The sequence below is a fragment of the Tachysurus fulvidraco genome, chromosome 2 (genome assembly GCF_022655615.1).
Source record: "Tachysurus fulvidraco isolate hzauxx_2018 chromosome 2, HZAU_PFXX_2.0, whole genome shotgun sequence".
NCBI lineage: Eukaryota > Metazoa > Chordata > Actinopteri > Siluriformes > Bagridae > Tachysurus > Tachysurus fulvidraco.
In genome coordinates this window covers 22,082,874-22,227,052 of record NC_062519.1, presented here as the reverse complement: position 1 = coordinate 22,227,052, position 144,179 = coordinate 22,082,874, and the positions used below count along the sequence as shown (strand labels likewise).

The window sequence follows — 144,179 nt, the reverse complement described above, 5'->3', positions numbered from 1 at the left end:
TCAACATTGAGAGACTTAAAGAGCAGGCCAGTTTTTCTCAGCAACACCAAAGTGTCAAATGTATTTATAGGTTAAATATCAGATAACTTTACTCACTGTCACTCATTTTCTACCGCTTATCCGACAGACTTTAATTCTAAAAAATTATAAAGGAATTATATGCTGGATTAACTTCCATAAATCCTTCAAAAGGTAAAAATGGTGGATGAGTGAGACATATCAACCTGTTTTTCACAATTCTTTACATTATCTCAGGGACCTGCTGCTATGTGTTTATTCTAGTATTACTGCATGCAATATTGTTGAACATACAGTATTTACACTGGTCGGTGCTGTTTCTGTTTATTGTCTTTTGTGTATTGTCTTTTTTGTATTTTTTGTATTGTCTTGTAACTTTTTGTCTTTTGTCCTGCACTGTCTTGTCTGTCTTGTTTGTCTTCTCCTGCACTGTTTGCACCAGGTTACACAGATGCACCTTATGTGGCTAAGACTTACTTACTAAGTCCTTTACTCTGTCTTTGTTTTACAGTATGTAGCACCATGGTCCTGGAGAAACGTTGTCTCATTTCACTGTGTACTGCAACAGCTATATATGGTTGAAATGACAACAAAAGCTTCTTGACTTGACTTGAAGGGCTGTTTATAGGCTACACACCTCATGATCGCGATGTGACGACTATTAGATATGAGAAAGGGAGCAAGGGAGCAGGAAAGATTCTGACAGAATGCACACTGCCGGTATGGGATGAAAGAAAATAGAGCTTAAAACAATGAATTTGCAATAGAAAATATAATTAAGTACATGAAATAATCCCTGTTGTAGTGATAAGTGAAAGGATGTATTTTCTTGCCCATTACTGTTCAAATACTGCTAGATCTAATGAATACCCAAAAGTAAATAAATTAAAGGTTTCTCAATATAGAATAATCAACAATCCTCACTTCAGTTTAACTTTCTTTCCCTTGCTAGTTGTGCTGATACAAAAGTAAAATAATCATGTGAAATTCATTCATTCATTCATTTTCTACCACTTATTTGAACTTCTCGGGTCACGGCGAGCCTGTGCCTATCTCAGGCGTCATCGAGCATCAAGGCAGGATACATCGCAGGGCACACACACTCTCTCATTCACTCACACAGTCACACACTACAATATTCCAGAGATGCCAATCAACCTACCATGCATGTCTTTGGTCTGGGGAGGAAACCGGAGTATCCCGGAGGAAACCCCCAAGGCACGGGGAGAACATGCAAACTCCACACACACAAGGTGGAGGCGGGAATCGAACCCCCAACCCTGAAGGTGTGAGGCAAACGTGCTAACCACTAAGGCACCGTGCCCCCATGAAATTAAATTATTAGTAGAAATAATAAATGCACAGTGACTTTTAAACTCAACATTTCAACCTGTAGCCCATCTGTAACCATGTCAAATCTCTGATGTCGATTAAAACCCGAAAGTACTGTCACATGGTGAACATCACACTTGATTAACAAACCTTCAGTTTATAATAATCTGACAGGCCACATGCAATCTGGAAAGACAGGAAGAAATCCTTCACCTGACAGCATGGCCTGAGTGGAGCAGCTGAGGTGTGATGCAGGTCGCTTGTTTGAAAAGATGTGGATTGTGGGGTTAAAAAAAACCTCTTCATATTCTGTGGAATTGTTTTAAGCAGCTGATCAGGAGATCAGAGGAGGAGCAGGGACAGTCAGAGATAGAGATTGTTGCTGGGTTATGTAAACCTTCAAACAGCTTTAATTTGTTAGAGATTTTTTTCTCCAGCCTATTTCTCCAGGTACATATTTTAACTCCAACTTCCCTGTTTGGTCTCTCTGCCCTCTCATATGTTACTGTAGGTGGACATAATCTTGAACAAAACTATTATTTCACAGTGACTAAGTAAACACAAGAAGCCTAACATCCTAGGGCAATGAGATCTATTCAGGATCTAGGGAACGACGGCTAAGGCTTTGACAATGCAATTCAAATACACACATGGATGATTGATGTGTGGAGCTGACATGTGCTAATACATTACTCTGACGAAGAGAGAGCTGGAGCAGAAAAAAAAGACTTTCATGGAAAGGTTACTTTTGTCCTATTGTAAGATGAATAAATATGTACAGAGGGATAAGACAGAGGGAGGACACCAGCACGCTGGCAATTTGTCTCCTGCCTGAATTGTGTCATGACTGGGCTTTTTTTGTTATATGTCATTAATTAAAAGACCGATCTGACCATTAGTTTAAAAACCACAAGTGGACTGCCATCTACTGTATGTAATTCTAAAATAATCATGGATTATTTATTGGACAAAGGTTTTTTAAAAGCCAAACAAATAATTATCCATGTGAAAGGGAATTTGTGTATGAGGGAAGCAAATTCCCTTTCACATGGATAGTTATTTGTTTGGTTTTTAAAAAAACAATATATTTTTTATATATATATATAATTTTTTTATTAATTTTTTTTTTTACATTTGTCACGCTACCTGGTTCCAGATCCTCAGACAAAATGTAATGAAAGGCTAGGAGAAGATGAGGAAACACAAAACACAGTTTTAAATTGTCAAAGGGTCAAACAGCATCTTAGTAATTTAAGTGAAAAGGTGACTTCCATCTAACTTGTTTTACTTAAGCCACAACAAAGGTCTTTTCTAACTGCTGCTGCATCTAGTTAAAGTCAGGACTTTATCTAGGACACTCCAGATCCTTAATTTAGTTTCTTTTGAGCTGTGGACTCTTCCACTCCTGATTATTGTCATGCTGCATGTTTGGGCTTCAGATAACCTATACATAATAAACTCTCTATTTATTCATGTTTATGATTTTCTGGTAGAAAGCAGATCAGTTTAATCAAATATGAGACAAATAAAAGAATTTCAGCCCCTGACGCAGCAAAGCATCCCCACACCACCATGTTTCCCTGCTGTTTTTATTGTAGTATGAAGTGTTATCTTTACACATTAGGAAACATATCTTTCAAAAATTTGTCAGTTTGTCTGTTAGGTTCATTAGCTTGTGGTATGGATGGATGTGGTGATGTGGTACCTTGGTGGTTAAGGGGTTGAACTGCTGGTTGGAATGTTGAGAGTTTGAATCCCAGGTCCACCAAGCTGCTACTTTTGGGACCCTGAGCAAGACCCTTGACCATCAATTGTATAAAATGAGATTAACTGTAAGTACCTCTGGATAAGGGTGTCTGCTAAATGCTGTACATGTATGGACTGCTGTGATAAACATGATAAGTCCTGATGTAGCCTACATCAAGCTCCAATAAATTATCCATGGTACAAGTACCTTACATTACCATTACGTTCAAAATGTATAAAGTGTGTTTTGGGGAAAATCAGTTTAAAATATTATGAGATGAAGCCAGGTTGATCATGGAAGTGCAGCATCTCAGCATAAGGTCTATCTGAATGGGATTTGTTTTACAGGTTGAGGTTTATCATAACTCCTTTTACAGGACAGCACTATAATAAAACTGTTGTGTCCAAACAGCAATGAAATGACCATAAGAGGGAAGCATTTGTGCTAGTCCTGCCAAGCTTTTTTTCCTGTGAACACAGATGATTTCACGCTGGTCATAGTGTATGATAATTTTTATATAGTTTGTTCCTCCCTGTACTCCGGTTTCCTCCCCCGGTCCAAAGACATGCATGGTAGGTTGATTGGCATCTCTGGAAAATTGTCCGTAGTGTGTGAGTGTGTGAGTGAATGTGAGTGTGTGTGTGCCCTGTGATGGGTTGGCACTCCGTCCAGGGTGTATCCTGCCTCGATGCCCGATGACACCTGAGATAGACACAGGCTCCCCGTGACCCGAGGTAGTTCGGATAAGCGGTAGAAAATGAATGAATGAATGTTCCTCCCTGAGAGTTAATTTGTGCTTCTTTGTCTGTCTGATTTTACAGATGCTTATGGCACCTTCAGTTGTTTGGAAATTGCTCTTAAGGATGAATAAGACTTGTTGAAGTCAACCATTTTTACAGTATGTCAGGGGTTTTCCTTGTAGTGTTAATTTCGTCAGACGAGGCGAGACGAAATATGTTCGTCAACAACCTTTTTTTCATGACTAAGAGACGATGACAAGACTGCACCACTGTCCAAAAACGCTGACTAAGACTAAATTAACATGCATTATCGTTGACGAAAAAGGACAAGGCGAAAATTTTTTGTATAAAATAAAAACTAAGATAAAATCTCTCTTCATTTTCATCTACAATTGTCTCTGCTTTTTTCATCAGCTGTTACGCCTTTAAGGGTGCTTTCACACCTGCCTTGTTTAGTTCGGTTGAATCGTACCAGAGTTCGATTGCTCATTTGGTGTGGTTCGATTGGGCAGGTGAGAGTGCAGCAAATGAACTCTGGTGTGCACCAAAAGCGGACCAAACAAGCGTACCGAGACCTCCTTGAAGAGGTGGTCTCGGAAAGCTTTCAAACGAACTCTGGTACGGTTCGTTTGTAGTGAGAACACGATCCGAGATCGAATAGACCTAACTGCAAAAAGTATTGCGCATTTTGGACTAAACCAGCTGCTGTAGTGGGTCGCTGGCAATATTTTCGGAAGATGAGCATGTCACAATTTTGCAAAAGTAATGCTCGCCGCCTCCTGAAGTGTCTTGCGACGCGTCTTCGCCATTTGCAGTGCATTAAAATGATATTTTCAAGCCGCATCCGCGCTTCATTCTGAAAATTAAGACTTTGCATAGTGTCAGGACTCAGCTCGGACTTTTGGCCACGTGCCTTTTGTTTATCTTCCTCTTCACGTGTCTGCTCCGCCTCCCTGTCTCCACACCTGATCCTTATTGTGTCATCATTGTCTTTTATATTTTTATATTTTTATATTTTTTATTTTTAAGTGAGCCGTGTTGCCGAGTGCAGCGCGGAATCATTAGTTACATTTACCCCTTCGTCATGTCTAGTCATTGTTAAGTGTCGTCATTTGTATTGTTTCAGTTATCGTCTTTTAGGTCTTTGTCTTCATTATTTATTAAACCCCTTTCATTTGAAGCTATCCTGCATACGGGTCTGTCTCCTTCCTCCTCTGGTTGTGATAGAATGATTCCGCCTAAGAACTGAGACCCAGCAGGATAGCTTCCAGCTCGGACCGGCTTTTTTTTCATCTTCCCCTGGACTGTTCCGGCAGTCCTTCTGACCCTTTTTTCTTTTTTCGGGGACATCGCTCCGCATCTTTTCCGGTGAGGGACGCCGCTCCACTTTCGGTTCCGTCCAAAGCGGTCGTCGCCTCACTTCCTTCGCGGAGGATGTCACCATACCATTTTGCCCCCTTTTTTATTTTTTTTGGTGCCCTGCGGCATCGCCCTGCATTTTTTTCGGTGAAGGACGTCGCTCCACTTCCGGTTCCGTTCCGAGGAGGACTTCGCTTCACTTCTTCCGCGGGGCGTGTTGCAGGCCCAGGGCGAAGGACCTTTCCCACCCTCCCACCCTTCTATTCTGGTCATCAGGACGTGGATCTAGCAGCGATGCGTCGGGGGTTATGCGCGGCCCTTCAGCTCGGCTGTGGATGTCACTCGGCCCTTCAGCTCAGCTGTAGACGTCACTCGGCCCTTCAGCTCAGCTGTGGATGTCGCTCGGCCCTTCTGCTCGGCTGTGGACGTCGCTCGGCCCTTCTGCTCGACCCTTCTGCTCGGCTGTGGACGTCGTTTGGCCCCTCTGCTCGGCTGTGGACGTCACTCGGCCCTTGCTGGCTGTGCCGCCGTGTGCCTTACTCCCCCCACCTACCTCGCCGTGTGCCTTGCTCTCCCCACCAGCCTCGCCGTGTGCCTTGCTCCCCCCACCGCCTCACCGTGTTCCTCGATCCCCCATCTGCCTTCGCCGTGTTCCTCGCTCCCCCCATCTGCCTTCGCCGTGTTCCTCGCTCCCCCATCTGCCTTCGCCATGTTCCTTGCTCCCCCCATCTGCCTTCGCCGTGTGCCTTGCCCCCCCTTCCTGGACCTTGTTGGGGTTTGGCGCTAGCCGTGCCTCGAGGGGGGGGTACTGTCAGGACTCAGCCCGGACTTTTGGCCACGTGCCTTTTGTTTATCTTCCTCGTCACGTGTCTGCCCCGCCTTCGTCCGTCCCTCCCTGTCTTCACACCTGATCCTTATTGTGTCATCATTGTCTTTTATATTTAAGTGAGCCGCGTTGCCGAGTGCAGCGCGGAATCATTAGTTACTGTTGTGGAAGTTTTGAGGTTCGAGAGAATTAAAGCATAAAAATATCACACCAACAGGCACGGGCAAGAGTATAAAGGTTTTCACGGTTTATTGTTTTCAGCTTTGCAGAAGGACCCAACACTCTACGTGTAAAATCAGAGAGGAAGGGCCTCCATTATTGATAACACCAGCATTTTATAGACAGGAATAAAATAAACAGGACATGTAAAACCAAAACATCATCCACCATTGGCTTAGAAGCATCGCCTGTTCATCTTCTGACCAAGCTAATCCCACGGGAACAGAAAAGGTCTCATGGGAAAGGTCTGATTAAAGGCAGTTTTAGGAAGAAACAACTGAAATCTCTAGTCACAATAACTACCAGCCATGGGAAATACAGAAGCCTAGAAGGACAGATTCATGTGTTCTTCTCTAAAGTAAAAATTTCCACTACAATTCCCCCCTTTTGTCCCTGGGACAATACACAAAATTTTATTAATCATTAATCTGTAACAAAATCTAAACTCTAAATGATCGATCGATACCAGTATTGTTAATCAACTACTTAATCTACAACATTGTTAATCAGCTAGAATATAATCACTTAAATCTTAAGCTAATCATGTAAAGTCTCACATCAGCGTATCATTACCCCTGTAGGGTTCACATGAATGCTTCATAAAATATATGATCTTTAGTGGATAATATGCTGTTTTTGTGGGGACAGGACCCGTATATATAAAAAATATGCAGTTAAAGGCAAAGCATTAAGCATTAATCAAGTCGTAACCTCACTACAAGTCACAATCTCTACTGTCCGTATTCACCTTTGTCTGTTTCTGGATCAGTCTGGGCAAATTCAGTGAAATAGTCATCGCTGAACGGAGGACTCCATTCAGGGTCACCGTCAATATCGTCTAGTTTCACAAGTTGTTTGGTCGTTAGATTGGACATTATGATGTAATGAATGCATTTGTATATGCAAGGGCCAAACAAACATAATAAGAGTAATACTACAATCACTGGGATTATCATTGATAGATAGGGAGTCCACTGTCCGAACAGTGTATACCAAAGTCCCCAACTATTATCTCCGTGTTCGTCTCGTTTCATTTGGTTTGCTATTTTGTGCATATCATGCAGTGCATCTGAGATAGACCCATGGTCATCATCGTTCGAGGGAATGAAGGTGCAACATTGATCTCCAATCAGGGCACATACACCTCCCTCTTTAGCTAATAGAATATCTAAGGCCATTCTATTTTGTGTAGCAGTCAATCTAAGGGCCGCGAGTTCCTGTTTAATGCCTTCGGTTGCCCGATTAGTGGAGTTAATATAAGTGGCAAGCCGATAATGTGTGACTTCTAGTTGATTCCAAACCTGAGTCATCCCATACTGTGGGAAGAAGGAATCAAAGAATTTACTCAGTTTAGGTTTCAGTCTATGTTCTGGCGGAGGAAAGTCATTATCAGACACCTCTCTCTTGGGTCGCTTTATTGGTGAGTGTGAGTGAGCTATGACCACACCTGGATACCTAAACCTTGCTAAAGTACATACTCCTCCCCAGTTACGGGGTAGGGCTAGATACACGTTTTTACCACAGACCCAGTACCAGTCGTCAGCCCTGAGTAATGTGCCGGTGTCAGATGGATGAATGAGGGAACACTCTGCCTGTGGGCAGGTTCTGTCATCAGAATATGGGTAATATAAATGAGTGCACCTACGGCTGGCAATATTACCTAACGGTATGTTTCCTGTACCTACAAAACAGTGTGTGTAGTTCAATTTAGGAGGAGGCTGTGCAACAAATGTGTTAACTCTTGTTTGGTTTACCTTGAATGTTCGTTTTGTCACATGCATTAGAGTCCGTAGACATATGGTGGACATTCATGCACGTCTCTGCGACTTCTACCAAAGGTGGAAGTCTTTTCTGCATTCCCTCTAATTAACAGGCAGATCATAAGGATGCCAATGATCCCTAAAACTCTTGGGTGATAGTCAAACAGGCTCCTCATCTTAACAGGAGCTTTTACTCATCAATGTTGATCGATTGTAGAAGTCAGATCTTATATTTGTGTTTGTATGGGAGTCTGGCTGTCGTAAGTGTCTGTCACATTTACCTCTTTCAGTTCATTAATTTCATTTACATTTGTGTTTACATTCTTGTGTGTGTGTGTGTGTGTCGATGTTACTCCATCAGATGACGCTGCTCCTTCTCAGTGTCGGCTGCTGCGTTGTATCAGGGTTTTCTTCTGACTCAGACACTATACGCGTCGTGGAAAGTCAGTTGGAGCTCACGGGAGAGGTTACTAGCACGTCACCGTGTGCCCTGATGCCCCTTCTCATTCCTCTTTGCAGCTGTCAGGTGTTGGTTTTTCCTCTGGCTCAGGAACCCACTTACAGTGGCTAACGTGAATCCACGTTGCTCTCTCTGCAACCTTCACCGCAGTCTGCGTGGTCAGAAGTACCTGAAATGGTCCCAGCCACCGCGTGGCTCTCCAGCTTTTCCTCCTGAAATCCTTCACCACCACCCAGTCACCTGGTTTGAGACTGTGCAGATCTGTTTGCGTCACCTTAGGCAGTGCTTCCTTCACCTGCTTATGGATTTGAGACAAAACAGAGGACAAGTTTGCACAATAACACAGCATTTCATCTTCACATTGGCTTGTGGTTAATCTGGGTGTGTGTCCAGGCTCAATTCCTGTATTTGGGGGTCTGCCAAACAGTATCTCAAATGGGCTTAAATTCACTCTCCCTCTAGTTCTCGTTCTCATGTATAATAACACAATGGGAAGGGCCTTTACCCATGATAGACCTGTTTCATCACAGCACTTGGCCAATTTATTCTTTAGCGTACCATTTTCTCGCTCCACCGCCCCTCCGCTGGCAGGGTGGTACGCACAGTGTTGTCTGAGATCTATACCCAAGTACTCTCCCACCCGTCGAAGTGCTTGGTTTACAAATGGAGTCACATTGTCACTACTGATTTTGTCAGGGATTCCCCAACGAGGAATAATTTCAGACAGGAGTGCTTTAGCTACTGCACTTGCATCCTGTTTGGAAGTGGGGAAAGCTTCCACCCACTTAGAGAACATATCCACTATCACCAAACAGTATTTTTTGCCTTCACTGGGTGTCAGTTCAATAAAGTCCATCTGAAGGTGTTCAAATGGTCGCTGTGGCGGAGGATGGGCGCTCTGGGAGACTTTAACGCCTCGGCCACTGTTGTTTGTTGCACACACTATACATTTCTCACAAAACTTCTGGGAATAGTTTGCAAAGCCCTTAGTGTGCCAGTATCTGGAGACACTGCTATACATCCCCCCTTTTGACGCATGGTCTTGGCCATGCGCCAATTTAGCATAGAATTGAAACAATTTCTTTGGCAAACATGGCTTGTCATCAGGGCCGTACCAAACCCCATCTCTTACCACACCTCCTGCTTTCCTCCATGTGGCTCTTTCTTGGGCTGTAGACTGTGAATGAAGATCTTTGAGATCTGCTGTGGGAGTACATATTTGCAACATACACAAAGTTTCGTCGTTCTCTGACGAAAAAATCAGTTTCTGCGCAGCTGATTTTGCTGCTGCATCTGCTTGCGCATTGCCCTGTGAAATGGGGTCATGTTTCCCAGTGTGTGCTTCACACTTACATATGGCAATAGATTTTGGCAACAGGATTGCATCCAGGAGTTCAGAAATCAGGCCATTGTGCGTGATTGCTTTACCTGAAGAAGTCAGGAATCCTCTGTTTTTCCACAATGTACCAAAATCATGTACTACCCCAAATGCATATCTACTGTCAGTATAAATGGTGACAGCTTCGTCTCTTGCTAACCTGCATGCTGTTGTTAAAGCAACCAATTCGGCTGCCTGCGCAGAGAGATGCTCTGGTAATGATTCTGCTTTAATCGTTTCATGTTGTGTTACTACTGCATACCCCACGCAGTTGCGGCCTGTTTTCTGATCTCTGAAGGCTGATCCATCCACAAAAAACTCAAGATCTGGATTCTGCAACGGCGTTTCCTGCAAATCAGACCTAGGACTGCAAATTTCATTTACAACTGCAACACAATTGTGTGGTTCTCCATCTGCTTCTGTAGGGAGAAGAGTTGCAGGGTTTAACACAGTACAGCGTTTTACTTTCACATTTGGCATGTCAAGCAAAATAGTGTGATATCTCAGCCAACGTGCCGCAGACATATGTGCTGTTTTCTGTTCAAGAAGAAGAAGCGACACTGCATGTGGGACCAAAAGAGTTAGTTCACTGTATCCCACAATATCTCTAGAAGCATTAACTGCTTTCTCAGCTGCTGCTACTGCTCTTAAACACATTGGCAGGCCTGCTGCTACCGGATCCAATTTAGCAGAGAAGTAGGCCACTGGTCTCATTTTCCCACCATGATTTTGTAATAGCACTGATGTCATACAACCACTTTTTTCATCAACTGTTTGTACAAACAATTCGTTTGGATCTGGAATCCCTAATGTTGGGGTGGTTTGTAAAGCCATTTTCAAATCTACGAAGGCTTTTTCTGCCTCTGGTGTCCAAGTCTGGGCCTGTAGGCCTTTCCCATGAGCAATTGCGCTCAAAGGTGCTTCGAGGACTGCATAGTTTGGTATAAAAGTCCTACAATAAGAGCACATGCCTAGAAATGACATCAGTTGTTTTTTTGTGTTAGGCTTTGGAATGTTTTGTATTGCTGCAACTCTGTTCTGCTCAATAGTTTTGCCTTGTTCTGATATCAGATGCCCCAAGAATTTCACTTGCTGTTTTACAAACTGCAGCTTTGATAAGCTCGCCTTGTGACCTTCCTCCGCTAGATGACAAAGTAACGCAATAGTGTCTTTTTCACATTGCTCTTTAGATGGCGCTGCAATCATGCAGTCGTCCATATATTGAAGAATTGCTGACCCTGGGGTCAGCGTCAGAGATTCAAGACTGTTTTTAAGAGCTTCATTGTAAATAGTTGGAGATTCGCAATATCCCTGACACAATCTGGTAAAAGTGTACGGCTTTCCATTGAAAGAAAACGCAAACCAAAACTGGCTGTCTGGATGAACTGGTACACTGAAAAAAGCATTAGCTAAGTCTACCACAGAAAACCACTTGCTTTCTGGTGGAATCTGAGACAAGATTGTGTGAGGGTTTGGCACATTTGGAGCTCTTGGAATTACTGCATCATTCACTACTTGCAAATCTTGGACAAAACGCCACTCCTCTGGTTCACCCAGAGGCCTAGGTTTCCTCACTGGAAAAATAGGTGTTCTCACTGGGGAGGTTTCACATGGCACAATCACTCCAGCTTCAAGCAGTGAATTAAACACTGGTGTGATACCCCTAATAGCCTCTGGCTTTAAGGGGTACTGAGTTTTGCAAGGTCTGTAATCCGATTTAGGTGTTATCTGCACCGGTGCACAATTTTTGATCAGACCTACATCATATTTCCCTGTTGCCCAAAGTTCTCTAGGAACTGCTTGTAATCGGGGATCTTCCCCAGAAATGTGTGTCATCTGCCACATTGTTTTCAGTACATCTGTGTCTGCCTGTGGCATTATCTCAACTGTTCTGTCAACAAAAGCTATCCAATTCAAGTGCATGCAATAGGATTTAGTTTTCTCACTGTACAACACTGTGGGATCTGAACTGGGTTTCCAATCATCAGCTTTCACACATTTTAATGTCCACATCCCTAAATCTTCCCATTTCTCTGTTTCACCTTTTGATAAAGACACATGTGGGTGTGAATTCTCTATAGTGAACGGATGGGCCTTCCCCGGCTTCACATTTATACTAGAAAGATTCACTTCTGCAGTACATCTGTGATTATCCCAATACAACTTTGTCAGTAACAACACATCAGCTTTTGGCTGCATTTCAAACCACTCTTGTTCATAAACTACATCAGGCCATGTGTGTGTGTGTGCTGTGCAGTGCAGATCATGTGTGTTCATGTACTGTGTGCGTGTAGGGTTAGTAACATCATAGGCCTTATCTAAGAGTGCTTGATTCACTGAATTCACAGAAGAGGTGCTGAGTTCCCACTCATACACATACAACAGAGGTCTGGGGTCCCACTTAACGCCCTGAAATTCACCTATTTGACTTCTACACACTTTTAATCCGTTTGGGGTGCTAATTAGGTTTATTCCCAATCTGCAGATCAAATCCCTGCCCATCAAATTAATCGGGCAGCATTCAGAAAGCAGAAAAGAAAATGTGAATGACTGTTGGTTATTCTCAACACACCTTAAGGGTGCTGTAAATTTTTCTTTCACGATAATCGCAGACGCTACAACTGAATTCAGGGATCTACCACTCATTTCTGGCATCTCACTCAACTCATGTAATTTGATCACAGAGTTTCCTGCACCAGAATCTACTAAAAACAAAATGTCTTTCCCTTCTACATTCAATGTGTGCACTGGCATGTGCTTGTAGGCATCTAAACTGTATTTTGCATATGTGCCTTGTGGAGTATATTTCTTTTCAAGAAAATCAATAGCATTCAAAACCTTAAAATTTAAGTCGGAATCAGAAGTTAGCTGAAGCATTTCCTCATTGCATAGTATCAAAGATTTTGACTCACCCATCCCTTCAGGACTGACCTCCTCGACCTGAGATGTTGATGGTCATGCAGTTTCCTCATCATGTCTCTTAGGGCATTCCCTTGCCCAGTGATCTTGTCCTCCGCAAACAAAACATCCACTCTCTCCCCCTTCTTCTTTTCCGCCTCTGGCTCTTCCTCTTCCTCGATATCGCCCTCTTCCTCGATATGTGGAAGTCCCTCTCCATTGTGTATGAGATCTCGTCATGGCTTGCATCATCGTCAGCTGAACTTTGTGTGTTTGTACTTCTCTCTTTTTTCCCTGCTCTTGCTTGGCTTGCGTGAGCAGCTTTTCCGCATGCAGAGCATGTTGTTCGATAAGGCTCAGCTTTCCAGTGTCCCACGTGATGCATAGGTTTTTCACCTTGTCAGATATTTCCGGAATCAGTCCATTCATGAAACTGTTTCTCAAATGCGCCTCGTATGCGGTCACTACCCCCTCACTCATATTCTCGGGGGCAGTAAGGCCGCTGTGCGCGTTGTGTACTTCCGTGAGGCGATGAAGATATTGCGCAACTGTCTCGCCGTCCTGCTGTTTGCACAGCGCAATCTTTGTCATATCCATCTTCACTGGAAAAGCCTCACAACACGCTTCACGTAATTCCGTTACGAAGTTATAGTACGTCGCATTTGTCCCGCTCTCATGATCTGGATGTCTCATGCACAGATTTTCATCCGGCCATTCATACTTAATCCGCGTTATGTCAGATGCTAGTTTTCTTCCCAGCAGGCGCCTCAGTTCAAGAGAGGTGGGACGAAATTCTTTGCAGAAACGTTCCAACTCCACACCAAACTTCTCCCCCCCCCCACTTCTCTCGGGTCAGGGAGGTGCTCATGAGCATGCTCAATGTCCTTTAGTGTCCACGGACGGTGTACTAACATAGGGTCTCCATCCGGCCCCGCTACTTCCACCATGGGCATTGTAATCACACTCTGAAGTTTCTCGTTGACCTCTGGAATCGAAGCCTCTTCTCTGACAGGTTCAAGATCCGTAGTCTCCTTTTGCTTGTCTTTCTGGCGTGTACGATCCGCGATCGGTGGAGAGGGTGGGTCAGCCTTAACTGCCTTCGGTGGAGGCAGTGGACTCTCCTTCGGCTCCACACGAGCTGGCTCCGGATCTGCGCACACCTGTCGACATGACGCAGCCGCTGCCAGACGTGGTCGAGGAGGCGGTCCATCCAGGTCAGGATCATCTGAAAAAGACTTAAGACACTGGAGACTTTGTGAGTTACTTATTGTACTTTGTGTATTCTGTACATATTGTATAGATGCTCTCTTTGGAGTACATTGTGCTTTTTGAAACCTTTTTTCAGCCTCTAACTTCCACAAGTGAAAAGCTGTCCAGTTTATTTCTATCCTGCTCTTCTTCTTCTTCCCAACATTATCTCTTTCCATTTGGGTCAGGTTACCTTTCAGCAAATCTAACTGCTTCAAGCTAAAACTGCCGCCGTCTGGGAAGCCACACTCCGTCACCCACCGCAGCAATTGTGACACAGAATCAGGACCATAATTATTTCTCATATAATTCACGTTAGGTCCAGTGACACACACTGGGTTTTTATTGAGCATGCTCTTAGAAATACTGTTGCCCATGACTATCTTAGTTTATTGTTGACAGTCTCTGCACCAGAAAGCCTGTGCTATGTGTGTGTGTGTTATCTTTTGTTTTGGCCTTTTCTCTTTTCCCCAAACCTGCTTTGCTCTCCGGAGAGTCTACACCGAGCTCGTCAGCTCTTAGCGGCGGGTTTTCTCAAAACCTCGCAAACAAGACACCTTTAGCACCTAATCCCAGATTAGTGCCGTGCTTTACTTTTGTATTTTAGGCCTTGCACTAGGTGCCTATCCAGGTCACTGACCTGTCGACAGATCCAGGTTTAAATCCTGTCTTTACAGCACTTTCTACACAGAGACAACCAACAATATTCACTATTCAACACTAATGAATTCAACTATGGTTTTCAAAATAAAACCCTTACAACTTTAGCAGATTAATCAGTGTTCTTTAACACAAATAAAAATAGATTCTCTCACCTTCCACACATCCAATTACTTTTGATTCCAGCGTTGAGGCGGCTCACGGTGAACTCCCGAGTCCTCTCACGCTCATAGCCAATTTTGCGGTCGAGGTGAAGTTAACAGCCTTCAAGGCTCGAGCGCTGCAAGCCTCCCCGGGAATCCCCGAAGTCGACTCTCAAACGCGGAATCCTGCCGACAACGCCAGCCTGTCGTGGAAGTTTTGAGGTTCGAGAGAATTAAAGCATAAAAATATCACACCAACAGGCACGGGCAAGAGTATAAAGGTTTTCACGGTTTATTGTTTTCAGCTTTGCAGAAGGACCCAACACTCTACGTGTAAAATCAGAGAGGAAGGGCCTCCATTATTGATAACACCAGCATTTTATAGACAGGAATAAAATAAACAGGACATGTAAAACCAAAACATCATCCACCATTGGCTTAGAAGCATCGCCTGTTCATCTTCTGACCAAGCTAATCCCACGGGAACAGAAAAGGTCTCATGGGAAAGGTCTGATTAAAGGCAGTTTTAGGAAGAAACAACTGAAATCTCTAGTCACAATAACTACCAGCCATGGGAAATACAGAAGCCTAGAAGGACAGATTCATGTGTTCTTCTCTAAAGTAAAAATTTCCACTACATTACGTTTACCCCTTCGTCATGTCTAGTCGTTGTTAAGTGTCGTCATTTGTATTGCTTCAGTTATCGTCATTTAGGTCTTTGTCTTCATTATTTATTAAACCCCTTTCATTTGAAGCTATCCTGCATACGGGTCTGTCTCCTTCCTCCTCTAGTTGTGACACATAGAATGCTGTAGACAAGCGATGTAGTAGATTACAACCACAAACATAATTGCAGCGTGCAGTCATCTCTCCATGGTGTACTGTATGCTGTATTTTCCTCTTTTTGTTTACTTCCCGGAGTTTCGTTGAAATTTCCCGCACGTTTATTCTGACCAATCGAGAAGCAGTTTAGGAAATACGCTCAAAGACATGTGGCCAATGAGTGATGTGGATGTTATCACATGACTGCATTTTGGTTCATTTCAACTGGTGCGGAACAGAACGATCAGTGTGGTGTGAAAAGGAACCAAAACTGCTAAAAAGCTACAATGGGTCATTTTTTGCTTTTGGTCCAGACCAAATGAACCAAACTATAGGTGTGAAAGCACCCTAAAATATTCAGAACATGCTGTTGCTCAAGTTACAGGTCTCATACGCCTGTGGCTGCAACACGAAACTGCTGAACAATTGTATTGCTTCCGCTAAAGAAAATAGTGCGCTCCGTCTCTATGGTTAGAATCCTGTGTGTCCATGGCAACACTCTGTTTTTCATGGCAACGGTGTGTTATAGATAGCAGTGGTCTGTTATCAAGAAATAAAATAGTGTGTGCGTAGAAAGAATTCGCCCACACGCCGCTCAAAAAAAAAAAAAAATCCTGAGCGCAAGTCCACCATCTAGGCAAGGGTTTCGGCAACCTTAAACACCCAAAGAGCTATTTGGACTCGTTTCCCACAGAAAAAAAAACACAGGGAGCCACAAAACCCTTTTACCAGATAGTGCTATTTTCTGATTGGCTATTGTGTAGCCTCTTTTTTGATTGGCTGATGTGTCAGGCTCGACTAAGAACTGAGACGCGCTTATTCCTGCCCGGTTACATGTAAAGAACAGGTAGAAGAGCCAACATGGGGTCACTGTAAGAGTTATTTATTTTGAGACAAAACCCAAAAATAACAAACATCCACTTCCATTCATAATTTCTTTTATGACCCCTCATCTGAGGCATAAAAAATAAATATATATTAACAAATACATTGTGGATATTTTGAAAACGTCTTAAAAAAATAAAATGGCTAAATGTCCAATAGTAATAACAAAATAAAGAATGTTCAGGGTTCTTTTTCATCTGAGGAGGAGAGACCAGCATTTCCAAGCTCTGCTTTTAGGAGGCGGATCTGAAGTTTTGTTTTGAAGTTTTGCTTCAATAAAAGTATATACACTAAATGATACAAATGTATTATTTGACCCATTTTAAAGTTTTACTACATTTTCCTCCTGGAATCCACCTTGCAATCCTACCCCCTGCTGGGATCAGGATAATCCTGTTTTTTGTTGGATCAAAGTTATCCAAATCCTCCTGACAAGTTTTGAACAACACAAACTGAAGATTTGATCCAGATTAAAACTAGGATTGGATTTCATAATCTAATCGGATTTCTTTCCCTTTTGTCAACCCATTTTCAAGATTTGATCCAATCCGATAACCAAAATCCGATCAGCTAACCTTTGAACAACTGGAGCATCATAATCTTAGAATTTAGAATTACATTTAAAAAAAAACAAAAAAAAAAAACCTACCTAACTAAAATAAAATAAATTGAAATTAAATATTTATTTTCCAAATCTACAGGGAGCCGCAGCAGAGGGATGAAAGAGCCACTTGTGGCTCCGGAGCCGCTGGTTGTCGACCCCTGGTCTAGGCAGGCTTTTGTGTTAAATTATATTTCCTGTCGCTGCGCAGGCGCTTTTATTGTACATGACAGCTTATGTCCCGATGACAGGTCTTTGCATTACGATTAAAAGCAGTATCAATAAAGTAAAAAATGTGATGTGCAGTCAAGTTCGAGTGTATGCACTGTTTAAACGAGTGTTTAGAAGTGTTTAAACTTCTCACTGATACTTTTGTGATTCGCAGAGTTTTTTATAGCCTTCATATTGTTTCTTATTCAAAAGTCGTGACAGAAAAAACTCAGCACTCCCAACCTGAAACCTCTTCCCCTGTCACAATCACATTGTGACAGTGCACTTTCAACAGCACACAATTCAAGGTGTAATTTTGATCTAATATGGCGCAGTTCGTTAATCTAAGGATAGTGGCAAAGGTGGCCGCAACACAGATGGCGCCTATGTTCGCTCAAGCATTTCTGGATGCAAGATGACGTAGGCACTAGAGGCGCTTAAAAGAGCCATGGCGGAGAGAACAGAGAGCGAGCAAGTTCACCGGAAGTTCACCGGAAGTTCACCGGAAGTTCACCGGAAGTTCACCGGAAGTTCACCGGAAGTTCACAGGACGCTGAGTTATTGGGTGTTGCGGCGGCGGACGGCGGAAAACGGATATTAATTCACGGGGGTATGGAGTATGTCGCGGTTCTTGTAATGCAGATGAACACGGACGGAGGATTGGGAGCTGCTCTTTACTTCGGAAAGCTGGTGGAGATGTGAGTACGGGAAACCCGTACAATCTTTCCAGACTATTTGAACTATTTGAACTGTGCTGAAGGGTTGTGATATGAATAATTTTGCTGTTGATGATAATGTTGTTTATGATAATGTTGTTTATACTGATGTTATTGCTAAATAATCGTGTTTTGTGGTGTGATTGAACTGGTGCACTGTTATTATTGAATACACTGGAAATTATGGTGAAAAGTTTGTGTTCTTCAGTATTTGGTTTACTCTGAGTGTTACATAAAAAATGGCATCCAAACAGGGACCCAATGAAGAGTAAACGTATGCTTTGGAGAAATACCACTTACTTCACCTTAGAGGAACCAACAACAAATAAAATGGAAGTCCCTTCAATGGAATCTGTTATGGCTGTTAATGAAGATAAAATTCCTCCTGTTCTACATACAGGGGCAACAAGTTCCACCGCGCCCACACATTATTCTTTATTGGATATGGAGTTGACGGATGATGCAAATTTAATACCTCCACTGCCACCTTCTTCAACAATGTTATTTGACAATGTGTCTGGAGTACAGCAATATAATCTGGTGGAGTTGATGAAGAATCAAACAGAAGTATTGAAACAGGCTTTAACCCAACATGTGGATCAGGTATCCACTCAACAAGGAACAGAATTTAAACAATTCACAGAGCAACAGCGTCAGACCATTCGCCATGAATTTCATCAGCTTTTGAACTGGCGATTAAAACATCATCACACTGAGGTTCTGAAGGATTTTCATAGTGTGTTGACTCCTATAGGGGCGTCAGTGGATCTTATTCAAACAAATGTAAACAGTGCCTACAACAAGTGGAAAACGTAACCCAGGAAATGGGCTCTAAAGGCCCCTTACAGACTGAGCTTCATCAGTGCACTCAGCATGTAGACCAGCTGGCTTTAGATATGCAGAAAGTTAAGCTGTTATCGAGTACTCAGTTCAGACTATAACATCTCCTTTCAATGGAACAGACTCTCCTCCCGGCTGCAACGTATTCATCCTGTCCTACAAAATATTCCAACTCCCAATGACTCCTTGAGAACTAAAAATCTGGGTTCGAATCCAATTAAAATTCAATTTCCCTGTTTTGGACGTATAGAAGATAATCCAGATCCTGTATTCTTCCTGGAAAAATGTCAAGATTTTTTGGCGGTATATCCGCTTTCTGAAGATGAGTTGCTCGCTACTTTGTGAAATGTACTACATGGTACAGCTAGAGATTGGTGGGATGTGGCTCGTTTAGAAACTTTCACTTGGGTGGACTTTGAGCACAAATTTTTAGACGCCTTCTTATCAGAGGATTATGAGGATGAGCTGGCAGAGAGGGTGCGAACACGTGTTCAGAAAGAAGGTGAAAGTAAACGTGATTTCACTTATATGTACCGAGCCTTCTGTAAACGCTGGAAGCCGGAAATTGAAGAAAATGAGGTGATTAAAATGGTTTTAAAGAACATTAATCCTCAGTTGGCTAGCCAGCTTCGGAGCAATGGAGTGACAACTGTAGATGGCTTAGTACGTTTGGGACAACAGTTGGAAAAGGAAAGAGAAAATCAACAACTTTATGAACAAAGAAACCAACTATATCAAGGCTTCAGTGGGGGAACAACGAGTGCTTCCATTCCTGTAAAAAATCCTGTTTCTTTGCAGGTAACACCAAGTCAACCTAAAGGTCCATCTTCCTTTTGCTGGCGTTGTAAGGGTTCCCATCCACCTTGTCTGTGTCCTCAAGAAGGTAGTGGAAAACAGAAGAACAAAAGGTATACACCACCTTCCTCTTCATTACAACATTCGACCTTAAATTCTACTCCAAAAGTACCTACGATTAGTACTGTTACTCATACTGAGTCTACCTGTTTTTCCACTAAACCCTTTCTTACAACACTTCTCTAACAATTAAGTGTACCAGTTACTATTGGGGGTTGGAATGGGAAAGCACTAGTAGTTCCTGGCTCTTCTTACACCTTGATTAATGAGAATTTGTGGTTGAGTCTGTGTAATCGCAATCAAGAATTAAAACCATGGACTGCAGGGCCTATTTATTTGGCAGATGGAGGAGCTCGTAAACCACTTGGGTGGAGTGAAATAAAGATAACCTTGCATACTTCAACTATCACTTTACCCGTAACGATACTAGCACCTGAAATGCTTGCTTTCCCTGCTGTGTTAGGATTGGATTATCTGTTTTTCAGTGGTCTTCAACTGGATGTTCGGAATAAGGCTTATTGGTTCCACTCTGATGAAAAATATTATTTCCAGAAGGAAAGTGTTAATTTTTCGGAGGGGAATGCTCCATCAGCTGTGGTCTTATTTTCTGCTCTTGCCCCATGTGCTATGGGTGATGAACCGGATTTTCTGCAGGCTGCTTGTCAAAACATCTGTTTAGATGAGGAAGGTAGAAGATGTCTTCTAAGTCAACTTAAACAGAATGCTGATGTCTGTACTACTGATTTGGGACAAACCAATGTTCTAACTCATAAGATTTATCTTACACAAGAATTGCCCATCAAACAAAAACCCTACAGGGTTTCTCCTGCTAAATTGCAAGTACAAAAGGAACTCATTGAGGAAATGCTGGCTGCGGACATTATAGAGCCTTCTTCTTCTGCCTGGGCTTCGCCAGTGGTCTTAATTCCTAAGAAGACAGGTGGTTTTCGGTTTTGTGTGGACTACCGCAAGCTTAATGCTATAACTCACTCTGATGCATATCCTATCCCTACAGTTCATGAGATCCTGGAATCTTTAAATGGAGCCACAGTGTTTTCCACTTTGGATCTAAATAGTGGGTATTGGCAGGTCCAGATGGACAAAGAAAGCCAAGAGAAGACTGCTTTCATTTGTAAACAAGGGCTTTTCCATTTTAAGGTCATGGCGTTTGGCCTTAAAAATGCTCCATCCACCTTCCAAAGACTCATGGAGAGAGTCTTGGGAGAATTGAATGGGAAAAGCTGCTTTGTTTACTTAGATGATATAATCATCTATTCTTCATCATGGCAACAGCATTTTCAGGATATTCAAGCAGTTCTGAATAAAGCCAGAAGCGAGAAGCCAATCTCACTGTAAATATGAAGAAAACCCATTTCTTCAGTACTTCTTTGAAGTTTCTTGGCCATGTGGTGTCAGCCGAGGGAATTGGAGTAGATCCTGAAAAAACACGAGCTGTTCAGGACTTTCCAGTGCCAAGAAATATTAAGGAAGTTCAGAGATTTTTAGGGATGGCCGGGTGGTACCACCGATTTGTGCCCCATTTCTCCCAATTGGCTGAGCCTCTGAATGCCTTGAAAAGAAAGGGTGCCAAATTCAAATAGACTTTTCAGTTTCAGTCTTCATTTGAAGAGTTGAAACAACTTCTCACATCGCCCCCTGTACTAGGACACCAATTTCAACCTGCCTTTTGTGGTATATACAGATGCAAGTGAGGTGGGTTTGGGAGCTGTCCTGGTACAACAAACAGGATTGGGAACAGAAGAAGTTTTCGCTAGCCGCACTCTAAATCCAGCCGAGAGAAATTACTCTAACTCTGAGCAAGAATGCTTAGCAGTAGTATGGGCCTTGGAAAAATGGAGGTATTATCTGGAGGGTAGATTATTTACGGTGGTTACCGACCATTCCTCCTTGGTTTGGGTTTTTAAGACAACAAAACCCAATACCCGACTTATGCGATGGGCCTTGCGACTTCAAGAATTTACGTTTACTGTGGAGAACAAGAAAGGAAAGTACAATACTGTTCCTGATGCACTCTCTAGAGCACCAGTGGATGATTCCTATAATCCTGTCTTCATTTGTTCCACTCTGGTATCTGAAATTTGAGAACCACAAAATGAGTTGCCCTTCACTGATCATCTAATGTGGACATCTCAGCAAGAGGATTCAGAGATCAAGACTTACTATCAGAAGATAGTAGACTCGGGGGAATATATCATTAATCCGTCGACAAAATTCACTATCCTGGAGGACAAAGTCTTCAGAGTTATGCAGACTGCTCATAAAGCTCTCTATCAGGTGTATGTCCCAAAGAATCTTCGACAAGCATTCCTTCAAGCTTTCCACGAAGATCCTTTGGCTGGGCACTTTGGACTGTTTAAAACCACCAAGATGGTACAAGCTTTGGCTTATTGGCCTACTCTCAGCCATGATGTTAAAGAGTTTATACAACATTGTCAGATCTGTCAGCATTACAAACCGGAGAATCGGAAACCATCTGGAAAACTGCAACAAACCATAGTTAAACGACCATGGGAGATGTTAGGAGTGGATCTAATGGGTCCTTTTCCACGTAGCTCCTCAGGAAATGTATATCTGTTAGTCTATGTGGACTACTATTCACGGTGGGTTGAATTATTTGGATTGAGAAAAGCCACAGCTGAGACCATCTCTAAGGCAATGATCAATGAAGTGTTCACCAGGTGGGGTGTTAAGTTATCTTCTTTCCGATCGTGGTCCACAATTTGTTTCTTCAGTGTTACAAGAAGTCTGTCAGGAATGGGGTGTTATTCAGAGATTGACCATGGCATATCACCCTCAGACAAATATAACAGAGAGGATTAATAGAACACTCAAGACCATGATAGCGTCCTATGTGGAGGAGCAACACAAACAGTGGGACAAACATCTGACAGAGTTCCGATTTGCTCTAAATTCGGCTGTGCATGAGTCCACAGGGACAACTCCTGCAGAAGTAAATCTTGGGCGCCCACTCAGAGGGCCTATGGAAGTGCTGTTGTATCCTAGAGATATTTCGCCTGATGACCTGTGTTATGACAAAACATCTAAATTAAAGCAAATGAGGGCATATGTGGAACCAAAGCTTAAGACAGCACGTCAAAGACAAAAAAGAAATTATGATAAGCATCGAAGAGATGTACAATATGGGAACAAAGATAGAGTCTGATTGCGTTCCTATCCCTACTCAAAAGCAGAGAAGGCATTCTCAGCAAAATTGGCTCCTAGGTGACAAGGGCCATATCGTGTGGTACAACAAGTGGGACCTCTCAATTATAAAATCGTATTGGAGAAAACAGGAGAAGATCTAAGAGTGGCTTATGTGTCCAGACTTAAACCTTGTTATCCCTCTGCAGAGGAACTTGAACAGCAGCAGCGCCAGCAATTACGTGAACTCTTTAATGAAGATGAGTGAGACTGAGGAGTTTTTGGGATTTGAAGATACTATCGTAGAGAACGAACCAAAGGAAAAAAAGAAATGTTTGTAAACAGACGGAGGATTGGGAGCTGCTCTTTACTTCGGAAAGCTGGTGGAGGTGTGAGTATGGGAAACCCTTAAATAAGCGCTACTAAACTGTCTTTGACTGTGCTTAACACTGGAAGCAATGGACTGAATTAGTGATGAACTGGTGACTGTGACTTTCCCCTACTCCTAAATTGTACAATCTTTCCAGACTATTTGAACTATTTGAACTGTGCTGAAGGGTTGTGATATGAATAATTTTGCTGTTGATGATAATGTTGTTTATGATAATGTTGTTTATACTGATGTTATTGCTAAATAATCGTGTTTTGTGGTGTGATTGAACTGGTGCACTGTTATTATTGAATACACTGGAAATTATGGTGAAAAGTTTGTGTTCTTCGGTATTTGGTTTACTCTTCCAAGTTTTGGGATATATGTGATGTTTATGCATTTAAGGTACATGTGTCCTGTTGTTCACTCTCCTTCTGACTGGACTAACAAATCCTTACTATAATTGACAGAGTATTTATCTCTGTCTGGCACCCCAGCATAAACGTTACGAGGGAAAGTGTTACAACATCATAATCAAAAGTAATAATTAGGCTTAAAGGCAAATGTAAGGGAATCAAGTTTAAAAATTACATGTAATATTTCTCCACATATCATCAATAATGGTGTGTGCAATAACTTGCATTAAGTTGGTAATTTACTTGTTTAACTAACAAGGACATTTGGCACTAGACTAAAACTAAATTAAAAATAGGTGACGAAATTAACACTATTTCTTTGTACTTTTTTTTTCTCGACTGTTTTGTTTGGATTGTCCTATGATATCAAGTCAAGTCCAGAAACTTTTATTTTCATTTCAACCATATACTGTATACTGTCTCTGGTGCGGTACATAGGGAACTAGTAAACAATAGTAAACAATGTTTCTCTATTGCCATGGTGCTAAATAAAACAACAAAGAAATAAGGACTGAAAAATTGTTGTCCTAGCTACATAAACTACATCATGAGCAACTTGAAATAGAGTGCAAACAGTACAAGAACAACAAAGAACTAAATGACTTCTTATTATTGATCAAGATAAATAAAAACCAGTAAAACCAGTCTGTTTAATTTAATTAATATAAGCATCAAAATAAGTATCTATTAAGTTATTTGAATTTGACAAAATATTTAAAGCTGCACTTTAAAAAAGTGACCTACAGCTATTTAATAAATCAGGGGTTTTTCTCTTGGACACAATTCACTGCATTTAACTCTGTCATTGTCATAGAAAAAGTCTATCTAAATTGTAAATTTTAAATATTCATTAATTAGTTCTGTATGAAAAAAGTTATTCCTAAAATAAGTTTTATTAAAATGTGATTTACCTGCCATTGTGCGTAAATGCAAGCAATAAAATAAACAAGTGTAGAGCAGTGTTGATTAGAAGTATGAACAGTGTGTTTCTAATAATGTTTAATAGCTTATTAATCACTGTTTTTTTTGTTTTATGTAAAAATATGCAGCTTCCTAGTCTTATTTAATGCAGAGAAATCCCTCAGTCTGGACAGAGAAAAGCTGGAGACAAATACAGGTGCATCACAATACATTAGAATGTCATGGAAAAGTTCATTGAAACTCTTGTATTATATAAATTCAATACACACAGACTGAAGTATTTCAAGTCTTTGGTTCTTTTAATTGTGATGATTTTGGCTCACATTTAACAAAAACTCATAAAAAAATTCACTATCTCAACAAATTAGAATACTTCATGACATTTGACATATTGACATTGTAACATCTTTGCTGAATTGTTGTCCTTCTGGAAAGTATATGTTCATTTACTGTATATGTACTCAATACTTGGTAGGGGCTCCTTTTGCTTTAATTACTGCCTCAATACGGCATGGCATGGAGGTGATCGGTCTGTGGCACCGCTGAGGTGGTATGGATGCCCAGGTTTCTTTGACAGTGGCCTTCAGCTCATCTCCATTCTCATTTTCCTCTTGACAGTTCAGGGGTCTCATTTATAAAGCATGCGTACGCACAAAACGGGGCTGGAAACGTGCGTACGCCAGTTTTCACGCAAAGGTTGTGATCTATAAAAAACAAACTTGTGCGCACCTTTAAGCAAACTTTGAGACGTGCGTATGCACATTCTGGAGACAAAGGGAATTGGCTGTCTTTCACATTTCAGTTGATTGGTATTTTGCACAATACATTACATTACCTCATGTAACTGCTGCTATAATACTAGGGTTCATTCCTGTATTTCTGCACAAACAATATTGATTGGACATAAAGTATTTTCACTGGTTGCCGCTGTTTTTGTATATTGTCTTTTGTGTATTGTCTTTTTTTTGTCTCTTTATTGTCTCTCCTGCAAGAGACAAAAGACAAAAAGAGAGTTGCAAGTTGCAAAAATGCACTTTATGTGGCTAGGAATACATACTTAAGTCCTTGCTCTGTCTTTGTCTTACAGTATGTACACCATGGTCCTGGAGAAATGTTGTCTCATTTCACTGTGTACTGCAATAGCTATATATATGGTTGTAATGACAATAAAAGCTTCTCTTGACTTGAAATTCCTTGACACGGCTGTGTGTGATGGCTCTTGATGCCTTGACCCCAGCCTCAGTCCATTCCTTGTGAAGTTGCAAATTCATGAATCGATTTTGCTTGACAAGCCTCTTAAGGCTGCGGTTCTCTCGGTTGGTTGTGCATCTTTTTCTTCCAGACTTTCTGTTAACATGTTTGAATACAGCACTCTGTGAACAGCTTCTTACAATGAATGTTTTTGGCTTACCCTCCTTGTGAAGGGTGTCAATGATTGTCTTCTGGGCATCTGCCAGGTCAGCAGACTTCCCCATTATTGTGTAGCATTGTGAACCAAATTGAGAGACCATTTTGATGGCTTTTTGTTAAATGTGAGCCAAAATCATCACAATTAAAAGTACCAAAGATTAAACTACTTCAGTAAATACATGCATTTCACTATTTGAGTTGAATTACTGAAATGAATTAACTTTTCCATGACATTCTAATTAATTGAGATGCACCTGTATTTCTTGGGTTTCTTTTGCATATGTCATAGCAGGATCTCATGGCATGCTTGGTGACAACACCTGCAGGTCAGTTGTGGGTTGTTTATTATTACTGTTGGGGCACTGGTGATCTGGGGAAGTGGTTAAGGCTCTGGGTTGTTGATCGGAGGATTGGGGTTCAAGCCCCAGCACTGTGAAGCTGACACTGTTGGACCCTGTTTACCCTCCCAGCTCCAGAGGTGCGGTATCCTGCACTCTGACCCCAACCACCTCAGTTGGGATATGCGAAGAAAAGAAATCCACTGTGCTCTAATGTATATGTGGCAATACTAAAGGCTTCCATACCCTAACCTTAACCTGGTTCCTGGTTTTAGGAGCATGGGTGAGGCCTGAGGTTCAATTCAATTCAATTCAAGTTTATTTGTATAGCGCTTTTTACAATAGACATTGTCTCAAAGCAGCTTTACAGAACATAAACACAGAGCAGAAGGTAAACATAATTAATGATAAAGGAATTAACGAATAATAAAAGAAATAAGAATTAACAGAATAAAAATTCTAGATTATTATTAGATGTATATAGTTCACAGTGTGTATGTATTTATTCCCCTATGAGCAAGTCTGAGGTGACTCAGGCAGCAGTGGCAAGGAAAAACTCCCTTAAATTGGTAAAGGAAGAAACCTTGAGAGGAACCGGACTCAAGGGGGAACCCATCCTCATATGGGTGACACTGGGGGTGTGATTGTAATATACAGTCAGTTAAATGTTGTATTGGTGTGAGGATCAAGGACTTCTGATCTCATGAGTACCACAGAGTCTAACTGGAGATGTCTCAGGATTCTTAGAGTCGGCCTCGGCTCAGTGGACGTCCAAAGGCTTCGTCCCACAGAGGACGTTGGGAGCTGGTACAGTGTCTGGATGCCTCGGGATAGGTACGAAGAGAGAAGCAGTGGAAAGGGATGAACATATCTGCTGTTCATAAAAATGTGCTGGTCTGATGTACTGGTGCATGATATTATGGGATGTATTATGTGTACGCCTGACTAAAGAGATGAGTTTTTAATCTACATTTAAACTGGGAAAGTGTGTCTGTGCCCCGAACACTATCAGGAAGACTATTCCAAAGTTTGGGAACTAAATAAGAAAACGCTCTACCACCTTTAGTAGACTTAGATATTCTGGGAACTACCAAAAGTCCTGAGTTTTGTGATCTCAGAGAGCGTGAAGGATTGTAACGTGTTAGAAGACTAGTTAGATACATGGGAGCTAAACCATTAAGAGCCTTGTACGTAAGTAGCAGCAGTTTGTAGTCAATTCTATACTTAACAGGTAGCCAGTGTAGAGATGATAAAATTGGGGTTATATGGTCATACTTTCTTGTCCTAGTGAGAACTCTGGCAGCTGCATTTTGGACTAACTGTAACCTATTTATTAAAGATGCAGGACAACCACCTAGTAATGCATTACAATAGTCCAGTCTAGAGGTCATGAATGCATGAACTAGCTTCTCAGCATCAGATACAGACAGGATGTTTCTCAGCTTGGTTCTCAGCTGTTCTGGTAGTATGAGCGATATGATTTTTAAAAGACAAATTACTGTCTAATATGACACCGAGGTCTTTCACTGTCGAGCTACTTGTAACAGTACATCCCTCTGAATGGGAGTTAAGTTGTGAGAGTTTATGTGCACTGGTTTTTGGACCTATGAGTAGTATTTCTGTCTTATCGGAGTTTAACAATAGAAAGTTGCAGCTCATCCAGTCTTTTATCTCTCTAAGGCACTGAGTTAATTTGGACACTGTGGCTATTTCATCTGGTTTTGATGAGATATATAACTGTGTGTCATCAGCATAACAATGGAAACTAATCCCATGTCTTCTAATAATATTCCCCAATGGAAGCATGTATATAGAGAAAAGCAGAGGTCCTAGAACTGATCCTTGAGGGACCCCATAATTAACTGGTAGTAAACTGGAGGATTCACTTAATTCTACGAAATGGTATCGATCAGACAGGTAGGATCTAAACCAGCTTAAATCCTGACCATGAATACCTGTGTAATATTGTAAGCGATCTAGAAGAATGTTGTGATCTATAGTGTCGAATGCAGCACTAAGGCAGCACTAAGAGGTGGCTTTTGCATGGATCCATTGGTGATCAGTCCCATCCTCAAAGTGGTGGAAAATTTTGCTCTTCTTCAATCTACTTTCAGCTTACTGAAGGTCTTGATCTTTCCTGTAGCTTCTTTTAACACTACTTACAAATAAATTAACCAACAAAGTTAGCAATAAAGTTAGAAAAAAAAAGATTTATTTAAAATCTGTTTATATTTTTTTATATTTGCTGTAAACAATGGTCAGGTTTATACAGTACAGTATATCCATTGAATAATGTAAACGTGTGGTTTTGGTATTAGTGAAAACGCCTACTAAACATTTAAGTATGCTCATTAGAATATGTGGGCCTCTTATTTATTTGTTTTTATAGGATATGTCAAATCTTATTACCTTAATATGGGCTAATGTCAAACAGTGAAAGTTTTAAAGCAAAAAAAAATTCAGCAATTTGATGCTTTAGTAATTCTAAATAAAATCCATGAGAAGAGAAACTCAGCTCAGATGTTCATGTCAAGCTGTTTTATTAATTTGTCCATATTAATTTGCTTTTATTTAACAAGATAATGCACCCCTATATTTCAGTTTCACCTTTTAAAAAAAATAGCTCTTTGAAGACTTTACAGTGGCATCACCTGAGTAAGTAAAATAATAATCTGATTGTTGAAAGTGTCTACTTTTAAAATGAAATACATTCCATGATGTGCCTTTTTCACTATGTTTCTTGTGATGTGTTGAGTAATATAAATAATAATATAAAAATATAATTGAGTTTATATGGCTAAAGTTAAAGTTTTCTGCTTTTTTTCCACCACTAGATGAATTTTCACACAAACAAGTTGCGGCTTGTTGATTGCTGATATTTATTATTTTCTAAGTATCAGAAAGGATTTACAGTTGTCACAATTCTTTAGTTGATTCATGTAAATAGAGTCATAAATAGATTAACATTGATTAGAGAAAATGAAGACTGTTCTACAGGTGATCACCGACGCCTACGCCGTCTCTGGACAGGAGAAGTCTCCTTCAGGGTGCACTCTCTCTCATAGCAGCCACACTTCTCCACATAGATGTACACGTGGGTGACTCTTGATCCGTCTGGACAGAGGAATTCCGCTTCCTTCTTGATGGTGGACACTTCCTGACAACAAGAGCATGAGTGCTCGAACGTGTTGGCTGCCATCGAGTAGCTGAGGAGGGGACAGAGAAAGTGGATGGTTTGAAATAGGTTCATGATGTAACACAGTAAGCTGAAAGGAGGTTCCTGCAAAATCATTATCCATTTAAAACTAGTAACATTAAAAGCACAGACACAGACATCTTATGGAAAAGTCTGTTAACAAAATATTGCTCTAATAATTTCTAATCATCTCTCAAGAGTCATGATAGAAGAATAAAAATAAATACATGGAAGATGTGACACAAGATCCTTCACAAGCTGTCATTTCCACTGGTTTTGCAGTCCTGCAGCCATTACTCTCGAGGTAAGTGGAGTTTCTGGAGAGGCTGCACGCCCTATTCCTCAGTGTGCCTTAAAATAAAATTCAGTTGATTTAGTTTGGATTGGATTTGCTCACTTATCTATGTTTTTATTTTTATTTTTTTTAAACGAATGAACGTAAATGAACACTTACATTTAGGACAGCAGTCAGCAATGACAATTGTTCCCTGCATAAATAAGAAGAAAAGGGGTTATATTATGGTATTATATAAAATACATAGAAAACGACACCATGGCAGATCACTCTGAAGAAGGCATCATGTACTGTAGTGTAGAATCAAACCTGATCTCCAGAAATTTTGTTCTATACTTAAACAATCGAGTGCATAATTAATAGTAGATTCAATATTAGCTTTATTCATATATTATTATATCACTACTTATGTTAGCAGTGTGATTGTTACAGTATGTCGCTTTTATGGTTGTGGTAACTCACAGGAATACAGTCATCTTCAAAGAATGGTGGACAAACGTGCTGGTTCTTTACTGTACTGTACTGAGTCCCATTCTTCAAGCAGCTGTAAGTCACACACTTGTCATTAGGTGGAGTCCAGGTTTCACCAGGCTACAAAAAAAAAAAAACAGAAGACGCATTACTGAAACATTTTATGACTGGAAAAGACACTGTTCTTCCAACTGCCCATGCTCCTAGGGTCCTGCTTCTTCCTTCTCCTCTTGTATTTTTTCATTGCATATCATTAGGTTTAATGATTAAATGCCTAAATCATTCCTAATCTGTGTTACTTGGTGATACTATATCCTGTACATTTGTAGTAGTTGGTAATCCTGAGCAGTCCTGAGAACTAATTTAAATCAAAACTTGACTTGTACAATCTTTGTTTTACTGACATCGACTCCCTCATACATGACTAACACCTTAAAGACCTTTAACCGGACATGAAGAGATTTGAGCCATAGAAAGGACATACAAGGTATATTTGGTTTTTAGTGAAAAAATTTGGTGTGCACCTCACATATCATGTGGTATTATTTGTACCTGATACCAGATGCAAAGCACTTAGTGTGGTGAAAACCCAACACAGCCTTATGAAAGCTCCATCCGCACAGTGAAGCATGCTGGTGGTAGCATCATTTTGAGACTTACATGTGCTTGCTTTTCTATATAATTTTGTACTCTCTTTACCTAATCACTGACTGACTACCTATTTTTATTTGTAGATAATGTTTTGTAAACTGTAATAATGTCCCTCCCCAACTATTTTGTACAGAATGTGATTAATTCTGCAAAATGATGCAAAAAGTGCTTTTAGGTTTTAAAGGGTGTGAATTCATATGTAATACAGCATAAATTAGTGCCATTTGTAAAGTTTGGTCATGCTCTTCTTACCTTATACAATGTGTCATTGAACACACAGACAGGTTCAGGCACTGTTTAAAGAGAAAGAACAGATTTTTAATGTATTTGTTCTAACTATATTAAACATGTATATAGGAAAAATTATATATATTGAAGCTGCTTCACACTCACCACAGGTGTAAGCCGGACAACAGCCTTTCATTTCGACAATGAGTGGAGTGAATCCGATAGGGCAAGTCTCAGTGGGACAACGACTGCTATTACATACTGTGGAAGAATAGAATATTTAAAAAAACTGTAAATAATGTGTAAATAATCTGATTAGTTTAACAGCATTTTAATGAGCTGTAACAAGAAAAGCATTACACAGACTTTGAAGACTTTTGGGAACAGACAAGATAAACTGTGAGTGGTCATAATGTGTAAACTTACCACAAATGTCATGATTGCAGCAATCCACAGTCTCTGTGATCTTCACCTGACCGGGTGCGTCACAGTGAACAGGCTCTTGTGTAGGACATGTTAAATGCACGCAGCTCACTGTGAAACTCTCTTCACATGTGCAGTTCATACAGCCAGAAATCCATTTCTCTTTGGGCTAAAAGTGATTGTATGTTATTGATGTGTTGTGCTTAATTACTGTAGCAATTTCAATAACAAATGTATAATAGTAAAAATTACCTTTTTAATCTGATTGTCATGTGTTTTGCAGCCTGATTATTTGAAGATAAAAGAAATACAATTAGATTTTGAGCCATCACTAAATATTTAAACAGTTACACAGTAGATCTACAGACAGACGACAACTTAAAGGTCAACATAATGTGTTAGTATGATAGCAACCATGCAATTGGTCTGCAGAACTGCTCCAAAGCACCTCAGCATAGATCTAGAACTGTGCTAAATGGATGAATACCATTCTTCCAAATGGTATTTTGATAACAGTGCTGTCTAATATGCTGATTAAAAAGGAGCTAAATAATTGGGGCTAGTGACTATGATGACCATTGCATACATGTTTATGTTGTGTGAATGATGCCAGGGCTATCCCAAAAGAAACCACTCTAATCAGCATAGTTGTTTTTAAGATTAATTTGTCACCTGTCTGTAGTTTCAACTTTAGTTTTTAAAAGTTGTCGCTTACCACAATACTCAACACACTCATTTACATCTGGACCCAACTGTATTGTGTTGTTTGGACAGTAGCAGCCTTCCCAGAGTATTTTTTCCAGAGCACTATATGTACTGGGTGTGCTTATAAATTTGAGGTTAAAACTGTAAAAGCAAACAATAAAATGTCATTGCATGTAATTTTGTAATCATTAAAAAAAAATTTTTTGTTACTGTGTTACCTTAAATTACAAGTTTCTGGAATCTGAGGTCCACAAGGTTTGTAGACTTTGGGCTGTTCACATTTGAATTCTAAATATGGAGGAAATAAACATTTTTAACTACTTTGAGCTGATACTACACTGTATTTCCTTGATTGTCGTTACTTAATGCCACTTACCACACACTCCGTTCGTGGCTGACCTCCAGTCGATACAGATTCCTGCCAGAGCACACTGATCAGCATACATCTGCAAACTGAAGCAACCGATGACCTCGCTGTTCATGTGGCACACGTCATAAATGCAGGCCTCCTCATAAAACTGGTATGGGACAAGCTCATGGCATTCCTTAAAGATCCTTTTAAAAAGATTCAGGGTAGAATTAAGCATGTACAACTAGGGAATCGTGTCCTAATATTTGATTAAAAGTGTTAGAAAGTGGCTAAATCTTACTTGCTAATATTTTGGCAGATTGGAGCATTGGTGCATGGCACTGGTGTTGGTTTAGGCTTTGGCACTAGACAGGTGCTGTTATTACTGACATTCCAATGCTGAGCCATTTTTTCACAAGAGGATATAATGGTGCCATTTGGTAGGCGACAATCATCTGTACGGTTATTATCACATGTTCCTAAAAACAGATGAAAAGCAGTTCTATTAGAACAAATCACATCAACAAGTCACACGTTTCACAAGGTTCACACTTTCAGTTTGTCTGCTGTATAATTACATTTATTATAACAAATTTCTAATTCCCTTTAATTAATTCTTACTGATCACTGGCTCTATCCAAAAGCTACTACAGTTTCTCTGCAACTTGATGATTATTACACTTGAATTCTAAATTCTTTTGAATACTTTTAATTAATAAATAAAGTTTAAATACTCTGGGTGAGGATTTTTAAATAATCTATTTTAATCCTACCTATTTGCTTGTTGTGTTGTGGAATTATGCTTCAATACTATCTATCTATCTATCTATCTATCTATCTATCTATCTATCTATCTATCTATCTATCTATCTATCTATCTATCTATCTATCTATCAAGCCAATTCTAATCCTCTGTTTGCACATTTTACAATATACAGTTTGTGCCTTAATTTATTGTTTATTTTCAAGAAATCATTTATGAATGATCACAAAATTTGTACAGGATGTTTGGTGAAACAGTTTTCATGTATCTTCTACGACTCACCGTAGAGAAATAAAACATCAAGCACAATTAATCTGCACAATTTACATTTAAGCATTATTTTAACAGTTAGAACATGAACTTACCACACTGTCCTTCAGTGTTTCCATGGAACATCTGCCAAGGGAGGTTGATGAAAAACATCATGCCAGTAAAGGTGACCTGTGCATCGATCGCTGGTATCACGACGAGTGATTCAATACCATTGTCTGAAATTCGGAAGTCTTTGTTCTGATATGGTAGTTTGACCAGATTGTTGTTGACTTTAATCTGTTAAAAGTACATTTCTGTTAATGTTGCATGGCTGCTTTATTTAGACCAATTTTTAGTTGATTTTTAGCAAATCCAAATTCCTTTGAAATATATAAATGATTAAACTAGTTACCAGATTTATGACACTTCCATTAGAAATCTCTTGTGTCATGAAAATTTCAAAGGATTTGTAGTGCACAGTCAGAGATTTAGGACAGGAGAGACCATCTTCAGAGTCACAGAAGACATTGTCAATAATAACACTGAAGTGGTATTTTGGGTTTATCTCTTTGACAAGGACATAGGAGCAGTTCCCTTGAAATGGGTAGTATGTTCCATCAAAAGTAATGTAATGTGGGTCTCCAAAGCCACTGCATATACCTGAATGATGAACAAAATAGATAATGTATTATTAATGCTGTTAAAATAATAGAAAATCAGTTGCAGTATGTAGAAATGACAAACACTGCACTTTACTTACACTGGCATTCGTATTTGGAACAACACCCGGAATCATCTTTGACTAGCTTTGGTTGATGTTGGTTAACACACACAGGCAAAGGTGCATCCTCACATTTCACATGCTCATGTATGACTACTCCATTGTCACATGTAAGATTGGCACAATTTCCATCTGGTATAGTCTCTCCATGCTAATCAAAATACACAATAATTAGACTTGCAAATATGTAAATGCTCTCAGAGGATAAAAAAGAAATATCTGAATACTCAATTCATTGTCTATCCCAAGAGAATTCATTTTAGCAGAAACAGCTCCAGATTTTTTTGACCAAATTCAGATTTTAAACACTAAAACTGTACTGTCAACTGTACTGTACTGTACAGTCAAGTCAAGTCAATAAAGGTGACTTGACTTGACTTGACTGTCAATACTAAGCATTATAACCGTGCATTATCAGTTACGAAGTTATTACGTTACAAAAAAATGTTTTGTTGATTACAGTGTTAATAAGATTTGAACTGTTTCATTGATGTAAAATTCATGTAAAAACAAACAAATGACTTTACATGGTGAGTTATGTAACAGCGAAGAACCTATGTAATAGAATTTAAAAAGATATAACATTACCTTTTTAGATATAACTAAAGAATAAAACATTAGAAGCACAGTTCATATTTGCTAATAACCACATTACGAAATCAAATGAAATTATCTGCTGAATTAAAAACAAAAGTCTTTGTTACATTCATTACCTTTAGAGGTGGCTTGTCACAGGGTTTGTGCTGGCTTGTAGTTGGTGCTGGTGTAGTTGAACTTACACCACAGGCAAATGAATCATTGTAAATCTGACATTCATTGTGGTCATTCAGCTTACAAATTGCAACATAACACCATCCATCAGGATCACTCACATTGTAAATATAGGAACCTGGATGTAGCACATTATGAAACGAAATGAAAATATGTTGTAAGATAATTGTTATGAGAAAATAATAACATAAGAAAGTCAAGCTTGATTTTATACAATACAATGAGGGGAAAAAAGAGTAAAGGTCTAATGATTTACCTAGAGAGAATTTAGTTCCATTGAAATTGCATTGACATTGAGAGCCTTTATGAGGTGTTGATTTGGATCCAGTTATGACTCCAATTGGTGTTGTTGGTGTTGTACTTGTTATTGGTGTTGTTGTACTTGTTATTTGTGTTGTTGTACTTGTTATTGGTGTTGTTGGAGTTGTTGTTGTTGGAGTTGTTGTTGTTGGAGTTGTTGTTGGAGTTGTTGTTGGAGTTGATGTTGGTGTTGTTGTTGTTGTTGTTGGAGTTGTTGTTGGAGTTGTTGGAGATGTTGTTTTAGTTGTTGTTGGAGTTGTTGTTGGTGTTGTTGTTGGAGTTGTTGGTGTTGTTGTTGTTAGTGTTGTTGTTATAGTTCCTGGGACAGTAGTGCTAGTTGGACATTTTTCTGGGACTTCACAACAATATACTTTTATTTCATAATCAAAGCATTGCTGTTGAAGACCTTGGTTTACATTGAGGCAAATTAATCCATCTTGGGCATTACAAGTCACTACCTGACCCAACTGTGTGAGCGGAATATCAGGGTAGAGTAATGCTCTGCATTCAACTTTTGTTGGTGTGGAACAGATATGACGATGAGTGTCACTTATCCTTTTTATTGGTACAACTTCACCACCATTAGGACCAGATGTAGGAGGGCCAAAGTCCAACCAGTCAGACCAAGAGCACTCAGGTGGACATGGAGTTGTGAACGGACTTGAAGGCTTTGGTGTTGTTGTTGTTGGTGATGTTGTTTGAGTTGTTGTTGGAGTTGTTGGTGTTGTTTTTGGAATTGCAGGCACAGTAGTGCTAGTTGGACATGTTTCTGGGACTTCACAACAATATACTTTTATTTCATAATCAAAGCATTGCTGTTGAAGACCTTGGTTTACATTGAGGCAAATTAATCCATCTTGGGCATTACAAGTCACTACCTGACCCAACTGTGTGAGCGGAATATCAGGGTAGAGTAATGCTCTGCATTCAACTTTTGTTGGTGTGGAACAGATATGACGATGAGTGTCACTTATCCTTTTTATTGGTACAACTTCACCACCATTAGGACCAGATGTAGGAGGGCCAAAGTCCAACCAGTCAGACCAAGAGCACTCAGGTGGACATGGAGTTGTGAGCGGACTTGAAGGCATTGGTGTGGTTGTTGTTGGTGTTGGAGTTGTTCTTGGTGTTGTTGTTGGAGTTGTTGTTGGTGTTGTTGTTGGAGTTGTTGGAGATGTTGTTTGAGTTGTTGTTGGAGTTGTTGTTGGTGTTGTTGTTGGAATTGCTGGCACAGAAGTGCTAGTTGGACATGTTTCTGGGACTTCACAACAATATACTTTTATTTCATAATCAAAGCATTGCTGTTGAAGACCTTGGTTTACATTGAGGCAAATTAATCCATCTTGGGCATTACAAGTCACTACCTGACCCAACTGTGTGAGCGGAATATCAGGGTAGAGTAATGCTCTGCATTCAACTTTTGTTGGTGTGGAACAGATATGACGATGAGTGTCACTTATCCTTTTTATTGGTACAACTTCACCACCATTAGGACCAGATGTAGGAGGGCCAAAGTCCAACCAGTCAGACCAAGAGCACTCAGGTGGACATGGAGTCGTGAACGGACTTGAAGGCTTTGGTGTTGTTATTGTTGGTGATTTTGTTTGAGTTGTTCTTGGAGTTGTTGTTGGTGTTGTTGTTGGAGTTGTTGGTGTTGTTGTTGGAGTTGCTGGCACAGTAGTGCTAGTTGGACATGTTTCTGGGACTTCACAACAATATACTTTTATTTCATAATCAAAGCATTGCTGTTGAAGACCTTGGTTTACATTGAGGCAAATTAATCCATCTTGGGCATTACAAGTCACTACCTGACCCAACTGTGTGAGCGGAATATCAGGATAGAGTATCGCTCTGCATTCAACTTTTGTTGGTGTGGAACAGATATGACGATGAGTGTCACTTATCCTTTTTATTGGTACAACTTCACCACCATTAGGACCAGATGTAGGAGGGCCAAAGTCCAACCAGTCAGACCAAGAGCACTCAGGTGGACATGGAGTTGTGAGCGGACTTGAAGGCGTTGGTGTGGTTGTTGTTGGTGTTGGAGTTGTTCTTGGTGTTGTTGTTGGAGTTGTTGTTGGTGTTGTTGTTGGAGTTGTTGGAGATGTTGTTTGAGTTGTTGTTGGAGTTGTTGTTGGTGTTGTTGTTGGAGTTGTTGGTGTTGTTGTTGTTAGTGTTGTTGTTATAGTTCCTGGGACAGTAGTGCTAGTTGGACATGTTTCTGGGACTTCACAACAATATACTTTTATTTCATAATCAAAGCATTGCTGTTGAAGACCTTGGTTTACATTGAGGCAAATTAATCCATCTTGGGCATTACAAGTCACTACCTGACCCAACTGTGTGAGCGGAATATCAGGGTAGAGTAATGCTCTGCATTCAACTTTTGTTGGTGTGGAACAGATATGACGATGAGTGTCACTTATCCTTTTTATTGGTACAACTTCACCACCATTAGGACCAGATGTAGGAGGGCCAAAGTCCAACCAGTCAGACCAAGAGCACTCAGGTGGACATGGAGTTGTGAGCGGACTTGAAGGCATTGGTGTGGTTGTTGTTGGTGTTGGAGTTGTTCTTGGTGTTGTTGTTGGAGTTGTTGGTTTTGTTGTTGGAGTTGTTGTTGGTGTTGTTGTTGGAGTTGTTGTTGGTGTTGTTGTTGGAGTTGTTGGTGTTATAGTTCCTGGGACAGTAGTGCTAGTTGGACATGTTTGTGGGACTTCACAACAATATACTTTTATTTCATAATCAAAGCATTGCTGTTGAAGACCTTGGTTTACATTGAGGCAAATTAATCCATCTTGGGCATTACAAGTCACTACCTGACCCAACTGTGTGAGCGGAATATCAGGGTAGAGTAATGCTCTGCATTTAACTTTTGTTGGTGTGGAACAGATATGACGATGAGTGTCACTTATCCTTTTTATTGGTACAACTTCACCACCATTAGGACCAGATGTAGGAGGGCCAAAGTCCAACCAGTCAGACCAAGAGCACTCAGGTGGACATGGAGTTGTAAGCGGACTTGAAGGCTTTGGTGTTGTTGGTGGAGATGTTGTTGGTGTTGTTATTGTAGTTGTTGGAGTTGTTGTTGGAGTTGCTGGTACAGTAGTGCTAGTTGGACATGTTTGTGGGACTTCACAACAATATACTTTTATTTCATAATCAAAGCATTGCTGTTGAAGACCTTGGTTTACATTGAGGCAAATTAATCCATCTTGGGCATTACAAGTCACTACCTGACCCAACTGTGTGAGCGGAATATCAGGGTAGAGTAATGCTCTGCATTCAACTTTTGTTGGTGTGGAACAGATATGACGATGAGTGTCACTTATCCTTTTTATTGGTACAACTTCACCACCATTAGGACCAGATGTAGGAGGGCCAAAGTCCAACCAGTCAGACCAAGAGCACTCAGGTGGACATGGAGTTGTGAGCGGACTTGAAGGCATTGGTGTGGTTGTTGTTGTAGAAGTTGTTGGTGTTGTTGGAGTTGTTGTTGTTGTTGGAGTTGTTGTTGGTGTTGTTGGAGTTGTTGTTCGTGTTTTTGTTGTTGGTGATGTTGTTTGAGTTGTTGTTGGAGTTGTTGTTGGTGTTGTTGTTGGAGTTGTTGGAGATGTTGTTTGAGGTGTTGTTGGAGTTGTTGTTGGCGTTGTTGTTGGAGTTGTTGTTGGAGATGTTGTTTGAGTTGTTGTTGGAGTTGTTGTTGGTGTTGTTGTTGGAGTTGTTTGTGTTGTTGTTGGAGTTGTTGTTGGTGTTGTTATTGTAGTTGTTGGAGTTGTTGTTGGAGTTGTTGGTGTTGTTGTTGGAGTTGTTGTTGGAGTTGTTGTTGGTGTTGTTGTTGTAGTTGTTGGTGTTGTTGTTGGTGTTGTTGTTGGAGTTGTTGTTGGTGTTGTTGGTGTTGTTGGAGTTGTTGGTGTTGTTGTTGGAGTTGTTGTTGGTGTTGTTGGTGTTGTTGTTGGAGATGTTGTTGGTGTTGTTATTGTAGTTGTTGGAGTTGTTTTTGGAGTTGTTGTTGGAGTTGCTGGTACAGTAGTGCTAGTTGGACATGTTTGTGGCACTTCACAACAATATACTTTTATTTCATAATCAAAGCATTGCTGTTGAAGACCTTGGTTTACATTGAGGCAAATTAATCCATCTTGGGCATTACAAGTCACTACCTGACCCAACTGTGTGAGCGGAATATCAGGGTAGAGTAATGCTCTGCATTCAACTTTTGTTGGTGTGGAACAGATATGACGATGAGTGTCACTTATCCTTTTTATTGGTACAACTTCACCACCATTAGGACCAGATGTAGGAGGGCCAAAGTCCAACCAGTCAGACCAAGAGCACTCAGGTGGACATGGAGTTGTGAGCGGACTTGAAGGCATTGGTGTGGTTGTTGTTGTAGAAGTTGTTGGTGTTGTTGGAGTTGTTGTTGGTGTTGGAGTTGTTGTTGGTGTTGTTGTTGGAGTTGTTCTTCGTGTTTTTGTTGTTGGTGATGTTGTTTGAGTTGTTGTTGGAGTTGTTGTTGGTGTTGTTGTTGGAGTTGTTGGAGATGTTGTTTGAGTTGTTGTTGGAGTTGTTGTTGGTGTTGTTGTTGGAGTTGTTGTTGTTGTTATTGGAGTTGTTGGTGTTGTTGTTGTTGGAGTTGTTGTTGGAGTTGTTGGTGTTGTTGTTGGAGTTGTTGGTGTTGTTGGTGTTGTTATTGTAGTTGTTGGAGTTGTTGTTGGAGTTGCTGGTACAGTAGTGCTAGTTGGACATGTTTGTGGGACTTCACAACAATATACTTTTATTTCATAATCAAAGCATTGCTGTTGAAGACCTTGGTTTACATTGAGGCAAATTAATCCATCTTGGGCATTACAAGTCACTACCTGACCCAACTGTGTGAGCGGAATATCAGGGTAGAGTAATGCTCTGCATTCAACTTTTGTTGGTGTGGAACAGATATGACGATGAGTGTCACTTATCCTTTTTATTGGTACAACTTCACCACCATTAGGACCAGATGTAGGAGGGCCAAAGTCCAACCAGTCAGACCAAGAGCACTCAGGTGGACATGGAGTTGTGAGCGGACTTGAAGGCATTGGTGTGGTTGTTGTTGTAGAAGTTGTTGGTGTTGTTGGAGTTGTTGTTGGTGTTGGAGTTGTTGTTGGTGTTGTTGTTGGAGTTGTTGTTCGTGTTTTTGTTGTTGGTGATGTTGTCTGAGTTGTTGTTGGTGTTGTTGTTGGAGTTGTTGGAGATGTTGTTTGAGTTGTTGTTGGAGTTGTTGTTGGTGTTGTTGTTGGAGTTGTTGTTGTTGTTGTTGTTATTGGAGTTGTTGGTGTTGTTGTTGGAGTTGTTGTTGGAGTTGTTGGTGTTGTTGTTGGAGTTGTTGGTGTTGTTGGTGTTGTTGTTGGAGATGTTGTTGGTGTTGTTATTGTAGTTGTTGGAGTTGTTGTTGGAGTTGCTGGTACAGTAGTGCTAGTTGGACATGTTTGTGGGACTTCACAACAATATACTTTTATTTCATAATCAAAGCATTGCTGTTGAAGACCTTGGTTTACATTGAGGCAAATTAATCCATCTTGGGCATTACAAGTCACTACCTGACCCAACTGTGTGAGCGGAATATCAGGGTAGAGTAATGCTCTGCATTCAACTTTTGTTGGTGTGGAACAGATATGACGATGAGTGTCACTTATCCTTTTTATTGGTACAACTTCACCACCATTAGGACCAGATGTAGGAGGGCCAAAGTCCAACCAGTCAGACCAAGAGCACTCAGGTGGACATGGAGTTGTGAGCGGACTTGAAGGCATTGGTGTGGTTGTTGTTGTAGAAGTTGTTGGTGTTGTTGGAGTTCTTGTTGTTGTTGGAGTTGTTGTTGGTGTTGTTGGAGTTGTTGTTCGTGTTTTTGTTGTTGGTGATGTTGTTTGAGTTGTTGTTGGAGTTGTTGTTGGTGTTGTTGTTGGAGTTGTTGGAGATGTTGTTTGAGTTGTTGTTGGAGTTGTTGTTGGTGTTGTTGTTGTTATTGTAGTTGTTGGAGATGTTGTTTGAGTTGTTGTTGGAGTTGTTGTTGGTGTTGTTGTTGGAGTTGTTGGTGTTGTTGTTGGAGTTGTTGTTGGTGTTGTTATTGTAGTTGTTGGTGTTGTTGTTGTAGTTGTTGGTGTTGTTGTTGGAGTTGTTGTTGATGTTGTTGTTGGAGTTGTTGGAGTTGTTGTTGGTGTTGTTGTTGGTGTTGTTGTTGGAGTTGTTGGTGTTGTTGTTGGAGTTGTTGTTGGTGTTGTTGTTGGAGTTGTTGGTGTTGTTGTTGGAGATGTTGTTGGTGTTGTTATTGTAGTTGTTGGAGTTGTTGTTGGAGTTGTTGTTGGAGTTGCTGGTACAGTAGTGCTAGTTGGACATGTTTGTGGGACTTCACAACAATATACTTTTATTTCATAATCAAAGCATTGCTGTTGAAGACCTTGATTTACATTGAGGCAAATTAATCCATCTTGGGCATTACAAGTCACTACCTGACCCAACTGTGTGAGCGGAATATCAGGGTAGAGTAATGCTCTGCATTCAACTTTTGTTGGTGTGGAACAGATATGACGATGAGTGTCACTTATCCTTTTTATTGGTACAACTTCACCACCATTAGGACCAGATGTAGGAGGGCCAAAGTCCAGCCAGTCAGACCAAGAACACTCAGGTGGACATGGAGTTGTGAGCGGACTTGAAGGCATTGGTGTGGTTGTTGTTGCAGAAGTTGTTGGTGTTGTTGGAGTTGTTGTTGGTGTTGGAGTTGTTGTTGTAGTTGTTGTTCGTGTTTTTGTTGTTGGTGATGTTGTTTGAGTTGTTGTTGGAGTTGTTGTTGGTGTTGGTGTTGTTGGAGTTGTTGGTGCTGGAGTTGTTCTTGGTGTTGTTGTTGGAATTGTTGGTGTTGTTGTTCTTGGAGATGTTGCTTTAGTTGTTGTTAGAGTTGTTGTTGGAGTTGTTGGTGTTATTGTTTGTGATGTTGTTTGTGTTGTTGTTGGAGTTGTTGTTGGAGTTGTTGGAGATGTTGTTTGAGTTGTTGTTGGAGTTGTTGTTGGTGTTGTTGTTGGAGTTGTTGTTGTTGTTATTGGAGTTGTTGGTGTTGTTGTTGTTGGAGTTGTTGTTGGAGTTGTTGGTGTTGTTGTTGGAGTTGTTGGTGTTGTTGGTGTTGTTATTGTAGTTGTTGGAGTTGTTGTTGGAGTTGCTGGTACAGTAGTGCTAGTTGGACATGTTTGTGGGACTTCACAACAATATACTTTTATTTCATAATCAAAGCATTGCTGTTGAAGACCTTGGTTTACATTGAGGCAAATTAATCCATCTTGGGCATTACAAGTCACTACCTGACCCAACTGTGTGAGCGGAATATCAGGGTAGAGTAATGCTCTGCATTCAACTTTTGTTGGTGTGGAACAGATATGACGATGAGTGTCACTTATCCTTTTTATTGGTACAACTTCACCACCATTAGGACCAGATGTAGGAGGGCCAAAGTCCAACCAGTCAGACCAAGAGCACTCAGGTGGACATGGAGTTGTGAGCGGACTTGAAGGCATTGGTGTGGTTGTTGTTGTAGAAGTTGTTGGTGTTGTTGGAGTTGTTGTTGGTGTTGGAGTTGTTGTTGGTGTTGTTGTTGGAGTTGTTGTTCGTGTTTTTGTTGTTGGTGATGTTGTCTGAGTTGTTGTTGGTGTTGTTGTTGGAGTTGTTGGAGATGTTGTTTGAGTTGTTGTTGGAGTTGTTGTTGGTGTTGTTGTTGGAGTTGTTGTTGTTGTTGTTGTTATTGGAGTTGTTGGTGTTGTTGTTGGAGTTGTTGTTGGAGTTGTTGGTGTTGTTGTTGGAGTTGTTGGTGTTGTTGGTGTTGTTGTTGGAGATGTTGTTGGTGTTGTTATTGTAGTTGTTGGAGTTGTTGTTGGAGTTGCTGGTACAGTAGTGCTAGTTGGACATGTTTGTGGGACTTCACAACAATATACTTTTATTTCATAATCAAAGCATTGCTGTTGAAGACCTTGGTTTACATTGAGGCAAATTAATCCATCTTGGGCATTACAAGTCACTACCTGACCCAACTGTGTGAGCGGAATATCAGGGTAGAGTAATGCTCTGCATTCAACTTTTGTTGGTGTGGAACAGATATGACGATGAGTGTCACTTATCCTTTTTATTGGTACAACTTCACCACCATTAGGACCAGATGTAGGAGGGCCAAAGTCCAACCAGTCAGACCAAGAGCACTCAGGTGGACATGGAGTTGTGAGCGGACTTGAAGGCATTGGTGTGGTTGTTGTTGTAGAAGTTGTTGGTGTTGTTGGAGTTCTTGTTGTTTTGGAGTTGTTGTTGGTGTTGTTGGAGTTGTTGTTCGTGTTTTTGTTGTTGGTGATGTTGTTTGAGTTGTTGTTGGAGTTGTTTGTTGGTGTTGTTGTTGGAGTTGTTGGAGATGTTGTTTGAGTTGTTGTTGGAGTTGTTTGTGGTGTTGTTGTTGTTATTGTAAGTTGTTGGAGATGTTGTTTGAGTTGTTTGTTGGAGTTGTTGTTGGTGTTGTTGTTGGAGTTGTTGGTTTTGTTTTTTGAGTTTGTTGTTTGTTTTGTTATTTTATTTTTTGTTGTTTTTGTTTATTTTTTGTTTTTTTGTTTGATTTTTTGTTGATGTTTTTGTTTGTGTTGTTTGTATTTTTGTTTTTGTTTTTTTTTTTTTTTTTTTGTATTTTTTGTTTTTTTTTTGTTGATTTGTTTTTGTTTTGTTGTTTAGTTGTTGGTGTTGTTTTTTGAGCTGTTTGTTGTTTTGTTCTTGTAGTTGTTGGAGTTGTGTGTTGGAGTTGTTGTTGGAGTTGCTGGTACAGTAGTGCTAGTTGGACATGTTTGTGGGACTTCACAACAATATACTTTTATTTCATAATCAAAGCATTGCTGTTGAAGACCTTGATTTACATTGAGGCAAATTAATCCATCTTGGGCATTACAAGTCACTACCTGACCCAACTGTGTGAGCGGAATATCAGGGTAGAGTAATGCTCTGCATTCAACTTTTGTTGGTGTGGAACAGATATGACGATGAGTGTCACTTATCCTTTTTATTGGTACAACTTCACCACCATTAGGACCAGATGTAGGAGGGCCAAAGTCCAGCCAGTCAGACCAAGAACACTCAGGTGGACATGGAGTTGTGAGCGGACTTGAAGGCATTGGTGTGGTTGTTGTTGCAGAAGTTGTTGGTGTTGTTGGAGTTGTTGTTGGTGTTGGAGTTGTTGTTGTAGTTGTTGTTCGTGTTTTTGTTGTTGGTGATGTTGTTTGAGTTGTTGTTGGAGTTGGTGTTGGTGTTGTTGGAGTTGTTGGTGCTGGAGTTGTTCTTGGTGTTGTTGTTGGAATTGTTGGTGTTGTTGTTCTTGGAGATGTTGCTTTAGTTGTTGTTAGAGTTGTTGTTGGAGTTGTTGGTGTTATTGTTTGTGATGTTGTTTGTGTTGTTGTTGGAGTTGTTGTTGGAGTTGCTGGTACAGTAGTGCTAGTTGGACATGTTTGTGGGACTTCACAACAATAGACTTTTATTTCATAGTCAAAGCACTGCTGTTGGAGACCTTGGTTTACATTGAGGCAAATTAATCCATCTTGGGCATTACAAGTCACTACCTGACCCAACTGTGTGAGCGGAATATCAGGGTAGAGTAATGCTCTGCATTCAACTTTTGTTGGTGTGGAACAGATATGACGATGAGTGTCACTTATCCTTTTTATTGGTACAACTTCACCACCATTAGGACCAGATGTAGGAGGGCCAAAGTCCAGCCAGTCAGACCAAGAGCACTCAGGTGGACATGGAGTTGTGAGCGGACTTGAAGGCATTGGTGTGGTTGTTGTTGGTGTTGGAGTTGTTCTTGGTGTTGTTGTTTGAGTTGTTGTTGGAGTTGTTGTTGGAGTTGTTGTTGGAGTTGTTGTTGGTGTTGTTGTTTGAGTTGTTGTTGGTGTTGTTGTTGGAGTTGTTGGTGTTGTTGTTGGAGATGTTGGTGTTGTTGTTGGAGATGTTGTTGTTGGAGTTGTTGTTGGAGTTGTTGTTGGTGTTGTTGTTGGTGTTGTTGTTGTTGGAGTTGTTGTTGGAGTTGTTGGTGTTGTTGTTGGAGATGTTGTTGGAGTTGTTGTTGGAGTTGTTGTTGGAGTTGTTGTTGGTGTTGTTGTTGGAGTTGTTGTTGGTGTTGTTGTTGGAGTTGTTGGTGTTGTTGTTGGAGATGTTGTTTGAGATGTTGTTGGAGTTGTTGGTGTTGTTGTTGTTGGAGTTGTTGGAGTAGATGTTGGTGTTGTACTTGTCGGTGTTGTTGTTGTTGGAGTTGTTGGTGTTGTTCTTGTCGGTGTTGTTGTTGGAGTTGTACTTGCTGGTGTTGTTGTTGTTGGAGTTGTTGTTGTTTCAGTTGTTGGTATTGTACATTCTTCTGACTTACAACATTTTGCCTTTACCTCATAATCAAGACATATTAGAGTTTGATATTTGTTTTCACAAAGTAAACCTGCATTATTGCATGTAACATTTTGGTGTAACTCTGACAATGGAACACCTGGATAGCGCACAGCTTGACACTTGACTTCAGCTGGTTTTTCACATACTTTATAACGACCAGATTTAATAATGTTTTTGATTGTTTCATTATCCCCTCCTTCTGGTCCATATTCAGGATAATCAACATTCATCCATGAGGTCCAGGAGCAGACTTCACAATGTGGTCTTGTCGGAGTGGTTACCATTATTGTAGTTGGTATTGACTGTGACATTGGTGGTGTTGTGCAGTGGTTCATATCACAACAGTAAACTCGTATTTGGTAGTTCAAACATAATGGGAATGGGCCTGATTGTTCTTCATTTTTGCATATCAAACCTATGTTTACATTACATTCTACATTCTGTCCAACTTCACTTATGCTTTTATTGGGATACTTTTCAGCACGGCATTGAATTTCGGTCGGTTGCTCGCAGATCCTGTAGCCAGCAGCTCTAATATTTTTGTATGTTTCAGAGTCACCTCCACTGAGACCAGGGGTTGGGAATGTTGTGTCAAACCATCCTGACCATTCACATGATTGCTGGCATGTACTGGATGTTGGTACAGTTGTAGTTGTTGGTGTTGTTGTTGTTGGAGTTGTTTTTGGTGGTGTAGGTGTTGGTGATGTAGCTGTTGTTGGTGTTGTTGTTGTTGGAGTAGTACCAGTATGACACATTTCTGGGACTTCACAACAATAGACTTTTATTTCATAGTCAAAGCACTGCTGTTGAAAACCTTGGTTTACATTGAGGCAAATTAATCCATCTTGGGCATTACAAGTCACTACCTGACCCAACTGTGTGAGCGGAATATCAGGGTAGAGTAATGCTCTGCATTCAACTTTTGTTGGTGTGGAACAGATATGACGATGAGTGTCACTTATCCTTTTTATTGGTACAACTTCACCACCATTAGGACCAGATGTAGGAGGCCCAAAGTCCAGCCAGTCAGACCAAGAGCACTCAAGTGGACATGGAGTTGCGGGCTTACTTGTTGTCACTGGTGAGTTGATGGTTGTAGGGGGTGTTTTTGAAGTAGTTGTCATTGTAGTTGTTGGTGTTGTTGTCGGTGTTGTACTTGTTATTGGTGATGTAGTTGTTGTTGAAGTTGTTGTTGTAGATGTTGGTGTTGTTGTTGTTGGAGTTGTTGGAGTAGATGTTGGTGTTGTACTTGTCAGTGTTGTTGTTGGAGTTGTTGGTGTTGTACTTGTCGGTGTTGTTGTTGGAGTTGTACTTGCTGGTGTTGTTGTTGTTGGAGTTGTTGTTGTTTCAGTTGTTGGTATTGTACATTCTTCTGACTTACAACATTTTGCCTTTACCTCATAATCAAGACATATTAGAGTTTGATATTTGTTTTCACAAAGTAGACCTGCATTATTGCACGTAACATTTTGGTGTAACTCTGACAATGGAACACCTGGATAGCGCACAGCTTGACACTTGACTTCAGCTGGTTTTTCACATACTTTATAACGACCAGATTTAATAATGTTTTTGATTGTTTCATTGTCCCCTCCTTCTGGTCCATATTCAGGATAATCAACATTCATCCATGAGGTCCAGGAGCAGACTTCACAATGTGGTCTTGTCTGTGTGGTTACCATTATTGTAGTTGGTATTGACTGTGACATTGGTGGTGTTGTGCAGTGGTTCATATCACAACAGTAAACTCGTATTTGGTAGTTCAAACATAATGGGAATGTGCCTGATTGTTCTTCATTTTTGCATATCAAACCTATGTTTACATTACATTCCACATTCTGTCCAACTTCACTTATGCTTTCATTTGGATACTTTTCAGCACGGCATTGAATTTCGGTTGGTTGCTCGCAGATCCTGTAGCCAGCAGCTCTAATATTTTTGTATGTTTCAGAGTCACCTCCACTGAGACCAGGGGTTGGGAATGTTGTGTCAAACCATCCTGACCATTCACATGATCGCTGGCATGTACTGGATGTTGGTACAGTTGACGTTGTTGGTTGTGATGACACTGGAGTACTGGGGCGATGAGTTGCGACTGAAATACAAACACATTTCATATATCCAAAAATATTTTTTATTAATTTGCAATATCAGGGACATTTTAATTTTCTGCCCCTGAGTTTTCATGGTGTATCAGTAATTCTAGCCATTTCATATTTTGACTATTTCTTTTCTATTTTTGACATGTTGAATTCTTTGCTTCTGTGATTTAGTAACACTTAAAGAAAATGATGAATTCAGACTCATATGAGTCATATATAAAATTGACATGAATGAATGAAAATTGAAATATTTCCACTTACTGAGAATTAAAACACAATCTCTTTTTAATCATTGTTAACATTATTTAACATACTGTCATTCAGATGAGTCATTGAGTAGTCTAATTCAGAATCTCACCTGTTTGATAATTTTGTTTGAATTAAATTTGTAATGAACTGTATATCATAAGGCAATTACTTAGAACATAAGTATATCACTGAACTACAAGAAAAAAATCTGTATACCATTTAGAGAATTAGGTATTTGACCAGGTTGAACCAGCACTAACCTGTTGTTGAGGAGAAGTCAAAGACAGATGTTGTTGTTGGTGTTAGAGTTGTATAGCAAGGATATAATGCCCTTTCAGTTGTTCCATTCCTTCCACACTTAGCTGTGATGCAGTTGCCAAGTCCATCAGTAGTATTGTAGATTGTGTCATTATAATGATATATTTTTCCATTATATAAGCAGGTACAAGCTGCAGAGATCAAGACAATAAAGTTATTCATGTCACTCAACCTTCAACCTTTAGGTTCTGTCGCTAAAATTATTTGCAGTATGCTTAATTGTAAGCATTAATTCTATAGTATAATTACCATCATCATCTTTTGTGCAGCTGATTTCTGATGAACTGCAATAGCTGTAAAAAAAAAAAAAAAAAAAAAAGCACAATATATTTAATTCATGATTATTACAAATTTAATAAAAAAAATATATTTAATTGCCTTTATGAAGAAAAACTTGCCATTTGTGACAGTTTTCTGTACTTGGGACCTCATCTCCATTTATGTAATGTTTTCCTTTCTGATAGCAGCCACAGCTTTCCTTCTTAACACATTTCATTGTGTCCTCATCAAAGTATGGCTGATCAAGAGGACATTTTGGATAACAGCCTAACAAGAAGGAGGTAACTTTGTTAAAGTTAACTTTAACACTCAGATATTTAATCTGAAAATGATTTGTATACAGTACCTTCCAGTGGTGGTATCTGACTGGAACACTTTCCTTCAGGGTTCCTGCAAGTCTTCATGCAGGGCACTCCACAAGGTTTGTAGTGCCACTCACACTCGTCAGGAGGGTTGTAGTAATCACAGAACAGTGCTGTAAGAGCATAAATTTAAACCCAAGACTTTAGCAATTCGTTTCTGTAATGATCGGTTCCTTGATTTGCGTGACCTCAAAATCGAGAGTAACTCACGGCAGATTTTTGGTGTCCTCCAAGCAACACACACTCCAGCCTCATTACAGGCTTCAGCGTAAGATGCTACAGCAGTACAGAAACACTCACAGTCTCCTCCAGTATCACAAGCACATGCATCCCTTACACATGCAGAATAATATGGTTCAGGGTCAACCTTCACAGGAAAAAGACACACAGTTAAGTTTAGTCGTACTGTCAGAAAATCGATACGTAGCAATGCAATGGTACTAACGGTCACAGTCCAAACTTACATGCATGTGACAGGACACAAACATTTCATTCATGATAATGCTGCACTGTTTCTGAGCCCAGGCCTGTCGATATGGGTTAAAAGTACATGGGTTTTTGATCTGAATAGCATCAGGGCAGCTGGAGGACTCCTTCCAGCTGTTTCCAAAAGCCAGTGGGTTGTTGACCACACCTTGGTTTCTCAAAGTAAAGTCATTGTTTGTGTTGCCATCATAATTTCCACAGAGACCGCAGACCTCACCCTGTTATGAGAAATCCATATAGTTTTGATTGATTGTATTGATACCTACATTCTGATCTTTTAAATTAATAATGATTAAATAATTCAATCATCTGTACAAAGGTACACTTACTTTGAAATTAGGACTCAGCTTGATGAATATACTTGTCTTCTGGTCCCACATCAGAATTAGCCCATTACTAGCTTCAATGACCATGTAAATGCCCATAATGCTGATCTGGTAGGGAATTTCATCTCCTGCATCTCTCTGGATAACTTCATAGCTTCCGTCTGTTAGTAAGAGCTCATTCACCTGGAAAAGAAAATGAGTTTATATTATACTATCTGCATGCTGTTGATTTGTCAGCTCTATTAAGGGGTAGGGTTTTTGTAATGCAATATGGTTAATGTGGTGGTTAGTGTAAAAAAGAAAAGAAAAAAATTCTCGAAGAGTACAGCTGAAAAATTGTCGATCGTGTTGTAAGATGCCATAAATCAAAAGAAGCACAAAGAGAGGTGAATGAATCCCTCACCCCCAGAAAGAGTTTGATGGCTTTAGAGCAGGTGGCACCGGTTGTTCCACAGGGGATGTTTTCCGTGATGACTCTGAAAGTGCCGTTGGTATTGCTGTGACCACAGTTATCCTAAAGTAATCACAAAAACATCCAAAGGTCATCATTTATTCAGGAATTTTTTTGGCACACTTTGTTTTCATCAATCAGTTTGTGTCCACATTTACAATTCCACTTCAGCTTTGGTTTTTCCATTCATCTTAAATATTTGGTAGTCCCTTGTTTGAGAAAGTGTAAACACAAGTATTTCATATTTTAACACAGCCTGTAATATATCAACAGGGACATGTAGTCAGTCAGTGAAATCTTGTTCTAACAAATGAACATGGTCTTAAAGACTACACTGTGTTAACTTTGTGATGATATATAACAGGCCACAGACTTTCAACACATTCAATGACAGGCCTAAATAAGCTAATTCCCCATTTTAAATATTTCTATTATTTTACATCGTAGAGTTATTTACATTACAATAGGTAGTTTAAGTAAATTGAACTAACCTTTGTGATATTAGTTACTATAATATTAGTTTGTGTTTATTTACAATCTACAATTATTTCCAAAAAAGCTAGTCACAATCTACTAATCAGACATGAAGGTGATGGAACTCAAATCTGACTCGGTATTGACACAGAGAACAGATAATTGTATATTACACTGAAAGGGGAGGGTAAATTCTCACTACCTGAAATTCAATCTTTATTGTAAAAATTATCCATTTTCATGAATCAGTTTAGTTTTCCTTATACCACAAGACTGAATCAGATGTTGTGCATAAATATTCATACATAACAGCACGACTCAGGCCGTAGTTGTGGCTAAAATAAAATAAAAGCTAAATTCACTACTTCTAATATGTTATCATTCTTATCAGAACAGCTGACATTAAGGGACTTGTTTACTCGATGTTCCACATAACTGATATCTTATTATAAACATGTTTAAAAGTTTGCTGTTTAACAAAGTATAATATACTCATATATTAGGAAGGAGTCTCTAGTGTCAGAAGAGACAAGATTTCTCTGTAACATGACATGCTGCATTTTTTGTTTGGTTTATTAACTTACAGAGAGAATGCAGAGAAAGACTGTGGAATAATGAGAGTATTTGGAATAAGAAACTGTGCTGTGTGGTGATGTTCTGCTTGACATCCAGCCATCTCATAAATCAGTTAATACAGCAGGGTCTATCAACCTGTTATCCATTACTTCTCATACATCAATTCTTATGATCGTATCAGGAAACTTTACTTACTCTGACAAGAGTGTATTCGCAGTCTCCATCAAAAGTGTATCTTTTTCCATCGAATGTGATGTAATGTCCATCACCGTACACTGTACAGGTCCCATGGCACAAATCCGTGCTGCACTGCCATTTCCTGTCCTTACATGTGCTGTGTTCAAATAAGACAAGAAGTACCAAAGTTATCCTTTACACTTTGTTTCTTTTTATATTCTTGTGAAAGAAGGGTCATTAAAAACACTAAAGAATACTGCAGTCCCTGAGCAGGTCTATAGCTACGCTCACAGAAGAAGAAGGCAGGCAGAAGAGACACGCTGTGACACGGATTTCTTCCTTATGACCGTCTACAGATATTTGCAGTATGATAGTGTTTACATCATTTTACAAAAAAAGAAATCAACAACTACAGCGACAACAGTTTTTGTGTTTGTTTGGTCGGTTAAATTAATTAATGATTAATGATTTTTACCAGGTGTTGCAGTCGATGTTGATGGATTCTCCGGGCTGGTAAGTTTTGCTGTTATGTACACAAGGACAAAGAGCTGCTTCGATGCAGCCACCTTTCCCGTCAGACACAAGTCCCGCAGGACACACACAGCCTGAGACACACTCTGTGCTGATCTGTGGTAGAAAATATTATTATTATTATTATTATTATTATTATTATTATTATTAATCAGGTAATATTTCTGGGTAAATAAGGAAGATATTATATTATATTATATTATATTATATTATATTATATTATATTATATTATATTATATTATATTATACTGATAAACTCACACAGGTCATGTCTATTGTGCTGCAGCTCTTTTGGCACTCAGAGCCTGTGGATCCTGGAGCAGTATCAGAGCAATTGAAGAACACCATTGGTGAGGAACAAGCTGAAAGGAAATGAGAAGGAAGCTTAAAATATTGAAATCTATTGTTTTCACAAGTCTGAGAAAAGTACATAAGTGTGCAAACTAAAATGTGAATAATTGCACTGCACATACAGTTGTATGCAAAAGTTTTTTACTGGAAAAAATCAGTCACATAATGTTGAGGAATCAGTCACAAAGTGAAATTCACAAAGTGAATTTATGCCGGGGCTGGATATTTCAACAAGACAACGACCCAAAACACTCATAATGCTCATAATCTACTCGGGCATTTATGCAGAGGAACGAGTACAATGTTCTGGAACGGCCATCCCAGTCCCCAGACCTGAATATCATTGAACATCTGTGGGGTGATTTGAAGCGGGCTGTCCATGTTCGGCAACCATCAAACCTAACTGAACTGGAGATGTAAGGAGTAATGGTCCAAAATACATTCATCCAGAATCCAGACACTCATTACAGGCTATAGTAAGCATCTTGAGGCTGTTATTTCTGCTAAAGGAGGCTCTACTAAATATTGATGTGATTTTTCTGTTGGGGTGCCCAAATTTATGCACCTGTCTAATTTCATTTTGATGAATATTGCACATTTACTGTTAATCCAATAAACCTCATTTCACTACTGAAATATTACTGATCCAAACACCCAGATATTTATAAATGAAAATCATGAAAATTGTCAGGGGTTCCTAAAATTTTGCATACGACTGTATAACGGCATGCTGAAAAACTTTTCCAAACACAATACGAGTGAATTACATAAAACAGACTCTACACTCTCTCTTTCTCTAAAATACAATATTCTCAACTTAGATGAGAAATATGCTTAAGTGGAGAAATGTTTGTGAGAAAGCATACACCAAACTGCCCAGGGTGTTCGATGAAGCATTGTTAATTGTTTAATTTGTTTTGAAATTAAACTGTGAAAAGGTGTTAAACTTGTGTGTGTTAAAGATTTAACTAGCAGTGTTCGTGTGAAACAACCTTTCATATCTCTGTTTAAATGCTGTGTGAATGTATGGTGAATATAATAATAATAATAATAATAATAATAATAATAATAATAATAATAATAATAATAATAATAATAATAATAATAATTTGTTTGTCTAAATTCAGTGGATTTTGAATTTTTGGTCGTATTCATTTATATAAAATTTTATTTGTTCCTGGTGTGAATTTTCTCGGTATTTAGCACCAAACTGCAGATCTATTGCATCAAACATGGAAAAACATGCTGCTTTGCAAATTTGAAAGACTTTCTTAAAAGTCTTCTTAAAAGCATTAATGAATCTCTAACAGAGGTATATACTGTATATGATGGATAGATCAGAATTATTCTAAAACATGTTTAAATCATCAAGCTGAAATGTTTCTTTAAGATGTAAGTAATAGCAGCACTTACATGGCGCACTGGTGGAAGATCCGATGCAGCTGAGTTTGCCGTTCTTACAGGTACTGAAACAGATGTTTGTTACATGATTATGATTTAAAATCTCCTGTCTATTGACATTTTTATTTAACCGAGCAATAGAGGGTTAAGGGCCTTGCTCAGGGGCCCAGCAGTAGCAGCTTGGTGGATCTTGGATTCAAACTCACAACCTTCCCACTGGTAGACCAACACCTTAACCACTAGGCTACCACATCCCCCATTCAGACATGAAACACATTAAAAAACGTACCACATGCCACCGTCCTTGCTGATGACTTCTCCCGGAGGAATCACAGACCCTTTGTCGTAGCAGGAGCATTTATCCAGCTCAACACACTTGCCGTTCTCTTCAAGATACATTCCTTCAGCACAAACGCACCCATCCACCGGGTCAAAGGTCACAGCACAGGTGAAATCCGGATCGCTGTGACAGCGGCATGACTGCATGCTACTGCGGACGTCGTAGGTATAGACCATGGTGTTCGGGCAGCTGGTGGCATATTTCACTGTGAACAAATCACAACAGAATGTTTCTAGAATTATGACACATTATTATCTTAAAATGGATAATATTTATTAATTGGTGATTTCTACTCACTGCACACTTCACTTCTCCAGCCGGTTAGAAGGATTCCTTTAGCGGCACAGGCGTGAACGTAAGACGAGAGTGCTGCACACATGCAGTTCTCACTGTTCTCACAGTTGCAGGTGTCATACATGCAGTTCTTTTAGGACAAAAAAAAACACAGTTATATTATATATGTTGAAGGTGGATATATATTATATATGTTGTGCTTAAATACCCACTGAAGTACTGTATTGTACCTTTTGGTAGATATCTGGGCTGATCTCAGAGTGACACGGTGCAAAAACACCATTAGGGTCTGTCAGCATAGAGCACCACTTCTGAGCATACTTTTCTGGGAGGAACAACATGAGAATAAATATGTATTACAAATCAAAAGCTATGACAAAACTATTTTTCAATTGATTATTATACAACCAATTTAATTTAGTAAAGTAGTAGATAGTAAAACCTTTTACAATGCCAGCTACTGATTATTAATGAATTTTGAGTTCTGTTCCGATAAATGTCAGTTTCATTATAAAGGGCACTAACAGAACTTGAGCTGAGTCGAATTTGTGTGGATTCGGTTTGGATATTTTTTCAGAACTAGAGTGAAATTCCATAGATTTAATGTGTGTTTGGAAAGGGAAAAGGTAAAGAAAAGTTTGTTCATGACAGTATAATTGAGCTCACTTATAATCAGTCCCTGCAGGATGTCAGGATTTTGTGATCAGAAATGAAAACAAAATCAAGCAAACTTAAAATTGTGCAGATTTTCTGCTGATTTTTGAATCATAACATACGTCGAGCCAAAACACTTTCTTGTGTGATTCATACATTCTTGTGTGAACATGAGCACAGCTCTCAGATAATGTCATTTTATGTATATAAAATTATATATAGATATATTATATAATCTGCTGATTTGCTCATTTGGCTTCAACAATAATGAAAAAACCCTCTGAAATCCTGTAGGGACTGATATTTATTATTTAGGTAAAGAATGACTTCACACTATTAGTCTATTTGCCTGCTATAGGGTTGAACACACTTTAGCAAACCCTGTTTAACCTCATGAAGGGAGTGTGGGTGTGAGTGATCACTCAATACACACACATACTGTACACACACCAACACTAAACACTTGACTGTCTGAATGAGAAAGAACTGCTCCTTCTCCAGTTGGTGAATAATTAAAGTTATGTTAGTGTGATGTTGGAAATGAACAAGTACCGTTTTCCACACTGAGACTGCAGGGGTTCTCAAAAGTGTTCTTCACTTCAGGACAGTTAGCTCTAGTCCCCCAGCTGTTTGCAAAACCAACACCGGTTCCTTCACGGGATCCGCTCATGGTCGTAAAATCATCACTTTGGATGTCATTAAAGTTTCCACACAGACCTGAGAATGAGAACTCAGACAATCACTTCTCTATACACATCACAGTTCAACATGAACATTCACATCAATGCACAGTTTACACAGCACAGTTAGATACACATTGATTGTTTACACACCCAGTACGTTTTGCTTGTGAGTCACGTCCAGGGTTATGTAAACCTGCATGATGGGTACAAGCTGAATCTCCATCTGAAGCCCAAAAGACGTCTGGACGATGATGTAAAATGTGGTGGGGCGGAAAATATTCACACCAGCTGCAATAAATAAAATGTAGACAGGATTTATCATTGAACATCTGGTTAACATGACATGACACTCATCCGTCTTCTCGATTATGTCTCTTATTTACTTACCTGTAGAGAGAGGAAGCTGAGAATAGATTCGGTTAAGAAAGACCTTTCCGTCAGACTGGATGTTAAACACCTGAAGGAGAAAGTACACAATAAACATTAACATACGTTTGTTCATCTTTTGTATGTCCATTAGTTAAAGCAGCTGGTCTACAGGTCTGGCCCAATCGGAGCAAAACGGACCATCGCCTTACATTAGACTCGATGCAGTTGGCTAGATTTTGGTAGTATTTGGGGTTCTAACCACAGCATGCTTCTACTCACAAATGTTTTCATTCGATGAAAATGTTACTCACGGTGCTTCCAGCCGACAGAGCCAGGGTCACGGACTTCAGACATGTTTCAGTTGTCGTCAAACCACAACGAACCAGATCTCCTACAACCACAAAGTCAGCACCGCTGGTTTGCTGAGAAAAAAACGCAATAATAATGATGATGTAACTGATTTATTTATTTATTTTATTTTAAAATGCTTGATTTTGGTGGATTTAATAATAATAATAATAATGATGATGATGATGATGATGATGATGATGATGATGATGATGATAATAATAATAATAATAATAATAATAATAATAATAATAATAATAATAATAATAATAATAATAATAAAGGATAAAGGGCTGAATTCCAGTGGCCTTCCAGGAATTTATACTCACAATGTCTCACCTTTACCATGAAAGTGAAAGTGTCACTTTTGCAAGAATGGCACATAGTATAAGCTCAAGCATTAAGGATAAATTCAGACAAGTTTTTGTTAGGGATTAGTCATTAAGTGGAAGTCATGTTCAACTTCAAGGATGTTATGGTCGATTTAGGACTCCAGCATGCTGGGTTTTGGTACATTGACAGTACAAGACACTGACAGGTTTGTTACAGCAAAGAAAAGATATGACAGAGATATGAATGGATTTGTGTAGATATGTTACTTTTAAAACACAAGATGAACATGTACCTCAATAAGGAAGAAACAGAACCAGCTAGTGTTCCATGTGGATATGAACATTGGAAATGGATATGGATGAGGGAACTAAGGATGTGTTCACAGCAAGAGATTACAGAAATAGCTTGTGGTGTGAATGGTCTTTCAAGGATGTTGAAAAAGACAAGGAAACTGAATTTGAATGACAATAAAACAAGATAATAAATTGGATAAACTGGATGGTAAAGGTGGTATAGAAATGAAAACAGAGCAAGGTCAGCTCCAAAAATTTAAGCACAAATAATAATAAAGACTAGCACAGGGTGCATCAGTTATAAAATAAACACTACAGGAAAGTGAGTAGGATTCTTTTATACACCAATAAAAACAGCCTCCCATGCCAGCTGGGGACATTAAGAACAAGTTATGTATCTTGAGGTAAAACTTTTCTGGACATGTTCTGGGAGAATTAAAAAACAGTCTTTAACATACTGGACAAGTTAAAAGAAGGTGAAATGAATGTGCAAAAAATCAGATGTCGAAGAAAGTAATACATATTAAAGACAGAATGGATGAGAAAAAGAAAAAACGGTTTAAAAGGAAGAAAAGAAATGGGCTTTGTGAGAGGGGGCATTATTGTGAGAGGGGGTTGTTTACTGCTCTGTCATGTTGTAGTAGATTGGGAGAATGAATCATGGTGAAGCTTCCAAGGAGAGAAACTGCCTGTGAATTTATTTACTGTCCCAACTGATAGCTGGTGTGCAAGTGAGACCTAGGGAATGAAATGACTAAACTGGGATAAAATTTAGTGTATGAAGTGTATAAAGAAACAATATGTTAATGTTAATGTACATTAAATACAGTATGTAGTTTTGCAATAATGAAAGTCAAAATCTTATGGTTTTACATAAATCATTAAATCTCTGAAAGAAATTTCAACCAGGAAAGTTGATTTGATTTTGAAGGCTTTTGTTAGATTGACGAATGAATTAAACCCAAATAAGAAAACACAATTACCTCAGCAAGAATGTATGTACAGTCACCGTGGAAGTCGTATGTTTTTCCATCGAACGTTGTGATGTGGGATCCACCTTCTACAGAGCACGTTGCGGGGCAGTCTTTTTCTGTGCAGCTCCACTGGTTAGAGGTACAGGTGCTAAAGACAGGGAAAGGTAATCAAGTTCAAGCACAACCCTCATACACACAAGCTCCCGTGGACACACGTTTGCTGGGTTTTGTCACCGAGGTCGTAGGAATAGATTATAGCATTTGTATTGTATTATTTTTTAAATGATACTGATACCCTTAAGCACATCCTATAACATGCAAACTTCTTCCTCTTTTATTTATTACTTTGAGCTAATAGGGTAATAGAAATCGGGATTTTTAAGAAATATGGTAAAGACTAAGACATCTTTTGTTTCCTCCAAGACACACAAAGCCAGCTAACCACATCTTAACACACTCAGAGGAAAGTGCTATCTACCCTGTGTTATTTTCCACATACAGTACTGAGCTCACTGACTGTGCCACTCTCCAAGCTGAAGAACATGAGCAATCGTGCTCACTTATTGACAGTCATCTGGATTTTAACTCATAATATTTGGATGATACCATAGTTTTCTGTAAAAACACACATACGATTTCAGAAGATTCTTCAATCAGATGCACTGAGTCTTTCTCACCATTCTTTACAGTTGCTGGTGATGTTCTGACCAGTGTGATAGATTTTGCCGTTATGAAGGCAAGAACACTGATCTTGTGTGATGCATCCTCGACCAGTCAGATCATCCAGGACCAAACCTGCAACACGTTTGTTCATCAGTTTATTCTAAAGATTTGTTTTTATGATGAAACACTTAAAGACCCTTTATGTATGATATGAAGATAATGCAGTTAGATACCTGGAAGGCAGAAACAGCCATCGATGCAATGTTCCTCACACAGCTGTCCTCGGTCTGGATTTGAGCAGGTGTTAATGCACGGGTTCCCGCACTCCTGATACGCCATGTTTGGAAAAGGGCATGTTTTGGCTGTAAAACAGAAACTAATAAGATATACTGTACAGTATAGCCATGAAAAGAACTTATATTGAAATTATATTGTGTTTCCACTTTCAGTTCTACAGCAGTACATCATTTAGGATTATTCTGCATTCGGACTATTCAACATACGGCAGAACTGCTCTGTCCTCCACGGGCTCGGCTTTCCTCCAGCGTGCACACACTGACGTGAAAATTCAGATATGGTGCTGCACAGACAGAAGCTGTTGGAGCTGCCGTTGCACTGGCACATGTCCGATTCGCAGGCTTTGATAAAGTACTCGAGGGAGATGAGGTTTTTACAGTCACTGAAAGCTGGACCTGAGAGGAGCTGCTCACATGCTGATGTCTGTGAAGGAAACCAAATATGTGCTCATGGTCAGGCAAAAATTAAAGAAGAGAAAGAAAAAGAAAAGGAAATACAGATAAAGCTCAAAACACAAAAATAAGATCCCAGAGAACATTAAATTAACAGATAAATAAAATAAAAGGCACAAAAAAACATATAAGTTTGTAAAATGCTTAATGGACATTTAATTAGATATTAGCACTATTATTATTTATATAATTATTTTTATTACAAGTTTTACGCAGGTGTCGACTGATGGAGGTGGTAATTCACTGCAGCTCTCAGTCGGACCATCCATCTTTGCAAACTGGCTGAAGTCTGATGGAGAAATCTCAACCCCTTTTATTAAGAAAGCAAAGCAAAACAAAACAAACAAAACAGCACAGTTATCTGACTATACTTACAATCAGCAAACACTTTAATCCAAAATTCAACATTGATGAGTTTTTACGTGTGTGTGTGTGTGTGTGTGTGTGTGTGTGTGTGTGTGTGTGTGTGTGTGTGTGTGTGTGTGTGTGTGTGTGTGTTTTACCTTGCATAATGCTACACATTTACACCTGACAGTTTATGGTTATAGAACAGGTAATATTTTTACATTATAACCTTTAATCACTGGTGATCATTAACATTAAGGTATTAGAAGATATTGTTATATGTTTTATAATTATAAAATAATGTTTTATACATTATTGACTTTTGTGTCCTAAATGTCAATGTTCACACATTCTATAAATATGTGCTTCTTGTCATCCAAAAGTCAAGGTCATAAATAATGACTCATAATCAAACCATAAAACCAACCATTTTGGATGAACTCATTGTAAAGCTGGATGCCATTAAAGTCACCACAAAGTCCACAAGTTTGATTTTTGTACTTGTTGTCCAATTCCACCTGTAGATGAGAGTAAACCAAGCAGAAATTCAAATTTTTTATTAGATATTATTCCGATTCTCATTCCAAACATCCAAGTAAATGATGAATCAACTTCAGCTGCATGAATGCAAGTCCCACCAACTTGTCCCTATTTAAATGTCAGGCATATAACACACATAATGCATATATCATTCAACACAGATTAGGAAAGATCTCACTGCAGGTGAGATAGCAGTGTGTGTGTGTGTGTGTGTGTGTGTGTGTGTGTGTGTGTGTGTGTGTGTGTGTGTGTGTGTGTGTGTGTGTGTGTGTGTGTGTGTGTCCAATGCTGTTGCCGATTTAAAGTGAGTGTTTTTCAGAAGAGAGATCGCAAATAGATTTAATTAGACCTACATTTATAAATACATTCGAGTCTTTTTTTTTCTTTTTTTTTTTACAAATAATCAAAACAAAATACAATTTTTATTTGTCACTTTGTCACATACACAGACATGTAAAGTACTGTTTTGATCTAATTCAGATTGAAATGAAGGCCAAATCAGGAAAATGTGGTGGATGTGTTTATATTTAAGTGATCAGATCAGTGCTTTGTGCTGCTCTTGTAAGCAAATGCACAAGTTACTCAATTTAGCTCAATTAGTTACTCAATTCTTTATTAAAGGATTAATGACCTGATTATGATCCATATCTGCATGTCTCAATTCAAGTTTTCAATTCAAGTTTATTTGTATAGCGCTTTTTACAATAGACATTGTCTCAAAGCAGCTTTACAGAACATAAACATAAACATAAACATGTCTGATTCACACATGACACTAAAACCCATTTTATACTAAACTTATTATACTATACTAAACTGTGTAACTGTACAACTGTATATATATATACAGACATATGAGATATGAGCTTAAAGACTACATTTTATACATACTCACCATGAAAGCATCATTTCCGTTCCACATGGCCACCAGTCCCAGCTTGGCGGTGACTTTGATGTAGGTTGGGTTTTTCTCAATAAGGACACCAGAGTGGCTGTAAGGCAGAGTTACCCTGAGGGGGGGGAAAAATCACAATTTAGCACTATTTCATCCCAACAAATCCAATTTTATAACATCGCAACAATAGAATTTCTTTTAAATCACCCATTTTTTTTTCAGGGTTAAAGGTCACTCACTTGAGTCCATCCACACTAAGGGAGCCTTTGGAAAGTTCCACCACTGTGCCTTCCAGCTTCATAGTGATTTTGCTGATCTGGGGTTCGCCATTGACGACCTGCCGCCTCAGCTGAACATTGAAGTTCTCGTAGCTGCTTGAGCATTGAGACGTCAGGATGTAGTTACACGTAGACCGAAGCTGGAAGAAGTCTCCATCGTAGGTTTTGAAGTTGAAATTACCCCAAGTGCTGCAGACTCTTTCATTGTGAGCCGGACTCAGTCCTGTTGTTTAGATGGACAAGAGGCTTAATTTGAAAAAAAATGACCTCTGTAATAGTTGGCCTATGTAAAATATAACCGTAAAGTCAAATTCCTGTGCACTTGACATTTGTTAAATGAATTCTGATCCTGATGTATTTAGGAACTTAAGAAAGAATACTAATCCAATCAGATGTAAATGTACACCTGATACTACACTCAATTATGTACTGGTTATCTGGAAGTCTCCTTTGAAATGAATGCTATACTTATACAAATTCCAAAAGCACAAATCTAATTAGCAAAAAAACAATCAAGGCCTGACAGACAAAATCTATTACACTTCTTCAGATTTATTATATGTTCTAGTTAGAACTTTGGTAATTCATTTAATGTTCATTTATGTCACAGCAACATAAATAAAATAACAAAATTGATTTAAGCTCAGATTTACCTGATCAAACGTTAAATGTTACAAATTTACATATAATTAAATAATAATAAGAATAATAAGAATAATAAGAATAATAATTTGCTTTAATGGCATAATAAGAAATACTATATAAAGTAAATTATACAGTATTCAATATATTTTACTTGACGTAATTATTTTGCAGTGCTTTTGACAGTGGCGTTGAGTTTCTGTTATTATTGCATGTATTCTGTTCCTATAGTCTTTACTATACTATACGATACTTTACTATACTATACTATAGTCTCATTCCCTGCCATTGTCCATACATGGTCAATATTTCCTGTTCTCGTTAACCTGAAGCTATGGTACTTCATTAATCTCAGCTCATTTTCATTACTACTATGTTTGTGTACTATGTCTGTTAAACATCCTGGGCTTTTTGTTCATATGTGGTTGATTTTTTTGTGCAAAAATGCCTCTATTTGCTATCCTAGTAAAGAAACTGTAGTGTATCCTTAATCCTATAAGAAATACAAAAGTACAGATAAGGAACAATGGTTTTCACTAGAAATCACAGGTGTCTTCATGTTGGGGAAAACATTACCTAGACATTACCTTGATACTTTCTCTCTTCCTGGGTTGCAACAATTTTTTTTTTATATCAATAAACAATCTACAATCTATAGCTGACTTTTCATTTCATTTCTCTGCACATGCATTTGATGTTTAATCATTTATAAGATTCTAACATCTATCAGTGGCTGTTGATGTGTCACTCACCAGAGATGGTCCTGGTCAGTGGTGAAATGTTGACTGGTCCATTTGCTGGTGAAGACAACAGAGAGTCCGTGTTATAATCATGCACTCAGGTATATATTATATATAATAATCTTTTTTTTTTTTTAGTTTTTCTGAATTATATTCTGCTTCAGATCTTTTGCTATATAAGCAGAAGTCCTGCAGATGTCCCACTGTTAAATACAGTAGAATGCTTTGATCCCAGACATAATCAATATAAATGGAGAATAAAAATCTTTTTGTACCTGATTGAGAGGAACTTAATCCAATAACGAATATGATCCAGCTGAGAGTCCATTTTGGATGGTCTTTGTACTTCCCCATGGCTGATCTGTGGATACCCTGAAGGCCCACAGATGTTTATGAGAGAAGCTTTTACCTTACCATTAGCTTTTATACCACCTGCTATTGTGTGACTCCCAAGGAGGGGCCAAGGCTTGGCCCTTTATCAAAATTATACTGGCCACCCAGCTCCTTACTTAATCACAGTTTGAATGGCATGCAGCCTTGTGATTTATGGATGCTTTTTCCACCAAAAATAAGAAAAATCCATGCTTTAATTATAATATCACCTTTCCAAAATATGCATGTTTGTTTTTAAACAATGGCATAAAAGTTACATTTTGTTTTTTTGATAAAATCGTCTCTGACATCATCAACAACATTTACTTTTCTAATATTCCTCTAAAAAGTAACTGTTGAAATATTCACTTTCATGTATTCATTGGTGTCCATGACAATTTTTTAACATATTTGATGAAATTTTCTTGACTCATATGCCACACACTCATGCCTCTGCAGGCGTGGACCAGTGTACCAAAGATTAAATATCAATCACGCTCCTTCACCACCCAATCATGCTTTTGTCTTTCTTATCTGTCATATCTATAACAAGCAAAATTACACAAATGGAAAGGGAAAAAAACTGACATTGCTCTGACACATAGAAAGTATTTTCCTTATCAGCATGCTGTCATTGGTATAATATACACGCTTTCAATTAGACGACTCCACCAACAAATGGCAACAACAAAAGAGTTCTGTAAGAGCCACGAACAGCATCACTTGTCATTAAACTGCTGATACACACTCTACTTTAATGTGATTATATTGCTTTTTTAATGTCACACACAATAGTTGTCTTTCACTTAATTATTTATTTATAGTATTGTTTACAAAAGGAGTTTACCGAATGATTTAAATAGATTGCGCTGATTCATTATTCCAGACTGATATCATCAGAATCCAGTCCAAGTACAGAGTGCAACAGATGAGGATTAGGCCCCAGAAAGATCTGCTCTAGTTAATGAACCCCTGTGAGGCACTGACCCACCAGTACACACAAATAGATAAGTGACAAAACTGAAAGCCAATATACTGTATATTGTTTTAACTGATGTTGGGTTACTTTGAGCTACTATACAAGCTTCAGGGCACCTTTGTAAGAATTCTGTTTGGAACTGTCCTGAATGTATAAATGACTTATTACCTCAGTTTTGATTATGACAATGCTGTAGAACAAAACTTTCCAAAATCTTCCAGTGATGCCCAATGGTGTTGAGATCTGGTGAGTGTTAAGGTCACAGTATATTCTTTACTGTAGATCCTTCAGTGAGCCCTCATACCCTGTGGATTGGGCTTTATGGTTGGGTCTTTATCAGTGATCATTTGAAGACTTCAGATGGAAAAAGTTAGTGTTGGGTCTGTGGTGAACTCAGAGTTTGTGCTGACTCATTAGTTCACTAAACTAAAAACTCTTGTAGGAAGGATATTATTTACATTGATATTTTTTACTGTCCAGTGTCAACCAAGTCTGGTTCCTCTCAAGACTTCATTCTCATATTATCTCAGGGAGATTTTCCTCTCCACCATCGCCTCCGGCTAGCTCGTTAGGGTTTCTTCCTCTAAACCATGAATGTAGCAGCCTTTCTCATTACACAAAGGCCATAAACTTGATACTATGAGATATCAGTAGATTCCAAATGTGGGCCACAAAAATTGGTGTCGCTGTCCCTGGCGCTGCACCGTCAGAACTTTGAGATCACATTTAATGAAAAATAATGAACAGATTTAACAATGAACACAATGTACTAGACCTCACTGCACCTGATGCTTTCATTTCACCTTTGATTACCGAGTAGGTGTAATTGCTGTACTTTAAATAATCCACCAACCAAATAATCTACAGTGGTCCTACATTCGTAAGGGTTCTTCATCTTGACCATTTGGCTGAATCTAATTTATCCTCATTTATCATCATCGTAATTTATCATTTGTGTATTCCCGCCACTCAGCCGGTGTTCCCAGGATAAACTCTATGAATATGAATGAGTAAAATAAAAACAACATTCCCTTTTGTAAACACATATTGCAGCAGCAATTGAGATTCTTCCCAGTTTCATTTAAGCTATATTAGCTGAAGATTAGGACTCATATAGAAGACAATGTCCTGTTCATGTAATGTACATTTCTGAATGGTTTAGCCTCAGAAGATGTTGCTGATCAGTGGTATTGTACATCCCAGGCACTTCACTCACCTGAAATATATCTGTTTTTAAATGGTGCATGGTGGATGGTGGCTTAGTGGTTAGCACATTTGCCTCACACCTCCAGGGTCGGGGTTCGATTCCCGCCTCCGCCTTGTGTGTGTGGAGTTTGCATGTTCTCCCCGTGCCTCGGGGGTTTCCTTCGGGTACTCCGGTTTCCTCCACCGGTCCAAAGACATGCATGGTAGGTTGATTGGCATCTCTGGAAAATTGTCCGTAGTGTGTGATTGCGTGAGTGAATGAGAGTGTGCATGTGCCCTGCGATGGGTTGGCACTCCATCCAGGGTGTATCCTGGCTAGATGCCCAATGACGCCTGAGAGAGGCACAGGCTCCCCGAGACCCAAGGTAGTTCGGATAAGCGGTAGAAAATGAGCGAGTAATGTGTCTGTCTGTTTTTTCCCTGTTTTTTTCTGTCTGCTGTCTTGCCCTGCTGTTGATTGTTTGCTCCGCCCACTTGTTTGTTACCATGGACACTAATTGTACTCAGTCTTTCCCTCAGGTGTGTTGTCTTAGTCTCTCATTGTCTCTGCTTTGTGATTGGTTCCTGTCTAATATATATATATACACTGTTTGTTCACTTCCCTGTCGCGAGTCGTTGTGTGTGTTTCTGTTTCCTGTCAGCCCGGTGTTCTGCCTAGTCTTGCCTACCTGTCTGTGTTCCTGTGTCTTGTTTTGTTTATTAAATGTTTAACTGCAATTGGATACTCACTTGCCTTTGTCTCACCGTGACACTAAGACTTTGGAGGTCTTTGATTTTTATTATATTTGTCATGCCATACAGGAATTTGAATAAATTATTAGTATTGCTCACTTTTTCACTTATAATTCCCTAAAATTTATCATAATATGGAAGAAAAAATTACTTCTCAATGTATTCAATCTTTCAATGGTTCTGTTCAGAGATTGGTCAAGGATAACTGATTCTCACAAACATCTGCCCTTTGTTTATCCAGCTTCAAAGCTATACCCAACTACAGTAGATAGTCTCTCTACAGAAGTACAGCAGGTCCCCTATACAGATGTACAGTAGGGTGCTGCGTGTCTGAACATTTGGAGCATGATTTATTTTGGAAAAAAGTTGTGAATTTTGGTTTGTAATAAAATATTAACTTGTCGAATTTATGCTTGAAAGCTTGCCATAGTTACTGAACTTATGAAATGTGTTCATTTTTCATATGCATTTTGACATAGGAAGTAACACGTTTCAAGGTGTGGATTCCAAACTCTGTACACAAATAGTGTTTATCCTAATAACACACCCAGATGCATAATCGTGACTGTGATATGAGTCACAAACAAACAAATAATTAAAGACAGATTAAAACACACCACAGCATACAGTACACATTTGGAAAGGGTTTTCAAATTTACAGCATTGAGAAGACATAAAACTGAACCTGGTACAGAATTTAAACTTTAAATTTTAACTGGTGAAATTTATGATAAATCCGTCTCAAACATTAGATTTCATGCTAAATGTGTGGTACTGTGTCACCCTTTTAATCTGTTTGCGTTCATTATACAGCAAGCAAATAGAAGAAACAGAGGGAAATCAAGTGTGTATCCTAACATGACTTTACGTTGCTGTTGAATGTGTGTGTGTGTGTGTGTGTGTGTGTGTGTGTGTGTGTGTGTGTGTGTGTGTGTGTGTGTGTGTGTGTGTGCTACAGTATGCATTGTGTGACAAACATAAGGAGAACACACCTTGATGTGTATGTATGAATGTGATATGAGACAAAACAAGCTGGTTATGAGTAGAATGCTAATGAATGAAACAAGCCAGTGAAACAAGCTAATGAAGAGATTAAAATGTGCTGCAGTTTTTACCCCAAAAAATAAAACAATTTTATTTATTTTAATAGATAAACCTTAAATGAAATGTTTGGACAAAAAATTACATTTACATAATGTTCTCATTAAATATAGCTGATGCACACATTTGGTTTTGCACCTTAATGTCTCATTAAACATTGCAAATACAACACTATGGCTAAGCAAAAAAAAACACTTAAGTGCATCCTTTTTGGTATGATAAACTAGACTTTATATGGTCTTTATGTGGACGTCTACTAACGGTTTATGTGACAAGTTGCATAAAATTCTTAGAACCAGTGAAGCCTTAATAATACATTCTATACCCTGAATAAAAGCTCTGACCAGTCAGTTTGATGACGAACTCTGACGTGTGTGTGTGTTTGTTTGCGTGTGTGTTTGTTTGTGCGTGTGCGTGTGCATGTGTAACAAGCAGAATTTCATTTGTTATAAGAAGACATTTAAGCGTATTAGATTAAAATGATCTTATCTATTGTAGCTAATAATTGTTGTTAGTTGGATTATATTAACCTTAAATTATATTACACAGTAAATTATATTTGGGGTATTGGGAACATAATGTACAGCTTTATAGCCCAGAAATAAGGTTTCTGATTACAGTGTAACTCTATGTGGTCTTTCTATTTCATCATGTGCAGCAGTAAAAGACCTCTGTGTGATTTTTGACTCCAGTCTCTCATTTGATGCTCACATAAATAATATAATAGAGTGTTTGGTGAACTGGGATGTCTTACCACCCTCGCAAGTCGCTCAGGTTTGCAGACTGTGGAGTCGTGGCACGCTTTATGTCCCAGGAAGCCTTCATGTCTGTGTCACCTTCTGGCTGTCCCTTTTATTTATGCTGCCAGTCTTGGTTTAGTCCTCCTGCTCATGCAGCTACAACAGAAATTCATCTTCCACTTTGAACTGCTTTAAAAAATGGACAAAAAATTTAAATAGAACATTTCTTGGCTTGTCGAGTGCTTTTCAGTGTCTAGTGTTGATCTGAGGTAACTTTATATTTGCTATAAACTTTAAACCACATCTCCACTCATCCTATATGCTTTCTCTCTTTTTGATATTTACTCGGTCTCCCTCTTTTATATTTCTAGCTAACAACCTTATTTGAATTGAGTGAAACAGTGAGGCATGGTGCCAGTAATGTGTATTCTCCTTAAGTGACCTGTACCTGGCACGTCCTGGATCTACATTATTTCAGGTATACACAGGGACAGAGGATTTATTGGCAATCCTTTATAAATGTTAATCAAAAAGAAAACAAATGTCAAACCTTTTACCTGAACTTGAATGTCCAGGTGATATTAATGTTTCTTAATGTGAGCAAAAATCCTATGTTTACATTAATAAATCTTTCACTTATGTATATATACTTTTATATTACTTGTGGGTGTAAATAATTATCCCTGCACTATTTTAGCTCAGGCATAGGTAACAATAACACTTGCACATTCACTAAGGTAAACGTGTTTTTACGTTAAAACATGCATTGTACTGGCATCCTGTAAGTGCTGTAGACTCCTCTGTGTAATCCAGTTCATCTTTCAGCCTGAATTGGTTAAATCTGCATATAAAAGTGAATACCATTCAAAAAAATGTATTCAGTTGATATATAAAACTGTATGTCATACTAATGAGTCAAGGCAGAATATTCGTGTTGAATTAAAAAGTTATCAACATTGTTTTAGGCATAAGTCATTGTAATATTTTTAATTGGAATATTATTGCTGCTCTAGATAAACACTGAATTGAGGTTTTTTAGCAAACACACCTGAGTACACACTCTCACCCATAACTGAGTACACACTCACATCAGCGCTTGCCATCTTCACCCTAGCTAATTGGTTTGCTTCAAAGTGATATTTTATTTAATGGCATAAACACTTTAAAAATCCTATGATAAAACTAGATAAAAACAAAAAGTAATCAGACGTGAACTGAATTGTGCAATACTAGGTGCTAGAATATCCGATAAGGTTCTGATATCAGATGGTCGTGCGTCAGCTGAAACCTCATGCAGAGTCAAACTGAATCAGATTCCAGGTAGAGGGTGTGTCCCATTAAGCGGAAATCTGTCCATGTATAGCCTATTTGCCTTGTTTGCTTCTCTAAAAATTTCAGCATGCCAGGACAGGGTGTAAAAAAATAAATATTTAATTCGTCCAAATATTTGCAGTGAACTCAGTGCCTCCAAATTCAACAGGAGAAATAACTAAATACATTTTTTCCCAAGTGCACAGCTCATCCATAACATGATTTAAGATGTAATTAAATTCCCACTAAAGTCTTTGACTGCCTTAAACATTTGAGATGTTTAATTTAGTTATTTTGTGATATTAGGCCGGTGAGGATAATAGAAATGTTTTGACCTGAAAAAAAAAAGTGTTTAATTTTTATTATTTGAAGGCCAATTTTCATTAGCTGCACTTTGAGATTATTATTTAGTCTATTCTGTAGGCAGTTTATTAAGTAAATTTACTTTCTCTGTGTACACTCATTACCCACTTTATCATGGACATTAAACTATATACTGCAATGCAGTTTGTGTGTACAAGCAGCTCCATCAGCAGATTGGGGAGCTGGGAATTGGGACGTTTCAGCAAAGCAGAGATGCAGAAGAAAGCCATACACTCCTTAAATCCACTTGATTGATGAAATCATGATAAAACTCAATAGTTACTAATTTCTTACTTTTGTGATATATTGCACACACCTTGAGAAAAACCTACCATGACTGATGCTGGAAAACCAATGCTAAATCCCATATTTTGCATTATAGGTTTGCACACATCCTGTATATGAAATGTATCCTGGATGAATTAAGTTCATGGATTTGCATAATCGTCTTTGCAAGATTTTGTAGGATTTAATAGATGTTGACATTACCACCTTGCTGTAAATGTTCTTCTGTTGGTATAAATACATTTAATAATGCAAGTAATGTATTCCATTGTATTTAAAAAGCAGAAATGGTGCATTTTATCCCATAGGAGATGTTTTAAAGGTGTTTGATCAAAATTATTTCATTATAAACACAGTTCAACATGGAAACGTTACTGGGTAAACATTGAAAGTAAATCCTTCCCTTCAACTACCTTCAACACTTCAACAACTCCCTTCAACATGATTTTACTTATGGGGATTACAGTTAAAAAAATTTAAAAAATACTATGTGATTGTTTTTGAAATTCTGAATTAAACTCAAATGACGGGTGTTCAAATTTCTTAAATTATTCTCAAAGTTTTAATTCCTGTATATGAATGCTGATTTGTTATCCAGATTTTAAAAATGCCAAACAGCTAGTTGTCTAGCCAAATGTCTGTAACCGGCCATGCATTTGACATATCTGTCATGGTTTTGGATCCTCTACTCGAGTTCTGAGGTGTATTTATTGACAATATTATAATATTTAGAAATTTAATGAAAGGCAACAAAGCACAAGGAAGTGAACGACCAGTTTTAGAGACAAGCTAGACCAACACATCCTATCAGAAGCTGATAGCTGTGCCCCTTTTACCATGTGACGATTGAGGTGTTTGACAAAAAGGAGTGGTCCACGGCACAATGAGTGGCAGTGACTCAGTAAAACCAGCCAAAAGATCTAGATGCTGTAAAAAACATCAAATTCAAGGCTGAAGTGTTTGTATACACTTGTTCACCTTAGTTCATTTTAACATGAATGAATAAGGATGAAACTGTTTAAAGCGAATGAGTTACTCTGTTGCTAGACATAACCTCGGATGACAGGCTGGGTCTGTTATGCTCTGGAAGTATTTTACTGGTTTAGTGTGTGTTTATTTGTCTCTTCAGAGGGAAGGGACAAAATCCATATAAATTCTTCTGTCTCATCACATTTGTCTTATGATGAAACATTCCCATACTGATGGGAGTGGTCTCTTCCAGGACAACGCTGCCATTCACCATATTTTGATGAGAATGAAAATGATCTGTCATAAGCATATGTCGAAGTCAATGTCATATTCTGTGGCCTTTACAGTCACCAAATTCAACTGGGTGTTTGAATCATTGTAGTGGGGACTAAATCAGAATCTGATATTTGTTCTGTCTTTATTTAACCAGGTGAGTCAGTTGAGTACCAGTTCTCATTTACAATGACATCCTGACCAAATTTTCTTATAATTTCCCTGAGTAAAAGCACAACTGAAATCTCTATGGATAAGAGTGTAGTTTCTTGAAAGCAGTGAGACATTTTAAACTGTTGATATAAACAAACTGAGTGGGATTTGTTGATTTATTGTTATTGTATTGTATTCTAACGAATACATCACCACTGTTTCACTAGGGTAAAGACTTTAATTACCACCAAAAATTACCATCAGCCTAAAAATATGTTGGGAGGAATTATAGCATTTTTTCTTTAAATAAATAAAACAAACAGGGTAAAATAAGTGATAACTGTTTCAAGAAGAGGTAGGTCTTCACCCGTCAATTGAAGATAGCCAGTGACACTAGGTGACATCTAGGGAAATTTATTCCACAACCTCAGTGTCAGAACAAAAAAGAGTCTTAAAGTATACTTACCTTGTACCCTGGGATATGGTGGGACCAGTGAAGCTGTACTAGTAGATTGGAGGAAGCGTGGTGCTAATAGTGAGGGATAAGAACTTTGAGTTAAGAGGATGCTCATCCATTTTTGCTTTGTAGGCAAGCATCAGTGTTTTGAATCTGATGCGTGCAGCTACCGGAAGCCAGTTGAGGGAGCACAGCAGCGGGGCGGTATGCCAGAACTTAGGCAGGTTGAAAACAAATCATGCAGCTACATTTTGTATCATTTGCAGAGGACAAATTGTGTTCATGTGTTTTGATGTTGTACAGGATACTCCAAGATTGTAAGCAATGGCTGAAGTGGAGATCAGACACATGGGGATATTACAATATCTTGACTTTGGGATGAATTACCTGGAATGAACAACATTCAGTTTTGAATCCAACAAACATCCTATATGATATGTCTGCCAGACATGCTGAGATCAAGCAAAAGCCCTGGTATCTAAAGGAGGGAAGCAGAAAAGCCATGTGAGGATTTAACTTTTGCAAAGAGAGTGAATATAGAAGGAGACAAGGAGAGGACCAAGTACCAAGCATTTTGGGACACAAGTGTCTGCATGATGCGGATGTTGATCCCCTCCATGTTCAATTCAGTTCCATTCAAATTTATTTCTATAGCGCTTTTAACAATTGACATTGCAGCTTTACAGAACATAAACATAAAAAAAAGGTTAATGTAAAAAATAATATACAGATTAATATTATACAGAAGTTCAAGAGTAATATTAGATATATTCAAATGTGTTTGTATTTATCCCCAATGAGCAAGTCTGAGGTGACTCAGCTGACTGTGGCAAGGAAAAACTCCCTTAGATGGTAAAGGAAGAAACCTTGAGAGGAACCAGACTCAAAGGGGAACCCATCCTCATATGGGTGACACTGGAGGGTGTGATTATACTGTAAATACACAGTCTGACAAACGTTGTATTGATGGAGAGGTTGTTGTCCTCAAAGACCACATGGAGTTGCATCTCCTCTTAAGTATAGCAGAGTCCAAATAGAGCTGGTAAATCTCTAGATGGCTCAGGATCAGGGGCGGTTCTAGACCTTTTTTAGGGTGGCTAGCCCCCCTATCTGTGATCTCAGCCACCCTAAGACTAAAAGTATAATTTTGACTTTCGAAAATAAACAATAAAAATTACGTTAAAATGCAGGACATAGAAAATTATTTATTAGTTTGATCCAAGAGCGATTTTTTTTACTTTGCTTTTACGCACGTGCGTTGTAGTCTTTCAAAAGTGCGTCATCAGCGGTCTGCTTTATTTGAATGGAGAAGTACAGGCACGCGCAGCGTGCACGCGCAGCCAGAGCTGGAGGCTATTATCTACAGTATAACGTTATTCGGCGGAAAGCCGCAAACACGGCAGCCAAAAGCAGGGAAATTTCACTATTCTTATTACCAGAGTTGATAGCACAAGCAACATATTAATGCAAACAATCCATTCAATACTAAATAAAAATAACTGATTGATTCGGTCTTTGTCTTGTAAATATATTTTTTTATTAATGACTGCATTAATTGGACACACTGTTTGTAGAAAATGCACACTTACATGAACTGATTTGATTCAAGACTGGCATCATGCATAAAATATTGGTGTCCACTTCTGCCATTTTAAATAATACCATAACTTTTGGCTTACTATTTAGTCATATTGTCACAACCACGGGAATGAAATGGACCCAAATGCAGGATGGCGAAATAAACAGGGTTTAATAACGAACGAACGAACACTAAACATGACACGGCCTAAAGACAGGACAAGACAACAGTAGATTCCGCGCTGCACAAAGCAACGCGGCACAATTAAATAGACCGACAATGATAATGACAATCGGAAACACGTGTGTAGAAACGGGAGGAGCAGACAAGTGACGAGGAACATAAACAAAATACACATGGCCAAAGTCCGGGCTGAGTCCAACACATATAATACATGATATAAAACTCTTCTTGTTTTAAATTCTCACTGAGAGATAAAAACCCCCTAAAGATGAAATCCTAGAACCGCCCCTGCTCAGGATCCTCATAAAGTCTGCCTCATCTCAGTGGAGGTCCAAAATCTTCATGGCACAGAAGACAATTGGAGCTGGTACAATTTCTGGATTCCTCTGAATGGGTAGAAAGAGAGAAGAAGTGGAGAGGGATTAACATAGCTGCTGTTCATAATATTAGCAAGCACTAGATGATAATGTGCATGTGATCAGATGTATTAGAGCACTGGATTATGGGAAGTATTAAGTGTACGCCTGACTAAAGAGATATGTCTTTAATCTAGTTTTAAACTGGGAAAGTGAGTCTGAGCCTACTATCAAGAAGACTATTCCAAAGTTTGAAAGCTAAATAAGAAAACACTCTACTGCCTTTAGTAGACCTAGATACTCTGGGAACTACCAGAAGTCCTGAGTTTTGTGATTTCAGAGAATGTGAAGGATTGTAACGTGTTAGAAGACTGGTTAGATACATGGGGGCGAAAACATTAAGAGCCTTGTACGTAAGTAGCAGCAGTTTGTAATTAATTCTAAACTTAACAAGTAGCCAGTGTAGAGATAAAATTGTTGTTATATGATCATATTTTTTTTTGTCCTGGTAAGAACTCTGGCAGCTGCATTTTGGATGAACTGTAGCCTATTTATTAAAGATGTAGGACAACCACCTAGTACATTACAATAGTCAAGGCTAAGAGGTCATGAATGCATGAACTAGCTTCTCAGCAGCAGATAGTCTTTATGTTTCTCAGCTTGGCAATATTTCTAAGGTGGAAGAAGGCTGTTTTTGTAAAATTGGCGATATGATTTTCAAAAAGACATGTTGCTGTCTAATATAACACCCAGGTCTTTCACTGTTGAGCTGGTAGTTACAGTACATCCCTCTAAATGGAAGTGTGAGAGTTTCTTTGTACTGGTTTTTGGACCGATAAGTAGTATTTCTGTCTTATCAGAGTTTAACAACAGAAAATTACAAGTCATCCAATCTTTTATCTCTTTAACTCTTTAAAGTTAATTTGGACATTTTAGCTATTTCGTCTGGTTTTGATGAGATATATAACTGGTATCGTCAGCATAACAGTGGAAACTAATCCCATGGCTTCTAAAGATGTTCGCTAAGGGAAGCATGTATATTGAGAAAAGCAGAAGGTCCTAGAACTGATTCTTGAGGGACCCCATAATTAACTGGCAATAAAATGGAGCATTCACCATTTAATTCTACAAAATGGTATCGAACAGACAGGTAGGATCTAAACCAACTTAAAGCCTGTCCATGAATACCTGTGTAATTTTGTAAGGGATCTAGGAGAATGTTGTGATCTATAGTATCGAATGAAGCACTAAGGTCAAGTAGAACTAATAGTGACATGCAGTCTTTGTTTGAAGCTAAGAAAAGTCATTTGTAAGTTTAACAAGTGCAGTTTCTGTGCTATGATGGGGCCTGAAACCTGACTGAAACTCTTCAAAGATATTGTTCTCCTGTAAGAAGTGCACAGTTCAACACACACAATCTTTTCTAGTATTTTAAACATAAACAAAAGATGTGAAAGAGGTCTTTAATTTGATAGATCAGGAAGGAAGCAAACAGTTCCCCTGCTGCTTCATGAATTCAAAGACTCCTGACAGTGGACAAGAGAATCTTGTGGTTCACTGTGTTGAAATGCTGCTGAATGGTCCAAGAGAATGAGGACAGATAAAGCTTGGCTGATCTTAGAGCATGTAGTTTCTCAGTGACGGCCAGGTGCCGCTTTGAAGCCAGACTGGTCAGGACCTTGGAGGTTGTTCTGTGAGAGCTAGACAGACAGAAAGAAAGTAGTAGGGGTGTGCAAAGCAGCCGGTATTTGTATCTGTATTTGTTGAGGGGAGAAAAGTATTTGTATTTGTATTCGAGTAAAATTCAAAATAGGCGTAAAAATCTTTTTTTTTGCGTTACACTTCTAATTTATGTTATAGTGTAAGTATTCTTTAATTATATACCTTATAATAATTATGGATATGCAATATTGGTTGATGTTTTTGAACATCAAGGAAAAAGGAACGTCATTGAAAAGAAAATAACATAACAGCCATTACCTCATCCATGGTTAAACCAACAACTAATAAAATACCATTGTGAACATTTTGAACCCCACCATCACCTGTCCTTGTTGGAGGATGCTGAACAGACAGAATAAAAACAAATAATACTTTAAAGAACTGTTCTTCTTCTGAAAGAGCTTCTTTCTAATGCACAGAATTCCAAGAACTAAACTTTATCAACCCCTGACTGGGAGATCTGGCAGAACAAAAGTTGTATTCTATATAATACTAAAATACCTGCTATTGTCAACTGTCTGCCAAAAAATATATATTTTTTATATATTTTTATATATTTATATATGATTTATATATTTTTTATATATATAATGCTTTATGTTAACCATAAGGCATTCGACTGTGTCCCTCGTGGTGACCTGTGGGGTGTGAATATGGGGTCCGGGGCCCTCTGCTAAGGGCTGTCCGGTCCCTATATGACTGGAGCAGGAGTTTGCTTCGCATAGCCAGCAGTAAGTCAGACTTGTTCCCAGTGCATTTTGGACTCCGACAGGGCTGCCCTTTGTCACCGGTCCTGTTCATTATTTATATGGACAGAATTTCTAGGCGCAGTCAGGGGCCGGAGGGAGTCCGTTTTGGGGACCACAGGATTTCATCTCTGCTTTTTGCAGATGATGTTGTCCTGTTGGCTTCCTCAAATCAGGACCTTCAGTGTGCACTGGGACGGTTTGCAGCCGAGTGTGAAGCGGCGGGGATGAGAAACAGCACACCAAGTCCGTGGCCATGGTTCTCAGCCGGAAAAGGGTGGCTTGTCCCCTTCAGGTTGGCGGAGAGCCCCTGCCTCAAGTGGAAGAGCTTAAGTATCTTGGGGTCTTGTTCACGAGTGAGGGAAGGATGGAGCGGGAGATCGACAGGCGGATCAGTGTATCTTCTGCAGTGATGCGGTTGATATACCGGTCTGTTGTGGTGAAGAAAGAGCTGAGCCACAAGGCGAAGCTCTCTATTTAACACTTGATCTACGTTCCTACACTCACCTATGGTCATGAGCTTTGGGTCATGACCAAAAGGACAAGATCCCGGATACAGGCGGCCGAAATGAGTTTTCTCCGTAGGGTGGCTGGGCTCTCCTTTAGAGATAGGGTGAGGAGCTCGGTCACTCAGGAGGAGCTCAGAGTAGAGCCGCTGCTCCTCCACATCGAGAGGAGTCAGCTGAGGTGGCTCAGGCATCTGTTTCAGATGCCTCCTGGACGCCTCCCTGGGGAGGTGTTCCGGGCATGTCCAACCGGGAGGAGGCCCCAGGGAAGACCTAGGACACGCTGGAGGGTCTATGTCTCTCGGCTGGTCTGGGAACGCCTCTGTGTTCCCCCGGAAGAGCTAGAGGAAGTGTCTGGGGAGAGGGAAGTCTGGGAATCCCTGCTTAGTCTGCTGCCCCTGCGACCCGGCCCCGGATAAGCTTTAGAAGATGGATGGATGGATGGATGTTAACCATAACTTAACCATATTTCACTTGGAAGAAGATAAATGCTTCCACACAGAACTTGAGCAAGTTTTTTTGGCTGGTGGAAGACCAAGAGATGGCTCAGCAGCAGCCACACTCTTTTCTATTTGTTTGCCCAAATCCATGTGAGGAGTTTCAACTATTCAATTCAATTCAAGTTTATTTGTATAGCGCTTTTTACAATAGACATTGTCTCAAAGCAGCTTTACAGAGCATAAACATAGAGCAGAAGGTAAACATAATTAATGAAAAATAATTGACAGAATAAAAAAAGTTAATGAGTGACGGGAAGTTATGCTAAGGTTAACCAGCCTACAGCCTACTGTCTTGCTGTCTGCAAAAGACAGAGTAACTTAAACGTACCATATAACTCCCACAAGTGCATACAATTTGACACAACTACACAAGCATTGTTTAACCTTTTTAACCAAACGTTAAAGTTACTCTGTCAAAAGCCTATTGTCTAAATTACCGAGCTAACAGAGCTACGTCAACAGAGCGAACATGAGAGCACCTGACTGCAGACATCAATAATGCAGCGTAATGGAATAATCTCCTGATCAAACTCTACTTCCCGAAAGTTATAAACTGCCTCCAGAACCCAGTTAAGGTACAAAAATCTATTCAACAAAAATAGTGATGCAGTGTAGTCTTTTTTCGCTCAGCCGTCACCTCTTTTACCCCCACCACCCCCGACTCCTGAATGTGGTGGCTCAACTGGTTAATGTATATGTGGCTATAATAAAGGCTTTCATGCCCTGTTCTGTTCTGAAAATAAGATTAAAATATGATTGTGCTGGACGATTGCATGTTTCTCCATCTGCATTTGATAACATTTGTTGTGCCAAAATAAATTGGTATTTGGAGATCCATGATTTCATTCTATCTTGTCTAGAGCCCCAGCCCCAGCTGAAGAGAAGCACCCCATTGCATGATGCCACCACCACCATGCTTCACCATGAGTGGTGTTCTTTGGGTGATAAGGTTCTTCTTTTTGAACCAAATGTATCTTTTAGAATTATGGCAAAAATATTCTACCTTGTACTCATCAAACCATAACATGAACATGGTTTGGAGTGGTTTAGTGATTTAGTGCATGGGAAAGAATCTAAACATTTAATTACATTTACAAATTATTGTTGTAAATAGTGTTGTTATTTTGATATATGAAGTCTCTCACAAGAGTTTCCTTATGACAAATGCATTGTATTTTGGTTGTGTTGCTTATAAACCAGTTTTAGTGATGGCTCAAGTAAAGTGACATCACCAATGTTCGTGGACAAGCTACATTTAAATGAAGAGTGTATGTGTTATTTTAGTCTTTTTCACTGTCCTGATACTGTACCTCACACTACCGTTATTACAATTTTAATCTCGGTCACCTGCACACTTACAGAACCATCACGTTTATGTCCCAGCCTTCTGGATTTAGTAAATATTTTTCAGTGCAAGGGCATAGCTTTCGAATTGAGACACAGCTAATGACAACAGTCATGATAACTACATTCATGTTAAGAGAGACAGAGTTTTCCATCACTACGTGAAAAATCACTGAGCATCGATACATATTGGCTCAGAAACCTGGTGGACAGATATTCTGGCTCTGATGCGTTGTATAGAGAATGCTGCTTTGCTGTGTGTGTTTTTGTGTGTGTGTGTGTGTGTGTGTGTGTGTGTGAGAGAGAGAGTGTAAATGTGTGTATGAGAGTGTGTGTATGTGCAAGGAATAATTGATCCTATAAAAAACTTCTCTGCCACACATTAGGTCGGATCTAATAATCACAGGAGAAATATGTCCCCCAGAAGGACGTTTGTTCCCCAGAGAAGCCATGCTGGTGCTACATGTCGTGTTGTACTTCATGATGACATCCTGTATTGTAGTGTAACAGCGCCCCCTGTGGGCCCCAGACTGCGCCAGCAACAGGATCTCAGCATGACACCGGAAATGTGGTAGAAGAAGAACATCGCCAGCCCGAGCTAACCTAAACTAGCCTAACTGTCCTGCTTGTCTTCCAAAACAAACTGCTATAAAATTAAGAAACATGCCGGCGGTTTCAAAAGGAGACGGGATGCGCGGGCTCGCTGTTTTCATCTCTGACATCCGGAACTGTAAGTGCTAACATGCTAACAACAGCTACACAAAGTGAACTTGGCTTTAGCGTTAGTGCTAAAGTGTAGTTTATGTAGAAGTGTACACATACACATACACACACACACGTACACACATTGACACAGACACACACAACTTTATGTAGAAATGTACACACACATACACACACACAAACATACATACACATATACTCACACAGACACACACACAACTATATGTAGAAATGTACACACACAGACATACAGACACACACACAACTTTATGTAGAAATGTACTCACACACTACTTTATATGTGTCTGTGTGTGTGTGTGTGGTGGACCTAATAGGCGTGGCAGTCTGAACACTGACTCACTATGTTCATTTTATTTTCAGTCTTTTTCTTTGTTATTGGAAGAAAAGTTTTGTTTTGTTTTTGTTTTTTTACTTTTAATTACAGCTCAGAATAATAATCCTACAAAAACCCAACACTTGCTTTTCTTTACCACTTCACTGTTTCCTGACTAACTCATAGTAGTTTTTTTTTTTATAAATCACTGGAATTTTTTAATTAACTTACTAAATAAAGCATTTTGTCTATTTAAAAACAGCATATTAATGTTTATCATAAGTCATGAAACAAAAGCAAATGTTTGCGTCTCGCAGTCGTCATTACTCCTTTTCAACACATTAAATATGTTTGTTACATTCTCTGCCTTTCTATTTATTTCCGTGTGGAGATTGCGTCACTAAAGCAGTAATAATAGTGTTTAAAGATTTAACACTATTTAACTAGGTTAACACTTAAAGGCAGGGTCTCCGATTTTTGAAAGCCAATGTCGACATTTGAAATCACCAAAACAAACACACCCCTAACCCAAATAGGTCCCCACCCCTCTATTTATAGCTCCGCCCACACATACATACCTAACCCAGACAAATACTGGAAAGAAATGTGTCTTTATCATAGCTGAAGGGAAGAACAATACGATTGCAGATAAACAAACAAGCAAAAATGACACAAGCATAATCATGCAAAGGACAAAGGCATATATTAGTTCTGTGTAACAAAGCAAAACCAACAATACTCACCTATCGAGAAGGAAAAAAGCGCCTCGGCGTCTTAAGTAAAGTTGAATTTCCTGAGTCAGTAACTTCTGAGCTAAACGCTGTTACTACACAAAACGCGGTTGTAGCTGCCTCTCTACATTACTACGATAGAAAAGAGGTGTTATTTGTGTAGTAACAGCGTTTAGCTCAGGAGTTATTGACTCGGGAAACTCCAATCTGTGAATATGTGGCCAACTTCCCACTCCTTCAGTTCGCTCCAGCGCTGGAAAGCTGATCCTATATTAACACGTCCTACTTCTTGCCTTATCGTAAGCCTTTCTTTGCTTTCTTTCTTTGTTTTTATCCTCCATGTCAATGTTAAAACCGCTTTCTGCTAATGTCACACATGCACACTGAACACTCTCTCCGCCGCATATTGACAAGCCCCGCCCCTTTCTGCTCATTGGCTACACGTTTGTTTTGATTTTTGTTTATTATTCGGCCTGACTCAGTTTTCTGAAGCATTTCTCAAAAATCGGAGAACCTGCCTGTGTGAGTTTGATGTGTGAGTGATTCTCAAAGCCCCGCCCCCTGGAGTGAGTGGCACCTTTAAAGCGACTGACTGGAGGTTCAGCCACAAACAAGCAGTCTGTTTTCCAAAGAGGTTTTCTCAGCCACTTTCACTTAATTCATTGTCTTTAATCATGTTCTATATTTTCCAGATAATTTGTATAAGTAAGGAAAAAAAATTGACGTTTTACAAATTGGCTTTAATAGAAGACAAATATTCGTCAAACATAAGGACTAACAGGTTTACTTAAGAAAAACAAGAAGACAAGTGGTTTTTGTGGCATTTTGTGGAAGTTGGTAGAAGCTGGTGGAAGTGTAGAAATCGGTTGTGTTAGAGAAGAGTGTACAGACAAGCAGGGGAAAGAGCTGGACAGAATAAAGCCCTGCCGCATCACTCTCAGTGAAACCAAGCAGGTGTAATTAGTCAAGCAACATCATGGGGTCATTTAATGTGAAAACTAAAAAAGTCAGCTTGTAATTTTGTTATATTTGCTGTTCAGATTCATATCCTACACTTTCAGGGTGGACTTTATTGTTTCTGGTGTTAATGAATCGGCAATAATAAAGACTTAAAAATGAATTGTGTTGCTGTGTTCATGCTTTAAATGATTGTAAACTCACATCGGCTCAAGTTCAGAGCTGTTCAGTGTCTCTGTTGTGCTTCGCTTGGAAATAATTCATTTTCGAAATCACTGTGTAACAAACACACACTGTGTCCCTGAGTATAATAAATATAATGACACCAGAATATAAAGGAACTAAAGTGATGTGATTGCAAAACAAAGTAAAAACAGGAAGTGTGGGTTGCTATAGACCAAAAAAAAGAAAAAGTTGATATTACTGCATTATTAAACCCTTGAAGGTTTTAAGCAGAGATGTGTTAATGTGTTGTAAAGTTGAAGCCCAATATGTACATCCACTGATGCTAAAGATGTTTGGTCTCAGTTTTCTGCAGCTCCACTCCTCATGTCTTCTGGGGGCTTTTTACACCCGGTCACTTCATGTGTTTTCGGGACGGATATAAATCCGATGGTTCAGACCACTTCAGGAGGTGGTCTGGGACGCGTTTCAGATGAAACTGGACAGGTGTAAATGATTGTGGTTGTTCAAGCCACATACGTCAGTGCTATACTCCTCCCAAACGGAAGTGCGTCACTCGCAGGTGATCTTTCACTCAGGCGTCTCGTCGGGTCTTAAAATGCACTGCTGCCTCCAGCGAAAATGCAGCAAACAGTAAATGCTGTTTTTTGTAGCAACCGCATACACCAAAGTGTGTTCCATTTCATTTACCCCGGAAATGATGTAAAATATATTTGCATTTTGGGCGGGAGTAGAAAGATCGGATTGATATCCGATTCGCCGATTATGTGGCCTGATGTAAATGGGACAATTTTAACAAATCACATAGCTATCGGATCAGAGAACACACATGAAGTGACCAGGTGTAAAAAGGCCCCTGGAAAATCAGCTGGAGCTTCTACTTCTGTGTATTAATTGGCAAATTCTAAACACCTGAGACTACCACAAGCGTCTATACAAGCATCTGTGTGGAAATATAAAAGTCCTGTGACCACACAGACACTGCAGTGTTTAGGAAATTAACCTGGGCTTTAAACGAACTTTGGTCCAAGACAACAACAAAGGAAGGATTTGGAGGCATCAGTTGGAGCTGGAGTCCTACTTCACCATGGCCTTAAAGACTGTTATGCATGGAAGAAGCTCCTACTCCAGGAGCAGCATAAGAAAGCCAGTGTGAAGGAGATCTCCAGCCATATTTCTCTGGTCAGCTGAAACAAATATGTAGCTGTTAGACCGTATTGCTCTGTGTGTGGAGGAAAATATGGTGAGGCTTTTAATCTGAAGAACTTCATCCTAACTGTGATCTGTATTTCCAGGTAAAAGTAAGGAGGCTGAGATCAAGAGAATAAACAAAGAGTTGGCCAACATTCGCTCCAAATTTAAAGGTGTGTGTGTGCATGTGTACCTGGAGAGCTGGACAATGTGAACTTGGCATCGTGTTCAGCTCACATTACCATTCATATGGTTTTTGTGTGTGTTTAGGAGATAAAGCTCTGGATGGCTACAGTAAGAAGAAGTATGTGTGTAAGCTGCTGTTTATTTTCCTGTTGGGTCATGACATCGACTTCGGCCACATGGAGGCAGTGAACCTTCTCAGCTCCAACAAATACACTGAGAAACAGATAGTAAGTTCTACAGGAGGAACATCCATGGTCTCCAGGTTGTGGTGTTTACTTTAGCATTCACCCAACGTGCATGTTATGACAATGTGATTTAAAGGGGACATAAATGAGGCCAGGACATGGCCGTGGCCCTACAGGTGTAATAACACACTGTTTATTACTGTAGTGCTGTAGGGCTTTAAGGATGTACTGATCTGCTAATCTTATCGTCTTCTCAGCATTACAGAAGCATGGGGGAAATAATAACATCAGCATTGTTAGTGAGTAGCAGGAGAAAGATTGTATGCGGATAATATTTAATTATTAATTGCTTTCATATTTAATTACTTTTTATACTATTTGCAGTGACACACAGTTTGTGAACAAAACAGAATTCAAAACAGCACTTGCTTTGTTCTGTTAAAGCCCAGATATACAAAATCACCAAATATGAAAATAATTTAGACTAATTAACTATTCAGCCTTTTATTTACTTGTTTTTGAGGTAGTGAGTTTTGGAATAAACTCGTCTGTTTCAAGTGGCCCATCAACAAAACTACTAAAACTTTATAATAACTTTAATAACTGTGATTGTGATTTCCAGTCACATCCAATCAACTTAATTCCACATTAACTCCAATCACCCCATGAACGTCTTTCCTTTCCTCCTCCCTCTCTCAGGACACCCTTGGTTTGGATGAGCTGGGGTGTGTGTGTGTGTGTGTGTGTGTGTGTGTGTGTGTGTGTGTGTGTGTGTGTGTGTGTGTGTGTGTGTGTGTGTGTGTGTGTGTGTGTGTGTGTGTGTGTATGTGTGTGTGTGTGTGTGTGTGTGTGTACACATTCATGCCTCCTATATTGAATGTGTAATGGCAAGAAAATCTCCCAAGTACCCCTTGAAAAAATTGGACCTAATCCAGATGCCAAAAGTCAAAGGGAATGAGAGCCCAGTGTGCTACCCAGGCTGGATAGCAGTGTTTAATTTGTGGTGTACAGTGTTAGGGTTAGAGGATAGAGTTGTGCTTATAGGAGGAATCAGATCAGATTCAGCTCGACCTACTGGTCTGTTGGCTCTGGGACTAAATGCACCTTGTACTGCTCAGACCCCCCCCCCCCCCCATATAAACATATGCACAACTTTAAGTCTTGAAACCATGAAAAACTACCATTCTGTCAAGATTATGCTAAAAGTTTGAGTATTAAAGGCTTCATGAAGGATTAAATACAAATTGTCTTCATTAAAAAAAAGTCTTATTTTGTGTAAGCAATATAATTTGTCATGACAGCAAATTACATACTGATTCTTTCCTGTGTGGTTTGTGCACCGTGGTGTTTCAGGGCTACTTGTTTATCTCAGTGCTGGTGAACAGCAACAGCGATCTGATCCACCTCATCAACAACGCCATAAAGAATGACCTGAGCAGCAGGAACCCCACCTTCATGAACCTGGCACTGCACTGCATCGCCAACGTGGGCAGCCGAGAGATGGCCGAGGCGTTCGCTTCGGAGGTGCCACGCATCCTGGTGGCAGGGTGAGACACCAACCTAGTGCAAGAAACTGAGCTGTGTATACGTATATATACAGTGCACAAACAGTAACATCAGTGACTCAACACTAATAAGGCATATAACCTCACGTCAGTCCAGCTCACACAAACAGAAGCTGTAAATTATCTACCACTGAGGCCATCCTTAAAAATATTCTTGTTTACCGTAACCCGACCGACCCTGTCAATTTACGACTCATTCTCTCATTCACTGTCAGAGAAAACGGTTCGCGCTAGGTAATGATGGCTGCGGCTGCAGTAAACAAAATGTTCACGGTCACCGTTCAAAGTCATACGGGTTCGGGCACCATAATACATCTAAAAAAATTCATTAAAACAGCTCGACACCGCTTTAACTTGGCAGACGTTCTGGAAAAACTGTGTCCAGCATCAAAATACAGTTTGCAATGATGCGCCCAAAGTCACGGGTTGGAGACCCAGTCAGTGACATCACGATATGTGCATTTGTTTAAAGTCAAACCTACATAATCACCATCACCAAAATTGTACTTTTTTTTTTTTACATTGAAACTTGAAAAAATATATAGACCTACCTACCGACCCTTTTTTTTTTATTTTTTTAACTGTTACTGCAAACCAAATTATTTTTAAGGATGGCCTGACGATTCCTCAGAAGATAGAAAGCACTTTTAATTAAACTTAAGTGTAAAGAAAGAAACTAAATGCTTATGTAATGGTCTTTTATAGAACATACAACGTAATTATATATTTCAACGATTGTTTACAGAGACACAATGGACAGTGTGAAGCAGAGTGCGGCTCTGTGCTTGTTGCGGCTCAACCGGACGTCCCCGGATCTGATCCCCATGGGCGAATGGACGTCACGTGTTGTACACCTTCTCAATGATCAGCACCTGGTACGTTTGTTTTTATAGATTTTATACACCTTTGCACATCACAGTCATTTCAGTCATTTTTTGTTCAAATGTAAATAAAAGATGATGCCTCTTGTACATCATCATATTATTTTCTGGGAGACACCTGTGTCATTTCTAATCAAGAAAAAACTTGTTGGTTAAATAAAAGTAACTTTAAGTCAGAATTTGCCAGGGGTATGAATAATTTCGGGCTTGACTGTATATGCTTAAAGCACTCTGTGTGAAACCATGCATGGACTTTAGTTCCAAGTTCCTGTCCATGTTTTTTGCCTCTTAATTACCACAAAGCATTTCAAGAAGACAGTAAAGGCTTGTGTTATGCCTGAGCTGTAGATTTTGAATCTTTTAGTGCTGAAAGTTAAGTTGCATGATTTAAAAGCAGTATTATTATTATTGTTGTTGTTGTTTTAATGTATGCCTTTGTTTTGATACTTTTAAAAAAGTAATTTGAAAGTAATTTATTTTTTTGTTTTTGCATCTCAGAAAAGGATTCATTTAAAGCCCAGAATGTTTGGCACTTAAATGTACTTAATTCTTCTCAGTCAACTTTGTCATTGTTCACAGTATAAGTACAGACAGAGAAACAATGGTTCATATCTAAATGTTTATTTTTGATAGAAAATATTGTTGTATGCATTACATACAATGCATTTAAAAAAAATAAAAGTTCCTTTTTCTAAAAAAAAAAAAAAAAGGAAACCAATTAGTAGTTCATTTTAAGAGACTCGTCTTATTTTCTCTTGTATATTTAATATTGCTCTTTAATTAAGCAAAAATACTTTTTAATAATAATTTTATCCGATTACTCGATTAATCGATGAAATTTTCGGTAGAATACCCGATTACTAAAATATTCGCTAGCTACAGCCCTAGTGATGTCTCTCATCTACAACACGGCTCTCATCTCGTGATACGGCGACCGATACACTGGTTCTGTCAGATCTATAATACAAACTGCACACTTCCTTTTCATTTTTCCATTTTGACAGTTGTACTTAATTTTGTCCAACAGACACTCTTCTGTCTGGGGAGTAACAGGATGAGATTAGACATTAGAGTTAATGAGGTTAATGTCCTTTTCCCAGGGAGTGGTGACAGCAGCGACGAGTCTCATCATCACTCTGGCTCAGAAGAACCCAGACGACTTTAAGACCGCCGTGTCTCTGGCTGTGGCCAGACTCAGCAGGGTAAGACAACAGATTCATCACATACACTTAGAGCAATGACATTTTTAAGCATGTAAGTGAAAAAAACTGATTTACACCCAAGGCATGTTTCTTCTTGCATAAAGGTGATATAAACATGAGATGTAGTTCCTATCAGATTTAGTTTGTAAACAGTGTGATTTGAATTGAATTTGCCCATAAATACTATTTTTAACATTCACACCAATCTGGCTATAGTGAGATAAAATGGCTATAGTGAGGTTTCATAACAAACGCTGGGAAAAACCTGCTGCTTGAATCATATCTGCTAATTGAATTCCTTAATCTAGGAAGTTATATCATGCTGCCTTATATTTTCACTCTGTTGAGCAGATAAACCGAGAACTAAGAGAATTTAGTACAACGGATGTCTGTGATTTTGGAGGTGTGGATCCGTTTCAATCGTATTGATTTGTTTTTATCTTTTTTTTTTTCTTATTTCTTCTTTCCTTCTCAGATTGTCACATCAGCATCTACAGACCTGCAGGACTACACGTATTATTTTGTTGCAGCTCCGTGGCTGTCAGTCAAACTGCTTCGCCTGCTGCAGTGTTATCCACCACCAGGTGTGTGTGTGTGTGTGTGTGTGTGTGTGTGTGTGTGTGTGTGTGTGTGTGTGTGTGTGTGTGTGTGTGTGTGTGTGTGTTTGTGTGTGTTTGTGTGTGTTTGTGTGTGTTTGTGTGTGTTTGTGTGTGTTTGTGTGTGTGTGTGTGTGTCACGGATGTCTGATGTACTCTTATTAAATGTGGTATGTAATAGAGCCTTTCCACCAGAAAGAACCTGGTGCTGGTTCAAAGCTGATTCCACTGGCGAACCTTCTAAGAACCGGTTTGCCTTTCCATGGGTAAGAGAGCCGTCACAGAGCCGAGTCTGACGTCACTGTATACATCTCATCTTTTTCAGCAACGTTAGCGCAGCACAAACATCAACAATGGCGGATGTTGCTTTACCGTTAATGCTCATGGCTTTGTGAACCTACATTGGCATCCAAACGCGGCGAATCCAACGTGTACGTGCAGCTCTGTGTAATTTGTACATGACAACAAATGGAGGTTGTAATTGAGAAAGTACATAACATTATTTTATCATTAACACAGAAAAAAGTTAGCCTTAGCATGTAGCTTGCTACTATCATGTGTGCTGATAATTGATCATATTGCGGTAAAGTAAAAGTGTATTAAACATTGGTACACTTAAGGTATATTATCAAAGGCGCTACCAGTCACCCCTAGTGGTTAAGGTGCTGATCTATCAGTCGGAAGGTTGTGAGTTCAAATTCCAGGGCTGCCACTGCTTGGTCCCTGTGCAACTCAAACCTCAGTTGTACAGTATTTTCCGCACTATAAAGCGCACCAGATTATAAGGCGCAGTCTCAATTACGGGGTCTATTTCTGTACTTAACCCATACATAAGGCACACCGTATTATAAGGCGCATGCTAAAACATACGGTCTACAAAAAAGGTAACAGAAGCAAAACAGTGAGTTTAGTTGAACTTTATTCTACTATTGATGTTGAATTCTTTCGCAGCTGCTCTATTCCCATTTACAACCGCGTAACTGATAGCCTGTAGAGCCTGTAGAGCTGAATTGTGCCTCGTAAGCATGTCTCTTCACTGGTGCCATTTTTGGGGATACCTACCGGAGGCCTGGTGGAGGTAAGCGTACGTACTGTACGTATTACGTAATGTCCTCTGATTGGTTTATTGCTGCCAGCGTACGTAGTGCATGTATAAAATACGGTGTATAAAAAAAAAAGTAAGTTGCTTTGGATATGGGCGTCTGCTAAACGCCGTAAATGTAATGCCTCAGTTTACACAGGTGTGACAGGGTTTTAGGGCTGATCTTCTGTCTTAGGACTGTATTTATCTATACACAATGTGAATCTGCTGTTTGTCAAGTAAATGTTGATTTTGTGGGATTTTTGGGTAAAAGCCAAGTAACCAACACAGAGCCAAGATCATTTAGCTTGAGAATGAGGGTGTAAGTTTTTATACAAGCCTCTAAATAACATTACAAAAACAGTGACATGATGGTGGATTCCTGACCAGGACACAAGCATTATAATGGGTGTGTGAAAGGTACTAATGATCCCCAAGTACACTGTAAATAACACATTCTTCATTAGAGCAGGTACTCTGTTGCCTATATCCGGTTCTCTCACCTGCAGTGGAACGTGAGGGACTAGAAGAAAATGTTATAGTAGAAAATATCAGTGTATATCATCTAATAAAAGAGTATAATTTGTTCAGAAAGTGATTAATGTGGTGTTCTGACAAATCCCAGGCCTCCACTCAAAAATATTACGCTGTAAAAAAAATGTTTCTACCTATTACAGAGAAGATTTCATATACAATTATAACACACTCACATTATGGATATGAGCAACACTAAATATTATTGTTTCTATATTGTTTCTCAAATATATGATATAAAATCAGGTCAAACCAAAACAGGGTTTATTTGTAATTCATTTTGCATTGAAGTCTTGATCAAACAGCCTTGCTCCTTTAGCAAACAATAGGTTACACTCCTCAGTTTCTCTGTGTAATGACAGGCTGCATTTGGACAGAGAGAGAGGGAGAGGCTGTTTATTAAAGCTATAATGTGTGAACAGAAACTAACTCATCTCATGGACATTCCACATCAATCTATAAACCGCAAAAATGTGTGACGTGTCGTTTTTGTTTTGTATTTTGTTGTGCGCTGCTGATTTTCTACTTACGTAAGTGCTATTGTTCAGGTTTTCACACCAATCAGACATTCCGATATCATGGTTGTTATTCGAAAAACTGCTTAATTACACACTAATGAGGATAACTGCATGTTCCCTGGTACTAATGGGTTCCAAAGGCTCCCGATTGTACTGTATGTAAATTGTTTCTGCAATGGTTGCTCCCAAGAATTTCACTCACCAAGGCACATGTGCTGTGGTGATGTGACAATAAAAGTGACTTGACTTATCCTGCATTCAGGGCTGCCCATTAACATTGGGGAGAAAGTCAGACAGCTCCTCAGTTACCTCACTTTATTAGAGACTCGCCAGAGCAAGGCGTTTACTCGACTCATTATGCTGAGTTTATAATATATATATAATGTTATATAATAACCTACTGTAGATTCTAGAATCTATCTGGAAATGTGGCACTGTCTACACTGTCACATCGCCCTGCTGTAGGTCCACAGCTGTGTAAGACCCGTAAATAGAGTTGTAAATAGTCACACAACTGAGACCAGTAATAGGAAGGAAGCGAGTTTCAGGAAACGAGTTTTTTTTTTTAATTAGTGAGATCAATGTACTAACATATGAGTTAGAAAACATTTCTTTATCACTCCATACTGTGGACAGTTTCACGCTAGGTGCTCTGTTCTGTGTGATCTGCTGCCAGTGTGATTAATCGATTAGTCTCTAATCAGCTCTGACTGAAGAAATCCAGCAAACAGTAGTGAGGCAGATGGTTAAAAAAGCAGCCTATATTGTTATTCTGGAAATATTTCACACTAGATCAAGCCAGTTCTTTAGAGAACCCTTTTTGTTTACTGTGTTTTAAAGGAAAGCGTGTGAATGACTTTTTCATCCTGTTTAGGTTTTATACACCTCCTAAAGCAATTCTGTCCAGTTCCACACCTCTTTTTGATTTATACTATATAATATATAACATTTCTGAATTCTAAACAAATCCTGTGACTGCACCGAACAAACAACATGTACAATGCATTCATTTTTTATACACCTTTGTTTTGGTTTTGTTTTTTTTTTCCACGCAGGCAGACTTTTATTTAAATAGACATATGACACAGGTTTATTATTCGAAACATTTATTGCACCGATATTGCTTTGTATTTATCAGTGTAGTCTAGTCCCTTTAAATGGCTGTAAATTACAATTCTGCTGCTGTTTATCAATATTTAATTGCATTAAATTGTGAATCACTGCATAATATTCTGTGACTGTGTTCTTTGTATGCTGTATGATTTTTGTTATAACCGGTTGTCTGTTCAATTCAAATTTATTTGTAAAGCACTTTTTACAATTAGTGTACTCAAAGCAGCTTTTCAGAACATAAACATGAAATAAAAGATTATTATAAAGAATAATAATACAGATTAATAAAATACAAAGATTAATATTAGATATATTTAAATGTGTTTGTATTTATTCCAAATGAGCAAGTCTGAGGTGACTCAGGTGACTGTGGGGAGGAAAAACTCCCTTGAATGATAAAGGAAGAAACCATGAGAGGAATCAGACTCAAAGGGGAACCTCATCCTCATATCACCTCCTTTCCACCAGAAAGAACCTGGTGCTGGTTTGAAGTTTCCTTCCTAGAACCGGTTTGCCTTTCTAGAGCAAAGTGTTACGTCACTGTATACGTGTCATCTTTCCCTGCAACTTTAGCACAGCAGTGGCAAACACAAACATCAACAATGTCAGATGTCGCTTTACTGTTAATGCTCATGGCTTTGTGAACATATATTGGCATCCAAACGCGGCGAATCCTGATTTAAAATTATTTAAAAATGGTTCTAACGATGTTCTCTTTTGTCTTGTTGGTCACAGTAGCCCCGCCCACAGCACCTGACACAAGCGGTTCTTAAGTCTAGACCAGCAACGTTTTGGTGCTACTTAAGAACCGCTTTTCCTGGTTCAGAGCTTTGGGTGTCGAAAGAAAGAACTGATTTTAAATTAGACTCCGAACCAGCACTCAAACTGCCTTTATGGAAAAGGGGCATATGGGTGACACTGGAGGGTGTGATTATAATGTCACCTGTTGACTGGTTTCAGAGGATGCAGCGATTCGTGGACGCCTAACCGAGTGCCTGGAGACGATCCTGAACAAAGCACAGGAGCCTCCCAAGTCCAAGAAGGTGCAGCACTCCAACGCCAAGAACGCAGTGCTGTTTGAGGCCATCAGTCTCATCATCCACCATGACAGGTTTTAATGCTTTGTTCTTCACACTCACAGTGTTAAAACTAAATACTAGCTATGTCGTTTCTCTCTTTATCATTTCTGATCTTCTCCTCTTTACTGTCTCTGCCTTCTGCCTCTCTCTCCTGTGATTTTTCTGTAATATCAGGAAGGTGCTGTGTAAGCCATCTGTAAGGTTGGTGTATCTGATACTCCTATTTTAGTTAGCAGAGTCTACTGCAGAGTTTGCTGTTGAATAAAGGATGCATACACTGTTAGTTCTTAGCATATAACTATTATCAGTACGACCTATACTATCAAGCTCGACAAATAACCAAATTAGTAGCGTTAGTGATACAGGAGCGGAAACCCACGTGCTCTTCTGCTGTTGTAGTCGATTCTCCTCACGCTTGAGACTTGTTCAGATGCTCGTCTGCTCCACAAGGTTGTAAGGAGTCTTTATTTGAGTTACTCTAGACGTCCTCTAAACCCATAAACCCATTTTCCTGTTTGACATCCAGCAGCCAAGTCCAGGTGAAATCACTAAGTTTATACTGTACCAGTGATGGTTATATTCATTAATGTTCTAATTATTTTGTGTTTAAGCTAAACTGTTAATCTCAGTTAATAAAAATCTAAAAACTCTCTCTCCCCCCCCTTCTCTCTCTTGCTCTCTCTCTCTCTCTCTCTCTCTCTCTCTCTCTCTCTCTCTCTCTCTCTCTCTCTCTTGCTCTCTCTCTCATCCTCTTAATATTCTCTACAACCCCCGTCTCCCCGGTCAGTGAGCCGACGCTGCTGGTGCGAGCCTGTAATCAGCTGGGTCAGTTTCTGCAGCACAGAGAGACAAACCTGCGCTATCTGGCCCTGGAGAGCATGTGCACGTTGGCGAGTTCGGAGTTTTCCCACGAGGCTGTAAAAACTCACATTGACACTGTGATTAATGCACTAAAGGTAAACACTTTCTTTGTTTTATAGAAAGGAGTAACCGCTGTGCTGTGAACAGTCCATCACTAAAACAATATCAGCTTAAATCCCTCTTCTCTTTCTGTAGTGGTGATGAGGAAATGAGTTGATGTGGACCGGCACACACACACACACACACACACACACCTGGGGATTCTTATTTTATTTCATTGAAGTTTTTGCTCTAATTATACGACATCAGAGTGACCAGTATGGTGGATAAATAGGTTAAAATTCATATTAATTTATTATATTAACCAGATAGACTGAATAAACTTTCCTCTAATTATAACCCAGATTTAATTACGTCTCATTCATCCAATCTTCTGCACACCTTGTATTGTTAATTAACGCACACTGAAGCAAATACTCTGCACTGAAACTCTGTGTGTGTGCATGTGTGCAGACTGAGCGTGATGTGAGTGTGAGGCAGCGTGCTGTGGACCTTCTCTATGCCATGTGCGACCGTAGCAACTCCAAACAAATTGTCGCTGAGATGCTGAGATACCTGGAGACAGCTGATTACGCAATCAGAGAAGAGATTGTAAGTTTGTGTTCATGATCTCTTCCTCCTCCTTCTCCTCCTCCTCTGTGTTGTTTTACACTGTGTTGTCAGTTCAGAGTGCTCTGTATCATCTTGATTTCCATGTACCAGGTTTAAGAGTGTATTTGGTTTGTTTCAGGATAAATGTATGTATATAACAGCTATGAAATAGGATGTAAAATAAGTCTATAAATTACAGTGCTACATAGAGAGAAAACTTCAGCAGAGGTTCTTCACAGTGTGTCTGTTCAGTGTACACCACAGATGGTGCATCATTGTTTCTCTTCCTCAGGTTCTGAAAGTGGCCATCCTGGCAGAAAAGTATGCCGTGGACTACACGTGGTACGTAGACACCATCCTGAACCTGATCCGCATCGCTGGGGATTACGTAAGTGAGGAGGTGTGGTACCGAGTCATACAGATCGTCATCAACCGAGACGACGTGCAGGGATACGCTGCCAAAACCGTGTTTGAGGTATGGCTCACACCTGCTGCTGATTTATTCATCTGCTCTTCTCCTTTTTTTTTCCAAAATTTTTGAATTTTATCTAGTCCACTGTTTTGTTTTTTTTTAATCATGTTTTCCCACTCAAAGCACTTAATTTAGCACACAAATGGCTTGTTCATTTAAGGAAGACACACAATCTGCTCTGATGTTTCATATAGACATGAGCAAAGGCAAAATTATTTCTGGGTTGCTAGACATTTTTTCGCTGTATCATCCCTGTCTCACCTTGCGTCCTGTTAGTAGTAGGGATGTACCGATACCACTTTTTCTCTTCCGATCCAATTCCGATACCAGAGTTTGCCGGTATCGGCCGATACCGATACCTGTGTTCTTTTCTACCTTTAAAACTAAAGAATGTAAACAACTCGTTTAGGTATTAAGATTCATTTGTTTCTGGCAAAGAAATACAAAAATGCCTTTATTACTGTATGGAAAATGAAAACACAAGAAACCTTAAAAAAAGTATTAAAGCAGCAGCAAACAGAACTTTTAACAGTTAATGGTATAACAATCAAAACCATATGTACTGCAATTATTAAATTAAATGATTTTCTGAAGAAAAGACAATATTTTAAAGTGAATCTTATATTAAAACTCTTGAAACACAATGTAAAATGTATTAAACAGTAAACCTTGCACCCAAATGAGCGACATGTTTAACACGCTGAGGTAAATGGAAAGGACGCCTGATAAACTTGCTGTCTGTCGCAGGCGGTTGTGCAACATATTTCCTATAAAATGTATTATATTTATTTACATTAATGTAATTTAATATACAAGTGTATTTTTCTTATAAAGTTCAAGCAATAGTTAGTTAATTGACATTATGGGCATCGGAAGTAAATAAAAAGTGGGCGTGTCCTGTCTCACACACACATAATGGTCCCGACGCCCATGAATTTCAGGAAGCAGCATCGTGGTCAATGCTGTAGGTAAAACGCGGAATGGAGTTTAATCTATTAGGGCATTCCTCAAACAGAATGGATTCGACTGGTGGCGGCGCTCTAAAAAGTGCGATACCCATGACCACGGGTATCGGATTTGGATCGGTCACGCACCACCGATACCCGATCCACTCAAAATGCTTGGATCGGTGCCGATACATCCCTAGTTAGTAGCAGCTCTTATTGTTGCTAATATTAATCAGCAGCAGTGGTTTCATTTGTTTGTGTCCTTCACAGGCTCTACAGGCTCCAGCCTGCCATGAAAACCTGGTAAAAGTGGGCGGCTACATTCTGGGCGAGTTCGGAAATCTTATCGCTGGAGACCCGCGCTCAAGGTAGGTTGAATGTTTTCATTCATTTACTAAATTTTATTTTCCACAAAAACAATAAAAAATACTTTAACAAGTCTTACAGCTGTTAGCAGGGTGGTGTGTAGTAATAAACAGGAAGTAATGCTGCAAATGATGTGTGATGATCAATCCACATGCTCAGTAATTGCTTTCCTGACATTTTTTTATCCATCATGTAGTCGTATGAACAAAGCAACCAAACGAAACCTCTTGCCATTTTCTTTCCATCTTCTTGTATAGATTAGAGCTGGCCATTCTGATCTTTCTGTATCAGAGCTCTGTTCTGAGGCTTAAAAACTCCTAATGGACTATAAATAAGCTTTGATCAATACCCACATTTTAGTGACTTTTTTTTTTTTTTTGCAACTAACCCTAATGCAGTCCATATACCACGGGACTATCGGCCCCGAATTGGCCATTCAGCCTAATTTTCAGTAAAAGGAAAGTGTGAGTGTGGGTGTGGGTGTGGGTGTGAGTGAGTGTGGGTGTGGGTGGGTGTGTGTGAGTGTGTGTGAGAGTGTGTGTGAGAGCGAGTGTGAGAGCGAGTGTGTGAGCGAGTGAGTGAGCGAGTGTGTGAGTGAGTGAGCGAGTGTGTGAGTGAGCGAGCGAGTGAGCGAGCGAGTGTGCGAGCGAGCGAGCGAGTGTGCGAGAGCGTGTGCGAGCGAGCGAGCGAGTGTGCGAGAGCGTGTGTGAGCGAGCGAGCGCGTGCGTGCGTGAGTGCGTGCGTGAGTGTGAAGATTGGTTTGGAAGCAGGTGTGTACTGATGATCCAGTGAAGTGAGATTTGCACTTAACCCTTCAGCTCTTTAATTATGAATAATTATCTATTGAATACAGAAAGTTGAGGAATAAGTGTGAGAAGGAAAGTTGTCTGTTCTAATCTCTCCTATATCTCCTTTTTTCACTCTTTCAGTCCACTTATTCAGTTTAACCTCCTCCACTCAAAGTTCCACTTGTGTTCGGTTCCCACTCGGGCTCTGCTGCTCTCGGCTTACGTCAAGTTCATCAACCTTTTCCCCGAGGTGAAGAGCACCATACAGGAGGTGCTGCGTTCAGACAGTCAGATACGTAACGCTGATGTGGAGCTGCAGCAGCGTGCTGTAGAATACCTGCGCCTCAGCTGCATCGCCAGCACCGATATACTGGTACTGCTCATCAAATCAAATGCTTTTCTCTCTAACTTTAACTCTGTAACTGGGCTGATTGCAGGATTAGTTCTGCTCGAATGATGTAGCTGGCTGTAATATCAGCTCATGCCCATTATGCATTCTCACATAGATATAATCTGAATTCAGCATTTAATCAATTATTAATTGATATTTATTGCTTATTTTTAATATTTACTATTTCCTGGGACTCTAAGCATAACTTAAACAATCCCTGCAGCAGAATTGACTTGCTTTATATGAGAGATTTCTCTGCTTCATTCTTTATATCAAGATGTTTTTTTTTTTGTTGTTTTTTTTTTTTTTTTTTTTTTTTTAATAAATCATTATAAACCCATTTGCAGCAACCAAAGTGATTTTTTTTTTCACAAATGTTCCTGCACTCTCTTTATCTGTAAAAGGCCACAGTGTTGGAGGAGATGCCTCCTTTCCCCGAGCGAGAATCCTCCATCTTGGCTAAGCTGAAGAAGAAGAAGGGATCTGGAACAGGTACGGAGGTGGATGAAAGTCGAAAGGAGCGCAACTTTAACGGGAACAGCGATCACACTGTGGCTAGCACTAACGCAAAGGTGAGCTTGCTCAGGTTTAAAGTCTCATTTGACTCACAGACATGCGACTGTGTTGGACTGCGATATTACACCACGTGTGAACTGACATCAGTGTTTATTTACAGCACAATGATAAGATCCGACAACATAAGAATTTATTAATCCCAAACCTTTTTTTTTTGCCAGAAACTGCTTCAGATTACACAAGAAAAAAAATCTATACATGAATGTAAATGATAACTAGTGTGTCCAGATTTATCTTTCATTAAAAAATAGCACGTATATATAATATGCATTTATTTAATTAGAATTGGTTGTTTATTCAGTTTGTTGCAAATAGATTGAACAAGTATTCAGAGGTATTTTTAAAGTGAACAGTTTAGTATATAAACAGTAAATATTATATTGCTGTAGTATTGTAGTGGTTCTCACACACATACAGAGAGGTGGGGAGTGATGGGGGAGAGAGAGAGGAAAACCATACAGCATTGTTTGTGCAGTTAATGTCATGGTTCGTACGACTGTAATTTCGTCCCCCATATGTTTAAAACTTTGTTTCTTATTTGCAGTCATTGTGCTAGTTTAATCGTGTGGATGGTTCGTTATACCCAAACCAGCGCTGATCGCTAAACACTATAAACCTCGTTGATATTTTAAGCAGTTGGTTGTCTCTATTCATGTCTCTGTACATATTCATTTCCCATCTTTCTCCTTGTGTTCTTCTTTCTCCTGTACTCTTCAGCCTACTCCTTCATCTTTTGCTTATGAAGCCTTGGCTAAAGCCACGCCCCCAATCAACAGACCACGCCCAGTTCCCATGTCCTCCACTCTGAACACGCCTCTCTCCCACTTATCACTTCACACTTCTGCTGTCTTCCAGGTCCCTGCATGGTGTGCGCTTTAGTGTGCGATTCCTAACGGACACTGTGTATTTTTTAGGATTTTGCTTGCAGTTTTCAGGATCGTCTGATGAAACCACATTTTAGTTCTTATTCATGTCAACAGAAGACAATTTGAGGTCTGATCTGGGGACAAAACCTTTAATGAATGAATGAGTCAAATCCTTGATATAACTGAATGCTTGTGTGGTTCGTCTTTTTGATTCTTTATTGGAGCTTTTATGTAAAATACACATGCCTTTTGTTTCTAAACTGCTTGGTTTGTCTTGAGTTATGTTGTGCATGTTGCTTACATCATCCCGTGTTTGTTGCAAGTCTGAAGATTAATAAGTGAGCCTGAACAACCGAAAGGAAAACTTTAGCGTCATCTCTTCCAGGTGAACTCGTCTTCTCCTCCTTCTGACCTTCTGAATTTGGGAAACAGCACAACTCTGAACTCTGCCAGTCCTCCAGTGGCATCCACCACGGGCAGCCTGCTGGTGGACGTCTTCTCTGAAAACCTGTCAGCAGCCAGTTTCAGTGCCTCTACACCCATCATCGAGGAAAACCTGTCAAGGTGCGTTTCAGTCCCAGATTGTCTTTTATACAACACTACAAACTCCTGCTTCATAAGTCTGCCATTTCATTTGAAAATTTTCTGTTTTTTTTTTTTTTTTTATCAGATCATTTGAGATTACATTTCTATTTTCATTAAATGTGTCATTTATAATAATTTGTGTTAGTAAACCTTTTAAGTCCAAATATTTCCCTCTTTCATGTGAATGTCAATTTTATTTCTATAGCACAACTACACACAACACCAGTTGACCAGTGTGCTTTACATCAATGCAAAAAAACAATAAAATATCCATAATAGATAAAAAATAAATAAATAAAAACATAGAAGATCACAAACACACAAAACAGTACAATATATTTCATACTGGACCATATGCTGATTCAAAAAGGTATATTTTTAACCTAACTTTAAAAACCGATATGGAAGGAGAAAATCTAATACTAACAGGCGACGCATTCCACAGTCTGGGAGCCGCTACCAAAAGGGCACAGTCTCTGATTAGATGACCGGAGCGGCACGACTAGACCATGTTCTGACGGAAAATCGGATAGATAAGGAGGGCCGAACCATTTAAAGATTTAAATACTAATAGAAGGATGTTAAAATCAACACGATATCATACCAGCAACCAGTGCAGAGAACGTAGTACAGGGGTAATGTGGTCACGTATTTTAGTACATGTCAGGAGTCTTGCCATCTGTAATAGTGATAACGCTGTTTGACTAATCCCGTAGTACAGTGAGATACAATAGTCCAGCCTTGATGTTAAAAATGCATGAATTATTCATTCAAAGTTATTAAAAGATAAAGCAGGTTTAACTATTACTATATTCATGAGTCTAATCATTGTGAATGAGCATGACACATAATTCCAAATCATTTTTATAGATCCCACAATTCCAGAGGTTTTATATCATCTGATTTGTGTCTCTGATGAACTTTTAGAACTTGCTGTTGACTCGTGGGTGTGTTATTTTTAGTAATTGTTCATTGTGTGTAATCTAGACTGTCGACTCAGTCACTAAAAGTCGTGTGTTTTCAGGTTTGTGTGTAAGAATAACGGTGTCCTGTATGAGAACCAGTTACTGCAGATTGGCCTGAAGTCTGAATTCAGACAGAACTTGGGTATGTGCCTCGATTATCTTACACACATGGGCTTTATTGGCTTTATTTATTTAAATAACTGTCATTTTTATAAAGACCTTTTATAAGAGCTTTTATTACAAAATGCACCTAAACCTCATTCGATTGTCTTCAGTAATGCAGCTAAGGCAGCAGGAGGGTCATATTTCATATTTATTTTGGAAATGTTTACTGCAGGTGGAGAATTGTGTGGATTCATAAATAATTTCAGCCTGCGTGTGCGAGCATGTGAGGGATGTGAATGCTTTCTGCAAGATATGAGATGAAGATCTCTCAGATTTCTTTGCTTGTGTGTGTGTGTGTGTGTGTGTGTGTGTGTGTGTGTGTGTGTGTGTGTGTGTGTGTGTGTGTGTTTGCGCACGCCGTGCGTGCGTGCGTGCGCATGTTCTTGATGACATGTCTGATATGACGTGACGTTTCAGGTCGCATGTACGTGTTCTATGGAAACAAAACTACAACACAGTTTGTGAATTTTTCTGCCTCTGTGGTGTGCCATGATGCTCTCAGTAATCATATCCTTCTGTAAAAGCTCTGTTGTGTCCCACTGACCAGCGCAGGTTTGTAATGAATAAAATGACTTAGAAAGATTCAGTGTATTTGTTTAGTGAATATAGAATATATTACTAAATATTAATGAACTTCTGATTTGTTATAAGCTTTTATACTATTAAGTAGTAACCGATGCCCTGTAGTTGCCGTATACGTCTATGGTTGTGTCCTTAATCCCTCATTTACAGCTGAATATTCACACAAAAGTGATCGATCCTGTAATAGATGGAGGAGCTCAGCTTCAGCAGGTCCTCAACATCGAGTGCTTAACCGACTTCATAGATTCGCCAGTGCTCAATATCCATTTCAGGTGAGTGTGTGTTCTTAGGAGAACTTCAGATATCAGCTCACATACAGACCTTTCTGAACAGGATCATGATGGATTTTATTGTGAGAAGTGACTCCATTTACTATATTTACACATTTGAAGAACTGTGCAGTGAAATACAGCATAATGGTTCTAGATTACTTGAAGCATAAAGCTCATATGATTAAGTGAACTTTCAGGCTGTAGCTGAGTGTGCCCATGTACATAATGTGAAATCTCTATACCAGTGGTGTCAAACTCGGGTGTAATTATATTTGGCCCGCGAGATCATATCAGATGTGCATTACAGCTGACTAGCCGCATGCTCCGCTAATACTACAAATCCCAGAATGCCTTGCCACTGTATTGACGCGTAGCCACGAACAGCAAGCGCCCCTCATTCTCTGTTGACAGTCACGAATATAAAGGACAGACCTGTTTGTCTTGTGTGCTAACGTGTGTGTAACGAAAGAATATAACATAAGAAGACAATGAAACGAAACATTATGAGAAGTATAAGGACCTGGACGTAAAGCAGAAGCTCAAGAAGACGGAGGAGATGAAAAAAAGTCTGGTTTCCCGGCAGGCTATGTTCATGAAAGCAAAATCAAAAAGTGAAGCTGCTGTAAAGGTTGTAAAGCTTTATTGTGGCAGCAGAGACAGCAAAATCTGCCCTTTAATGAGGGAGAGTTTGTCAAAAAGTGTATGGTCAAAGTTTGTGAAATGAACACCACCGAATTTAATTTCTTATGTGTTTGTAATATCAAGCTCTGGTTGTTCTAAATCCTGTGTTTAAGCAAAACTAAAGTTTGTTTCCATATGAAAAAGGTTGAACATTACATATCAGTTGCAGTTCATTTTTCAATAAATATTCAGTTTGGCCCGTGACTTTATCTCAGTTTTATATTTTGGCCCACTGTGAATTTGAGTTTGACGCCCCTGGTCTAAACTCTAACCGCAGTTCACCATCGAGTTCCAGTTTGCAAGTTAATAAGCAGACTGCAGTAGTATAATTGCGTAGTGCTTTTACTTTCTAGCAGCTCTTCACCTCTGTTGTGTTTGTAACGCTCAGCCTGAAGACAGACGATTAGACATTCACATGTAACCGCTAGCAGTATGAAAAAGATGTCGACGAGGCATCGAGACACCAGTGTTTACACTACTTACATTATACATAGACAGAATACGATATCAGAAGTGCAACATCAAATGTGTTGATATTTTTCTTGCTGTTTAGTTTCATGTAAAATCAAAATCCATACAAAGCCTCTGTTTGTGTTTAAATGCTGGTAAATTGGTGCAGTGAGCAAAACAACCCTCACAACACCACCTACAGTTTATAAATATGTGCTTTACACTGTGGTGTGGTGTTCTCATGCTCCACGTCTCATCTCAGCTTATTTTCACGACTCGTCAGTCGGTTAACTCTTATTACGGATTGCGACGATCATCAGCCTCTGTGATGGAAAGGATGGAGAGAGGATGTTTAAACTGAAACTGTATATAGTTTTAAAACTGTACCTTCTGATCTTACAGGTATGGTGGCAGCATGCAGAACATCTCTGTGAGACTTCCCATCACGCTCAACAAGTTCTTCCAGCCTACGGAAATGACGTCTCAAGAGTTCTTTCAGCGATGGAAGCAGCTAAGCGCGTATGTAAAGCTCACATAATAGTGAACATTACAGCAAATGCTAGCGTTAATGCACTTTTACCTGCCGGTGTTGTGAAATATAAAGGATCAAATCAACATCACTGCAGAGTTTAAGAGCTCAGTTCAAGTCAGAGAGAGGAAAAGGATCGTTCTGGAAGCCTTGTTGTGATTTTTATTGAGTCATGGTTGAGCTGTCGTAAGTTTGGTTTACCTTTTGTTTATCAGACAAATTACAAGCTATAACCAATAGGGGGCGTGTCAGGACCAAAAAGTGTTGGGCTGAACCTGAACATCACTGATTACTAAATGTTAGTACTAAATGTTAGTGATGACATGCTGATCATTTCATTAAGAGGAGCAACCTTGAGAAGCCCACACACATGTAGATTGTTCCTAAAACTGATTAGTCATGATGGTCCTGTATCTTGGGGATAATAATCCGCTCTTCACTGTCCTGAGGAGAAAATAAGAATGTCTTAAAAGCACTAATAAAATTCAGCCTGAGTGCTTTATTGCTTTAGCTGTTTTTAGTGTCTGAGTGATGTCTCTGGGTGGAAGGCTGCGTATTATTGTAGTATATACAGTGTAATGGGATTTGCTTAAAATTACCGATTTAAAAGTTGTACAAGTAATATAAAAAAGTATATACACACACACGCACACACACACAATACAAAAGTATAAAAAAAAGTAATATAAAATGTAGTCAGCTCTCAGCTAACATTGTTTGCATGTCATTTATCGTCTGTATCTATCCCCTTTCGGTGCAAGGTATTTAATAAATGTAACTAATTTGCTGCTTTTCTCCATTTTCCCCCCAGTCCTCAGCAGGAGGTGCAAAAGATCTTCAAGGCTAAGCATTCCATGGACACAGAGATCACCAAGGCTAAGGTACAGACTGTGTTGGCGTCTGTGTTCCTTGGCTTAATCAAATAAGTCATAATCTATTCTCACTGCTGATTAATGTGCTCTTTTATTAATCTACAATCACTGAGCTCCATTACAATATTTTCTGAGGGACTATTTTTTCCTGAACTGTGTTTTTTTTTTTTTTTATAGATTATCGGGTTTGGAACCGCACTGCTAGAGGGTGTAGACCCCAATCCTTCTAATTTTGTTGGTGCTGGTGTTATACACACAAAAACGATGCAAGTTGGCTGCCTTCTGAGATTAGAGCCTAACACACAAGCCCAGGTACACAAATCACACTGAAACTCACACACACGCGCACACACAGGTAAATAATCGGACTGATTATTTACCTGTTTGTGTGTCAGACTGATTATTTATCTGTTTGTGTGTTAGACTGATTATTTACGTTTGTGTGTGTCAGACTGATTATTTATCTGTTTGTGTGTGTGTGTGGGTCAGACTGATTTTCCTGTTTGTGTGTGTGTCAGACTGATTATTTACCTGTTTGTGTGTGTGTGCGTGTGTTAGACTGATTTTTTACCTGTTAGTCTAACACACACAAACAGATAAATAATCAGTCTGACACACACACAAACAGGAAAATCAGTCTGACCCACACACACACACAAACAGGTAAATCAGTCTGACTCACACACACAAACAGGAAAATGATCAGTCTAACACACACAAACACACACACACACAAACAGGTAAATAATCAGTCTGACACACAAACTGATTATTTACCTGTGTGTGTGTGTGTTAGACTGATTATTTGCCTGTTTGTGTGAGACAAATAAATAATCAGTCTAACACACACAGACAAACACACACACAGGTATAGTCAGTACTATCACTGACCCGATCACCTTCTTCCTCGTCTTCTTTCCTGTGCAGATGTACCGGCTCACTCTGAGGACTAGTCGAGACACCGTGTCTCAGAGGCTGTGTGAGCTGCTTTCAGAACAGTTCTGATTGTTGCTGTATCCCATCAGGCCTTGCTGGTTGATGAGGACGGTCCCTCATTTCCTGTGTGTGAGTGTATTAAGCTGTGGCGCTTCCCTGACACATAAACATCAATATTAACTCCATGTACAGTGTAAAAGTCCCGATGAAACTTATTTTTTACTGCCATATATAAGTGACCTTTTTATCCCTTACATTTAGCTCAACTAATCCTTGTCTGCTTAATCAGGCCATCAGATATATACGAGGTTTTTTTGTTTGTTTGTTTGTTTGTTTTCCTGCCAAATGCAGACAGATCAATGTGTATTAAAGAGGAAGTAGATAACAGCAGGACAGAACATTCTGACTGATGTTACACTGAGTTGAATCCTGTCGCTGAAACAAGTGCCTTGGGCTCTGGAATTCTGTGTCCTGTGGAAGGTTCTGGAGAAGAAAGATTTCAGTATTTCATTGATCTTGTATAGAATGAATCAATTCTCAGGGGACGACACAGTAATTCTTCTTCTGAAGTTTTTATGAACCACAAACATAAATCAGAAGCCAGTGCTTTGAAAGTGTTGAAATAAAAGTGCTTGATCAGGTGCTTTTTTTTTTAATAATATATAAATAAATGACAACAAAACCGCCATGGCTTGGCCACTGCCAGCTCTCCATGTGCCTTCAGCGTGTGTTCCTTCAGACTGATGCTCTGTGACCCATGTGCCTGTTGTCCACATCTGAGAGCATGCTCATGCTCTACTCTTAACTTTCAGATGGGTTTTTGCCAATTAAACTACAATCTGATACTCGTCTAATCTGTCTTTATTTATTTTTTTTAATTCAATAACCAGAGCTCCTTTCTTTAAATAATACTTAGGCTAAAATACACATTGTCCCAATACACCACATGTAAACAGAGAACCAGACAAAGATGTTTGGTTCTTGTACTTCTTTTATTTTTCACTGAACCTAAAACAAGCTGCAGAACAAAAATAGACAAAAAGAAAAACACACCTATAAGACTTTCCTCCACGGCATATAGTTTGGTGTCGATGTGCACAAACTTCCAAAAGAAAAAATAGTTCTTCCTTCAAGACTTCTGAACTCAATAGCCTGTGATAAGCTGTTCGTTTTCCTTTATTTTCTCATTAGTGCTGTTTAATCAGTAATAAGTATTCAAGCTAATATTATTTTGATCTTAGAGAGCTAGAAATGTGGTATAATGAGAATGCAAAAAAATGCTTTTTTTGTTTTATGAAACAATGATTTCAGATCTCATTCATCACTCTTTCAGTAAAGAATGTTTGAACGCTCGGGAAAGCAACATGAACTTCTGTCCGATTTGCAGAAGTTTCGGAAAGGTATATGGATGTGTTTGTGTGTGTGTGTGTGTGTGTGTGTGTGTGTGTGTGTGTGTGTGTGTGTGTGTGTGTGTGTGTGTGTGTGTGTGTGTGTGTGTGTGTGTTTGTGTGTGTGCCAGAAAACTCCATAAAAGGTGAAGTGCACAAGCAGCTGAGAGCACAATACGCACAGGTAAAGTCTGAAAGGCAGAGGTGGAATTTATAAAAAATGTTTAATACTATATTAATAATATAAGGGACTATAAATATACAGTACAGTCTGATTATGGCTTATGGTATACGTTAGTTTTCTCCAGGTACAGAAGTGCAGCATTTGTAAGTAAAGGGTCAGTTGTCATCTTGTGTATAAATTCATTCAGTAGCACGAGAAGGATATAAACGTTTTTTGCAGAATTTACAGGATTTTCTTGAATACCACATTTCTTCTGTAAACACTATGAATCGTGAGCTTGATAAATAAGGACCAATGTTAAGACCACAGGCTTTCTTTCTAAAACCCCACCCACCTTTAAACACCCTGACTTGTGTAACTGACTTGTTAGCATGCACTTTATCTTTTTATTGGCTTAGAGATTTAAAGTTTAAACCCACTCGCCCCCGGACCAGCATGTGTAGGCTCCTTTCATCTGTAAGCTGCTCACTATTTCTGTTAAATGAAAGAATACACCGCCTTATGATCATGGCAAATCATAAACACAGCATCCAGCCAACCTCAAGTAGACTCATCACTTTATTACTTCATGTGGAAAATAAGAAAGAGGAGCACTCGTCTTGATTAACGAGCCTCCTTCCATCCTGATTACATCAGTGGCCCACTTAACACACACTTTTCTAATTTCTTCACACGTAATACGTTGTGCTCTCGCTCTCTGTCTCTCTCGCTTCCTCCCTCCCCTCCTCCAAGAGCTCTAAATAATGTCCTTTATCCACAGACTAATGACATGACCTCATCTTTAAGTGGCTGTGAAGGGTTGGAGTTATTTTGATACGTTCTGCTTCCTTCATTCATTCATATTGAGTAACTGCTTTATCTTGTTCATCCTGGATGTGAAGCCAGTTTATCACAGGCCACACACACACACACCCCTATGGGCAGGTGAGCATGAGCAGTTCACCAGTTCTAAGCCTGTAACACTGACCATAGCAGCATAATGGTCCTCTTGTGCAACTCTTCTCCTTAGTGACTCTTTAGCTGGAAGAGAATAAAAGCTGGCAGTTTAATTTCTGCAGATCAATCAGACTGCACTTCCTTAATGACTAAATCCCAGTCAGTCTGACTGTAGACTGTATCTAATGATGCGTGAGAGAGCAGTGCTGCATTAATACAGTGATATGAATGCAAGTCTTGAATATCTCAAATGTAATCAAGGTTTAATAAGCTGTTATAGGGCACCATATGTCATCTGTCACAAAACAATGAAGACTGGATTGAAGATGAACCCATGAGACCCAGTTAAGACACACACACACACGCACACACAGGTCAGTCATATAAATGTGAAGGGCTGTTAGAGGACACGTTAAGCCAGTGTATATTGATTTTATTTAGTTTTTTATATACAAAAAAATCATTTTCAGTTCATCTTTAAGGTATATCAGTGTCAATATGCAGTTTCATGAATCATGTTACTAAATACAGATGCTTTGTTGTAAAAGTGTGTATTTTATGTTAGATAATTAGGTACTCTATTACAATGGATTATGTTCCAATGGAAAACATGAGGTTAATTACATGCTGTGTGTCAGGTTAGAATCCAGACTGAACCTGAATGAGCTTTCTCTTGTCAGGCATTATAGTGTATATACAGCACACCGCTCTTCACTGACTGAACACAAAGGCTTTTCTATGACCAACGAGTGAGTCACTCTGGAATTTACTGAGAAGCAGCATCAACATTCACGGTCTTATGCACTAATACTGATAGTCTGACACTCCATAAACATAGCATGCACAGATTCAGGTTATAAAATTGATCTAATGAACAAGACAAAGGCATCAGAGACAGAGAAGAGCTCCATGAGAGGGCATGAGGAGAAAACCTTGAGAGGATCCAGACACAACAGGGACACTTCTTAGCACATTACTGTACCAACAGTACCAACTGTGTAGAAATAATGTTCTGTGTGAGTACTGTGCTGAAATGGTCTACCACAAAAAAAGTTCCTGTAGAGGAAAGGGTCAAACCTATGCAGGCCTTTACCAGGAGAGGAATCCCCTCATGACTAAACCACAAAGCTGCATGGGTGATGTCTAAATTCGTTAACATCATATTTCAGCTATTAACAATGTTCGCTGTTAGTACCTTTCAAACAATGCTTGGAAAAAATACTGATTTCTCCCATCTGGCCAGATTTATGTTTGGAGGAAGGCAAAGAATATGTTAAATTCACAATATCTACAAATAACTGTTCAGTACAGTGAGGGGGTCCAGAATGGTTTGGATTGACAGCATTATATAACGTTACAGGACCAGGTGCTCACTATGGTGCAGTCTCTATGAAACATGCATCTAAAATTAATCAGGAGTGGTTTAATGATGTTCTGAACCTTCCCTTCTCAAGCTGCTGATAATGATAACAGCAGAAGAGACAGCTTCATCTGTTTCCCTTCAGTGATGAGCCATGGCTTAAAAACATTGACTTCACAACATTTTATTCCATTTCAGTAAACAAATGCTACTGTGGTTAATAATCATTACAAGTCTGGCTACTCAGAAAAGCTGCATGAAAAAGCTGACAGTGTATCAGGTCATAAAGGTGTAATTGGTGAAGATAAACCTGATGCTGACTGATGATTGATTACAGTTTGTTAAAAAGTGCACTTTTAAAATGAAACTTTTTAATTTCACCTGTTTGCTTCTGACACATTTCTAAACACCTCATACGGTACAGTGTTTTGAATCGATCTCTTATAATCTCATGCTATTATTTCACATGCCAGTTTCACAGTCAGGATTCTGTCCTTTCCCTTCAAGTCCAAAATCAAATTCTACATCTGTGTTTTCTTTCCACTAGAAGCTCTAAAAGCATGCAGAAATGTTCCCCAAGGCACAAAAGTACAGCAGGAGCCCAAATTAATAACCTAATTAAAAGACACAAATCCAAAACATCTCAAAAACACAGAACATTTCGATCATTTTCAATTATAGGCTTTAGTATACTTTATATGGCTTTTGCAAAACATGTATTTAATATTACGCTTTTACCATTTAGGGTTCTTTATCTTAAAGGTTCCCTATAGAAAAGACCTTTATTGAAAGCTAAAAAGTGGTAGTTAGTGTTAGCTCAGTTATGGACAACTGATTGGAAGGTCGTGAGTTTAAATCCCATGCTGCCACTCCTTGGGCCACTGAGCAAGGCCCTTAATCCACAATTCTTTGCTCGTAAAAAGTAAAAAAATTGTAAGTCGCTCTGGATCAGGATGTCTGGCAAATGTCTAAAAACTCAGAATTATACAATTAAACTTTAAAGAAGCCTTGAAGAGTATTCTCTTTACTAAAGAACTGTATTAAAGACCTTGCATTAACCTACAGTGATAATATCCTCTCAGGTCATTTTGGTGGTGAAATTATTTTGGTTCTACATTCAGCTGCAAAACCACACTCACTCTCATGCCTTACCAAAGACTCCCAAACATGCCTTGTAAACTCTATGTCTTATTAACTGCCATAAAATAACAGAAGCCTTTGACTTTTTTCACATTTTTGTCACTATAAAAGCAGTTTTTCCAAGCATTTCCTGAACGTAAATTACCAGAGTCTACATTTTTGCTGCAGATTAGCTCCTAATACACCTAAACCAAGCAACCCAAAACACTAATACTGGTAAGAATGTGAAAGCTAAAAAAACAGAAACATGCGCTGGAGGTCAGAGCATAGAGAACTGTTCCCCAAGGGAAGAAAGTTAAAATTAGACATTATCATTTCATTATCCATTTCGTTTGTGTTGAATGTCTGTAAGCAGCTTATGTTTAACAGAATCATATTAACTGTATAGTTTCTATATTATATTCATATAATAATACATATATATATTCATATTAACTGTATAGTTTCTTCTACTTTCATCATGTTGATCTTCCTGCTGTACCAAATCCATCATTAATGAAAGTTGTCGAATAGATTAAAAACAATTTTCTCATTGAAATATTCTTAACTTTTATATTTAATGTCCCCAGCTGTCCTTTTTTGTCTGATATCAAAGCAGAGCTTGCACACTTCGTTTTTTAGCCTACGACACTTAAACCCAAAAGGCATTAATGGAAAAACTTTTTTTTTTCAATGAAGCTTCTCACTTCTCAGTCAGGCAGCAGGTCTCTGAATGAACTGAAGCTGAAACTACGGCCTGTGGACCCCAGAGCCGCGTTAGAGTGAATTCTGGGAATTTTCTCCATCAGTCGGGACATGCCACGTCTTCGGAAGGAGGGAGGTGATTTGTCCATTTGCTGCAATATCTCTGCATAGAGCGCATGAAACACACTGGCTGTTTCTTCCCAACCATCACGGACAGAAATCTCACGCAGAGGAACTTTGAGACCGTGTGACAAACTCTCGCCCTCCTCTACTGACACCATCCTGTCAAACTCCAGGTCTTTTTTATTAGCCACAATGATGACTGGTGGAGGATCAGGACAGCTTCTCCTGCTGTGGATGTGATTCACTAGAAAGCACAGCCGCATGACTTCATCAAAACTACAGCGGTCAGTGACAGAGTAAACTACGAGGAAACCATCGGCCCATTTAATTTTCTCTTCCATCAGCAGCGCATCTTCCTCCTGCATGGGAACACAACATGAATAATTCTGGGGTTATTATGAACTGATCACTGACACTGTGTAATTGACATACAAATTTACATGAACACACATTTTGGAACAACATTGTAATTGGTGGCTCAATGCTAATTTGGCAGAGAATCTCAGAGCTACATAATCCAGACAGCCATTAGTCACCTATACCCCTTTTCTACTGGAAAGAACCGGGTAAGGGTTCAGAGCTAGCGAACCTTCCATTGACGAACCTTCTAAGAACCGGTTAGAGAGCCATCACAGAGCCGAGTCTGACGTCACTGTATACGTGTCACGTTACACAGCAATGTTGCCCCACTGACTTGTGTGAACCATGTTCTTACAGTCATGAGGTGAAGTGCTACTGTGGAACCTGAACCATCTGCGCAGGTCTGTACTTTAACCTGTGACAGCTGCAGGGTATCAGTGGACTGGAAGGAGTATTTAAACTCCTACATGTCATTAGCACAGCATATAGTTCCCAGTCTATCCTAGTAGAAGCTGACCTCTATGCAGTCCTGTCCAGGGACCACACTGCTCAACCCTTAGGGAAAGGGGCCATGTTCATGTAGACTTACACTGTGGAATCAAGCACAGTCCTGGAATGATTACCACATTAGACCCTGCAGTCAAAATTTACATTTACAGCATTTGGCAGACGCTATAAGTCTCTATCATTGGAAACATTAACTCTGGTTCACTAGGTTACATACTTAAGATACCATGAGTCTAAAACTCTGCTCAAAGTTTTTTTGTTGTTGTTTTTTTGTTTCTAAACTGCTAAAAAAAAATGGAAACACTTAAACAACACAATATATATACACACACTATAATGGTCCAAGTCAATCACACTTCTGTCAAATCAAACTGCCCACTTAGGAAGCAACACTGATTGACAATCAATTTCACATGCTGTTGTGCAAATGGAATAGACAACAGGTGGAAATTATAGGCAATTAGCAAGACACCCCCAATAAAGGAGTGTTTCTGCAGGTGGTGACCACAGACCACTTCTTAGTTCCTATTCTTTCTGGCTGAAGTTTTGGTCACTTTTGAATGCTGGCGGTGCTTTCGCTCTAGTGGTAGCATGAGACGGAGTCTGCAACCCACACAAGTGGCTCGGGTAGTACAGCTCATCCAGGATGGCACATCAATGCAATCTATGGCAAGAAGGTTTGAACATGGAGGAGGCTGTAGGAGGGCAACAACCCAGCAGCAGGACCGTTATCTCCGCCTTTGTGCAAGAAAGAACAGGAGGAGCACTGCCAGAGCCCTGCAAAATTACCTCCAGCAAGCCACAAATGTGCACGTGTCTGCACAAACTTTCAGAAACAGACTCCATGAGGGTGGTATGAGGGCCCGACGTCCACAGGTGGGGGTTGTGTTTTATAGCCCAACACCGGGCAGGACGTTTGACATATGCCAGAGAACACCAAGATTGGCAAATTCGCCACTGGTGACCTGTGCTCTTCACAGATGAAAGCAGGTTCACACTGAGCACATGTGACAGACGTGACAGAGTCTGGAGATGCCGTGGAGAACGCTCTGCTGCCTGCAACATCCTCCAGCATGACAGGTTTGGCAGTGGGTCAGTAATGGTGTGGGGTGACATTTCTTAGGAGGGCCGCACAGCCCTCCATGTGCTCGCCAGAGGTAGCCTGACTGCCATTAGGTACAGAGATGAGATCCTCAGACCCCTTGTGAGACCATATGCCGGTACGGTTGGCCCTGGGTTCCTCCTAATGCAAGACAATGCTAGTCGTGTTAAAGCATTTCTTTTGGCCTGCCATGAAGTCCGATGTCAGCAGTTATTGCCGTTCATGTCATGTTTGTCAAGTAGCGGGTAAACCTAATCAGGTTATTCCCCCTGCACCTCTTTAGCCTATACCTGTAATGGGTGAGCCTTTTGAAAGAATTTTGATAGACTGTGTGGGGCCCCTTCCTAGATCCAAGTCTGCTAACCTGCCCATTCCCCAGACCTGAATCCAATTGAGCACATCTGGGACACCTGCTTTAGTCCAGGTCTGGGAGGAGATCCCTCAGGAGACCATCTGCCACCTCATCAGGAGCATGCCCAGGCGTTGTAGGGAGGTCATACAGACACGTGGAGGCCACACACTACTGAGCCTCATTTTGACTTGTTTTAAGGACATTACATCAAAGTTGGATCAGCCTGTAGTGTGTTTTTCCCCTTCAATTTTGAATGTGACTCCAAATCCAGACCTCCATGGTTTAATAAATTTGATTTCCAGTGATAATTTTTGTGTGATTTTGTTGTTTCTTGAAATGACAAGAGATTGAACAAGTACCTGAGCAGCCTGTGTGGACAAAAATGGCCGAATCCTTCTAATGTTGTAGAGAAGGAACCGACATGAGCGAGTCACATTAGCAACATGAGAGGAAAAGGACAGTTGATTGTCCATGGATACCAAAAGGTCGTGAGCTGTGACTGAAGGGGAGATCAGATCATTATGCAGGGATATTGCAAGATCATGACCTGGGGATGAATCACCTGGGATGAACAGCAGTTCATTTTTGCTATAATTGAGCTTTAACTGATGAGCCGTCATCCATGATGATATTTCTGCCAAGACATACTGAGATCAGAAGCTGTGGTATCTGAGGGTGGGAAAGAGAAGATAAATTGTGTATCATCAGCAAAGCAGTGGTAAGAGAACCCCTGTGAGGAAATAACTTTTTTAACTGTGAGAGATAGACAGACAGTTGATTATTAACAAGGCTTCAAGATTTTTTTTCAAAGAAACTAGAGAAGTGATACCGGTCTGTTGTTACTGATGTCTGATGGATCCAGAGCAGGTTTCTTTAAGATGGGAATAACCCTTGCTCTCTTGAAGGTAGTTAGTACCTGACCAGATGCTTTGGATCTACTGATAGTGGTAATGAAGGGCAGAAGGTCTTGCAAGATGATCTAGTGCATAGTGGAAGGGAATGGATCCAATGGGCAGGTGGTAGGATTGCAAGACTGGATGAGTTGAAAAATCTCTTCTGCTGCTACAGTTGAGAAATGTGACAACGAAGGAGTAGGGGAATCCAGACTGTGAGATGCAAGTGCAGTAGGGGCAGAAGTGATTTCCTCAATCTTCTCATGGTAGAAAGAAGCAAAGTCTTCTGCAGTCAGGGAGGATGAAGCAGGTGGAGCCGGGTGGTTGAGTAGAGGAGAGATGATGTTGTGGAGCTTCTGAGGGTCTTGTGCTGAAGCTTCAAGGTTTTCCTTTGTAGAAGGAACTTTTGCCAGAAGTCCAAGGGTAGTGAGGAAAAGGATCCAGGATCAGGAAGAGAAGAAAGAGTGCCAGAATCTACAGAAGAAGGGGAGACAGAGTGGAGGTTGCTGCAGGAAAGAGAGAGGGGTGAGAATTAGTTTTAGGTAGGATAGGGAGAGTGATGGTGAAGGATACCAGGTGATGGTTGGAGATGTGTAGTGGGGCAGCAGTCATGTCTGTAGCTGGTGTAGCAGTGTTCTATGGGGATATCCAGGTCTCTGTTAGCGCAAGAAAATCAAAGGAGTAGTGGGAAGCTAAAGCAGAGATAAAATCAGCTTTCCTTACAGCAGACTGGCAATTCCAGAGCCCACCTACCACCACAGTTTGAAACTTACACAACAGAGGAGGGTAGATGAGGTTACTGGAAAGAGATCTCTGCTCTGTAGACGAGAGCATCTGCAATGATAAGAGGTGACTATAGAGATGGGTTTGAGGCACATATCTACAGTCAGAGTGAGATTTAAAATGTGGTGTGATAGAATACATCAAACAGTACTAGACACTTATTTACAATGTGTTAGAGGGATACTTACAAACAAACCTTCAATTTAAATAGGTAAGCCCTGCCCACAATTCACACCTTAAGGGAGACTGAAACTACTCCTGATTAATCAGCTGAGAGAACAACTAAGCAAAGACCAACACTATAAGATCAACAATGCTATAGAACGGGCATCAGCAAATAGCAGACCGCGGTCCGGATCCAGACCGAGTGACGGGTCTGCCCAGACCCGTTAAAATTCTAATATTACCATGTTAAGCATCTCCTTATTATAATCTAATATTATAAGATTATATAAGCTCTTTAATATTAATAAAAAGGTAAATCTTTTGTTCATGTGCAGTTAATCTAGTTATTACGAAGGAGCGTCATCAAAAGCCAAGCCAAAAACAGATTGTTTCTGTTCCATACTCCAGAGCAGAAGGTGGCAGTAATGCACCTAATTACGCTGGCAGGACAATTAAGAATCAAACTGCTGGCAGGACAGTTACATGCCCATTTCTCTCACTATGAACGGAAGATGGAAAGGGAGTAAGGAGAGGTAGAAAGGAGAGAGGAAAAAGGGAGCTGCTCAAAGCTCTGCACTTTTCTTTTATTCAGTAAATTCTGCCCTGTTCTGTTTTACTTGAAATGTTCTTTTGCCTAAGGTTCCTGTGTTATTAATGTAGTTAATGTTTAAAAAAGGGGCAGCTCAAAAGTCTTTTGTTTAATTTTGTTCTTAAAGATTAAAAGCACTTTTATTTTATTCAGAAGATTCTGAATGTGTTACATTACTTGAAATATAGGCCCTAAGTTCAGGCTGCTCAAAGCTGTGTTTGCACTTTTTATTTATTTTATTCAGAAGAAATTCAGTGTCTGTTGTCTGTTATTTGCCATGTAGTAAAGACAACTACAGGATTGTTTTCCATTCAAGTGCCATACAAGTTCAGACTGAAAACACTTGAAATTTAACAATAAATTATATAGAAATGTATGTGCGTTATTGATCTTATTAACATGAGGGTACACTGTTTTAAGTGACAATATAAGATTCGGACCTTTGCTGGGAGGAAATTTTAGTAACTGGACCTCTTTGAATTTTAATTTAATACCCCTGCTATAGAATATAACAAAATTCAAATCACACTCCTCTAGAACAAAGTGAGTTAAGCAGATAGTACACAAAAGTCAGGAACCTACCTTACCAGAAGACAACATATTCAAATAAAGAGAGTTAAAGCACAGAAGATAATAAAGAAGATAATAGATCTCAGTCTGGCAATCCGGAATGTGTAATCAGCTCTGAGATGGTACGGCTTCTTTGCCCTGTGTGAAACAATGGCTCTTACCTTCTTCTGAAAAAAAATGGCACATTTTCATGTTTCTGGCCATCAACAGCACACTTCTCCCTAGACTGATTGTAATACCATTAGGCATCAGTTAAAGGCTGAGTTCCCTTCATGTCCGTCAAACAAGGAACACTTTGCCACACTCACTCTATCAGTCAGATCAATCACTTGCTAAATTCCCAAGTCTGAAACACTCTTCTTGCTTGGTGACTTTACCACTCAGGTACAGCTCGGGAATGCAGCTTGGGAATGGAGAGTCTGGTAGATATGGTATTTTCCAGCCTCAAGCAAATTTAATAAAGCACAACCACTCCAAGTACTGACACCTAACTGGCTGTCATAGTGCACTCATCAGCAATGTTCATGTAACCTGTGCTATGAGCGGTGCAGACTGCTGTATCAACTTTCACACAAGTGTGTCCAAATGCCACATGACAGTGAGATTCTAATTGCAAATCACCAGCAAGAGTCTTTATTGTGAAGAAAGGCTGAGATTCATCAATCCCTAACCAAGATTCAAACATCTTTCACTTTATGATGCCAAAATATATGGACAAAAAAAAAGCATCCTTAGCATGCTGGACCTCATCCAACGCTCTCAGACAGACTGGCAGTATTTACAGAACCAATGGTCATAAACTCATCTGTGGCAACAGCAGGAGAATATCCTTTCTTGCATTTGTGGGCAAAATGGAGTGGATCTGCCAAGAAGACACCAAAGGTTTTAAGCTTCCTCCAGTTAAACAAAGACAAAACCGAAGTCATTGTATTCGGAAATAAAGATGAAACTCTCAAGGTTAACACACACCTTGACTCTTGGGGTCTAAAGACACAAAATAAAGTCAGAAACCTTGGTGTAATTTTAGAGTCTGACCTTAATTTCAGTAGTCATGTGAAAGCGATAACCAAATCAGCTTACTACCTTCTCAGAAATATAGCCAGAATTAGATGTTTTGTCTCATTTACATTTACAGCATTTGGCAGACGCCCTTATCCAGAGCAACGTACATAAGTGCTTAAATCTCTAACATTGAATACATTAATGCTGGTTCACTAGGTTACATACTTAAGATACCATGAGTTTAAAACATTTGTTCAAAGTTACAATGAAAAAGTGTCAAAGTTTGTTTTTTTTTTTAATGCAAAAAATAAGGAAAAGATGTGCTAGTTGAAATGTTTCCTGAATAAGTAGGTCTTCAACCGCCGCTTGAAAATAGCCAGTGACTCAGCTGTCCGGACCTCTAGGGGAAGTCCATTCCACCACCTTGGTGCCAGAACTGAGAAGAGTCTTGCAGTATACTTGCCTCTTACCCTGAGACAGGACTTAGAGAAACTTGTTCATACTTTCATCACCAGCAGGGTGGATTATTGCAATGGACTCCTTACTGGGATCCCCAAAAAGACCATTAGACATCTGCAGCTCATACAGAACGCTGCTGCCAGAATTCTGACCAGAACCAAAAAAACTGAGCACATCACTCCAGTCCTCAGGTCCTTACACTGGCTTCCAGTTACATTTAGAATAGATTTTGAAGTATTGTTACTAGTTTATAAATCACTTCATGGCTTAGGACCTAAATACATTACAGATATGCTAATTGAATATAAACCAAGCAGACTACTCAGATCATTAGAATCAGGTCAGTTAGAGATACCAATTGTTCGCTCAAAACAAGGTGCGTCAGCATTTAGTTATTATGCCACCTATAGCTAGAATCAGCTTCCAGACGAGATCAGATGTGCTTCAACAGTAGACACTTTTAAATCAAGATTAAAAACACATCTGTTTAACTCTGCATTTACTGAATGAGCACTTTGCTGCTTCACACTGACTGCAATTTTTATCCAAATCACTTTTACTCCCGTTTTATTTTTTAACACATTTTAAACTGTTTTTATTAAAATCACATTAAAGAAAATAAATGTGATTTTAATCATAATTTCTATGTAAAACACTTTGAATGACCTCTGTGTATGAAATGTGCTATACAAATAAACTTGCCTTGCCTTGCCTTGTAGAGACTTACACCAGAAGACTCAAAGCTGGAATTGCTCCCAAATGATTTCCAATAAAATTGCAAAAAAATAAAATAAAATAAAAATAAATCTAAAATCTGGCTATTGTGTAAATTAAAGGCTCAGAAAGTTACATTTAATTCATTTTCTTTCAAATCTATAACACGTCTCTAAAATCTGCTGAGGTCTAAATATGTTATTACATGAAAAAGTATATATAATGAAAAATTCGTTCATGAGAATGTTCCTTTAATGAAGTTACTGAGATCACACTGCTGAGTCAAGTCTCAGTTGAACCCTTTAAGATACACCCTTTGGGATAAAGATTGGCTTTTAACAAGAGCTTGTTTTGTGCATCATGTTTCTCACCTGTCCTGCAGTATCAAGGATCTCAAAGTTCACAGCTTCACCCCCAATACTCAACTCGTGTCTGTAGATGGTCTCTGTTAGAAAGAGTCATACACACGTTATTCCTGAGCTCTAACTTTATTAGGCACCTGCACATTCATGCACTTCTCTAATCAATCACATGGCAGTAGCACAACGTACAAATTCATACAGATGAAGGTCTATAGCTTCATCTAGGTTCACATTAAAAAAAAACATCAAATGATCTGATCTGCTGCTGGGATTTTCACACAACAACACTGTCTCTAGAGTTACACAGAATAGTGTGGGGAAAAACAAAAAAACATCAAGTAAGATGAGGATCTCCACCTTTGTGTTTCAGACTGGTCTGAGCTGAAAGAAAGATTATAGCAACTCAAATCATCACTCTGTACAACCATGCTGAGTACAAATGCATCTCAATGTATAATTTACATTTACTGCATTTAGCAGACATGCTTATCCAGACTGACTTACTGTACAACTGAGCAACTGAAGGTTAAGGGCCTTGCTCATTGGCCCAGCAGTGGCAGCTTGGTGGACCTGGGGTTTGAACCTATTACCTTCCGATCAGTAGCCCAACACCTTAACCACTGAGTCTGTGCTCATGATGGTCTCAGATTCTTGTTCATGTCTGACAGGAGAACATGAGGTGGTTCGGCTCATCCACCTTATGGTTCGATGTTGTGCATTCTGAAATGCTGTACAATGTGATTATTTCAGGTGCTATATCCTTCGTGCTAATGCTCATCTGATCTTGCACATCATCAAGATGTGTCCATCCACAGAAATCTCAGTTTTTTTATGCTGTATAATTCTAGAGACTGTTGAGTGTGAAAATCCCAGCAAGGGATCAGAACTGTCTGAAAAACTCAAACCAGATCATCAGACACCAACAACCACAGCATGGTAAAAGACACAAAGATCAGACTTTTTATTCATTTTGGTGTTTGGTATGAACATTAACGAAAGCTCTTCTCTTTCTCACTATACTTAGCCATAGCCCAAACTAAACCAGTCATGATTACAACACAAGCAAGATGTCTTATAGACCTGAACATTCTTTTGTATATTTACAGAATTGCTGATTTATGTTCATTTTCATTTTTTTTTTTTTATTAAATATGAAATCATTTATACTTTGATGTCACAAAACTGTCATCCGGAATGTTCTGCTGCATTAAAGAAACTAACAGCTTGAATTATTTTTTTTCTGTATACAGCCATCTACTGCTATCCACAAACACTGCAGTAAATCAGTAATGTCTGCCGCTGTTATGAGGGAATAAGGTGCCAGGTTTCAGGGCTAAAACACCTAATGTCACTGGTGCACAAAGAAACAGCTTACAGAAAGCAACACTGGTGAAGTCCCTGTGAAAAGAAAGAAACGATGTGTACCTACTACAGTACACACTAGACTAATGTAGCATCCAGTACATGCATACAGCGATTTATAAATGTTCCTTTCGGTGGTAATTGACCAACATCTCCTGGAAATGTGCTTAAATAAACGCAGCCACAGTGTTCAGAGTTAATTACCTCACACATGAGTAACTGTCATGACAGAAGAGTAATTTAGTTTGCAAACAGCGACACTCCATGGCCACCTGTTGTTATTGCAGCGTTATTTAACCAGGAGCATTAATAATGTATATTATTATAGCGACCTGGGTGTCTTCACACTCCGGGTTTCTGTCTATAACACTGCTAGTGAGACCTGACCATGTGCTCGTGTTTAACACACCTACCCAGAGTCGGGTCATATTCTCCGATAAATCTCCTGGTGATAAAGCGCACAGCCAGAGCTGCAAGAAAACATGCACATCAACTGGACATCAACTTATTAAATACACATTAAACTGGTGTATTATATAACTGAAGTATATACTGTATGATTTAATCCTCATATATCAGTCGCCTTTACCTGTTTTTCCGACAGAACCTTGTCCCAGGATCACAATCCGGATTGTTCTGGCAGAAGGGAAGCTCCCGGTTCTGCGTAAAGTTCGTGATAAAGCGAAATTAGCAGACATGATGGTTTACTGAGCCGCTGCATGGACAGGAGGGAAACAGTACTGCAGGTGAAACTGAAGAAAACTGAAGATAAACCGGAGATTTACACAAGAGGACAGAATACGCGCGACTGCAACGGAGAACCTTCACCGCTCTAACACCGTCTCTCCCGTCTGACTGACACACACACACACACACACACACACACACACACACACACACACACACACACAAACACACACAGAAGCGCGCGCGCGCACACGATTATTTTACTCTCCTTGTAAGGACCTTCCAGTGACAACTACTACTACTATGCTTATTATCATTGTTATATTATTATGTAATTATTATTATTTAATTGCAACGACCACTATTTTCCTCTAAGGAACCAGGTGAAAGTTCCGACAAAGCTACGAGTTTCCTTATTATTATATCATTATTGTTATTATTACTATTATTATCATCATCATCATCATAATTATTGTGACTACTGCTTTCCCAGGTAACAGAATCCACATCATTTGGGGTCTTTTATTAAAATAGACCCCTTACACACTCTTACACACTCTTACACACTCTTACACACTCTTACACACTCTTACACACTCTTACACACTCTTACACACTCTTACACACTCTTACACACTCTTACACACTCTTACACACTCTTACACACTCTTACACACTCTTACACACACATACATACATACACACATACACACATACACATACACACACATACACACATACACACACACATACACATACACACACACACACACACACACACATACATACACACACATACACACACATACACACACACACACACACACACACACACACACACACACACACACACACTCTCTCTCTCTCCTCCAGACTCAACACAAACAAATCATGTCAGAGGCTGCCAGTGCAGGACTTTTATTAAATTAAATGAAAGATCTTACAAATAAATGACAGTTTCAAGCTTCATTACACTCAGATACGATGGACAGATGAATAATAATGAGAAGGAGAAGACCGGGTCAGAGGAGCGTGGGCGACACCTCGATGGTGTTGATCCGAAGCACAGTCTGCGGCTGTATGATAACTGCACAAAAACACAAACAAAACTCTCATTCACACTGCAGGATGTGTGTGTGTGCTGTATTATACACTGAGATATTCAACATATGATGATGATGAGGCAGCTCGGCGCAGCGTTTTAACACGTCACACATCTAAATCACCATACGCTCGTCTCAGACAGCAGTCATGTCTCAGACAGCCGTCATGTTTATAACTTTAAGTGTTTTCAGACACGTGTGATACAGCGGTCTGTAAAAACAGACGAAAGGATGTCACAGAGGCTAGAAATAATGTTGGAGGACATCATAAAGACTTCTTCCTCAGCACAGGGTCTGGTCTCACTCAGAGACACAGACTATATCATTGAACCAAAACCAAATCAGCTCTCATCGACAGTGTCTTTAAAATCCCATTTTAATAAAAAAAAACATGTAAACAGAATGTGGACTGATATGAAACATCCTCAGTGACAATGTGGTGTGTTGCTGATGGCAGTATGTGACAGACCTCATTATCAGAGTGAGGCGTCACATACACACAGAAATACCGCAGCGGCGAGAGTTGAGGCGTCATGTTTAATACAGACTGTAAAGAATCTCACACGCTGCTTATGAAACCGAGGGCCCTTTCCTCACGAAAGGTCACAGAAAACACTGCGGATCATTTTTCCTGCCAGAACTGAGATAATTTTCCTGTTTACTTTAAACAAATCGGCAAACTAAATTTAGAGCTGGAGTTTGTGTGCTAAGGAATTCGGGCCATTCTTTAAGAGCCTTGGTGAAAAGGAAAAGACCAGAGTCTACAAAACGTTTGCAAAGTCTCTTAGTTAATAACAGAACACTAACAGAGGTAGGAAGACGAATTGTAGCTGAACTGAGAAAAAGCAATAAAAAATACTCTCACATTTATGATATACACTTAAACTGATATTCACATAAATTTATACATAAATAGTTTGACGTGTATGACGAATCCTGCCATGGAATTTCACGGCTGTTATACATAAGCCCCGCCCACTCAGTGCAGAGCCAATGAGCTTGTTGGTTAAGAGGTTAACTTCGGATTCTCTGACTCGTGTGTGATATAGTGCAGTTTTATCACTTATGGTAAAATAAATAAATAAATAAATAAATAAAGCATAATTATAGTAGCTGTAAAAAGCAGGCAGTTTTTCTTGTCCTGCAGACTGATGAACATGACAGTGCACTGGATGTGGTACAGAGTTTCTAGAACTGCTATATGGCAAACTCACATTTAGTGCATTTGTATTTTTCCCCTCATACTGTAGGCCTATGTTGGTTGGACATTTGCCTGATCCATGCCCATATTCATGAAGCCCTGCCCCATGGGGTGCAAACACAAATCAGTATTCTGTACTGGATGTGTGCTTTTCCACAAACACTTCATAAATCTTTTCAAAGGCCACAGATTAACTTACAGTTTTTCTAGCATGCCCGAAATATCTTTGCACTTTTAAGTTCATTAGAAAGTATTGAAGCACGGATCTGACTAATATGTAACTAATAATCCAACCCATCGGTCGGAATTCCTTTTGGAGAAGGCAACGGACACAAAACATTTGATCTGATCACAGTGTTGTGATGATTTTGCGAGGCATCGTAAAGCCTTTGGCAGGTGTGGAGATGTACAGAAGGACACAGTTTCATCAGAAACACTCACAGGATTAACAGTTAAAACTGGAACCTGTGCCTTCAAGCTGCAGCTCTGAAATTATAAAATATGCATGCAGCCGAGCAGCGAGTCGTTATGAGCTCCATCCATTAAGGCCCTTTCAAATCTGCAGGACAAATGAGATGATAAATCAATAAACTGAACCTTAAAGCACACTCACTTCTCTTCTTCTGAAAACGGTGTCTCTTCCAGAACGCCATGTGTACCATCGGCCAGGACTCGGTCTTCTCCACCACGGTGGCCTCAACTCGGACCAGATCACGCCTAGGTGTGAAAACAGTACACACAGACACACAGACACACAGACACACAGACACACACACACACACAGTGTGAAAACTGAAGGGAACAGAGGCTTTTTGTGCAGCACACTGAGGTTCATTGCTAAAATATTCATGCAGAAAATTTCACACAGAATCCTGTCGTCTGCTCAGCAGCCGAGAAAAAAACTTTGTTTTTTCAGCCTGCGTTTAATTGTCGAGTTTAAATCACAAACACTTCGATTATTCGGGGGTTTAGTGTGCAAGTCATTAAAGGACTGCTCAGTAGAGCTAAACACTGAGTACAAACAGCACATTACACTGAAACTCCACACATCTCTCACATATTTATTCACGTTTCTCCGACACGTCGTCTCATCACCTGTAACACTGAACCCCTCGGTCAGAGATTCAACTAAAGTCCAGCGCTGATTGGGCCAAGTTTAAAACGTGACAGCGATTAAAATACAACAAGCTGGAAATTTACCAAGCGGTTTAATTTGTAAACCATTAATACGAGCTTTTCCACAAGAAATATTTAAATTCCCACATAAGGAGGCAAACTGACGTAAACGTCGACCTGCTCGACTTTCACTCAAATCATTACTGAAGCACTATTTACATCTGAAATACAGTGCGGTTTTAACTGTTTGTGTTTCGGTCGTCTTTATCAAGCGTTTTCGAGTCTTGATCAGAAATGTTTCCTCATGCTGGTTCACTACGTCAGGGACTTTGTCCAGAACATTTTAGTGGACAGACAATTATTTAAAGAAAAAAGAAAATATTTGCTAAAGCCACAGATTAACTTACTGTTTTTTATATTTTTCATTCAACATCATTTCGGTTTCAATTCTACTTTTACAGATGGCCGAGTCCCAAGTATATAAATATATAAACCTTTACAGATCTTTATTGGAGACAAACAGAATTAAAGTTACCTGAGAAGAGGCTTCCCAATGAGCGTGAAGTTTTCTCCTCCCACCAACAGCACCTGTACAGAGAGAGAGAGAGAGAGAGTGTGTGAGAGATGGAGAGAGAGAGAGAGACAGAGAGAGAGAGAGTGAGAGAGAGAGAGTGTGTGAGAGTGTGCATGTTTGTGTGTTATTTTTTCCAATGAGTGCATTCCAATACATGTACACTTTGTCAAATAATAAATTCTAAATCGAAGAGAGTGAGAGAGAGAATGGTTGAGGGAGAGAGAGGAGAGTGGGGGAGGGAGAGAAAAAGAGGCTTTTTCTTTTTTTCCCCCTCTATGCCACAATGCTTTGGGATGGGCATGTCAATAAAGCTTGTTGAAATAGAAATTGAGGGGGGCAGGGAGAGAGGGGGAGAGGGGGGGGAGAGAAAGAGAGAGAGAGAAAGAGAGAGTGTGAGGGAGGTTTAGAAACAGCTGAAAAGCTTCTGTGTCTGAAGCGGAGCTGAAATCTCTGACCTTCTCCAGCAGGATGTGATCTCCACACTCTGCCTCGATGTGGTTCTCAATCTGGATCAGATCTTCACTGGTCACTTTCCACTGACGGCTGGCAAAGTGAACGACAGCAAACAGACGGCCGTACTCTCGCTTCTGCAGCAAACTGTTCACCTTCTCCACGACCGCTGGAGGAGGAGTGACAACGTTACTGTAGTGTCACAGATCCACTGTGCTGGGTCATGTAAATAAACTAGACATCACAAATTACAAATAAATGTGTGTGGTCAAAACACAAAAGAGACCAAGGATAGACACACACACACACACACACACACACACACACACACACACACGCTCTTTCTCTCTCTCTCTCTCTCTCTCATTAGTGTAATTACAGGCCAGCAGTGACCTGCTCCAGTGAAACACAGACAGACATTTTTGTTTTTTTCTCCCTAAACTGCCATCAAATTTGACTCAAACAGACGTCACCGGATCAGCAGCTCTTGTGTCTGAGTGTTCAGCAGATCTCCTCATGACAGGAGCGAATCGTGTCATTTCCTGAAGCTGGTCTTTGCCCTTTTTTTCTGCATGAGGAGCAACATCACATCAACACCAAAGTATCTGAACTCAGAACTCATCTGAGTGTGTGTGTGTGTGTGTGTGTGTTTTGTATTCAAGACGAGTGTAAGACAAAATTTTAGGTTTACATAAATCCGCACTTTATTTAATGTGTTTTATTGACAGTGTGTCACACACATTACTGTGTACGGATCGCATGCAGCGTGGATCGGACTGATGTCTGTCAGAAACACACACGACACACGGGTTACTCCCACAATCCTGTTTGAACTGCTTCTATCTGGAAAACAATCAGGTCCAACACCAACAGGATGAGGAACAGTTTCTATCTAGAGCTATGGCCTTCCTCCTGCCCACTGCCCTCTCCATCCCCTTTTCTTCTCAGGTAAAAATACCCTCATGTCCCCCTCCCTCTTATACCCCAGAACTGTAAACACACACACACAAGGCTGCAGTGAATGCACACTAGCACCAGGACACAATACTGATTATTACTTCCTAATACTCTTTAATTATGTATAAATGTTTTTATATTCTTATTCTATTTTTATATCCTTATTTTCTACCTTTATTATTATACTTGAGTATAATAACAATGAAGTTTGATTCTGATTCCTTGAACATGCATGAACCGAACCCTCGCTCACTGAGCACTAAGCTTTCAGGAAGCTTCTTCATCTCAGTTCCAGTTCACAAATCGTGTGTCGGGTCCCAGTGTGTTTCTCCCTCGTGCACAGACATTTCAAAAGAAGCAGGTTAATAAATACACAGAAGCGATTGTAAATTTCACTCAGGTGCTGGAGACAGAGTGGAGGAGACGCACAGTTCCTTACTGAGCGGAGTAACAAAGCACCACGTCAGTCCCTTCATCATCCTGAGGGCAGAACAGGGAGTCGAATGGATTTGAGGGAATTACACCTTACACATTACACTTAGACACATGGGACACAACAACATCAAGAACAACAAGAACAATGAGTCTGGTGAACAACAACTCTTCTTCTTGTGTTCTTTTACCAGCGTTTATCTTAACGTTACATTCTGAATGGATTTACACATCACACTGAAACTGCACATGCTATTATTTACATCTCAAACCACCGGAGTTACTGTAGAAACCCAGCATTAGCTTCTTTTTTTTTTAAATAAGGCATGTTTACGAGTCTGCTAGCTAATGAGGTTCAGTGTGTTGCTCTATTCTGCCCCCTAGTGGAACACCATAGAATTTTCCCTTCAGTTCCAGGCAGATCGCAAACTCTTATAGTCGCTGGGGGTAAAATACTGACATTCTGCATGTACTGAAAGATGTAAAGTGATTTTCATTCAGAAAACCTGAATCAAACCTGTCTGGGTTCAACACCATGATCCTGAGTAGTGCAATGTCATTCATTATTGTGCAAACAGACTAATTTAAAGGAAAAGTGTTTTTCCTAGAGCAGGAGGCCACATCACTTAAGCAGGTCGCACAGAGGGCATTTATTACATTTATCACTTACAGATGTTAGAACATCTGTAATATGATCGGTCATGAACGTAATCCCTACACGATATAGACTCAAATATCTATAAACGGTTTATAATACACGCTTTTTTTTTATTTAAAAAGCACGACAACCAATCACAGTCTGTAAAACAATGCGTCAGCTAATAACCGGTTAAGCCCCGCCTCCTGTCTGAGATAAAAGTTGTATTTTCCTTGTTCAGAGTTGCTTTGTGATCTGAGGTCCTGATTCACTCTGAAGATAAGATTCATAGTTAGAAATGTTTAAGCTAAATTAGGAGCTCTCTGAGATCAGTCTTAGTGTCTTTATGAATACGAGCCCTGACCTTCTCTGTACGTTGGAAAAGCACCATAACTGTGGTGTTAAATGATTATATAATACAGTTACAATAAGGAAACGAGGCATTGCTTCTTAATCAGCATCATCCACACCTGAGGTAAAAGTCACTCAGGAATTTTAACCATTTAATTAAATTTTTTTAAAACCATAATTTAATTTGCTTATGGTTCAACTCCTGCTGTGGAAAAGGTCACGAGAAAGAAACCCTAAAAAACACTAAAACAAAAAAGAAAGACATAAAGGTCCAACCTGCTAGATAACTGCACTGCTGCATTAATATGTAACTGCTCTTATTTGTTTAGAATTTTCCAGAATGTAAGATTTCAAGCAATTCATGCGGTGTGAAGTTCTCTCTTTACTTCCCTAATCAGCTCCACATCTCTCTAACACCTGCGTCACACAAACTGAACTCTTCACGATTCACATGTATGTGTTTAAATCTATAAACATTTACCAGTTAAACTATTTAGTCTAGTCTACAATCTTGCCTTGATGCTCCTGTTCTTCTTTCTCTTTGTCGTACGGTCCTAATTCAGGCCACGGCGGTCTGGACAGCGATGTTTCTGGAACATAACTGTGAGAAACAAAGCAAACAAAACGAAAGTTAAATGTTAAAGGTGGGGTGTACGATGTTTGAGAAATGATTCAGAAAGCTGAGTCCGCTGACAAACAAAACAAACGTGTAGCCAATGAGCAAAAAGGGGCGTGTCTTGTCAATATGTGGCAGAGAGAGTGTTAAATGCACATGTCTGACATTAGCAGAAAGTGATTGAAACATTGACATAGCGGATAAAAACGAAAAGTGAAAAAAGGCTTACGATAAGGCAAGAAGTAGGACCCGTGTTAATATAGGATCAGCTTTCCAGTGCTGGAGAGAAATAAAGGAGCCGGAAGGCCTGTAATGGGACGCAGAGGCGCTTTTTTCCTTCTCGAGTTGGTTTTGCTTTGTTACACAGAACTAATATATGCCTTTGTCCTTTGCATGATTATGCTTGTGTGTCATTTTTGCTTGTTTGTTTATCTACAATCGTATTGTTCTTCCCTTCAGCTATGATAAAGATGCATTTCTTTCCATTAGTTGCCTGGGTTACGTATGTATGCTTTATGAACAACTTTTATCTTTACTAGGATCTTCTCTTCCATTTTAAGGGGAAACGTCTAAATTTCTAAGAATTTTCTTCAAATTTTGTCACTTGGAGAAACATTTTTCTTCTCATTGGAACAACCTAACTGTAGTATAGGTCGTGTGTCAGAGTTTAAACCTTACAGAGACAGAACAAGGCAGTAGATACCTCTTGGGAACAGCCGTGCTCTTCTTCCTCTGACAGCGTGTGATGTGAGGAACTGTACATCCTGTAAGGAAAACACATCACTCACACTCATTAGGTTTCATTCAGTCATTACTGAAATTATCCAAATGGATCTGGCTCCATAGTGCAACGACTCTCTGTCTGTGTGTAACCAGCTCTCTCTCACACACACACACACACACACACACACACACACACACGCTCGCTCGCACACACACACACAGGCTCGCACACACGCACAGTCTCGCACACACGCACAGTCTCGCTCGCTCTCACACACGCACAGTCTCGCTCGCTCTCACACACGCACAGTCTTGCTCGCTCTCACACACGCACGCAATCTCGCTCGCTCACACACACACACACGCAATCTCGCTCGCTCACGCACGCACACTCTCTCTCGCTCACACACGCACGCACACTCTCGCTCGCTCACACACGCACGCACACTCTCGCTCGCTCACACACGCACGCACACTCTCACTCGCTCAAACACGCACTCTCGCTCGCTCAAACACGCACGCACGCTCGCTCGCTCACACACGCACGCACGCTCGCTCGCTCACACACGCACGCACGCTCGCTCGCTCACACACGCACGCACGCTCGCTCGCTCACACACGCACGCACACTCTCGCTCGCTCACACACGCACGCACGCACACTCTCGCTCGCTCACACACGCACGCACACTCTCGCTCGCTCACACACGCACGCACGCACACTCTCGCTCGCTCACACACGCACGCACACTCTCGCTCGCTCACACACGCTCGCTCACACACACACGCACGCACACTCTCGCTCACACACACACGCACGCACACTCTCGCTCGCTCACACACGCACGCACACTCTCGCTCGCTCACACACGCTCGCTCACACACACACGCACGCACACTCTCGCTCACACACACACGCACGCACTCTCTCACTCACACACACACGCACGCACACTCTCGCTCGCTCACACACGCACGCACACTCTCGCTCGCTCACACACGCACGCACACTCTCGCTCGCTCACACACGCACGCGCACTCTCGCTCGCTCGCTCACACACACATGCACACTCTCGATCGCTCAAACACGCACGCACGCACTCTGGCTCGCTCACACACACAAAACAAGTACACAACAAGTACTGGGTGGAAATGTGAATCATGATGAACTGTACATAATGAATGTTAATGATGTTCAACAAATATTGCGATATTTCCCTATCCATGGAAGAACGCGTCGTCTACCCTCTTCGTGTGACATGTATACATGAGCTCACAATGACTAGCGTCGCTGTTTTTGACAGGCTACAAAGAGGACGCCCCGCCCTCCCTGAGTGCTCCAGACTTGTGGACATAGCCGATTGTGGCATCAGACAGAAAGACAGACAGCTCAGTACTATACGGTATCATGTGTGGACTGTCACTCAGCTCGTCTCATACCTGTACACTGTCCTGTGTATGAACCGTGTTTCCACATGCTACCAAATTCTATAGAGGCTTGACTAAACAAACCACTTTATATTAAATGTCCATGCTCACAGACCTTCATTGTACAGCGTGCGCAGGCTCACACTTCACATCATGTCACAAGCGCTCGTTAATAATATAATTGACAGAACGAGTAACTCATTTATGCAGGATGAGGAAATGTAAATTAAACCCTGCCCGTTTTCATGATCTGTACAATTAAACTGACCAGTGAGATGATATGAAATAATAAATGTATAAAATTATGCACATACTGAGCAGAATCTTGTGATCCCACTGTTTATATGTTTATTAAGAGTTCAACAACAATCTTTGTCTTTAAAAACTGTCTTTTCTTTATGTTCATTTTTGGCTAGGAAATAAAACAAGGTGAAAGAATGTCTGTCCAATTGTTGGTTGAAAAAAAGCAATCTGCCCATGACTACTTTTTTTTTCCAAGATTCATGTCATACTTTCTTTAATCCATTTTAATCATTTATTTTATTACAGTCAGTCACCCAGTCATGCAGTCAGACAGAGAGACAGTCATTAAGACACCCAGACAGACAGACAGACAGACAGACAGACAGACAGTCAGTCAGTCACCCAGACAGACAGACAGTCAGTCAGTCACCCAGACAGACAGACAGTCAGTCAGTCACCCAGACAGACAGACAGTCAGTCAGTCACCCAGACAGACAGACAGTCAGTCAGTCACCCAGACAGACAGACAGTCAGTCAGTCACCCAGACAGACAGACAGTCACCCAGACAGACAGACAGTCAGTCAGTCACCCAGACAGACAGACAGTCAGTCAGTCACCCAGACAGACAGACAGTCAGTCAGTCACCCAGACAGACAGACAGTCAGTCAGTCACCCAGACAGACAGACAGTCAGTCAGTCACCCAGACAGACAGACAGTCAGTCAGTCACCCAGACAGACAGACAGACAGTCAGTCACCCAGACAGACAGACAGACAGTCAGTCACCCAGACAGACAGACAGACAGTCAGTCACCCAGACAGACAGACAGACAGTCAGTCACCCAGACAGACAGACAGACAGTCAGTCACCCAGACAGACAGACAGACAGTCAGTCACCCAGACAGACAGACAGTCAGTCACCCAGACAGACAGACAGACAGTCAGTCACCCAGACAGACAGACAGTCAGTCACCCAGACAGACAGACAGTCAGTCACCCAGACAGACAGACAGTCAGTCACCCAGACAGACAGACAGTCAGTCACCCAGACAGACAGTCAGTCAGTCACCCAGACAGACAGACAGTCAGTCACCCAGACAGACAGACAGTCAGTCACCCAGACAGACAGACAGTCAGTCACCCAGACAGACAGACAGTCAGTCACCCAGTCAGACAGTCAGTCACCCAGTCAGACAGTCAGTCACCCAGTCAGACAGTCAGTCACCCAGTCAGACAGACACCCAGTCAGACAGTCACCCAGTCAGACAGTCACCCAGTCAGACAGACACCCAGTCAGACAGTCAGTCAGTCAGTCAGACAGACACCCAGTCAGTCACCCAGACAGACAGTCAGTCAGTCACCCAGACAGACAGTCAGTCAGTCACCCAGACAGACAGTCAGTCAGTCACCCAGACAGACAGACACCCAGTCACCCAGACAGACAGACACCCAGTCAGACAGACACCCAGACATGCAGTCAGTCAGTCACCCAGACAGACAGTCAGTCAGTCACCCAGACAGACAGTCACCCAGACAGACAGACACCCAGACAGACAGTCACCCAGACAGACAGACACCCAGACAGACAGACACCCAGACAGACAGACACCCAGACAGACAGTCGGTCAGACAGACACCCAGACAGACAGTCGGTCAGACAGACACCCAGACAGACAGTCGGTCAGACAGACAGTCGGTCAGACAGACAGTCGGTCAGACAGACAGTCAGACAGACAGTCGGTCAGACAGACAGTCAGACAGTCGGTCAGACAGACAGTCAGACAGACAGACAGACAGTCAGACAGTCGGTCAGACAGACAGTCGGTCAGACAGACACCCAGTCAGTCAGTCACCCAGTCAAGCAGTCACCCAGTCAGTCAGTCACACAGTCAGTCATTCACACAGTCACCCAGACAGTCAGTCACACAGTCACCCAGACAGTCACCCAGTTAGACAGTCACCCAGTCAGTCAGTCACCCAGACAGTCACCCAGTAAGAGTCAGTCAGTCAGACAGTCACCAAGTCAGTCAGACAGTCAAACAGTCAGTCAGTCACCCAGTCAGACAGTCACCCAGTCAGTCAGACAGTCAAACAGTCAGTCAGTCACCCAGTTAGACAGTCACCCAGTCAGTCAGTCACCCAGTCAGAGTCAGTCAGTCAGACAGTTACCAAGTCAGTCACACAGTCAAACAGTCAGTCAGTCACCCAATCAGTCAGTCACCCAATCAGTCAGTCAGACAGTCAGTCAGTCAACCAATCAGTCAGTCACCCAATCAGTCAGTCAGACAGTCAGTCAGTCAGTCTGACAGTGTAACACTAATGAACAAATCCTTCGTGGGGATTAAATGTGTGTTCAAATGTAAACACATAAAACAACAGTAAACACAACAGTAAACAAACAGCAGAAACACATGAAAACAAAACCCCAGAGCAGAGCGTTAGCTGGAGTTTTAATTCAATGTCAGTTGATCTGTTTAGCTTAACAATAAAAGGTCAACTGTTTATTTAGATTACAAAATAATGAAGAACACCTACGTGTGTGTTTTGTAACCGCGGGCTGTAAACGTGACCCGAGTCTCCAACACGCTCCTAACAGCGTGTGACCGCTCTTCAAAGAGGACGCCATGTTTTCTGTACCGCTGCCTGTGAACCGGAAGTATAAAAGGCACTACAGCACCAGCTAAGAACTACAACGTCCATAATGTGTAGCTGATGGTGCCGCATGTGACACTGGTCTCATGGACGGTGAGGTGAAGAGCAGCCGGTAGGAGCTTGTCTACAGACTCGTTATACAGGTGAGAGTGATACACTGAGACAGGCGAGACACTGAGACAGTAACAGTTAGCGGTGTTCTGTTGTCTTTACATTTCCTCCACACTACCCGGTGTTTACAGCACAGTAAGAGGATGAGAGTTAATGCTATTAAAGTGCTGTAGTGACTCTATAATGTCGTCTTGCTGTTCAACCCAAACCTGAAGCTTAGAGCCGTGACACTGGTGTTGCTTTGTTTTGTTTGTTTCGTTTGTTTTTGTGTAACGATTTCTCTCTGTTTCTCACCTCAGGGTGTTCTTTATTGATTCAGTGTTGTCAGTCACACACACATTCTGTTGTTAACACCAGAGAAAGGAGTCATCTAGGATTGTTTATATAGTGTGTGTATGAACACAGAGAGAGAGAGAGAGAGAGAGAGAGAGAGGGAGGGATAGAGAGAGAGAGAGAGAGAGAGAGAGAGAGAGAGAGGGAGGGATAGAGAGAGAGAGAGATAGAGGGGGGGTAGAGAGAGGTGTGTGTGTTTACAAACTCACAAGTACACATTGCTATTTATTTGTCTGTTTTTAGATTTTTTTTTTTCCATTTTTTCCAATGAGTGCATTCCAATACATGTACAATTTGTCCAATAGTTAATAAATTAAAATACATTTAAATGAATTGAGAGAGAGACAGACAGACAGAGAGGGAGGGAGGGAGAGAGAGGATGTTGTTCATGTCCGAACCGCATATTTAAAGGTCAGATTGAGATGTGATGGTCAGATGTCCACAAACTATTGACTGTGTAGTGATGAAGAGAAACTTGTTGTAGCCTGTTTAAGTTTATGTGGACTTCATAGTTAACATCGTGTGTGTGTGTGTGTGAGAATATCACACAGACTTGTTTATTTTCCTTCTGACACAATGGTTCACACAGACATACAGTGTGGCTGAGGGGGTTATATCTCAAAAGAAAAAACAGCAGAAAATCAGGAGAGGTAATAAATTAGATGTTGTATGTACACGCAGTGACTATTGTTCATTTGTGTTCATGGAGTTTCTACAGGCTGCTGCAGCTCACTTGCTGTTCAGACGGTCCTCTGTCATAACAGCAGGATCTATAGAAATAACACGAAAACGCTCAATATGACACAAAATTCTCCTTTTGATGACATCTTTTCAAAACCTAGCTGTCAGTCAGATCGATTTGAGTCAGATGTGAGGGGAACATCACGAGAGCTGCTGCATCTTTCACTTCCTTTATCTTTATGATGAGAACAGCACCTTTCGTTTCAGGCTAAAGTCCATATGGAGCTGCTGAAGCAAAAAGAAAGACGAGCGCTAAAGTCATATGATCAAACGTGTGATTTAAAATTTGGCTCCTCCTGCCACACAATTAGAATTTATAACATGCAGCATGCAATCTATTAGAATTAATTCATTCCGATTAGAAATAAAATCTTTTTGAATGATCATTTCTGGCTAATTATTTTCTTTTCATCATTTACAGAACTCTCTTCTCATTTGTGAGCCTGTGACTGAGATCCTTCTGACAGAAGACCTGTATGGCATTTATTTGTTCTGCCCGTGTATTAATACAGCTACAGTAACACTGCTGACTGTCTGAAGCCTGCGGAGTTCTGGAGCTGTGACCCGTGTGTGTGTATGTGTGTGTGTGTGTGAAATTTTGGAGACATGGCCGTGAACTCTGAGCCAAGTGATTGGGGATACAGTGAAAATGATGAAGAGAAAGTGCCGCTTCTTGTAGCACCACACGTTCAGCCCAAGCAGCCTCAGGGCCGGACCTCAGCGCTGGGGGCGGTGTTTATTGTGGTAAACGCTGCACTGGGGGCGGGACTTCTCAACTTTCCTGCTGCGTTCTACATGGCTGGAGGAGTGGTAGCTGGAGTGGTGCTGCAAATGGTGAGACACACACACACACACACACGCACACACACACAGAAGGCCACCCTCCTTCACTGACACGATACTCATGATAATTAGTTGAATATTTATCAGAATAAAATATTATTATACATTTTATATATATATATAATGTATAATTTTTTTTTTTTACTTCAGTGTTTACTGATCTTCATCATCACTGGCTTGGTGATCCTTGCTTATTGTTCTCAGGTGAGTAGCTACACAACACACACATCATAACTTTAGATATTCTTGTATTCATTTTACCCCCCCCCCCCTTTTCTTTTCACTCGTCAACTTTGCGTTCGCTCACGTGGTCAGCAGTGATGCGTCAGCAGTCAGCACCGACGCTAGTTTACCACACAACACTGTGCAACAACACAACAGACACACTGAGTTCACTTTAGGAGTGCAGGCCTCCTGTTTACATGATAGGAAGCTGAACAGAGCTGAAGATTAGTGGAAAATCTGATTTAAGATTATTTCACATCAAGTTCACGTGCGCAAAAGTGATAGAAAACAAGACTCTCTCTCTCTCTCATTTAACATGAACAAATCTACTCATCTTTCACTCATCTTGTATTTCAGATTCATTTGTTATTCAGTTCCACTTTTGAGATGTAAACTGCTTAATGTTGCTGAAACAGGAAATAATCATTAGCTTTGTCCTGGAGGAGACATTTATTAGAACAAGTTATGGAATGAGATTTCTCACAACGGAATCAAGGCGCTGGTCTGACGCCGCTTCCTGGACACCATAAACATTATTGTTTCATTTATGATTGTGAATAAGACTCGTAGTGGTTTGGTTTGGTGCCTGGTGGCATGTCACGTTGCCATGGTTCATGCTGCACAGAGTCATCTGTAACAAACGTTTTGGTCTCTGAGCTGAGATGTTTCTCCTGCTTTAGGTGAGCAATGAGAGCACGTATCAGGAAGTGGTCCGTGCCGTGTGTGGGAAGGTTCTGGGGGTTATATGTGAGATCGCCATTGCAGTCTACACCTTTGGCACATGCATAGCCTTCCTCATCATTATCGGAGACCAGCTGGACAAGCGTGAGTCGAATATTACAGTGATGTGTGTGTGTGTGTGTATCACAGAGTTTATTAATTGTTGTTTTTTTCTTCTCTTGGCCATGTGTTTAGTGATCAGTGCCATTGCACATGATGCAGACAGTGCTGTCGTCTCTCACTGGTACACAAATCGCAAATTCACCATCACAGTCACGTCTGTGCTCATCATCCTCCCCCTGTCCATCCCCAAAGAGATCAGCTTCCAGAAATATGCCAGGTCTGTCTCTCCGTCCCCGCTTGTCTCTCCGTCCCCGCTTGTCTCTCCGTCCCCGCTTGTCTCTCCGTCCCCGCTTGTCTCTCCGTCCCCGCTTGTCTGTCTGACTCCGCTTGTCGGTCTGTCGACCTCCTTTTGTCTCTCTGTCTATCTTGGTTTGTCTGTCTCTGTTTGTTTGTCTGTCTGTCTCTGGTTCTCTCTCTGTCTGTTTGTCTGTCTGATTTCAGCTGTTGATTGTGAGAACTATGAAGTACTTTTATCGGACTGTGTGTGTGATCTCATGTTGTTTTGACCATGTGACCTTTAGCACCTTTAGCGTGATTGGCACCTGGTATGTGACCGTCATAATTATCATCAAATACATCTGGCCTGACCAAGAAATCTCACCTGGAATCATTCCAACCAGGTTTGTGCTTCACTTCCTGCAGTTCTCAGTTGTTCGGCAGTTGATTGGTCCACAGATTCTGACATGCACGTGCTGGTGTGTCTTTCTATCCCCCTAGTCCTATATCCTGGACTGCTGTATTCAACGCCATGCCGACTATCTGCTTTGGATTCCAGGTCTGTGTGCGAGTGTGTGTCTGTGTGCGAGTGTGTGTCTGTGTGCGAGTGTGTGTCTGTGCGCGAGTGAGTGTGAAACTGGCGAACTGTTCTGGTAACACAAAACCGATATCTACAGGTATTTCTCTCACTGTAAGGATGGAATATTTTCAGGAGTAGAAAGTTAAGGTAAATAGTTGTAGCTGCATCTCGGCTCATTCGTCCAGCTGCATTCAGTTAAATCCCAGATTCCTGATGGACTTCTCTGAAAGCTTTCTAACATGGCTGAGGATCTGTCTTAGGACACTAACGTCCTTCCTACATTTGCTGAAGGACTTCGCTGATTCTTTTGTTTTTATGATTTTTTTCAGAAGAAATTTCCTTTTAATACTGATTCAGAACGTTCCCCCACCCCCCTCTCTCCCCCAGTGTCATGTGAGCAGTGTTCCGGTGTTTAACAGTATGAGGAACGCGACACTGCAGCCCTGGGGAGGTGTGGTGACCCTCGGCATGATCATCTGCTTGTTTGTCTACACAGGAACAGGTGTGTGTTAGATAAGTGTACATGGACCTGTTCGTGATGACATCACATCACATGTGATTGTTTTTAAACCTAAAAAACATCAGCATTTATTTTTTTTTCCTCCCTTCCCCTCGCAGGTGTGTGCGGTTTCCTGACGTTTGGGTCCATGGTGAATCAGGATGTGTTGTTGTCATACCCATCTAAAGATATCGCTGTGGCCATCGCCAGAGCCTTCATCATCATCAGCGTGGTCACTTCATATCCCATACTGCACTTCTGTGGGAGGTAATACAGACTGGTGAATGGATGGAGGTTGCAAACAGAGATGAATAGTGAAAGATAGATCTGTAAAAGTGTGTGTGTGTGTGTGTTTCAGAGCCGTGTTAGAGGGCTTGTGGCTGCGTTTTAATGGGACAGACGTCGACACAGACGTGGTGAGAGAGAGAAGACGCCGAGTTCTGTGCACAGTTATCTGGTTCTGTCTCACACTCATCCTCGCTCTCACCATCCCTGATATTGGGCGTGTCATCTCGCTCATCGGCGGCCTTGCAGCCTGTTTCATATTTGTTTTCCCAGGTACGTCTTAACGTCTGCCAATTTCGTTAATAATCTGATATTATACTATAAGAAAAAAGGATTCAGGAGATGGGAGTCTAGAAAACGATAGTTCTGTCAGGACCAATTTGTCAAAAGAGAATTTATTAGATGATATGCATACAGTTAGTGTTGGCGGTATGGTTCTGTTCTGGACAAGAATTCATGCGCCCGTCTATGTGCATGCATGGACAGAGCGGGGAGAGCAGCGACTAGAAAATAGAATAGACCCCCGTATAACAGAACAATTAATCATGCATCGCGGCTCTATGAATAGGAATTTAAATGGTCGGGTAATATGGATGTCGTCACCGGATTGGTGGACAGCTGATTAACAGCTGATGCACGCTTGATGACGTGGCCTGCCAGAACTAACGCGATGCTTGATTTGAGATGTTGAGATTGTAGCCAGCTAGCAGCTATAGGTGGAGGTGTTAGTGGGTTTTACTGTAATTGTGTATTTTATATTCAGTTCGATTGGAACCATCCGATTGACTAATCATAATGCAGCATCATCACTGTGTTCACTCATGTCCCTATACAGCAGAAGTCGAACTACAGATGAAAGGAAGAGTAACACAGTGCATTCTGAAAGTTTACAGTCCTTCATTTTTTCCATGTTTTGTTATTTGACAGTTTTGTCCAAAATAGATCCAATTCATTATTTTCCACAAAGTTCTACAAACAATTCCCCATACTGACAACATAACAGGAGTTAGTTTAAAATCTTTACAAAAACGAAAAAAAAAATCACATGTACATAAGTATTCTCAGCCTTTGCCATGATACTCAAATTTGAGCTCAGGTGCATCCTGTTTCCAATGATCATCCTTGAGACTTGATTGGAGTCCATCTGTGGGAAATTCAGTTGATTGGACATGATTCAGAAAGGCACACGCCTATGTAAGGTCCCACAGTTAACAGTGCATGTCAGAGCATAAGCCAAGCCATGAAGTCCAAGGAATTGTCTGTAGACCTCCGAGACAGAATTGTATCGAGGCACAGATCTAAGGAAAGGTATAAATTTTTTTTGCATTGCATTAAAGATCTCAGTAAGCACAGTGGCCTCCATCATCATCAGAACTCTTCCTAGAGCAGGCCGACTGAGTCAGGGAGGTGACCAAGAACCCAACGTTTTACTCAATACAGGGATTTAATGTCTGTCAGCATCTTAGCAGACAGAAGCATTTCAACCTATTTGATGAATCCTGAGGATGCTCACAAAGGCTGTAGATCAACCAATCAGGAAATTAAGAAGGACTGTGGATGCAGCCTGGACAGCCAATGAGTGAAGGAATTAAAAAAAAAAAAATTAGACCAGTTGAGGAAAGAAGTGTCAAAAAGCATGCCAGTGAGAAATAAAAACAACAAGCTGGAATATAATGGGTCCAGAAAAATGGATGCCATTTTTCATCTCCCTTAGTATCAAACTCAGTCAGTGTCAATATAGGTGGTTAATGTGGCAGAACAGTGATGAGGCATTAAACTTTAATGAAACTGCGAAAAAATATTTGTATTCAAACAAGGGGAAAGTCTTTGGAATCTGTGGAGTGGAGACATGTCCCATCAGCAAAACTTCAGCAGAAGGAATTCTCCTTAACCAGTTGATAATTGGAGGAGAGAGGAATTCCATTGAAGACGTTGAAGAACTGAAGTGAAGGATTTTCCCAGTTTTCCATGTAGAATAAGCGTCAGCTTTTGGGATGTTTCTTAAGCCACAACATTTGCTCATTACCAATGTACCAGAATATATGCAGTTTACTGGGAGCGACATGCTGGACGGTTTCTCGTCTTCTCCACAAGCTAAAGAAGTTCAGCTATATCTCTCATTCACTCTGGATGGAAATAATACACATGGACCAGATTACCAGCTCCACAGTCTACAGCCACATGAAGTTTCTGCTGCATTTCCTTGTGGCAGAATGTCAACTACTAAAAACGATTTTCTGTTAACTTCTGATCGGGAAGAAGAGGTCAGATCTTCTAAAGAGACTCCAATAGAGAAGCTGGAGGACATGTTGATGGACACACTTTCTAAGCCAGCTCTGTGTAAAGCACCAGTCTAGTCTGAGGTACACTGGACTAGCAGACCCTTTACTCCAAATCTCTACATGACTGACTCTGTGGCATGGATTCCTCTACAAAGCTCACAGGATTGGAGGTCCTACCTGGTCCAGGAGTCAGCTTCAGGCCTCTGTCTAGACCAGAAAGTCATTGATCAAATCCCTGCATGCTTTTTAATCCCTGCTTACAGTGAAGTAAGTGTCCCAAGTTGGACTTGGTGGACAGTTGTACAGGAAGTGCCCAACATTGTGGAAATGGTGAGCCATTCCTGCTGCACTGCTGCTAGACCCTTTTAAAACTGATAAAGAACACAACTACATTGCAATGGTTCAGATGCATGAAGCACAGAGACATCCAGCAAACACCACTCTGCAGTCCAGAAATGTTCTACACTATCACGAGCGGTGAATGACGGACGAGAAGCAGGCTAAGCGTCATGACGACAGCGCACAAAGTGACGGGATCCAGAACTTCCATCTGAAAGCATCAGCAGGCAAAACTGAAAGCCCTCATTGAAGCACACAAATTAGAAAAGGGTCAGACAACATGTCTTCCAGATATGCACTTGGAGTGACCTATTACGGCTGTGGAAACGAGGGATTTCTGAAGGTGCTAGCAGACGAGTTAGTGTGCGAACACAGAGGCTATTCTTCAAGTGGAAAGGTCAAAGAGATGAGAGGAAAATGCAAAGCGATCTGGAGTTCATTAGTGCTGGAGCCTGACCGTGCCATAACACGCACTCACACAGAGCTTATTAACCACTGGGATGTTCCAGGAAACAATTATTTATTTGTTTGTTTATTTTTATTACATGCAGCCCATTGCTTTGCTCAGGTTGGAGGCCAAGAACACTGGATTTGTCACCTTATGCCACATACAAATAGCTGTACCTATGAAAATATACAAGCCTTATACAAATATGAGGAATAAAAATCTACAGCCTGTGCTTCACAGTACAGCATGATTATAGTGTTGGAGGAAATTAATGACACTGCTGAGTCAGAGATTTCACCCCCTAGTAGGGCGAAGTCTTCATACCTGCTGTAATGAGTGTGTCCACTAGGGGGCAGTGGACACACTCATTTTTACATGTTTTACAGAATTTACAGACTTGTAAACAAAAAGAACCAAAAACATTGTAGGGTGGAAGACAACATGGGTGTGAGATTGTTTTGTAAAGTGTTGTGGGTTTTGCCTCCACTTCACGCTTCAAGACTAGTCCATATTCTGCCTGGTTTATGCTTCTATAAGGCTCAAGGGTAAATATGGCACGGCATTTAGTTTCAGTTACGCTTACAAACAACACCAAGCTTTCACTGAGTGGAAAATGATATTAATACATATAAAAGTGTCTACAGAGTTCATTAATGCTGTGGAAAGTCATACTGGAACTTTTACAAATGACGAGACATAAAAAATTTTAAAAGTATCATTTTATTACACTCTTTTTTTTTTTTACCTTATTTTTTTAAGTTACATTTAAGAATGAAAGACGTTAATAAGTCCAAACGTCTTTAAATTAGAAATACAAACATTTCTGCCCCTCATTTTGGGTATGTTTTTTCCTTCCACTGTATCGGTATAGCCTTATGTTTAATATATATAGAGGTTAATATTTGTTATTGTATAACCTGTATATATTCACTGTGTGTTTTGTTTTGCTGAACTGTGTGCTTTTGTCTGTAGGTTTGTGCTTGATTGAGGCCAAGCTCTCAGAGCATGATGTCAGATCAGCCAGGTAACTCTTTTTAAAGTTTACTCTTGTTTTTAAAGGCTGAGCACAGCATCGACTGAAGATTAAGTCTTGGCACCTTATATACTCCTTATCAGAGAGCCAGGAATGTCCTGTGTGTAGTGACTCCTGATTGTGTGTGTGTGTGTACGAGTTTGTATGTGTGTCTAGTGACTCCGTGTGTGTCCGTGTCCGTGTGTGTGTCCGTGTGTGTGTACGAGTTTGTATGTGTGTTTAGTGACTCCTGATGGGTGTGTGTGTGTGTGTGTGTGTGTGTGTGTGTGTGTGTGTGTGTGTGTGTGTGTGTGTGTGTGTGTGTGTGTGTGTGTGTGTGTGTGTGTGTGTGTGTGTGAGTCCTGATGCTGTGTGTGTGTGATGAGTCCTGTGTCCTGATTGTGTGTGTGTGTGGTGAGTCCTGATAGTGGGGGGGTGTGTGTGTGTACACGAGTTTGTATGTGTGTTTAGTGACTCCTGATGTGTGTGTGTGTGTAGTGAGTCCTGATAGTGTGTGTGTACGAGTTTGTATGTGTGTTTAGTGACTCCTGATGCTGTGTGTATGTGTGTGTGAGATTTTACTGGTTAAGCTGCTCCCTCTATCTTTTTAAATTTCTCTGTAGTTGGCATGCCTTGGTCCTTTACGGAATCCTCATGGTCACAGTTGGCATCTTCATCCTCGGCCAGACGACAACCAACGCTATCTACAGTGACATCGTCCACCACTGAGACACGGCGGTGAGCTGGAAATGACACGTAATGAAAGAATTGCTTGCACACTTACACAGTGACCTCAGATTTAAACCTGCAATACGTTGCACAAATGAACAAATGTTAAGATCTGTTAATAAGCTGTTAATAAGCTTCTGAGGCTGTTCAGCATGCAGCATGAAACCTCCTACTGTACCTGTAGGGAAACATGGTAACGTCTGTTAACACACTACACACACATACTGGTATACTAGTTTAACTGGGACGTCCAATCAAAGTGATTTTTTTTAAATAACTCTGCTCAGTTGTGTACGTTTCCTTGTTTTTGGTTGAACTGCAACTTTAATATATTTATACTTTTACCAGTTGGTCCTTTTGACAAGAAATAAATCCATAAAAATGAATGCGATTTTTAAAATACTAACCAGAGGAATTCATTTTCTCGAAAGCTTTATTCCTCCTAATAATGATTTACATGACCAGTAAGTGACCGCTGCTTTCAGCTCAAACAGAATCAAATGAAATGCTTTAAAAGCTTTGAGGTTTTTTTTTTTTTAATTCAAATTAAAAAGTCTTTATTCCAATCCTGTGCTCTTGTCAGTGTGGTGAGGGTGGAGTCTCTCAGGCCTCATGCTCCATCACATAGGACTGATTTTAGTCGTTACATGTTGATTGACTTCACTAAAGCGAATAGCTCGTAATGAGGGGAAAGTGGTTTAGCGTACAGATAAATAGATTTATGTAATTTGACCTTAAATACGGCTAGCTGGCTAGCGTTACACACACGGGAGTTTCACTGGAGTGTAGCAGTTTGATCAGTTTTCACCTGACGTATCGATAACATGATAACGGGACAGAGAAATAATACACAGCATCTCTGGATCTCTGGCTTTTGTTTCATTTGGTGCTTTTTTTTTTTTTTTTTTTTTTTTTTCCTTCAAATCTCAGCCTGCATCTGAATCACTGTTGTACTTCACTCTCACACACAGTTTGTGTTATTCAGCACTTTTTTAGCATGTCAGAGGTTTACAGGTTTGTGTTCTGTTCATGCTGAGAGGTTATTTGGTGCATCACACTAATCAACACAGCAGGGGAAAGAATCAAGCCTTCTCTGTGTTCTCTGTTTCTTATGAACTGGGTTAATTTACAAACAGTAATGATTTTATTGGTTCTTAATTTGACAGGGAAAGGCGCAAGGTTTTTGTCATCTCAACACATGCAATATCATGAACAATCTTTTTTTATATTTATGTACTCAATAAAGGGAATTAAATGTTTAAGGAATTGATTGTGTTTGTCTTATACACATCACAGGATAGACACAACATATCTTCTACCTCAAGCGTAGCCGATTAGCTGCAGACGTGTTTATACCTGAAACCTTCACGGTAGCGTTGCTCCTTCCTGCTCTTTAGGACTGACTCACAGAACGTGGATTAACAATGTGTTCAAGTTGAAAGACCGCATTTATTGTAGAAGAAACACACATTAACTTTTCTGAGCTTCAAGTCGAAGGCCAGAAAACATGCAGGAATCAGTGACTGCAGCGTTTGTAGTGAAGCGGACGGTAAAATGATATGAATGGAAAGTAAATTTCAGTGTAATATGTATGACGACGTTTAGAGCGGCTTCATAAATATATTAAAACCATAAAAAAAAACACACTTGCTCATTGGGATAAATCAAATTGACAATTTGCAGTTTTAATATTTTTAATAAAATTGAATTGAACTCTACTAAACAGGACACAGAAAGACTGCGCGCACAGTAAAAACAGCAGAAAATATAATTGCTGCCCCCCTGCCCACTCCCCAGACTAGTACCATACAAGAACCAGAAACCGTGCAGGAAAAATCACTATTACCCCTTCACACCCTGGACACAACCTCTTTCAGCTTGTCCTTTCTGGCAGGTGCTACAAAACTCTGTTTACCAAAACTGCCAGACACAGGAACAGTTTCTTTCCCCAGGCTCCTCATCATCCTGATTAACAACTCACCATAATTATATTCACTGCTTCGTATCTATAAGTACTGCATTATCAGAACAGTTTAGTCGTCACATCATCTGTATATGTTACACACATTACTGCTGATGTATATTGTACAAAAGCATAATATTGCACAATATTGTTGTTTACACTAAATTTACAGTTTAGTGTTCTGTACTTTTGAGAGTCACAAACAGCTGGAACCAAATTCCTTGTGTATGTCAACACACTTGGCCAATAAACCTGATTCTGATTATGACATGACACCCTATTATTGTTTTGGTAAATTCAGGCTTAACACACACTCACACACACAGATGCTGCTGTTAAGATAAAAATATTTTACATTGAAATAGGATTAGATGAATCTCTAGAAATTTCTAGAAAGTGTGCTTTGCTCTTCTGCATCTCCTCATTCTTTTGGTCTAAATTGCTTCTGTGTCCCAAAGTCACTACA

General features: G+C 40.0%; 5 protein-coding genes across 7 annotated transcripts; 2 read left to right on the top strand and 3 right to left on the bottom strand.

The window, feature by feature from the left end:
- Nucleotides 1-29,194: 29,194 nt before the first annotated feature.
- On the bottom strand, nucleotides 29,195-63,536 carry LOC113646153 (mucin-5AC-like). Its single transcript, XM_047804701.1, has 47 exons — nucleotides 63,444-63,536; nucleotides 63,181-63,225; nucleotides 61,748-62,009; nucleotides 61,509-61,623; nucleotides 60,501-60,591; nucleotides 59,932-60,038; nucleotides 59,483-59,699; nucleotides 59,213-59,341; nucleotides 58,994-59,111; nucleotides 58,326-58,464; nucleotides 56,680-56,790; nucleotides 56,387-56,456; nucleotides 56,150-56,287; nucleotides 55,869-56,033; nucleotides 54,893-54,987; nucleotides 54,666-54,792; nucleotides 54,318-54,573; nucleotides 54,041-54,093; nucleotides 52,538-52,638; nucleotides 52,220-52,371; nucleotides 51,763-51,901; nucleotides 50,470-50,580; nucleotides 50,070-50,249; nucleotides 49,719-49,958; nucleotides 49,465-49,621; nucleotides 49,239-49,367; nucleotides 49,012-49,159; nucleotides 47,964-48,039; nucleotides 47,014-47,192; nucleotides 46,566-46,707; nucleotides 35,476-35,686; nucleotides 35,162-35,337; nucleotides 34,428-34,599; nucleotides 34,080-34,327; nucleotides 33,781-33,964; nucleotides 32,954-33,131; nucleotides 32,680-32,858; nucleotides 32,522-32,591; nucleotides 32,314-32,444; nucleotides 31,851-31,882; nucleotides 31,602-31,767; nucleotides 31,341-31,436; nucleotides 31,200-31,240; nucleotides 30,288-30,416; nucleotides 29,985-30,018; nucleotides 29,758-29,881; nucleotides 29,195-29,540 (listed from the first exon to the last, which is right to left on the bottom strand). Exons 1-47 carry the CDS (start codon nucleotides 63,520-63,522, stop codon nucleotides 29,336-29,338), a joined length of 6,447 nt encoding a protein of 2,148 aa, XP_047660657.1. The 5' UTR covers nucleotides 63,523-63,536; the 3' UTR covers nucleotides 29,195-29,335.
- A 16,041-nt stretch (nucleotides 63,537-79,577) lies between these two features.
- On the top strand, nucleotides 79,578-104,909 carry LOC113646146 (AP-2 complex subunit alpha-2). 3 transcript variants are annotated; one of them, XR_007139683.1, is made up of 24 exons: nucleotides 79,578-79,775; nucleotides 83,269-83,337; nucleotides 83,435-83,577; nucleotides 84,889-85,082; nucleotides 85,846-85,975; nucleotides 87,082-87,183; nucleotides 87,659-87,767; nucleotides 91,986-92,136; nucleotides 92,892-93,060; nucleotides 93,479-93,616; nucleotides 93,909-94,091; nucleotides 95,306-95,403; nucleotides 96,331-96,562; nucleotides 96,985-97,152; nucleotides 97,874-98,011; nucleotides 98,408-98,586; nucleotides 99,632-99,714; nucleotides 100,155-100,244; nucleotides 100,468-100,591; nucleotides 102,125-102,241; nucleotides 103,063-103,132; nucleotides 103,301-103,435; nucleotides 104,051-104,188; nucleotides 104,411-104,909. XR_007139683.1 is itself a non-coding variant. In XM_047809656.1 (23 exons), exons 1-23 carry the CDS (start codon nucleotides 79,709-79,711, stop codon nucleotides 104,126-104,128), a joined length of 2,967 nt encoding a protein of 988 aa, XP_047665612.1. In that variant the 5' UTR covers nucleotides 79,578-79,708; the 3' UTR covers nucleotides 104,129-104,909. The 3 variants fall into 3 exon arrangements, 2 of the variants coding, with proteins under 2 accessions (XP_047665612.1, XP_027007993.1); XM_047809656.1 differs by having other exon boundaries at nucleotides 104,051-104,909; XM_027152192.2 differs by lacking the exon at nucleotides 97,874-98,011 and having other exon boundaries at nucleotides 79,580-79,775; nucleotides 104,051-104,909.
- Nucleotides 104,910-106,968: 2,059 nt separating this feature from the next.
- On the bottom strand, nucleotides 106,969-120,386 carry LOC113646145 (ras-related and estrogen-regulated growth inhibitor-like). Its single transcript, XM_027152190.2, has 4 exons — nucleotides 119,684-120,386; nucleotides 119,508-119,564; nucleotides 117,742-117,815; nucleotides 106,969-110,233 (listed from the first exon to the last, which is right to left on the bottom strand). Exons 1-4 carry the CDS (start codon nucleotides 119,790-119,792, stop codon nucleotides 109,757-109,759), a joined length of 717 nt encoding a protein of 238 aa, XP_027007991.1. The 5' UTR covers nucleotides 119,793-120,386; the 3' UTR covers nucleotides 106,969-109,756.
- A 289-nt stretch (nucleotides 120,387-120,675) lies between these two features.
- Nucleotides 120,676-132,301, bottom strand: mrpl21 (mitochondrial ribosomal protein L21). Its single transcript, XM_027152218.2, has 7 exons — nucleotides 132,148-132,301; nucleotides 127,922-127,982; nucleotides 127,118-127,203; nucleotides 124,231-124,394; nucleotides 123,737-123,789; nucleotides 122,699-122,802; nucleotides 120,676-120,868 (listed from the first exon to the last, which is right to left on the bottom strand). The coding sequence occupies exons 1-7, from the start codon at nucleotides 132,236-132,238 to the stop codon at nucleotides 120,804-120,806; spliced, it is 624 nt and encodes a 207-aa protein (XP_027008019.1). The 5' UTR covers nucleotides 132,239-132,301; the 3' UTR covers nucleotides 120,676-120,803.
- slc38a7 (solute carrier family 38 member 7) lies at nucleotides 132,255-143,012 on the top strand. Its single transcript, XM_027152217.2, has 12 exons — nucleotides 132,255-132,407; nucleotides 133,871-134,283; nucleotides 134,443-134,496; nucleotides 135,198-135,342; nucleotides 135,433-135,577; nucleotides 135,882-135,980; nucleotides 136,078-136,135; nucleotides 136,544-136,658; nucleotides 136,775-136,922; nucleotides 137,014-137,213; nucleotides 140,982-141,033; nucleotides 141,645-143,012. Exons 2-12 carry the CDS (start codon nucleotides 134,056-134,058, stop codon nucleotides 141,748-141,750), a joined length of 1,350 nt encoding a protein of 449 aa, XP_027008018.1. The 5' UTR covers nucleotides 132,255-132,407; nucleotides 133,871-134,055; the 3' UTR covers nucleotides 141,751-143,012.
- The last annotated feature ends 1,167 nt before the right edge of the window (nucleotides 143,013-144,179 follow it).

Bases quoted from the DNA above. Each gene is read 5' to 3' on its own strand.
- LOC113646153 (XM_047804701.1), bottom strand. From the start codon at position 63,522: ATGGGGAAGTACAAAGACCATCCAAAATGGACTCTCAGCTGGATCATA. The intron at 50,581-51,762 runs GTAAGTAAAGTT...TGATTACTTTAG, and splicing joins GCGAATACACTCTTGTCAGA to GATAACTGTGGTCACAGCAA. The intron at 31,241-31,340 runs GTGAGTGTGAAG...CTCTTTAAACAG, and splicing joins TTGTCCGGCTTACACCTGTG to TGCCTGAACCTGTCTGTGTG.
- LOC113646146 (XM_047809656.1), top strand. From the start codon at position 79,709: ATGCCGGCGGTTTCAAAAGGAGACGGGATGCGCGGGCTCGCTGTTTTC. The intron at 83,578-84,888 runs GTAAGTTCTACA...GTGGTGTTTCAG, and splicing joins AATACACTGAGAAACAGATA to GGCTACTTGTTTATCTCAGT. The intron at 103,133-103,300 runs GTACAGACTGTG...TTTTTTTTATAG, and splicing joins CAGAGATCACCAAGGCTAAG to ATTATCGGGTTTGGAACCGC.
- LOC113646145 (XM_027152190.2), bottom strand. From the start codon at position 119,792: ATGTCTGCTAATTTCGCTTTATCACGAACTTTACGCAGAACCGGGAGC. The intron at 117,816-119,507 runs GTAGGTGTGTTA...TCTTTCTAACAG, and splicing joins AGAATATGACCCGACTCTGG to AGACCATCTACAGACACGAG. The intron at 110,234-117,741 runs GTGAGAAACATG...GTTCCCATGCAG, and splicing joins TCCTTGATACTGCAGGACAG to GAGGAAGATGCGCTGCTGAT.
- mrpl21 (XM_027152218.2), bottom strand. From the start codon at position 132,238: ATGGCGTCCTCTTTGAAGAGCGGTCACACGCTGTTAGGAGCGTGTTGG. The intron at 127,204-127,921 runs GTATCTACTGCC...TGTTTCTCACAG, and splicing joins AGCACGGCTGTTCCCAAGAG to TTATGTTCCAGAAACATCGC. The intron at 122,803-123,736 runs GTAACTTTAATT...TTTCACACCTAG, and splicing joins ATTGGGAAGCCTCTTCTCAG to GCGTGATCTGGTCCGAGTTG.
- slc38a7 (XM_027152217.2), top strand. From the start codon at position 134,056: ATGGCCGTGAACTCTGAGCCAAGTGATTGGGGATACAGTGAAAATGAT. The intron at 136,659-136,774 runs GTGTGTGTTAGA...TTCCCCTCGCAG, and splicing joins GTTTGTCTACACAGGAACAG to GTGTGTGCGGTTTCCTGACG. The intron at 137,214-140,981 runs GTACGTCTTAAC...TTTTGTCTGTAG, and splicing joins TTTCATATTTGTTTTCCCAG to GTTTGTGCTTGATTGAGGCC.